The following is a 144179-nucleotide window of genomic DNA, read 5'->3' as shown; positions in this document are numbered from 1 at the left end:
CAGAAACCAAAACATTGCATAAAAACAAACGTTCAGTGCATAGTGCTGTGGAATGTGGAAAAACAGCAAATTGGCGCTCATAGGAAGAAGAACAACACCAAAAATGCAACAGGAGCGTAATATGTAAGAAACTCTCTACGCAACCTGTAAGTACAGTTCAAAACATTACTACTTAATAGGAAATACCAACCACCAGAACTGTTTATAACCTATAGGCACAGTGACAAAAATGTAAATAAAATAGCTAACATATGTACATATTCCAGGCCACTGATGATGCCTTGCAGAAAATAAAGGCGATACGCATATGGCACTAAAATTGTGTTTTATTCAGTTGCTGTCAGATGGTTCATAAGTGAAATTTATCAATATACCGTAGTATTACGTGCAACTGAGGAGGACAGGACCACAAAAGTTGAAGATGTCAATACAGCTATGTCAAGCATTCCCTGTCAACGTGTACAACCGGTTCAAGAAAATACATCTGAGACTTCATAAGACGATACAGCATATAAAATTCAACAGAACATGCAAAAAGAACGATTTAATTCCAAGTTACATTAATGTAAAGGTTAAAAACAGTTCTACAGTGGCACAAAAGTCGAAATCATTTGCAGAACGATATTGGTTACTACATGAAATTAAGATGCTCTATTCGAAAAAACAGCACCTAAACATGATGCTCTATGAGACTCATCTAGAATTGGCAAAAAACGTAGGAAACGCCGCAGTTTTCATGGCACTAGTAGAAAAAACTGAGCACAGCACATACATAGCAATGAAACATTTACAAAACAAACATAAACACAAGATAATGAAACTAACAGTAAAAAAGACGTAAAAATACATTTACATTTTAAATGTGAAACCACAGGAACACCAACACACATTCCATCCACGCTTAGTTAACCTAACAGAGACAGAACTACACGAAAACGAAAAAATGCTATTGGAAAAAGGTTTGAAACACTGCACCAATAGCAAAGTGAACAATCAATACATAGAAAATCTCATAGTAGAAACCGAACACATCCTTACACGTGAAGAACAACAAAATAATTGTGAAATAAACATAGGACTGACAAGAGAACTAGTAATAAAAGAAATAAAAGGCATAATAAAACAAACACAGCAGACACACAATAAGAACAACCAAACAGAAGCAGCTACTATGAAAAGGTTAAAACAAAAGTTAACAAACAACAACATATTAATAAAAAGGGCTGACAAGGGAAATGTAACAGTACTCATGGATAAAGAGCAATACATCACAAAAACCAAGGAATACATAAACACCAACGCAATACAAAAACTGAAGTCAGATCCAACTACACAATTCCAGGCAAATGTGAAACGAACACTGAAAAACATTGAACACACACTCACAGACAAACAGAAATACTACTTAACACAGAAAAACCCACAAGCACCAACACTCTGCAGTCAACCGAAAGTACATAAAGACGGAATGCCAATGAGACCTGTTATCAACTTCAAGAAAGCCCCAACATACCGCATAGCCAAACACCTCCAAAAGTTAGTTACAAAACACTATAAAGTAGAAAACAACAGAACAGTGATAAACACAGGAAACCTAATAGAAAACATACAGAACATACAGGTACCACACACAGCATCACTGATTTCATTCGATATAGAAAATATGTATACCTCCATCCCTATCACAGAAACAATAGAAATCATTGAACAAAATCTCTCATCCCACAGCAACCTCACCACAGACGCAATAAAAGAAATAACAGATACGCTCAGACTGACAACTGAACAAAACTACTTTCAGTTTGAGGAAGAATATTATCTACAAACTGATGGACTGCCCATGGGATCCCCAATATCAGGAACACTAGCAAACATTTTCATCAGTCACCTTGAAAATCAGATATTTGATAAGATAACCACAAATGAAAGTTTCAAAATCATATATTGGTACAGATGCGTGGATGACATTATTTGTCTGGTAGACGAACCAAGTGAAAAAATGGATGAACTCCATTCAGAATTAAACAAAGCTCATAAGAACATAAAATTCACACTTGAAAAAGAAAAAGAAAATCAAATAAATTTTCTTGACATTACATTTAAAAAAGAAAATGGAAAACATACATTTAACATCTTTAGAAAACCAACAGCCACGGACACAATAATACATTCCACATCCAACCACTCCCAAAGCCAGAAACTTCTAGCACTAAGACACATGTTACATAGATTAAACAGAATCCCACTCAGCAAGAGAAACTATGAACAAGAAATGAACACAATCATACAAATAGCTAGGAACAACGGGTATGACACATATGTGGTACACAGGCTCAATCAAAAATTAAAAACACAAATAAAAAAACAAACACAACATTTCCACAATACAAAAGAACTCACAAGCTGAAAACTTACAAACACACACAATGACAACATCACACAGAAAAGAACCAGATGGTACACCATGACCTACACACATAAACTAACACACAGAGTTGCAAACATCCTAAAGAGACAGGGCTTCAAAATAGCATATAAACCTGGGCAAACCCTTCAATCACACCTAAGCCAGCCAGCTACCAAGAGGGACAAATTCCAACAATCAGGAATATATAAACTTGAATGTCAAAGTTGTGATGCAGTATACATAGGCATGACATGCAGGAATTTTGAAACAAGGTACAAAGAACATATCAGATGTTGGAAGTATGAAACAAACCATTCCACATTTGCAGAGCGTTTAAAACACTACAACCATCATCCTACAAACATGGAACAAGAAATGAAAATAATGAGAATAAGCAACCATGACAAACATCTTATACAAATGCAAGAAAACTTCCACATCCAGAAAGCCATAGCAGAAAACAAACATGTGATAAATGAACAAACACACATCAGCACAGGCTCCCTACTACACTTAATAAAGGAAATGATAAGTTTAAATATATATATATATATATATGTATATATATAACACCAAAGTACAGACACACACACACACACACAGACCCCGCCCCCCCCAAAAAGAAAAACAAAAAAAAACAAAAAAAACGTAACACCAAAACACAGACAGACACACACACACAGCAAAAAAAAGTATATATCACACCAGAACACACACACACACACATACACAGCACAAAAACAGAAATAAATAAATAAATACAATAAAATAAAATTAAATTAAATTAATACCACACCAAAAAACACTCACACACACACAAACGCACACACAAATGCATACACGAACAGACCACAGATACTTCAATAGTTACACTCATAAGTTTGGCAGTAATATTCGATCTTTGGCAAAAACATTTGACAGTCGGCAACAGAAACCAAAACATTGCATAAAAACAAACGTTCCGTGCATAGTGCTGTGGAATGTGGAAAAACAGCAAATTGGCGCTCATAGGAAGGAGAACAACACCAAAAATGCAACCGGAGCGTAATATGTAAGAAACTCTCTACGCAACCTGTAAGTACAGTTCAAAACATTACTACTTAATAGGAAATACCAACCATCAGAACTGTTTATAACCTATAGGCACAGTGACAAAAATGTAAATAAAATAGCTAAAATATGTACATATTCCAGGCCACTGATGATGCCTTGCAGAAAATAAAGGCGAAACGCGTATGGCACTAAAATTGTGTTTTATTCAGTTGCTGTCAGACGGTTCATAAGTGAAATTTATCAATATACCGTAGTATTCACACTAGTTACTGACCACCGTCCATGTGGAGCACGTGTTGGCCTCACCGCGGACTTCTAGACTGTCTTGTGACAGCCAGAGCGAGAGCACCAGCAGCAGCGAGTACTGTTTGTATAAAGCGTTTATTTTGCATTTTGTTTACGACCTTCCACTAAGGAAGGGATTCTATTTGTGTTTATCTGCTCTGCATAGTAACTAACAGTTCTTGATAAAACTTTACGTAGTTTTCGTGTTAGATTTCTTAGTGTTTTCTTGATCGTTTAGAACAGAAAGCGCCCTAAAACCGTCTTTTGTTTGTTTCGCGGCCGTTAGCCACTAGTCACTTGAATCAGCAGTTGTCTTGTGACACCCAGAGCGAGAGCACCAGCAGCAGCGAGTACTGTTTGTATAAAGCGTTTATTTTGCATTTTGTTTACGACCTTCCACTAAGGAAGGGATTCTATTTGTGTTTATCTGCTCTGCATAGTAACTAACAGTTCTTGATAAAACTTTACGTAGTTTTCGTGTTAGATTTCTTAGTGTTTTCTTGATCGTTTAGAACAGAAAGCGCCCTAAAACCGTCTTTTGTTTGTTTCGCGGCCGTTAGCCACTAGTCACTTGAATCAGCAGTTGTCTTGTGACAGTCAGAGCGAGAGCACCAGCAGCAGCGAGTACTGTTTGTATAAAGCGTTTATTTTGCATTTTGTTTACGACCTTCCACTAAGGAAGGGATTCTATTTGTGTTTATCTGCTCTGCATAGTAACTAACAGTTCTTGATAAAACTTTACGTAGTTTTCGTGTTAGATTTCTTAGTGTTTTCTTGATCGTTTAGAACAGAAAGCGCCCTAAAACCGTCTTTTGTTTGTTTCGCGGCCGTTAGCCACTAGTCACTTGAATCAGCAGTTGTCTTGTGACACCCAGAGCGAGAGCACCAGCAGCAGCGAGTACTGTTTGTATAAAGCGTTTATTTTGCATTTTGTTTACGACCTTCCACTAAGGAAGGGATTCTATTTGTGTTTATCTGCTCTGCATAGTAACTAACAGTTCTTGATAAAACTTTACGTAGTTTTCGTGTTAGATTTCTTAGTGTTTTCTTGATCGTTTAGAACAGAAAGCGCCCTAAAACCGTCTTTTGTTTGTTTCGCGGCCGTTAGCCACTAGTCACTTGAATCAGCAGTTGTCTTGTGACACCCAGAGCGAGAGCACCAGCAGCAGCGAGTACTGTTTGTATAAAGCGTTTATTTTGCATTTTGTTTACGACCTTCCACTAAGGAAGGGATTCTATTTGTGTTTATCTGCTCTGCATAGTATCTAACAGTTCTTGATAAAACTTTACGTAGTTTTCGTGTTAGATTTCTTAGTGTTTTCTTGATCGTTTAGAACAGAAAGCGCCCTAAAACCGTCTTTTGTTTGTTTCGCGGCCGTTAGCCACTAGTCACTTGAATCAGCAGTTGTCTTGTGACAGCCAGAGCGAGAGCACCAGCAGCAGCGAGTACTGTTTGTATAAAGCGTTTTTGTACTTATTTGCTGCGCTTAGCTTTTAAATAGTTTTTCTGGGAAAACCTAGCGTAGTTTTCGCGTCTCGTATTTCAGTGAGTGTTTCTTGATTATCAGAGTAGCTCATCAGAAGATTATCTTGGGAATTTGTCACCGTATAGAGTAGGGTAAACATAGTCATGTGTAGGGACTGTGGTTGTTGTGAGCGGACGCAAGGAGAATTGGCCACTCTTCGGGGGCAGGTGGAGGCTTTGTCTGTTAGGCTCATCGAGCTCGAGGCGCAGGCGTCGGCTCGTAGTGGCGTTGGGGCAACTGTGGTGAGACCTATGCCTACTTCGGTGGCCTTGGAATCACATGGAACCCCTGATGTCGCTGCGTCTTCCGGCAGTGAGCATCTTACCGGTCAGCCATCACTCCAGGGTGAATGGCGGACAGTGGTGGGCTCGCGCGTGCCTGGCCGAAAGGCGAAGGTGGGATCTGGCCGCGTGGCAGCTGCCTTACCCCTTTCCAACAGGTACGGGGTGCTTCCTAGTGGTGATGACATCGTTTCCGAGCCACCACAGGATGCCTCGCCTGTTGGGCCAGTGGCCGACTCTCCGGCAAGGTCCCGACAGTCACAGAGGGCGGGCCTATTAGTTATAGGGAGCTCCAATGTTAGGCGGGTTATGGAGCCCCTCAGGAAAATAGCGGGTAGGTCGGGGAAGAATGCCAGTGTGCACTCGGTGTGCTTGCCGGGGGGTCTCGTCCGTAATGTGGAGGAGGCCCTTCCGGCAGCTATTGAACGCACTCGGTGTGACCGGCTGCAGATAGTAGCACATGTCGGAACGAATGACGCCTGCCGCTTGGGTTCTGAGGCCATCCTTGGTTCCTTCCGGCGGCTGGCTGATTTGGTGAAGACAACCAGCATCGCACGCGGAATGCAAGCTGAGCTTAATATCTGCAGCATAGTGCCCAGAGTCGATCGCGGTCCTCTGGTTTGGAGCCGTGTGGAGGGTCTAAACCAGAGGCTCAGACGACTCTGCGACAATAATGGTTGCAAATTCATCGACCTCCGTTATTGGGTGGAGAACTGTAGGGCCCCCCTAGACAGGTCAGGCGTGCACTACACACCGGAAGCAGCTACTAGGGTAGCAGAGTACGTGTGGCGTGCACACGGGGGTTTTTTAGGTTAGAGGGACCCCCCCTTGGGCGAAACGATAAAATACCTGACGGCTTACCAGAGAGGACATTATCATCGTTGATAAAGAACGTCCGTCCTCAGAGACCAAAAACAGGAAAAGTTAACGTAATATTGGTAAACTGCAGGAGTATCCAGGGCAAGGTTCCTGAATTAGTATCTCTTATTGAAGGAAATAGTGCGCATATAGTATTAGGAACGGAAAGTTGGTTAAAACCGGAAGTGAACAGTAACGAAATCCTAGACACAGAATGGAATATATACCGCAAGGATAGGATAAACGCCAATGGTGGAGGAGTATTTATAGCAGTAAAGAATTCAATAATATCCAGTGAAGTTATTAGCGAATGCGAATGTGAAATAATCTGGGTTAAGTTAAGTATCAAAGGTGGGTCAGATATGATAGTCGGATGCTTCTATAGACCACCTGCATCAGCAACCGTAGTAGTTGAGCGCCTCAGAGAGAACCTGCAGAACGTCGTGAAGAAGTTTCGTGATCATACTATTGTAATAGGGGGAGACTTCAATCTACCAGGTATAGAATGGGATAGTCACACAATCAGAACTGGAGCCAGGGACAGAGACTCTTGTGACATTATCCTGACTGCCTTGTCCGAGAATTACTTCGAGCAGATAGTTAGAGAACCAACTCGTGAAGCTAACGTTTTAGACCTCATAGCAACAAATAGACCGGAACTTTTCGACTCCGTGAATGTAGAAGAGGGTATCAGTGATCATAAGTCAGTGGTTGCATCAATGACTACAAGTGTAATAAGAAATGCGAAGAAAGGAAGGAAAATATATTTGCTTAACAAGAGTGATAGGGCACAAATCGCAGAATATCTGAGTGACCACCATCAAACGTTCATTTCTGAGGAAGAGGATGTGGAACAAAAATGGAAAAAATTCAGAAACATCGTCCAGTACGCCTTAGATAAGTTCGTACCCACTAAGGTCCAAAGCGAGGGGAAAGATCCACCGTGGTATAACAATCATGTACGAAAGGTACTACGGAAACAAAGAAAGCTTCATCATAGGTTTAAGAGTAGTCGAATCATAGCTGATAAGGAAAAGCTGAACGAAGCGAAAAAGAGCGTAAAGAGAGCAATGAGAGAAGCATTCAACGATTTCGAACATAAAACATTGGCAAACAATCTAAACAAGAACCCTAAAAAGTTTTGGTCATATGTAAAATCGGTAAGCGGATCTAAATCCCCTATTCAGTCACTCGTTGACCACGATGGCACCGAAACAGAGGACGACCGAAGAAAGGCAGAAATACTGAATTCAGTGTTCCGAAACTGTTTCACTGCGGAAAATCGTAACACGGTCCCTGACTTCAGCCGTCGCACGGACGCCAAAATGGAAAATATTGAAATAAACGATATCGGAATTGAAAAACAACTGCTATCGCTTAGTACCGGAAAAGCATTCGGACCAGACGAGATACCCTTAAGATTCTACAGTGATTATGCTAAAGAACTTGCCCCCTTTCTATCAGCAATTTATCGTAGATCGCTGGAAGAACGTAAAGTACCTAGCGACTGGAAGAAAGCGCAGGTCGTTCCCATTTTCAAGAAGGGTCATAAATCAGATGCGAATAATTATAGGCCTATTTCGCTTACGTCAATCTGTTGTAGAATAATGGAACATGTTTTGTGTTCTCGTATTATGACGTTCTTAGATAATACAAATCTCCTTCATCATAACCAACATGGATTCCGCAAACAGAGATCATGTGAAACTCAGCTCGCCCTATTTGCCCGAGAAATTCACAGTGCCGTAGACACTGGCGAGCAGATTGATGCCGTATTCCTGGACTTCAGGAAGGCATTTGATACGGTTCCGCACTTACGTTTAGTGAAAAAAATACGAGCTTACGGAATATCGGACCAGGTTTGTGATTGGATTCAGGATTTCCTAGAAGAAAGAACACAACATGTCATTCTTAACGGTTCAAAATCTGCAGATGTAGAGGTAATTTCGGGAGTACCGCAGGGAAGCGTGATAGGACCTTTATTGTTTACAATATACATAAATGACTTAGTTGACAACATCGGTAGCTCCGTGAGGCTATTTGCAGATGACACGGTTGTCTACAAGAAAGTAGCAACATCAGAAGACTCGTACGTACTCCAGGAGGACCTGCAGAGGATTAATGCATGGTGCGACAGCTGGCAGCTTTCCCTAAACGTAGATAAATGTAATATAATGCGCATACATAGGGGCAGAAATCCATTCCAGTACGATTATGCCATAGGTGGTAAATCATTGGAAGCGGTAACGACCGTAAAATACTTAGGAGTTACTATCCGGAGCGATCTGAAGTGGAATGATCACATAAAACAAATAGTGGGAAAAGCAGGCGCCAGGTTGAGATTCATAGGAAGAATTCTAAGAAAATGTGACTCATCGACGAAAGAAGTAGCTTACAAAACGCTTGTTCGTCCGATTCTTGAGTATTGCTCATCAGTATGGGACCCTTACCAGGTTGGATTAATAGAAGAGATAGACATGATCCAGCGAAAAGCAGCGCGATTCGTCATGGGGACATTTAGTCAGCGCGAGAGCGTTACGGAGATGCTGAACAAGCTCCAGTGGCGGACACTTCAAGAAAGGCGTTACGCAATACGGAGAGGTTTATTATCGAAATTACGAGAGAGCACATTCCGGGAAGAGATGGGCAACATATTACTACCGCCCACATATATCTCGCGTAATGATCACAACGAAAAGATCCGAGAAATTAGAGCAAATACGGAGACTTACAAGCAGTCGTTCTTCCCACGCACAATTCGTGAATGGAACAGGGAAGGGGGGATCAGATAGTGGTACAATAAGTACCCTCCGCCACACACCGTAAGGTGGCTCGCGGAGTATAGATGTAGATACAACTGATTTCATCAAAGTGTACGGGCCTGAAGGTGGCCTTGACGCAACTTCGAAACTGGTAGCGAAGCAAATATAAAATCTTAAGTACAGCTGGCGGATTCCATTTTTAATAAAAATTATACCAGCTGCGTCACACCTTCATCTAGTTTAACTATGGATGTACGAAGCCATACTTAACGATTTAAAGTGGAACTACAACACAAATTTATTCGTAGGCTGGTTGGATATCAGACAAGTTTAGTCCACTCTCGGAGGTAACTTACAAAACTGTTAGAGCATTACTTGAATACTAAACGTCAGTTTGTTATTGCCTACCGAGTAGGACATACAGGAATTAAAGAGCATCCAAACAAGAGCGGCTCATTCCATCAGAGGTTCGTTTAGAAAAGGTGAAAGCGGCGCTCAGTGGCTATTCCAACTCTAATGGCACACTTCCAGAGCCACCCCGAAGTGCAATGTGATATTTTGGTGGCATATGGCCTGTATGTGAGTGATGGTTGTCAATGCTATGTTCGCAATGGAGATGTAACGCCTAAAAGTCAGTTAAATTATCCCTGTCCTTAACAACCTGCAACTGGGGTCAATAAATTCCCCAAGTACGCTAACTTAATCAGCACTCGGTATTTGGAATCTAGTGGCATGACAAGTATAATAACTGGTTACAGATAATATATTAATTGTAAAGACAAAACTCAATGAAAATATCCAAATTAAACAAGTACTGACCTAGAATATTACATCCTATTCATTAGGCTAAATCTGAGATCTGCAAAACAACTGTGATTCGAATCGAAATCGAGCCCGACGTTTATTCGACAGGTAAGTGGACGACACGGATTAGAATCGAGGTTACGAAAGGATACACCATGCCTGGCACTGACGGCAAAATGTTCTGTGATCAATTCAGTGGAACTTAAGACATTTACTGTTAAAGATTCCCTGTCTGCAAACCCGTTGTCGATACATAGCCGAATTCAGTGCTGAGAAGGGCAGTTCTGCAGCACCTACCCGCACAGTGTTGCCGGCCAGTGTCAAGACAAGGCGCGTTCCGTAATTGTAAATTCTGATGTAAAATGACGTCCGCCAACAGCTGTGACTGACGCTACTGCAGTGCTATGCTGGACACGAATCAAGAGTTATACTCGCTCGGAAGGCAGGGGCAGAAACTTGACTGAAGTGTGTCGTCGTAAAGAACAAGTTCGTAATGACTTACGCTCCACAGAGAAACAAGGATTCGTTTCTCTGCTGGCAGAGAAACGAATGATATCGTTCCTAGCGGCGAAAGTAAGCGTCAAATGTAATAGTGAGACTGTTCACCGTGACCTTGCCAGGTACGTCACACAACGCTGTCCAGCTGTGAGTGTCCTCTCGAAACCTTCCAGAGAGAGTCCTTCGCCGCACGTCGCCCAGTTCTGAGCCAACCTCGCATCCTTTGCGTGCACTCTCTACGCTGCCAATCACCGCACCCTTTGCAAACGGAATACCTCCCACTACACGATTCAGGAAATAGCCAGCCAACCGCCTTCAGCTCGTATTCAGTTCAGCCGAAATATCTAGAGCAAATTGTAACTCCTCCTCCGACCACAAATTCAGCCAACCTCATTTGTTTGACAGCCTTACGACAGATTTCACCTTGGTGTCTGACGTGAGTCCTGTTGTGACTGTTAGCTCGTATCTGAGCAGGCGTTCCTCGCACATACCTCCATGCTAAACAGGCCGGTGGCGGCGCTTGTAAGCTGCTATCTCAACGATCTTAAGGTTTCAGTATCGCCTCGCACCCGACTCCGACACGGAAGATGAGACGAGCCTATTCCACAGAATTCTCGATGGAGCAAAAGTCCTACGCAGTGAATGCCCTCGGCGTCCCATTTTTGTCAGTGCCATAAAACTGCTCTCCCTCCAACCCCTGGGCCGTGTCGCTTTTGAAGACTGCCATCGTTCTCCCTGCTGTAAGAGTAAGAGAAACTGTCCTCAAAGCATCCAGTTCGATACAGATATTATTATGAGGTTTCCCACTATCAACCAATAAATGATTAATGATTCGATAACCGCACCTAAAAATGCTATCCCAGCCACATTAAACGTGAGATATGAAATGTCAAAATTATTCATATGTCATGGCAATATCTCGCCACCTTACAGACGCTCTGCCAATAGCAGAGTCGTCGTGCATCAGAGCATCAACTAACATTAAAATTCCGAGATCCTACGATCCTCGAAGAATCACTGAATGTACGGGGGCGTATTCGGAAATTAAGGTCCGATTAGCTGCGAAAGGGAAACCACTCTGAACATCTGGTGGAACTTTGCACAGAAACATTGGGGAGTGTCTTTAGTGTGTCCGTCGATCGCTTCACATCGCTCTTTTCTGTTCAGACCGCAAAGTAGTCACGTAGAAATGCTTAAAACAACAGCGTCTCCTGCCAAGTATATCGATCTAGTGAGAGATTTCATCTGGAGCTATGCACCTCACTTAACATGAACGTCGTGCGTTTCTTTCCTCAAGACAATTCTTAGCCGCATTCGGCAGGGGCAATGAAAACGCTCCTGCGGCGTTTCGATGGGAGTGTTTGATCACCCACAATACAGCCGTTGATTGGTTCAAAATGGGTCTGAGCACCATGTGACTTAACAAAAAATGGCTCTGAGCACTATGGGACTCAACTGCTGAGGTCATTAGTCCCCTAGAACTTAGAACTAGTTAAACCTAACTAACCTAAGGACATCACAAACATCCATTCCCGAGGCAGGATTCGAACCTGCGACCGTAGCGGTCTTGCGGTTCCAGACTGCAGCGCCTTTAACCGCACGGCCACTTCGGCCGGCGTGACTTAACATCTGAGGTCATCAGTCCCCTAGAACTTGGAACCACTTAAACCTAACTAACCTAAGGACATCACACACATCCATGCCTGAGGCAGGATTAGAACCTGCGACCGTAGCGGTCACGCGGTTCCAGACTGAAGCGCCTAGAACCGCTCGGCCACACCGGCCGGCCCGCCAATTGGTTCCCTCCGTTGCTCATCTCCGCTCACATGAACCGCTAGCTACAAAGACAACATTTTTGCACAAACAAGGAAAGGCAGACCAGCGTAGAAAATTGGTGGAAAGCGCAGGCGGCTGCTTCCTGTGATGAGGGTATTGGAAAGTTTGTACAGCGCCACGACAAATGTCTGAGTCATAACGGCGAGTATTTAGAGAGGTAGCAGGAAGGTGTGGCTAACTGTTGCGAATAACAAATTTCTGATTTTCACTGTGGGTTTATTTCGCTACCTATCGTACCTTACTTTCCGACCAGCCCTCGTATTGCTTCCTTCTGCGTAAGTCTCGCGAAAATTTTCTGGGGATATAATCTCACAGTAACACACAGTGGTAAGCAAAGCATCCTCCGGCGCACACCATGGTTTGGTTTTCGGAGTACAGTTGTAGGTGTAAAGTAGTTCGCACTTCATGCTATCTATATCTCGGTGGTCACATAATACTCATAGATCTCGCAACACTAATGCCGCTATAGTACGTTTGGTAACCACTAGGGTCCAGTTATTTCCAGGAATACGAACTTGCACTCTATCTCTGTTAACCTCGTCGTAGACAGGATGTTAAACAGTAATTTCCTTTCTTATTTATTCCAGTATTTCAGTCCAAGAAGTAAAATTTACGTCATTGAACTTTAGCACATTTACTTCAAGAGTTAATGTAGCCCACGAGCATCACGGGTGTTCGACCTCTAAACGGGCTTCACTGCTGTGTGTTTGCCTGAGCCAGAATACACTCCTGTCCTCTCGGGAGAAACGTTTAGGTCTACAAGGACGAAGAGAGGGCGTGGGCGCAGTGCGTTGTCCTTCCGGAGAGAGCCGCCCTTGTGTTCGCTTTCATGCGTGCCGGCCGAATTAGACACGCCACGGCGAAGTGGAAATTCCACGTCGAGCGTTACACGGGGACTGCATGAGGTGAGCACCAGCCATGAACAGGCGTAGTTTCTGCCCTTACACAGATAGAACGTATAATGTGAAATCGGTAGAGTCATTTTCATACACCCTATCTCTTCTTTTTCTCATGCAGCCATTTAGCCTGAGCTTCCCTGCGCATCCTGTTCACTTTATTTCTAAGTGACTTTTATTTCTGTATTCGTGAATTTCCTTGAACATTTTTGAATTTCCTTCTTTCATCGATCAAATGATGTATTTCCTCTGTTATCCATGGTGTCTACGCATTTACCTCGCTTGTACTGATGTCTTTCTTTCCAGCTTCTGTGATTCCCCTTTCTAGAAATGTCCATTCCTCTTCATCTGAGCTGCCTACTGCGCCTACAGAGCTCCTCCTTACTGCAGTATCTATAACCTTAGAGGACTTCAAGCGTATCTCTTTATTCCTCAGTAACTTCCGTATCCCACTTATTTGCGTATTGATTCTTCCTGACTAGCCGTAAACTTCAGCCTTCAGCCTGCTGTTCATCACTAAATTGCGATCACAGTCTATATCTGCCCATGGACATACCTTCAAATCAAGTATCTGATTTCAGTATCTCTGCCTGACCATGATGTAATCTAACTTAAATCTTCTCGTATCTGTTGGTCTATTTCAAGCATGCCTTCTCCTGTTGTGGTTTTTGTACGGTATTCGCTGTAACTGTGCAGTTATAAATCATCGACTGCAGACCGACCAGGGCAGCGCCTCATAACGGCAGCAAGAGGCCGCTGACATGTCCACCAATGGAAAGAGCGAGCAGCACCCCATCTCCAGGAAGACAGAGTTCAACGCTTCCCGTCTACGCTGGCTTAACGAGTCACCCATAGCTGGTCGGCGCCAGTTCTGCCATAGACTTCGAGAGCAACAGTACTAATTGGAAGATGATATTTAGCCTGCATTCTGGAGATGATAACTGATACGTCGTGTTATGGGAAAACTTAAGCAAAACGTAAAGTAAGCAGAGCTCAAAGGCTGCAGGGAGTGAAAGCGTAGACCCAAGTGAGGTTATAGTTTCAAACACAAATTAATTTTACTAAACATTAAAAAACACTTGTTCACTGGTACAAATAGATATATATATAATATTCAACGGATGGAGATAATCACGGTCTGAAGGACCCCACACTTTTGATTAATTATTGACCAATACAATAAGTTACTGAAAGGAATGAATTTAATCATTCGGCCAGAAGGGCCAATCAAATATAACCACAAATGCTTTTATGATAATGCTACAAGAATGCAAAACCAACAGTTAATTTACTTCGTCCAAAGGAACAGTAAAGACCAAAAGACAAATTCATATACCAAAGGTTTTTTTAATGAAACAAGCTAAAAAAAATAAAATTAATCACCAAAAAGTGGTAGTGACGTCGCCACTCGGCCTGAAGGGGCTGAATATATGGAGTAATAAGTATTTGAGAATGGTTGAAGTTAGTGAGTTAGCACTCACCACTAGGAAAAATTTACAATCAGCTGTGCAAGGACTACCTGCTTTAGCAATATGGCACAGACCAGCAGAACAACTAGAGACTTCACCAACGTGGCGAATCGTCCACATACGACATGGCAGTCACTCTATTGTTATTGTTGTTGTGGTCTTCAGTCCTGAGACTGGTTTGATGCAGCTCTCCATGCTACTCTATCCTGTGCAAGCTTCTTCATCTCCCAGTACCTACTGCAACCTACATCCTTCTGAATCTGTTTAGTGTATTCATCTCTCGGTCTCCCTCTACGATTTTTACCCTCCACGCTGCCCTCCAATACTAAATTGGTGATCCCTTGATGCCTCAGAACATGTCCTACCAACCGATCCCTTCTTCTAGTCAAGTTGTGCCACAAACTTCTCTTCTCCCCAATCCTATTCAATACCTCCTCATTAGTTACGTGATCTACCCACCTTATCTTCAGCATTCTTCTGTAGCACCACATTTCGAAAGCTTCTATTCTCTTCTTGTCCAAACTACTTATCGTCCATGTTTCACTTCCATACATGGCTACACTCCATACAAATACTTTCAGAAACGACTTCCAGACACTTAAATCTATACTCGATGTTAACAAATTTCTCTTCTTCAGAAACGATTTCCTTGCCATTGCCAGTCTACATTTTATATCCTCTCTACTTCGACCATCATCAGTTATTTTACTCCCTAAATAGCAAAACTCCTTTACTACTTTAAGTGTCTCATTTCCTAATCTAATTCCCTCAGCATCACCCGATTTAATCTGACTATATTCCATTATCCTCGTTTTGCTTTTGTTGATGTTCATCTTATATCCTCCTTTCAAGACACTGTCCATTCCGTTCAACTGCTCTTCCAAGTCCTTTGCTGTCTCTGACAGAATTACAATGTCATCGGCGAACCTCAAAGTTTTTACTTCTTCTCCATGAATTTTAATACCTACTCCGAATTTTTCTTTTGTTTCCTTTACTGCTTGCTCAATATACAGATTGAATAACATCGGGGAGAGGCTACAACCCTGTCTCACTCCTTTCCCAACCACTGCTTCCCTTTCATGCCCCTCGACTCTTATAACTGCCATCTGATTTCTGTTCAAATTGTAAATAGCCTTTCGCTCCCTGTATTTTATACCTGCCACCTTCAGAATTTGAAAGAGAGTATTGCAGTTAACATTATCAAAATCTTTCTCTAAGTCTACAAATGCTAGAAACGTAGGTTTGCCTTTCCTTAATCTTTCTTCTAAGATAAGTCGTAAGGTTAGTATTGTCTCACGTGTTCCAACATTTCTACGGAATCCAAACTGATCTTCCCCGAGGTCCGCTTTTACCAGTTTTTCCATTCGTCTGTAAAGAATTCGCGTTAGTATTTTGCAGCTTATTAAACTGATAGTTCGGTAATTTTCACATCTGTCAACACCTGCTTTCTTTGGGATTGGAATTATTATATTCTTCTTGAAGTCTGAGGGTATTTCGCCTGTCTCATACATCTTGCTCACCAGATGGTAGAGTTCTGTCATGACTGGCTATCCCAAGGCCGTCAGTAGTTCCAATGGAATGTTGTCTACTCCGGGGGCCTTGTTTCGACTCAGGTCTTTCAGTGCTCTGTCAAACTCTTCACGCAGTATATCTCCCATTTCGTCTTCATCTACATCCTCTTCCATTTCCATAATATTGTCCTCAAGCACATCGCCCTTGTATAAACCCTCTATATACTCCTTCTACCTTTCTGCCTTCCCTTCCTTGCTTAGAACTGGGTTGCCATCTGAGCTCTTGATATTCATACAAGTGGTTCTCTTCTCTCCAAAGGTCTCTTTAATTTTCCTGTAGGCAGTATCTATCTTACCCCTAGTGAGACAAGCCTCTACATCCTTACATTTGTCTTCTAGCCATCCCTGCTTAGCCATTTTGCACTTCCTGTCGATCTCATTTTTGAGACGTTTGTATTCCTTTTTGCCTGCTTCATTTACTGCATTTTTATATTTTCTCCTTTCATCAATTAAATTCAATATTTCTTCTGTTACCCAAGGATTTCTATTAGCCCTCGCCTTTTTGCCTACTTGATAGTCTGCTGCCTTCACTACTTCATCTCTCAGAGCTACCCATTCTTCTTCTATTGTATTTCTTTCCCCCATTCCTGTCAATTGTTCCCTTATGCTCTGCCTGAAACTCTGTACATCCTCTGGTTCTTTCAGTTTATCGAGGTCCCATCTCCTTAGATTCCCATCTTTTTGCAATTTCTTCAGTTTCAATCTGCAGTTCATAACCAATAGATTGTGGTAAGAATCCACATCTGCAGCCACTCTACATAACACATAAAATAAAAATTACTAAACATTGAAACACATGGTGCAGAATATAACGCCTGTCTAGGCAGGAACTGTTAATGACGGCCACTGGCCTTCATAAATCTTCGACTAAGTAATTGTGACGGCCAGTACTAAATAATAATACCACTCAACAAATTGTAAAATACAAGATCGTTATTGCACTTGGGTCAGAATAAAATTTCAGGTTCAGTTATTAAGGCACAGAGAGTTAACACTCTTTTCTTGTGATAGCTACACTTGACAATATAACAGCAGATCACTGAATCGGGATTTCGGGCACGCCTGAGCCTACTAAAATGGCACACGACCTTAGAGCAAAACACACCCGACGACACGAGCAGAAATTGAGTGAGATACATCAAGTCACGAAATTCCCACCGTTAGTCCAGAAGGCAGACAAGCATTCAGCGACAGGTTGCAGCCAGCACCAACTCGAGTTATGTAATCGCCCCAGTTCCGCCATAGCAGCGCGGACACCCCGCGTCGACAGTTGCCACGCCGAGCTTCCTTATCACACAGCCCGTCCAGAACGACTGCCGCAGTCCCGAGTACACACGCTCGTAGCAATCACGTGGGTTCAGAGGAAGTCATACCACCTTTCCCGCAACATTGTGCTGCCACACAACCGGAAACTAAACTCCCCGTCTCACTCCGGCAGCAGCACTCGATAGTCTCGTCGTCAGCAGGTCTCTCCCCAGAACGCAGTGCCACCCGAAATTTAAAAGCAAACGGACCCCGGAAGACGACACACCACACCTAGGCAAAGATGAAGATGATACAGTTCAGTAATAGAGAAATGTAATTGCATGTAGAACGCACGGAAAGGAACTTCATAACAAGAAGTTAAAGTATGTTCTTTTCCTATTTCGAAATTAAGTGTTCTATTGATTTGGATGTGTATGTACAGATCAATTCGGTTTCCTGCCACCGGCCATCGCAACTTCTCTCCATTCTTGTTTGTGTCGATGCTGATTCCGACACAACATCTGGCACCGTGGATTCCAGAACCAACGCTGCCTTCGCCCTGCGCCGCTCCATCGCAGCTCGTCGCTAATATTTCTCCGTTCTTTCAGAGGAGCAAAGCTAGTAATTGTCTTCTTTCTTGCAGACTGGCGCAACGCTTCCACTACTGTGTCTTTGCTAGCTTATAATTTGTTGCGGAGCTCCTCTCACTAAAAGGGCCTCTAACCCGCTTTCTACACCACCTGCACCTACGCCTCTGGCTGCTGCTGGCCTTGATGTAAAGCAGTCTATTCAGTTTCAGAACCACAGATAATGTCGCAGCTGATGATGTTGGTCCAGCAGCTCATTACGGTACAAGCCGTTGCTACATCATTTCCGCGACAATATCCAACCACATCCACGTCAGCGCCTTCGTCCATTCCACCGTTCCGGGCATTCAGTGGACAACAAGAGGAATGGAACGAGTACCACTCTCAGTTCGACGCTCATTGTGCTACACAGCAAGTGCATGGTACTGTGAAACTTTCATATTTCCGCTCAATGGCTGGCACAGGAGTTTACTGCCTCGCTCAGAAGTTATTCCCGACTGTTAGGCTTGAGTCGTTAGTTTTTGAAATGGAAATTTGGAAATTTATGGTAATTTCCTATGGGACCAAACTGCTGAGGTCATCGGTCCCTAGGGCTACACACTACTTAAACTAAATTAAGCTAAGGACAACACACACACCCATGTCCGAGGGAGGACTCGAACCTCCGACGGAGGGAGCCGCGCGGACCGTAGCATGTCGCCTCAGACCACACGGCTACCCTGCGTGCCGCTAGTTTTTGAACATAGAGTTTCTGCCCTCAGTAATACGAGGATCACGTACAGCTTGCCGCAGGTCGTTACAAGCTCTTTCGATTGTGGAAAAAAAAACCGAACAGTCATACCACCAGTGGGTCAATGGACTTCAGGGTAGGACACGACAGCGTTGTTTTCAATGTAACTGTGGAAAGCACCATAGTGACACAATGATTCGTGATACATTTAAGTACAGTGTGACGGACAGTACAATTTGTGGACTAATTCTCAAGCATTCTGACCCTCCTTTCAAACAAGTACTACAAATGACCACCGGGACTCACGTAATATTGCCGTGGAAAACTTGTGTCGGATCTGCAGTGTAATGCAAAGTGACAAACAGGTATGGCCTTACGACAGACCACTGTGTGCAAACAGGCCACCATGCAGGGGACAGAGCAAACAAGTGTCTGCTGTGAAATCATGTCCCCAATATTTTCCACAAATGAAGACAAACTACCCTTCGTGGAACACGACTTGCTGTGCTTGAGGAAAACCAAGTCACGTACATTTTGGGCTGCAACAGAAAAAACTCTGTTTACATTTGCTCTCGTCAGTGCGGATCACCTTCTGACTCAGTGAATGCAGTTTCTTTTCAACCGGCTACCGGCACTATTAGTGACCAGATTCAGGTTATACTTTCAACCTGCCCAAGTGCTATACAACGACAGTCAAACAAACCACGTGTAAACTCAATAATTGCTATATGCTGTGTGTGACTTCAATTACACGCTGGGGCTTCCGTTAGACTGCTTAATCGTCTCACTAATGAACAGTTAGACTCGACATAGGTGGCAAAATCTTTCTTGGTCAAGACATTTCAGTGCTTCGTACATGTAGTTTGCCTGTCACATTCCAGTCTCATACCAGAACAGAGACATTTACGATTTTGCGTTTGTGGGACTGCGAAAATATTCATTTGATTTGATTGGCCTTCGTATTCAGGACAATACCCTTTCCTGCTTTCAACCCTGAAGACAGTTCATTTGATGTAGAATTTCCTTGTTTATTTTCCGAAGGACTTGAAGGAGCAAATAATTTTGTAGCTCACGCTCAATAAAGGACAATGCGCAGCCTATGTTTTTTTCGGGCGCATTCCACCCCTAATGCACTTAGAGACAAAGTAGGTCTAATTTCGAACCTTATTTTATTTGGCAACCTGTTTCAGCCTTTGACTACTGTTAGATAAAAAGAATAAATGTTTACCTAAAAGCCAGCGGATGAAATTGAAGTGATCGCTATAGCAAAAATCTACTGATACATGTATTGCTGGCCTCTGTTTTGATCAGAGCCGAGGTAGAACCTCCGTACACGTCCGTCAGGGACCGGAAGATGGCGTAGTAAAACGTTGAAACTGGTTGTGAAATAAAATAAGATTGGAATGTGTTTAGTTTGACATCCTGTATCGAACAGCCGAGTCCCGCAACCATCTCTGAAAAGAAGGACACACAGAGAGACAAAGTTGCAAGTGACCTTGAAAAAGGCTCCTAACCAAACTAGTCAATGGGCTTCTCCTTTAAGTAATCTTATCAAAGTCTTCTGGAAGACTCGTCGTTGTGTTCACTTTAAATTCACGGAGAACCCTCAAACAATTACTGATTCTTATCCGTTGCCTCACTCTGAGGAATTGATGGACAAGCTTGATGCAGGCTGCCATTTTTCCAAAAATTGCCTTATGCGAGGCTTATTTGCAAATTCCTCGAGATGAGGAGTCTCAGAAAGTGTTTGTCGTTAACACACATTTAGTGTTGTTCTAATCTGTTCGCTTACCCGTTGGTAGCGACTCCGCGCCTGCTGTATTCCAACTATACATAGACTAGCTTATTGCAGAAGTTCCATTCTGTTCAAATTACTTGGACGATATAGTGATGTCAGGACGTACATATAAGGAACATATCAGCAACCTTCGCACGATTTTTAAGTACTTTCCACTGTAGATTTGATGTGTCTCCTGAACAAATATACCTTTTTTTAGACTGAAATTCAGTACTTAGGACATGATATAAATAACCAAACTATTCATCCCCTTTGCTGGACCTTCCTACCCCGCGGAACCTGAGGGAATCGCAGTCAGTTCTCGGGAACATGACATGAATCGGTCTATACCCATCGCAGCCCTGATCGCGGCTCCGTTGCATAGTTTACGCCGGAAGAATGTGCCTTTTGTTTGGACCGAAGAGTGTAAGTTTGCATTCCAGAAACATAAAAACGTCTTGTTGAGTGAAAGATACGTTGATCATTTCGATCCGCCTAAGCCTGTGGTTTTGGTAGTGATCGCTTCTTCGTACGGAATCGGAGACTTGATTCACAGGACTCTACGATTGTTTTCGCTTCCACGTTATGTGACCGTGATTCAATGTAAGTATTCACAAATCGAGAAAGAAGCGCTTGCTATTTTCATTGGCATGACGAAGTTTCACCATTGTTTGGTCGGAAGTTTTACCTAGTGGCGGGCCATAAGGCACTTCAGACTTTGTTTCATTCGTCCAAACCTGTTACTGTATCAGTACAAAACACTGTACTGCCCACGTCGAAGTGGGCAAGTGCTGACGTCCTTTCTCGCGTTGCTATTGGGCCTGTTGTTAGTGCTACTGTCACATCTTCTTGTCAGACCGCTGTGGAGGACACTAAACTTTCAGAGACTTTCCCTCTGCACTATAGGAAAATTGCTTAGGCTAAAGAAGCAGACGCTGACTTGAACCTATCGTTGCACTACATCCATATTGCTTGGCCTCCTTCAGTGAAAAACATTCAGAACTCTTTCGTGCGTCGATATTGTGCTCGTCGGCATAACCTCTCCATCCAGCACAGTATGACTATATTGAAAAATGACTCTGGACACTCGTTGAGCCAGATCGCTGGTCGATCATCAGCGATCGGCTTGTTATGTTTGGCGCGTCCCGGGGTATGAGGCTCTTTTCGGTTGGTGCGCGCGGGACAGCGAAAGGCAGTCGGTTTGAGGCGACCGGTGAGACTGGCAGAGTCGTGGCTCAGGCGTAAGCACATGTGTGGTGGCTGTTACGCTGGGGCTGTTTGCTAATCGTGAAACCCCTGCGGCGGTTACTGGTTGCCTGGAAGGCATTTCATATAAACTGTGCCGAGCCTCGCAGTAAGAGGGGAGTCCGGAGTTGGTGTTGGCCTAGATGTTTGTACAAATTGAGGTGCCTGTGTGAGAAGCACGGCGTGGGCCTGTTGGTCGCTTCGCCCTTCTGGCAGCCACCGCAAGCGGATGTTCGGCCGGAATGTCTACAGTTTGTGGTGAGCATAGTGTGAACAAGTTCTAGTAGGATGTGCTCCCAGCCTGACTCTTAGCCTGTGTTATTTGTGGACGCCGACCCTTTGTCTGTTACTGCTTCCAGGTGTCCTGTAAGATTTCACAGCAAAACTGTGTTTTTGAGGCATTCTGTGTTTCTGGCTCAGCCTCCGCCTAGAAAAGGGAAAGATTTGTGCCTCAACTGAAAGGGGAGTGGGGGTTCGATTGGACATCTTTTGGAATTCCTTAATGCTGTAGTTTAAACATATAAATAAAAAATTGTTCTTTCAGAATAAGCGCCTGTTTCTTTGCGGCACTGCAGTTCAAACAGGAGTGGCGTAATGTTAATGAGTATTTGTTATTCGTGAAATGAAGTGTATTTAATATCTTGCAGTTTTCTGGGGCACGCAGCTGTGTTACTGAACTCATTTTGAAGTGTTCTGTCTAGTGAATGACTGCTCCCCACTTCAGTGTATTCTTTTGAGCAGTATTGTCGGGTTTTTTGGATATTTGTCAGTGTGGTGTATTGATTCAATTTTGTTTTTCTCTTTCTTTTGAATTACGGAGAATTGTTTAGTTTATCTGGTTGTTGGCTTAACTCGCGCTTCACGCACTAAATCGTCTGACATTGAAATTGTTTTTTTTATTCCTGTTTAATGCCAGACAGATTCAAATATAACTTCATTTATGTTATTTGAAATAAATGTGTTGGATTGACCTTAATGAATTATGTGCAACCGAAGTAAGGGACCCAGTCCTTCATTACTGCTTAAAAGTGGCGTGTAGTTCGGGTTGTGAGTCCCGTGCTCGCTCCACTCGTGTGTGCTTATTCCTAAGGTGTTGAAAAAGATGTGTTGCGGCTGCTCCACCAAAGACACTGGAGAGCTGAACCCACGAAACAGCGCGTTAGCACTCTACTAGGCCAGTCATGGAAGCCCACTTTGAACAGATGACGCCACAGTATCGTGCCTTTGCTGAAAATCTATCGACCCTGCCGCAAAATGGGCACCGCCGTCGCAGCGAAATCATATTGATTTCTCTGGTCCCTTTTGGAACTTCCGTTGGCTTGTTGTTGTGGCCTGTTTTAGCAAATACCCGTTTTCAGTGCCCATGAACTCAGATACGTCGCGTAGTACTTTTCCGACTTGATCATCTGTTTTTGCTTCGAAGGTTTGCCTGAAGTGATCCTTACAGACACAGTTTACGGCTCAAGACTTTGAAAGTTTTGTAAAGCCAACTGTATAACTCACCTAGCCAGTGCGTCGCTACGTCCTCAGTCGAACGGAGAAGCTGAACGATTTGTGCGCACGTTCAAGCAACAGATGAACAAACGACGTGCCTCGCACACACAGGAGTCAGCGCTGCTGCCCTTCCTCGCGAGGTACCGCTCCCAGCACCGGGACGGTCCGTCGCCGGCTTAGCTTCTACATGACCGGCGCCACCGCACGCTGCTCCAGCTGATGCATCCACCGCAGCACAAGGTGCCTCCCACGCTCCGCAGGTATCGCTTTGCGCCTAATAATTCTATTCTTTTCAAAGTTTTTGGTCGCATTAGGCGCTGAGAGAGAGGAAAGATTCTTCGAACTTTTTGACGCTTGCATGTATTTAATTCAAGATCCTGTTTTATTGCTCCACCGCCTTCAGAATGAGATTTGTGCTAGTCGGTGCGTCGCAGCAGCTCAACTTCCCCCTGTGCTCGTCCCTGCGCCCGCCGTGAAACCGGCGCTATTGTCGTCGTCGTATTCGTCGTCGTCGTCGCCGTAGCACTCTCCGTTTTCGTCCGGACTTATCCGATCGACGTTAGCCTCGGACCGCAGGGCGCATATCGGCGAACGGATGGGGGCTCGTCGTCGGTCCCAGTTGCGGCTCCCGTCTCCTGAAGCCTCCCCCCCTTTCCTGCCTCAGCCCCCTCCCACCATCTTGTCGTAAGATGGCTCCCTACACGACAACGGTATTTAGGACAGGGGGGAGGGGGGGGGGAGAGTAGTGCATCGCTGGTCGATGTGCAGTCAATATTTTTCTGACTACACACCCGCCAGCGCTACGCCAGGAAAAGGTATCAAGTAGGCGCGCCCATGGAATGAGCGGGCAGCGCTACAACTCCAAGAACACAGAGTTCAGTGCCCGCTGCCAACAGCCCATTCCTGGTCGGCCCCAGTTCGGTCACAGTCTTCGAGAAAATCGGTACTGAGTAACTGGAAGACGATACTTAGCCTGCGATCTGCAAGTAGTAATTGCATGTAGGAAGCATAGCATGAAAATCAAGCCACCTGTTAACGAAAAGTTAACTTTTGTTTCTTCTCTTTTTAGAAACAAAGCGTTCTATTAATCTGGATGTGTATGTACTGATCAATTTGGATTCCTGCCACTGGCCATCGCAAGTTCCCTCCTTCCTCTTTGTGACGGTGCTGACTCACACAGTAGCCGAGGGTACACCTAATCCTTCCCCCATATCGGCATTCCAGTCCCCCATGACTGTTAAACTTTCATCTCACTTTACGTACTTAATAGCCCGTTCAGTATCGTCGGATCTCTTCATCTTCAACTTGCGACGTCGGCATGTTCATTTGCTATCGGTTCTGACGAGAACAACCCTTTCACTAAGCTGTTCACAGTAACACACTCTCTGTCCTACCTTCCTATTCATAACGAATCCTCGTCCCATTATATCAATTTCTGCTGCTGTTGATATTACCATGTACTCATCTGACCATAAATACTTGTCTTCGGTTTATTGCAGCTCAGTGATCCCCGGTATGTCTACAATGAGCCTTTATATTTTCCTTTTCAGATTTTGTAGTTTCGCTACCACGTTCAGACTACTGACATTCTGCGCCCCCCCCCCCCCCCCCCTCGTAGAACGTTATCCTTTCGTTGGCTATTCTATCTTTCTCTCACGGTCACCTCCCTCTTGGTGAATGCGGGGCTATTCCGGAATCTTCTGTAAGTGGTAATATCATCATGGCACTTTTTCAATTACAGGCCACATGCTATGTGACTATACGTTAGTATCTTTAATGCAGTGGTTTCCATTGCCTTCTACATCCTCAATCTGATCATTACTCGTTCTTCTGCAGTTTCCCACACCAGGGACAAGCGAGTGCCGTAAGCATCTGTCCGCTCTTCCGCCCTCTTTGTCAATGAAAGTGTCCAAAAAAAGGTGACTTGTTATGCCTCAGTCTTCTGCTGCCAAAGCTGTGATTTCTACTCAGAATTCAATGGTGGCGGGGCCCGAATCCGGGACCGAGGGCGCTTTGATTACTAGTCAAAGACGACAGCCCTAGACCACGGGTGTTGTGGTGCAGAATCTAGGTCATGGGTGCGACAAGAACAATTATATTGGTTGAACGCAGTTCTTAGACCGAATGCCGCTGGTTGTGTGGTACCATGGTGTCTTGCTCTTTGATGTTCGGTCAGAAAAGCAAACAGGTCATGCTCAATTATTCTCTGGAGACTCTAGACCCGCTGCTGAATTCACTGGCCAAAGGGGGCGCCCGTGCCAGTCTGCCTTTGAAAAGGTGTGCAGCGGGTCACTACACGACTTCCACGAAAACAGTCCGTACACACAAAGGAGGAGCTCTTCACCTAATTAGATTCACAGACTGCCTTATCCTGAGAAAAGGGGCCATGGAGTGCGGAAGGCGCACGTCTACATTTCCACGCTCACGACTATGGTACTCTCATTAAAGTAGTAGCAGAAAGTGAATGCATATCACGTAGCAATATGTGACAGTAACGTCTGAAACTGTACTGCGCCGGGAATAGTAATAATCTGGAGCACACAATAATACAGCAAATAAAGGTCTGAACTGACCAAGGATTTATCGAATTCGATTTTGATCAACGCGCTGGCTTCAGATCAGTTACTAAGAACTACAGATTGTATATTATTACGTGTAAATAGATTCGAAGTGGTACAACACAGTGTACGTTTTGCAATTTTATGACAACAAAGGCAATGTTTCAATTGCCGTAACAATAAGTCAGAATATTTTACAAACCAAAATATTTTTAATAGGTTTGTACGAACAAATTATCTCATTGGCTGCCTGCTGTCATCATCCTGACAACCACATCACATCATTCCTGAAATCTGGGTTCGCAGGACAGAGCGGACCAGGTTATAGTTGTGGAAAGGGGCCAAAATCAGTTGCTGTCAGTTGCACAAAACTTACAAACTTTATTTTCCTAAAACACTTAATCACAAATTCGCTTAAAAGCATTCAAATCAATACGGCTAAAGGCCTGAACACAAGTTATTAAAATTGCCTTAAGGAATACACACGGCTGAACGCCTTAGTTACAAAATTTTACATAAAATCTCGACTGAAGGCCAGACACTGGAGATAGAAGAACTGAGGGCTTAAAGCCTGAATAAGAAAGATCTGAAATAGAGAAAAATCTCCTTTCTTAACATAAGTTTTAAACAATTTAATCTTCAAACCTTAATGAAGCCGTCCGGAGTGGCCGAGCGGTTCTAGGCGCAACAGTCTGGAACCGCGCGACCGCTACGGTCGCAGGTTCGAATCTAGCCTCGGGCATGGATGTGTGTGATGTCCTTAGGTTAGTTAGGTTTAAGTAGTTCTACGTTCTAGGGGACTGATGACCTTAGAAGTTAAGTCCCATAGTGCTAAGAGCCATTTGAACCTTAATTGAAGTCGGCTGAAGGCCTTATTTTAAAATTAAAACAAACTAAATTAATAAACGGCTGAAGGCCTCGCACAGTACTTGAGACAAAAGAAAGTCACAAACTAAAAACAACAGAACAGTGGTGCTCAAAAGTGTTCCAAGGTTCGGCCTGAGGAAGTAACTCTAACATAGGTTTAGGTGAGACAGGCAACCAAAGTAAGATTAAATGATCGGACGGCAACCCGACCCAGGGACGGATGAAGGACCGACCAACAACCTGATCAGTTCCTTTCCGCACGCCCAACGACACGACAACGGAAAATGTCAGCGAGGCTAGCAGTACTACGCCTTGAAATTTAGCATCCAAAAACAGTCAAGGCACAACAGGCACTCAAAAATATGAACAACACCAAAGGCTGTCGAACTACAGGCCGTGCCGGACTCTGTCCCAACCTACCGACTCACAACTGCAGTGCGCAGACAGTATTAACGTAACCGTCCAGAAGAAATCACAAAAGCTAGACACAGTTCCACGAAAACACTTACACAAGAACTCGAGCAATCCTAAAAGCAATCACTGTGGAATAACAAGGACGAATCACAAGTTGACACACACAGAGAAGCCATAAACGGTCGGCGACCAAATACGCGTCGTCCGATGAGACGACCAGCCGAACGACGAACCACGGTCGTCTCCACTAAAGTCGTGTGTGTCGGCAACGGTCTGGAGAGTCTTAGCTGTACGGAGCTTACTGCAGCTCCATCGCGACTCCTTGATGTTCCTTTCGGAACTCGGAGACCGATGACCCGGGAAAATTGGCTCGGACCCAACCATGCGGAGGTAACACTAGCCCATTGACCACCTGACGTCTCAGCACAAGGAAGGAACCGACCCACGTCCGGCAAGATGACCAACTGACAAGCCCCAGAAACGGTCAAAAGACCAAATACACGTCGCCCGATGAGACGAGTGACCGAATGACCAACCAACGGTCGTTCGCGTTCCAGTCTCCTTCCGTCGGGCAGTGCATGTGTATCGCCAGTGGTCAGCGAGTACTGGCTGTGCGAAGCTCACTGGAGCTCTATCCCGACTGAACTCCCGACTCACGACGACCCGGGAATAATAGCGGTCGCTAGGAAGATAATATGACAGCGCTCTTATCGATAAGTGCTGCTGCTGCCGCCACTCTCGGGCAGGCAAGCCTGCAACTTAGAGACAACAGTAAATCGAATAGGAAAACAGGCGGCAGTACAGTAAAGACCAGATGAAAAGGAATAAACGGCACGAACACGAGCCACTTACGGCCCAATTCCCTTGCCAAGACCAAATATTTTGAATACTTTTGGTCATGTAAAATAAAGCAAAAACTTGTCTAGTCATTAAAAATTCGGGACCCACAATAGTGCGGTGCAACTTATCACAGTGGAAATAGACTATCAAACAGAAAAAGTGAAGCTACCAGAAGGGCAAGAGGAAACGAACATCATGGGTTGAAATTGTATGTGATGCTCCTGCAGTGATTACAAAATTAAGGCAAATTTACAAGGAACCTGCCATTACAGGTGCAGTTGATAATATGACGTTGCGCTTTTTCTGGCCTTCACGCAAGCACAGGTTCTGTTGGGGAAGGTTTGATAGAGCCGTTTCACACGTTACTGAGATAAGCTGACCCCACAGCTCTGGAGGAGGAGGAGGAGATTAGTGTTTAACGCCCCGTCGACAACGAGGTCATTAGAGACGGAGCTCGAGCTCGGGTGAGGGGAGGATGGGGAAGGAAATCGGCCGTGCCCTATCAAAGGAACCATCCCGGCATTTGCCTTAAGCGATTGAGGGATATCATGGAAAACCTAAATCAGGATGGCCGGCGATGGGATTGAACCGTCGTCCTCCCGAATGCGAGTGCAGTGTGCTAACCACTGCGCCACCTCGCTCGATCCACAGCTCTGGTAACAGGTCTTTGATAACCTGGATATTGACACTGGGACGGGGTTGACGTATGACCTGGTCAAACAGGTATGCTATCGGGGAAAGATATGAGGAATTCAGCATCACACAGTTCACAAACACATTTGTGATTTCCGGACGAGCATTGTTCTGCTGAAAAGTGGCACCACGTCACTGTCGTATGAGAGGTAACTAATGAGAATTCCCGATGCCTGTGAGAATACCCTCAATCAATACCTGATGTGATCTGAAGACATACTAAATGGCCACCCACACCATGCCTCCAGAAGTAACACCGCTGCGACTGTCTGAACAGTCTAAGAATGGTACCTCTCCTCATTTAGTCCGATATTCGCCGACGATGGTCACCTAGAGTCCTGTAGAAACCCAATTCGTCAACGAACACAATGTGTTGTCATTCGTCACGACTCCATACTTCCCAGTCATGGCAGTACTCCTTATGCAACTACACTACTGGCCACTAAAATTGCTGTACCAAGAAAAAATGCAGATGATAAACGGGTATTCATTGGGCAAATATATTATACTAGAACTGACATGTGATTACATTTTCACGCAATTTAGGTGCACAGATCGTGAAAAATCAATACCCAAAACAACTACCTCGGGCCGTAATAACGGCCTTGATACGCCTCGGCATTGAGTCAAACAGAGCTTGGATGGCGTGTACAGATACAGCTGCCCATGCAGCTTCAACACGATACCACAGTTCATCATGAGTAGTGACTGGCGTATTGTGACGAGCCAGTTACTTGGCCACCATTGACCAGACATTTGCAATTGGTGAGAGATCTGTAGAATGTGCTGCCCAGGGCAGCAGTCGAAAATTTTCTGTATCCAGAAAGGCCCGTACAGGACCTGCAACATTCGGTCGTGCATTATCCTTCTGAAATGTAGGGTTTCGCAGGGATCGAATGAAGCCACGGGTCGTAACACGTCTGAAATGTTACGTCCACTGTCCATAGTGCCGTCAATGCGAACAAGAGGTGACCGAGACGAGTAACCAATGACACCCCATAACATCACGCTGGGTGATACGCCAGTATGGCGATGACGAATACACGTTTCCAATGTGCGTTCACCGCGACATCGCCAAGCACGGATGCGACCTTCATTATGCTGTAAACAGAACCTGGATTCATCCGAATAAATGACGTTTTGCCTTTCGTGCACCCAGGTTCGTCGTTGAGTACACTATCGCAGGCGCTCCTGTCTGTGATCCAGCGTCAAGGGTAACCGCAGCCACGGTCTCCATGCTGCTGCAAATGTCGTCGAACTGTTCGTGCAGATGATTGTCGTCTTGCAAACGTCCCCATCTGTTGACCCAGGGAGCGAGACGTGGCTGCACGATCCGTTACAGCTATGCGGATAAGATGCCTGTCACCTCGACTGCTACTGATACGACGCCGTTGGCATCGAGCATGGCGTTCCATATTACCTTCCTGAACCCACCGATTCCTTATTCTGCTAACAGTCATTTGATCTCGGCCAACGCGAGCAGCAATGTCGCGGTACGATAAACCGCAATCGCGATAGGCTACAATCCGACCTTTATCAAAGTCGGAAACGTGATGGTACGCATTTCTCCTCCTTACAGGAGGCATCACAACAACGTTTCACCAGGCAACTCCGGTCAACTGCTGTTTGTGTATGAGAAATCGGTTGGAAACTTTCCTCATGTCAGCACGTTGTAGGTGTCGCCACCGGCGCCAACCTTGTGTGAATACTCTGAGAAGCTAATCATTTGAATATCACAGCATCTTCTTCCTGTCGGTTAAATTTCACGTTTGTAGCACGTCATCTTCGTGGTGTGGAAATTTTAATGGCCAGTAGTGTATATTTTACCAGCGGTAACAGTAGCTTACTCATGGCGCGGTAATTCCCTAGTCTGGCTGGTGCTAGTATATGAACCATGGTGCGGGATGACATAGATTGTTTTGAGGTGGTCCATTACTTCTTCTTGGATGATGTATGTTACGATGTGCTCAGTGCACAATATGTAGATGTTCCCTTGTAGACCGCGACCTTCGTAAGTATTATGTTCTCCTTCACTTCCCCATACAGTGTAACACTGTGTCATTGACACATCCACAAATCTGCATATTGCACGATTCAACCAGCCGACCAAGTGGAGCCCACAATGAGGTCATTATAAGGCTGTCTAACTCGAGTGAATATCATACCTGCGTCATTCACACTGATCACTCAAATTTATATCTGCATATATTTTATATCCTACCAGGCATAGTAACAACACTATCGTTGTGGGAAGAGGTAGAAGGTACAGTATTAAGACTCGTCCAAGATTTCCAAGTGATTTATTGTTTCCAAATATAGTGTGTGTTCCCTTTGGTGATACACTGGTTCCCACAATGCTGAGGACGCCACCTCAGCGCATGCAATATGGCAGCTAAATCTGTGGCCCTCACCCTGGATGTCTCTGTTGCATGTTGGGAGCCAAGATGCCTGCCCACGATAGAAAGCCATAGCATGGCCTGCTGCTGGATGGCTGTGGACCCCGTGTTGGCCTCAGAGGGTCGAACCAGCAACCCTCAATGGACTGGAACACTGGCACCCCATCTGCTGCTGTGTGTAGCCGGTGGTGTGGCATCTCCTGCCGTCTAGGAGAGTTGCCATACTTGAGTGCTTTGTTAGTAAACCGGCACCTATTTATATGCAGCTGTGCGCCTCTGTTTTGCTAAACGCGCCACTCCGCATCACGTACTCATAACAGTTAAGTTGGCTAGTGGGCCTCTTCTGCCTGTGACTTACACCATGCAATCACTGTGTGTACTTTTTCCAGCAGTTCTTTGCCCCTGTAGCCTCTATTTTACTTCGCCACTGCTGGTGAGCGTAACTCATTGTAAACATGCCCGCGCCTGGCTGTAACTTTCCACGCTCAGTAATATTGAACCAAAACTGACCTTTCCTATCCGAAACGGTAGCGCCACTGCATTATTCCCCCCTTCGGAAAGACCCAGACCCCGGGTCGACCTTTAACTAACTCTTAACTTGTTTGAGTCGGCATTTCCTTACATTTAGAAAACTTAAATGTGGTCTAGTGCCCCTTAAAATACATTTTATGAAACAAAACGTAAAAATTCCTTACTGGACGACGACTGCTCGATCAACCCCTTACCTACTCATCTCATACCCTCACTATCCAATCCTCTGAGACTTGAACTACCCTTGGTTCTCTCTTGAAATTGGCTGTCCACCTCATCAGAATGAAAACAACATGTAACAAAGTTAAGGCTGCGAGACACTTGGCACAGAGGTGCTCAAAATGATCGCTATTTGCCGTTGTCTTTCCCTATACTGAGCGACATGTTGAACAAGGTGTTTAGCTTATATGCGCCCCTCTTGCTCTAAAATGAACTGGGTTACAGACCTCAACAGACCTGGTTCCAGAGTTTGATTTACCAAGTTCAGATTCTACCTCGCCAAAAACTCTAAAGTAGCTTCTGGCCAGTACAGCTTTGGCTGCATAACATTAAATTACGTGACTTCTGAAACTGACACTGGAAGGTGGAAAGTTTTGTCCTATTATGTTACTCTTAAGTCCATTCATTAAAATACCGCTCCCCTCGAACTCTATACGTTTCGCTTCGGCAAATACTCCCTGCCTAAAACAACTGGCTTCTGCTATTAATTTTTCGTAGGTGAAGAAGATTCAGTGCATCCTGACCTGTTGCCAGCTCAGTTTTGGCTCCATGATGTCCATAGGACACTCTATTTCTTCCATCCTGGCTAAAAATGCATACACCATGCTTTTGTCTGGATTGGTGCTTATCTACGGCAGCTCTGTAATTCCTCCCTTGTCATTTCGGCGTACCGTCAGTTAACTGCCGAGATCAGCAATACCTCCTCAGTTTCAACACTACTGGCCATTAAAATTGCTACACCAAGAAGAAACGCAGATGATAAACGGGTATTCATTGGACAAATATATTATACTAGAACTGACATGTTATTACATTTTCATGCAATTTGGTTACATAGATCCTGAGGAATCTGTACCGAGAACAAACACATCTGGACGTAAAAACGGCCTTGATACGCTTGGGCATTGAGTCAAACAGAGTTTGGATGGCGTTTACAGGTACAGCTGAACATGCAGCTTCGACACGATACCACAGTTCATCAAGAGTAGTAACTGGCGTATTGTGACGAACCAGTCGCTCGGCCACCATTGACCAGACTTTTCAATTGGTGAGAGATCTGGAGAATGTGCTGGCCAGGGTATCAGTCGAACACTTACTGTATTCAGAAAGGCCCGTACAGGACCTGCAACATGCGATCGTTTATTATCCTGCTCAAATGTAGGGTTTCACAGGTCTCGAATGAAGGGTAGAAAAAAATGTACAAATGTGTGTGAAATCTTATTGGACTTAACTGCCAAGGTCATCAGTCCCTAAGCTTACACAAATTATCCTTAGGACAAGCACACACATCCATGCCCAAGGGAGGACTCGAACCTCCGCCGGGACCGCCCCACAGTCCATCAGTGCAGCGCCTTAGATCGCTCGGCTTGTCCCACGCGGCATGAAGGGTAGAGCCACCGGTCGTAACACAACTGAAACGTAACTTCCACTGTTCAAAGTGCCGTCAAAGCGAACAAGAGGTGATGACGAATACATGCTTCCAATGTGCGTTCACCGCGATGTCGCCAAACACAGATTCAACCATCACGATGCTGTAAACAGAACCGGGATTCATCCGAAAACATGACGTTTTCCCATTCGTGCACCCAGGTTCGTCGTTAAGTACACCATCGCAGGCGCTCCTGTTTGTGATTCAGCATCAAGGGTAACCGCAGCCGTGGTCTCCGGGCTGATAGCCCATGCAGCCGCAAACGTCGTCGAACTGTTTGTGCAGATGGTTGTTGTCTTGCAAACGTCCCCATCTGTTGACTCAGGGATCGAGAGGTGGCTGCACGATCCGTTACAGCCAAGGATGCCTGTCATCTCGACTGCTAGTGATACGAGGCCGTTGGGATCCAGCACGGCGTTCCGTATTACCGTCCTGAACCCACCGATTGCATATTCTGCTAACAGTCATTGGATCTCTACCAACGCGAGCAGCAATGTCGCGGTACGATAAAAAGCAGTCGCGATAGGCTACAATCCGACCTTTATCAAAGTCGGAAACGTGATGGTACGCATTTCTCCTCCTTACACGAAGCATCACAACAACGTTTCACCAGAATGAGATTTTCACTCTGCAGTGGAGTGTGCGCTGATATGAAACTTCCTGGAAGGGACCTTTGCCTTTCGCGAGCAAGCGCTCTACCAACTGAGCTACCCAAGCACGACTCACGCCCCGTGCTCACAGCTTTACTTCTGTCAGTACCTCGTCTCCTACCTTCCAAACTTTACAGAAGCTCTCCTGCGAACCTTGCAGAACGAGCACTCCTGAAAGAAAGGATATTGCGGAGACATGGCTTAGCCACAGCCTGGCGGATGTTTCCTGAATGATTTTCACTCTGCAGTGGAGTGTGCGCTGATATTAGCGCAAAGCGACTTCCCGGTGCCACTAGACAGACACTCATGAGAATTGAGCAATATTGCTAATGTACGCTGTTCAATCGCTTTGTTCATTAAGTTGAACGACCATCCCACAGTTCTGCATCGACAACAGTTTCCCCTAGCTAAAATATCATTCCACCAAGTTCTTTACAGTTCGTTGCCCAAAGTCAATTTTGGCATGATGTTGATGCAAGAAGTCCTAGGATCATGTTGTACCCCTCGCTTACCCATAGTACTACATCCATGCATGCATAAAATCGGACTTTCCCTATGCGAAAGTCAACTGTCACTGACCCCAAAGTGTGACCTCCTTATGCCCCAGTCCACGCAGCCTATAAAGTGGTGGGTCTAAGTTCCTTCATCCCATTAAACTCTTAGTAGCTACAGACACTAGCGCCCCTGTGTCCAACAAAATTTTAATCTTTATAGTTCCTATCGATCCTACCACTGAGCATTCCACCGCTGCAAACGTATTTGCAGAACTGAAATTAAAAGGGACCTCCTTTAGGTGGGTCTTGGGCCTCCTCTGCCGTATAACGCTTGTCCATCTCTACTAACTCCACTTCTCCATCCACCACGCTGCTGATTTCTACCCCTTCCTCCATTCCTCCATTCCTCTGGACAAGTCCCAGACGACCACACTTATAACATTTTATACTTGCTGTAAACACTGTGTGTCTATCATGTACCCCATGGCCACGTCTAGTTCCTCACATTGGATTGCCAGCTGAATGGCTCAATACAAATCTTTCGGAGTCCCTTCACGCGATATATGCGCCGGTAACACCCTCAAAAATACATCTGGTGCCATTTCCGTCCTCCTGCAACAGAACACCATTTACCTCATCGCTCTATCCAACTCGTAAGTATACTCGGTAATTTCTCTTATCCTGTCCGCAATTTCTCTACCATTCCCCCTGTCTCTCCGTCATTGTACTCAATCTCTCTGTAAAGTACCAAGTGCTATTCTATTTCTTGTACCTTTGTAAAATCCCCTCCTTCAACTGCTTGAACTGCCCTGCCTTCCTTAAGGCGTCAGAAAACCTTACATATGTCTTCGCCTCACCTGTTAATATAATCTTGGTTACATGTAACAACTGTTCATCCAACCAACCATTCATCGCAGCTGAGGTTTACAAGTCCTCCACAAACATACGTGCATCCTCAAATGCCTTTCCAGAAAACAGAATAATCGAACTCTTGGCAGCTGGATCAATCTCCTGCTGCGGCATCCTGGGGAACAACGACTGATCCCATGTGGTTTCCCTCTCACTTCTAGATGTTAATTCACTACTCAACTGTGTATTGTCTGCTGTCAACTGAACTACATTTTCCAACAAAATCCGTACCGCTTCTGGTTCCGACACACCTCGCGTTTCTGACTCGGCCATTCTGTTGCTTTCGTTCCCCGTTAATCTCGAAACAAGACAATTAAATAGAAAAATAGCCCATCCCTACACCTCAGTATCATCATACTCAGTAACATCATATTCAAACGAATACAAAAGTAATTAAATGCCGCCGGCCGGAGTGGCCAAGTGATCTAGGTGCTACAGTGTGGAACCGCGCGACCTCTACGGTCACAGGTTCGAATCCTGCATCGGGCATGGATGTGTGTGATGTCCTTAGGTTAGTTAGGTTTAAGTAGTTCTAAGTTCTAGGGGACTGATGACCCATAGTGCTCAGAGCCACTTAATTAAATGCCAGAAAAAAATCTTAGTGCCCCAAATACACTAACGCCTATTCTGACAACAAAAAGTACTATGCCCAAGCAAAACATTTACATTGTCCAGCCATGAGTCATACTCAAAAACCCAAAAAAGAAGGGAAATGAGCAACACTCAGAAGAAAGCTGGGCGAAATACACCACATCTTGTGACTGTAATGCAGGCAGTAGGCTCGAACGTCGTACGGTACAGATAGCTTCTGCTATTCTGACACCAAATGTAGTGTTAAGAGGTAGAGTGCACCATATTGAGACTCGTAAGAGCTTCCCAAGTGATTTACTGTTTCCAACTACAGTGCCGTGTTCCCCTCGGTCTGTGTCACCAGGTCCCACAATGCTGAGGACGCCACCTCACTGACACATCAAGTGCTCTGCTAATGTGACAGCCTTGTTCGGCCGCCGTGATATGACGGCGTCAGGGCTGTGCCAGGAGCTGACTAACCAGCCTTTGCCCTGCCCTGCCTCAGCGCCACCCGCTGACAACTGCAAGGTGGCCCGCATCATGCATCCCTGCCGGATGGCTTGGATTGCGGCGAAAACAAGCGCACATGATCCAGCAGCTGAATCTGCAGCCCTCGCCCTACCAGTGCGTGTTGGGAGGCAAGACACCTGCCCACAATAGCGAGCCATGGTGTGTCCCACTGCTCGCTGGGTGCGGACCCTGCATTGGCCTCAGAGGGTCGAACCAGCAACCCGCTGTGTACTGGAATGCCATCAACCCATCTGGTGCTGTGTGTTGCCGGCGGTGTGACATGCTCCACTGTCCCGGAGAGCTGCTACACTTAAATGCTTTTTTAGTGAATCAGCACTTTTTTCTATGCAGCTGTACACCTCTGGTTTGTTAAACGCGCCACTCTGAGTCACATAATTATAACAGTTAGGTTCGCCAGTGGGCCTCTTCTGCCTGTGACTTGCACCACGCAAACTGCTGTGTGTACTTTTCCCGGTGGTTCTTCACCTCTATGGCCTCCATCTTACTTCGCAACTGCTGGTGAGCATAACTCACTGTACACAGGCACGTACCTGGCTGTAACTTGCGCGCTCAGAAATATTGCACCAAAACTAACTTTTCCTACCCCAAATGATAGTGCCGCTACACCATACAGAAACTACACAAATACGCACTGTTGGACGTTCTACCTTATATGTAAAGTGTAGGTTAGCGACTGGTGGGAGGCGAAAGCAAACGAAAGGAACGGTATTACTGATTTGAGCTGCATCAGGGCATTACGCGGTATACCAGACTGGGATTCGAACCCAGGATCTCATATTTACTAGGCTGGTTCGTCAACCACTGAGCCATGTGGCACACAGTGTTATTGCAGCTGCGCGGAACATCCCCACACGCCTCATGGCCGACATATATTCCCACCGAGCGCCACCTACCCACAGTCCCTGTCCATCCGCTCCACGCTCGCTACTCTGAGATTTCCGCAGGAGGTCTCACGTACCTGTACATCCACGCTGAAGAAGGTGGATCCATTGCCCATTCAGGGGAATCAATTACATGAATGCATGGGGTCTGTTCACCACACATGCATATATAGACGTTTTACCAGTCACAGAGAATTATACCTCGAATCGTTTATGTGGCAATGGATAGTGTGTACATTTATGAAGAAACATAGACGTCGTACCCTGTCCTGTGTGTGCTTCACTCTTTTTGTAAAGCAGTGTAGATAAATCACCAGACAACTCGACTTAACTTTGTGCGCTTTCATAGGATGTCTTCATTGCATAAGATATGTTCTGGATTTTGCTGTCACAGCAGACCTTTCTACGTCCACTCATGTTGTGAGTCACCGGACAGGACACGTGGTCTTTGCACTTTCTTTTCTTCTCCATTTATTGGTCTCCAATGTCCTCACTCTGACTCCTCGGGTATTTGTGTCTGTCTGACTCCACAACTGTAACGCAATATCTGGTAAGACCAGCTTCTTAGCAGCAACAGTGCAGCTCCTGCATCTCTTTCTTCGTTTCACCCATATGACTGGAGTAGAATATCCAGTAATTTGTGAATGATTCGAATTCACCCTACATTCAAGAGGAGATCAAAAACATATTATTACTGACGGAACTCTCCAGTCGACACGTATCAGCGTCAAAACTATCCCAGCTCTCCTCATCCTTACACACATCAAACGGTTTTGCCTAAATATAAGACAGTTTTACATGTTTTTCGTCACTCTCCCAACGGTTTTTCAAATTCTATGTAGCTGGTTCCCACTATGGTTTTGTATCAAGCGAGGCAGAGCGGTAGTTCTCACACTGTACTCCCACACTGGTGGTCGACGCTTCATATCCCCTGCCAGCCAACTGCATCTAGGTTCGCCGTGTTATCTCTACGACGCTTAAGGGGAAATGCCGGGACAGTTCCTCTTAAAGCGTCGCGTCCACTTTCCTCCCGATCGTCAACTAATTCGAGCTTGTGTTCCAATAGTCTCGCTGTCAGTGGGACGATTAGTGATTTCTTCCGCTTTGAAGCATTTCTATTGGTATGTAATTACTCCAATTCGACTAGAACGCCACGTTCTGTGAAAATTAGTGGATCAGTGTTAATAAGCCCGCTGATAGTGTAATAGCTGTACTACTGTGCTATACTATAATAACTTCGATTATTAAGTCTAGCTCTTGCACTCTACACACTGTGACGCTACCTCTGTAAGGATGTCTAGTTAGGGTTATGGGTGGAGGTCAGACCATAACGTCTCCATGTGTAGTAGTTAAATAAATACATAAGAAATAGTTGAAACAACACGAATTTCCCGCTACACATTCTCTACGTGCAATGGCGTAGCGTACTGCGTAAGCGGAACCTTGTAAACAAAACTTTTTTATTCTATTTTTGAGCCCAGAGTGGGATCATTACCTGCTTCGACTTCTTAAAAAATGAACATCAATGAATGTCTTTAAAAGAGAGGAATAGTAGAATCATAAACCAATGAGTTAGGAACCAAACGAACCCCCCTATACACTTGCACGTACTGAATACGGTAAAGATACTGAAAAAAGGCCAAAAGAGGCGGCACAGTGCAAGTGTACGAGCTCTCCGACAGATGGAACTGAAGGTTACAGTTTCGTGCGTAATTGTTGCACCTTACAACTCTTACACCACGTAAGAAATATCATTCAAATGTAAGAATTAATGAAAATTACGTCACTTCGTGTACAGTAGCTTCCGTACACTAGTAGTTGCGAAACGTATCTTAGTTTAGCTGATTGTGCAATGTTATATGCGTTGGTGAAAGTACACACTATTAACAATTACAGAAGTGTCAGTTAGTAAAATGATCTATTCGTGTGTTCCAAGACACAAAAATGTAATTAAAAAAAATTTACTTATTCCTTACTTGACTAGAAAATGTTTGAGACTCTAACGCAGAAACACAACCGATAACACAGTAAGGGGTACGAGAACGGAATGAAGGAGCAAATAAATGACAATAATAATAAATATTTTAAAATATTTCATGTAGCTCAATGGCCTGGTGCCATTTCTCAACTGGACCTCACTTCGGCGGCTTGACTGTCCCTAATCAAACGCAGTTTTCCAACTAGGGGGAGGGAACCTATAGTTTAACGAGGAATACGAACCACGCGACGTTTCTGGCTCATCTCCAAGTCATTGAAAGGTGAATGCTTGGTTGAAGACAGAGTGAAAAATCCATAGTTGATACGACGAAAAGTTTCCAGGTACCCGCATTACCGCTAGACTACCAAGTTCGGCAGCGAATAAATGATCAATAGCGAAAACCAAGTATTAAATTCAATGTGTGGGAATATAGGGCCTTAACAGGAACTGTTATCAAGTGTTGCCTGCGACTGGATAGTATGTGTGTTAAGGCATCAGAGAATATTTCCGATAATTTCGCGGCCGGCCGGTGTGGCCGTGCAGTTCTAGGCGCTTCAGTTTGGAACCGCGTGAGCGCTACGGTCGCAGGTTCGAATCCTGCCTCGGGCATTGATGTGTGTGATGTCCTTAGGTTAGTTCGGTTTAAGTAGTTCTAAGTTCTAGGGGATTGATGACCTCAGATGTTGAGTCCCATAGTGCTCAGAGCCATTTTGATAATTTCGCGTTACTAAAAAATGCTGTAGTGGGCAAACTTGTAAGTCTGTGACTGGAATATATAGGGTAATTCAGCTACCCCTATCGATATCGTTTCATACCAACCGCAAGTTTATATGTGGTTCTCAAATACCACACACGATATTTTCGTAACCGCTCACTCGTTGTGTGGAAACCGTTAGGCCTACAGAAGAAATGAACAGGCCCCTTTTGTAAAAAATTTAATGTAATTAAATCCGTACTGTTTTAGATTTATTCGAGAAAAATGAATAAAAGTCACCTTCAATCGCACTTCAACCCCTACCCTCATCCCTCACCAGACAGGACTTCTAGTACATTGTTCGTGGCACTCCTTTCTACCACAGTACAAAAATTCCCGATCACACGATCTATTCCCGAGTTTTGGTCTCTATCACGCCACCAGCGTAGTCGGCTATTTCGCTAACATTATTAGTTTAAACGTGCCGCTGAGGGTAATTGTAGAAAAACGACTTTTTTAAACGTTATGCTAAAACTAATTACTTCGACAGTTTTATCCAATCATAACCCTTACCAGGACACTAAATTCGAAGGCAGAATGAAACGTAAGAACGTAATTGTTTAATATATGCTGTTAAAATTCACAAAATTGTTAAGCAAATTCTACACAAACGTCGATTCTGCAATTTGTATGTGCTCGATTAGGCCGGTGGCGTAATATCGGTAGTGAGTGAAGATAAAAAAAAGGTGAAATGTGGGAAATATTTGTAATTCGTGCTGTCACAAATTTACCTGAGCTGTGAGAACCGAATGTGGGAGTGATGGTCGGTTTGAAGGTCACATTTGTTCATTTTTCTCTTAACTCGAAGACTACGACCTCTAGCGAAAACGTGTCCAGTGCAAAATTTAGCTATATTAAATTAAGTACCCTACAAATGGGGTATTTTCATATTTCTGTCGGACTAATAGTTTCCACTTAGCAGCGAGCGAGAAAATATGAACATCTCGGGCGTGGTTTTCAAAGACGAGGAATTAACATTGTGGGTTGCATAAAACACTATCGGCAGGAGCAACTCAATCGACCTGTACACAGAAAATAATTGTCGATGTGATGACTACAGGAGAGGAAATAGCAATACGCTCTGTAACAGCAGTCACACGACTTACGCCAAAAGAATAAATAAATAAATAAAAATTATATGATCTCACGCATATGCTGCAGCAATAATGTGTGAGTTGCTCGCCTTCTGTAGTTGGGGACTTTAGGACAAAAACAGTACCCAGGGATATAAAGCTACTACACCGCTGGCAATTAAAGCTGCAGCATCATGACGGCGGCAAATTATCATGCAGATCACCACATGCTTAGATATTCGTATGATTGGATTCACATTTCAGTGTAATCATACTAAATAAGTGGGGGTAATGTTATACAAGGTGTTCAAAAAAAAGTGTCGAGTACTTTCAGAAACGGTAGAAGTCATCGAAACAAGGAAAATAAGTCCAATAAACATAGATCCGAGAATGCATTCCTTCTGAGAGAGTCAGGCAGCAGTAGCCGACCGCGACTGACGCAGCAAAAGATAAGCAATCGCATTCGTCATTTACGAGTTCGTAACCAGGAGCGAATTTTATTATATCGTCTGTGTGCCTTAATAGTTTAGTTTCTTGAGTTTCTGCGTGAACATTTAACATCTAAATAGGCAAAGTTCTCGCGTTTTGGTTTGCGTCAGAAAGTAAACCGATTTTGTGACATAATACAAGTTCCAAATTAAGGTCATATTATTTAGTTTCACATGAGTGCTTCGGTTCTTACGATTTTGAATATCTGCGTATTACTAGACACAGTTCGTGCGTTTTCGGCAGGTCCTACAGTAGAATTGCGCAGCACGTGCTGATAGTCCGTTTATCTGCATAGTTTAGTTTTCCACGGTCTTTAGTATGGACAGGGATTGCGATTGTTGTGTGCGGATGCGAGCCGAGTTGGTGACACTTCGCTCTAGGCTTCAGGCTGTGATGGTTTCGGTTACACAGCTTGAGGCTGCAGTGGATGGGCACCACTGTTGTGGACCGGCCGTGGGGATCCAACGGACGTCCAGCCCGTCAAAGTCCTCCGATCAGTCCTCACCAGTGGTCAACCCAGTTACTGCTCGCATTGAGGCTGACCCCCACCTGTGGTCGAGTGGGAGGTCGTCCCGGGGCGAAGCAGGTGGCGAAAGACTTCCCAGGTGGCCGCACATAAGGCCTCCCCGGTTTGTCTGACAAACAGGTTCCAGGTGCTGTCTGTGGCTGACACTGTCGCTGAGCCAGATGCTGTCGCCTGTCCTGTTTCAGAGGAAACCACTCAGCCTGCAAGATCCAGGCAATGGCAGAGGGTGGGATTATTGGTAGTTGGGAGCTCCAACGTTAGGGGCGTTATGGGGCCCCTTAGGGACTTGGCTGACAAGATGGGTAAGAAACCCAATGTGCACTCCGTGTGCATACCGGGTGGAGTCATTCCAGATGTGGAAAGGGTCCTCCCAGATGCCATGAAGAGCACAGGGTGCCGCCAACTGCAGGAGGTTGCTCACGTCGGTACCAATGATGTGTGTCACTTTGGATCAGAAGAGATTCTCTCTGTTTTCGAGCGGCTAACAAAAGTGGTAAAGGTTGCTAGTCTTGCATGCAAAATGAAAGCAGAGCTGATCATTTGCAGCATAGTCGGCAGGACCGATTGCGGACCTCTGGTACAGAGCCGAGTGGAAGGTCTGAATCAGAGGTTCATACGGTTCTGCGACGGTGTAGGCTGCAGATTCCTCGACTTGCGCCAAAGGGTGGTTGGGTTTCGAGTTCCACTGAATAGGTGAGGTATCCACTATACGCAGGAGGCGGCTACACGTGTAGCAGCGGCTGTGTGGCGTGGACTGGGCGGCTTTTTAGGTTAGAGGGTCTCGGGAAAACACAAGGACTTCACCATTAAATTTCGGGAATGCAGCCGCATAAATTCTGCTTCTTCTTCTAATATTTCGGCTGTATATCTTTCAGCCATCTTCAGAGAGAGCCGTACGACTGACGCTCCAGCGCTCGCGCAATCCTTTTAAACTCGCGGACCGTGCCACTGCGCATGCGGCCACAGATGAACAAGGCGCCAGTGATGTTAATCGGCCGCAAAGACGTTACATATGCATGAGTTACGTCTGTGGCTGCGCATTCGATCCATGCTGGGAGATCGATGTATTACTGGGAGCTGAACTGTAGCGACGTCTTTGTAAGTTCAATATTGAAAGTGCCGGATTCCATGATTTATCTAATGTGAAACCGCTGTCTCTATTAATTAAATTCTTCGCCAAGCGGATTTCAATGGCCTCTTTTACTACGGAGTCCCAGAAAGATGAAACAGAAGTCAGAATTTCGACATTTTCATATACCATAGAGTGACCAGAATCAATACAATGCTCTGCCACAGCCGATTTACTGGGTTGTAAGAGCCGAGTGTACCTGCGATGTTCCGTACACCTCTCTTGGACTGTACGATTCGTTTGTCCGATATATGAAAGGCCACATTCACATGGTATCTTGTAAACTCCAGGTTTGCGGAGTAGTAAGTCATCTCTAACGGAACCCAGGAGTGCAGCCGTCTTCGCCGGTGGACGAAAAATCACTTTTACTTTATGTTTAGTGAGGATCCGTCCTATTTTGGATGAAAGGCTTCCCATATACGGCAGGACAGCCATGGATTTAAATGTTTCCTCGTCATCTTCTGCATTCCTTACGGACACCTTAGGTTTTATTTGTAGTGCCTTACGTATCTGTTGTGGAGAATACCAGTTGTCCTCAAAAACTCTCTTCAAATGTAAAAGTTCGTCTTTTAAACTACTTTCATCAGATATGACGTGTGCTCGGTGTACCAAAGTTCTTAGAACACTACTCGTCTGCGAAGGATGGTGACAGCTATTTGCATGTAAATATAAGTCCGTATGGGTCGGTTTCCGATATACTGCATGACCCAGAGTGCTATCTTCTTTACGCCGAACCAAGACATCCAAAAATGGAAGACATCCCTCGTTTTCCACTTCCATTGTAAACTGAATTTGTCCATGGATGGAATTCAGATGTTTTAAGAAGTCCTGCAATTTGTCCTCGCCATTGGGCCACACTACAAAGGTGTCGTCAACGTACCTCCAAAAAACTGTAGGCTTCAAACTAGCAGACTCCAGGGCCTTCTCCTCGAAATCCTCCATAAATAAATTGGCCACCAAGGGTGACAAAGGACTACCCATGGCAACACCGTCAGTCTGTTCAAAAAAGTCATTATTAAATAAAAAGTATGTGGAGGTCATCACATGGTGAAACAAAGCTAAAATCTCCTTATCAAAACTTTTTCCAATGAGATCTAAAGATTCAGAGAGAGGTACCTTAGTAAATAGCGACACTACATCAAAGCTGACTAATAGATCAGAGGTGTTCAGTTTCAAAGATTTTAATTTGCCAATGAAATCTGCAGAGTTCCTTATATGATGATCACATTTTCCCACAAGCGGCCTCAATAGTGACGCCAGGTGCTTGGCACAGTCATAGTTGGGAGAACCAATATTGTTCACGATAGGACGTAGAGGAACGTCTTTCTTATGGATCTTTGGGAGTCCATAAAGCCTTGGAGGCACTGCACCACTTGGTTTCAGTCTTCGTATGACTTCCGGTGGAAATGGGGAGGCATTCAAAAGCGACGCCGTCTTCCTTACCACCTTGTTGGTGGGGTCCTTACTGATCTTCCGGTACATACTATCATTCAGTAAGCTGTATATCTCATCATGGTAGTCGTTACGTGACATTAAAACAGTGGCATTACCTTTATCAGCAGGGAGAACCACCGTTTCGGTATCTTGGCGGAGCATACGTAGTGCAGTCCTCTCTGCCACAGATATATTGCTTCTTTGTGGGCGAGCCTTCATAACAGCTCGACAAGTTTCACGTCTTATTTCATCTGCAGAATCCGTAGAGAGTGGTCGAACAGCTTCTTCAACGGCACTGATGAATGCAGGTATAGGCAAAACCTTTGGCGTGGGTGCAAAATTCAGTCCTTTGCTTAAGGCCATCATCGTAGCATCGTCCAAATCTCTATCCGTCATATTAATGACGGAGCGTCGAATGATACTTTCTTGCTGTGGAGATGGCTCAAGTTGGCTGAACTTTGCAGTCTGTCTTGATGTCGCTACCTCACGAATCCAGTCTGATTTGGCCCATGTTGTACCCTCTATCCAGTTCCAAGAGTTGCTGGGTAACTCCACAGACATCTTCAGGTGCAGACGATAAAGTTCTTGAGAAACAAGATCCAGCTTCCTTCGTGTAAATCGGATCCTCTCCTTAACGATAGCAGAACCAGCTTTAGATAAAATCTTATTCATGGAAGTCGATTTTATAAAATGTACTAACCTGGCAAACTTCGGAATTATGCCATGGTCACGGCACCTCAGTAAAAAACTTAAAGAGCTCAATAATCTCGCTCTCAAATGTCGTAGCTTGTCCAGTCGTCGAACACATAACAAACCTGAAGATTCACAACAAGGACTTCAGTCACAAAGGCTGCAGGCTGAACACAGGAAAAACGTAGATACATGAACCATTGGTATAACAGTTGTATATTGTCGTAGCTGTGTTGGGAAAGAACCAGAGCTCCAAGCGCTAATAGAAAGCACTGATGCTCAAATCGTTATAGGCACTGAAAGCAGGCTAAAGCCGGAAATAAGATGAGTCGAAATTTTTGCAAAGGTCATAACGGTGTTCATAAAGGATAGGATAACACAGTTGACAGGGGCGTGTTTGTTGCTGTCAGAAGTAGTTTAACTTCTCGCGAAATTGAAGTAGATACTTCCTGTGAGTTAGTATGGGCAGAGGTCGTTGTTGGCTACCGGAATAAAATAATAATTGAATCCTTTTACGAACCTCCCGATTCAGATAATACAGTTGCTGAAAGGTTCAAAGAAAACATGAGTTTGATTTCAAACACGTACCCGAATCATATGATAATATTTGGTGATGACTTTAATTTACAATCGATATGTTGGCGAAATTACATGTTTAATTCGGGAGATACGCATAAAATATCATCCGAAATTGTTCTAAACGCATTCTCTGAAAATTATTTCGAGCAGTTAGTTCATGAGCCCATGCGAATAGTAAACGGTTGTGAAAACACACTTGACCTCTTAGCAACAAATAATGCCGAGTCAATAACCAGCATCAAAACCGAGATAGGGATTAGTGAACACACGGCTGTCGTAGCAAGATTGAATATTGTAATCCCCAAATGCTCGAAAAATAAGCGGGAAATATACCTATTCAAAAAAGCAGATAAAAATTCGCTTGACGCCTTCCTAAGAGACAGTCTCCACTCATTCCAAATTAACAATATAAATGTAGACGAGATGTGGCTTAAATTCAAGGAAATAGTATCTGTAGCAGTTGAGAGATTTATACCAAATAAATTGAGAAACGACTGAGCTGATCCTCCTTGTTACACAAAACGGGTTAGAACACTGTTGCAGAAACAACGAAACAAACAAGCCAAATTTAAATAGACTCATAATCCCCAAGATTGGCGATCTTTTACAGAAGCTCGAAATTTAGCGCGGATTTCAATGCGAGATGCTTATAACAGATGCCACAACGAAACTCTGTCACAAAACCTGGCATAAAGTCCAAATAAATTATGGTCGTATGTGAAGTATGTTAGCGGCAAGAAACAATCAATGCCTTCTCTGCACGATAGCAATGGAGATACCATCGAAAACAGTGCTGCCAAAGCAGGGTTACTAAACACAGCCTTCCGAAGTGCCTTCACAAAAGAAGACGAAATAAATATTCCAGAACTCGAATCGAGAACAGTTGCCAACATGAGTAACGTAGAAGTAAATATCCTCGGAGTATTGAAGCCACTTAAATCAATTAAAAAAAGCAAGTCTTCATGTCCAGACTGCATACCAATTAGGTTCCTTTCGGAGTGTGCTGATGCATTAGCTCCATACTTAAAAATCATATACAACCGTTCGCTCGACGAACGATGAGTACCCAAAGATTGGAAAGTTGCACAGGTCACACCAATATTCAATAAAGGTAGTAGGAGTAATCCACTAAATTACAGGCCCATATCGTCAACGTCGATACGCAGCAGGATTTTAGAACATATATTGTGTTCGAACATAATGAATTAACTCGAAGAAAACGGTCTATTGACACACAGTCAACGTGGGTTAAAAAGCATCGTTCCTGTGAAACACAACTAGCTCTTTATTCACATGAAGTGCTGAGTGCTATTGGCAAGGAATTTCAAATCGATCCCGTATTTTTGGATTTCCAGTAGGCTTTTGACACTGTACCGCACAAGCAGCTCGTAGTGAAATTGCGTGCTTATGGAATATCGTCTCAGTTATGGGACTGGATTTGTGATTTCCTGTCAGAGAGGTCACAGTTCGTTGTAATTGACGGAAAGTCATCGAGTAAAATAGACGTAATTTTTGGCGTTGCCCAAGGTAGTGTTATAGGCCCTGTGCTGTTCCTTACTTATATAAACGATTTGGGAGTCAATCTGAGCAGCCGTGTTCGGTTGTTTGCAGATGACACTGTCGTTTATCGACTAATAAAGTCATCAGAAGATCAAAACAAACTGCAAAACGACTTAGAAGAAATATCGGAATGGAGCGAAAAGTGGCAGTTAACCTTATATAACGAAAAGTGTGAGGTCATCCACATGAGTGCTAAAAGGAACGCGTTAAACTTCGGTTACACGATAAATCAGTCTAATCTAAAACCCGTAAATTCAACTAAATGCCCAGGTATTACAATTACGAACAACTGAAATTGGAAGGAACACACAGAAATTGTTGCGGGGAAGGCTAACCAAAGACTGCGTTTTATTGGCAGGACACTTAGAAAATGTAACAGACCTACTAAAGAGACTGCCTAAACTACGCTTGTCCATCCAGTTTTAGAATACTGTTGCGCGGTGTGGGATTCTTACCAGATAGGAGTGACGGAGTACATCGAAAAAGTTCAAAGGAAGGCAGCACGTTTTGTATTATTGCGAAATATGGGAGAGAGTTACACAGAAATGAACAGGATTTGGGACGGACATCATTAAAAGAAAGGCGTTTTTCGTTGCGACGGAATCTTCTCACGAAATTCCAATCACCAACTTTCTCCCCCGAATGCGAAAATATTTTGTTGACACCGACTTACCTAGGGAGGAACGATCACCAAGATAAAATAAGGGAAATCCGAGCTCGTACGGAAAGATATAGGTGTTCATTCCTCCCGCGCGTTATACGAGATTGGAATAATAGAGTATTGTGAAGGTGGGTCGATGAACCGTATGACAGGCACTTAAATGTGATTTGCAGAGGATCCATATAGATGTAGATGTAGATAAACACGTCTTTATAGGAAGGGCTGCCCAACGCGTGGATGCGTATATTACCACAGTCCTTGCATGGGCGCTCCGTGAAATGTGGCGGCAGTGAATTATGATGTCTTACTCACAGTACTCTGCCTACCATTAGGTGGTCTGCATTCAGTTGTGTGGTTCGAGTCGTGTTGCAGCTATGTTAGTTTTCATCGCGTTGCGTGCCTTATTGTAGAGCACTGTCTACCCTGGTTAGGCTTTTTATCTTCTTCGAAACGCGGATTCACTTATGTGTTTATTGTTATTGGGCTTTTTGTACATACAAATAGTGTAGTACATTTACATTTTCTCTCTTCCTCCTCTTATTACTCGACAAGTGAAATGGCGGGTATGATATTCTGCAACTCTTTGGTAAATGGACTAGCCTGCGAACCAGTGCCATGCTGGAAAATATCCACAGCGCAGAGTGCCCTCTAATAAGCTGTTCGGCAGACTTTTCCGGTGTCTGAGGGACACAGGTACCCTCCCATCTCGGAACACTGACAATGGAAAGGCCCGCACAGTCCTCATGCCTGACGTGGAGGAGGCTGTGCTGCATTCTGTGGAAGAAACCCTGGGATCCGTGTGCGACGATTAGTGGCAGCAGAAGGTGTCTCTCACTCTCTTACCTGGGCGGAGATGTGGGTGTACTTCATGAACAGTTGCTATACCCATATCACCTACAGCGCGTTCTGTCCCTAAGGCCACAGGATCATCATGACAGACGGCGTTTCTGTCAGTAGTTTTGGCAGAGGTGTGCCGCAGTTCCACTGCTCACGCCCAAAAATCTTATTTACCCATGTGGCATGGTTCACAAGAGAAAGTGCTGTGAACTTCTGTAAGCAGTATATATGGTCAGCTGTAAATTCCCAAGCTATCCAGGAAAGAGGACACCAACATCGATTCTCAATCAACGTTTGGGCGGGCGTACTTGCGGCCACATATGAGGGTCTATACAAGGGCGATGCACTTGAGGACAATATTATGGAAATGGAAGAGGATGTAGATGAAGATGAAATGGGAGATACGATACTGCGTGAAGAGTTTGACAGAGCACTGAAGGACCTGCGTCGAAACAAAGCCCCCGGAGTAGACAACATTCCATTGGAACTACTGATGGCCTTGGGAGAGCCAGTCCTGACAAAACTCTACCATCTGGTGAGCAAGATGTATGAAACAGGCGAAATACCCTCAGACTTCAAGAAGAATATAATAATTCCAATCCCAAAGAAAGCAGGTGTTGACAGATGTGAAAATTACCGAACAATCAGTTTAATAAGCCACAGCTGCAAAGTACTAACACGAATTCTTTACAGACGAATGGAAAAACTAGTAGAAGCCGACCTCGGGGAAGATCAGTTTGGATTCCGTAGAAATACTGGAACACGTGAGGCAATACTGACCCTACGACTTGCCTTAGAAGAAAGATTAAGGAAAGGCAAACCTACGTTTCTAGCATTTGTAGACTTAGAGAAAGCTTTTGACAATGTGGACTGGAATGCTCTCTTTCAAATTCTTAAGGTGGCAGGGGTAAAATACAGGGAGCAAAAGGCTATTTACAACTTGTACAGAAACCAGATGGCGGTTATAAGAGTTGAGGGACATGAAAGGGAAGCAGTGGTTGGGAAGGGAGTAAGACAGGGTTGTAGCCTCTCCCCGATGTTATTCAATCTCTATATTGAGCAAGCAGTAAAGGAAACAAAAGAAAAATTTGGAGTAGGTATTAAAATCCATGGAGAAGAAATAAAAACTTTGAGGTTCGCCGATGACATTGTAATTCTGTCAGAGACAGCAAAGGACTTGGAAGAGCAGTTGAATGGAATGGATGGTGTCTTGAAGGGAGGATATAAGATGAACATCAACAAAAGCAAAACGAGGATAATGGAATGTAGTCGAGTTAAGTCGGGTGATGCTGAGGGTATTAGATTAGGAAATGAGACACTTAAAGTAGTAAAGGAGTTTTGCTATTTGGGGAGCAAAATAACTGATGATGGACGAAGTAGAGAGGATATAAAATGTAGACTGGCAATGGCAAGGAAAGCGTTTCTGAAGAAGAGAAATTTGTTAACATCGAGTATAGATTTAAGTGTTAGGAAGTTATTTCTGAAAGTATTTGTATGGAGTGTAGCCATGTATTGAAGTGAAACATGGACGGTAAATAGTTTGGACAAGAAGAGAATAGAAGCTTTTGTAATGTGGTGCTACAGAAGAATGTTGAAGATTAGATGGGTAGATCACATAACTAATGAGGAAGTATTAAATAGGATTGGGGAGAAGAGAAGTTTGTGGCACAACTTGACCAGAAGAAGGGATCGGTTGGTAGGACATGTTCTGAGGCATCAAGGGATCACCAATTTAGTATTGGAGGGCAGCGTGGAGGGTAAAAATCATAGGGGGAGACCAAGAGATGAATACACTAAGCAGATTCAGAAGGATGTAGGTTGCAGTAGGTACTGGGAGATGAAGAAGCTTGCACAGGATAGAGTAGCATGGAGAGCTGCATCAAACCAGTCTCAGGACTGAAGACCACAACAACAACAACAACATGTTACCACGAAGGTTAACTGTTGCACATTATCTGTACTTTATCACTGCCTGACTTGCTGGAGGCTGAACGGTTTCAGCAGCACTACTCGTTCCCCAAAACTCAATCCCCTAGGCTTTTGGTTATGGAGACACTTGAAGGTATTCGCCTACGCCACCACCATCAACGACGGGCGGACACCACACGGTCGCGTCTCCAGTGTGTGTGCACAACAGCAAACGGGTATACTTCATACGCAGCGTCATTCCTTACGCCGGAGAGCTGAGGGGTGCATTGTCATCAATGGACGACATGTTGAAAACCTCCCGTGAACATGTGCTTATCGCAGAAAGTATCCATTACTGGACGCATGTTTATTGGACTTATTTTCTTGTATCAGTGACTACCACCTCTCACTTTTCTTTGAACACCCTGTATACATTCTGCATCCATGGAAATAATACACAGAGGGCTTCTCATTCGAAAAACGATTTGATTATTGTTCGCTTATGAGAAGATTGTGTCATGCCTAGAGTAAGCATGAGAAATATGTGCCAACACGTGTGGAATTCAACGTCATCGTAATTTACGAGACCGCGTTTAATAGTGCCACAATAATGCTAAACGTGTTGATCGGGATGCTGCGACTGTCATGTGAATATAGAATACGCGGGTTCTGGAGGGCCGTGTTCAACGTCATGCAGGATCCCAACAGCCGAAACCTGCTAGCACTCGAGACGACATCCATGTCCCATTCGCCCGTGCAGGATCGAATACCCACGTGTCTTGAGTCATGTGATGAGTACGACTGCAGCAAACCTTATCCACGCCGACAGAGTGACTATATATCCAACTCCACGGACTATCAGCTCGACAACCATTGTTGCAAGTTACCTTAACGCGGCAGCATAATCGCTCACTACGATTTTTACCTCTGATTCTTCTCTATAGAATTAACTTGTATTCCATTAAAGTCTCAGGATGTGTCTTATCACCTGGTCCTTTCTTCTAGTCAGTTTGTGACACAGATTTCTACTTCTATTCACTACCCCCTACCATCTAGTCTTCAGCATTATTCTGTAGCACAATATTTCAATAGCTTCTATTCTCTTTCAGTATCAACTGTTTATTGCCCATGTTTTATATACATACACGGCCATATTTTCAGCAAAATCTTCCTGACACTTGAATCTATATTTCAAGTTAACAAATTTCCCTTCTTTAGAAACGCTTTTCTTGCCATTGCCAGTCAACATTTTTTATCCTCTCTACCTCGGCCATCATCATTTATTTCGCTACCCAAATAACATACTTCATCTGCTACTTTATGCATCTCCTCTTCTAACCCAATTCCCTCACCATCACCTGATAAAATTCGTTTACATTCCATTATCCTTGTTTTGATTTTGTTGTTTATCTTACATCCTCCTTCCAAGACACTGTTCACTCCATTGCAATTTTCTTCCAACTCCTTTGTTGGTTCTGACAGAATTGTAATGTCATCGGCAAACCTCAAAGTTTCTGTTTCATCTCCCAGGACTTAAATTCCTACTCACATTTATTGTTGGTTTCCTTTATTGTTTGCTCAGTGTACAGACTGAATAACAACGGGGATAGGCTACGACCCTGGCTCACTCCCTTCTCAACCATTGCTTCCCTTTCACGCCCCTCTACTCTTAGAACTGCGTCTGGTTTCTGTACAAGTTCTAAATAGCCTCTCACTGCATTTATGCCTCCTAATCTTCCAATCGTCTGTACTTTTTAGCCACAGAAAACTAAATTCCGTTATTTGCTGTATTTCATGGTGCTACAGTTTTCATGGCCATTAATGCGTAAAGTCTTCAGCACTACGTACAAGAACAGCAACAGAAGTAGTTTCAGCAAACAACAACAGTTCTGACGGACGTATGTGAAGCACCAGAAGCAATTGGGAATGCGGCACAAACAACCTTAAGTACAGATGCAGTCCCTGCACTCTCAAAATTCAGCAGCCTCTCGTCATTACGTCCCGACGGCTTTTACAGAGTGCTCAGAGGAATGGAAAGTCCGCCTGTGAAGACTTGAGGACCGGTCTGCGGCGTTCTTTCTGATCTTTCCTGTCCAGTAGCGGTAACTTCATTTCGAAGTCGTCTTCTGATATTCTTTGCTTACTACGCAGACCACAAACTTCGTTAGACAGTCTAAACTATCTCCTGATCTTAGTGCCTAGCAGAGGTAAGATAGTAATACTTAGCAAACCTCACTAAATCCAACAGTGTACTCCTAAGTGCCTTGAAAGTAAATACAGGAGACAACATAAGAATTGTTCATTAATATTTTTAAGGTAATGGTGAAAGAAATAATTTTGCTTTTACTTATTCTCTATTTTCTGTCGATTAATTATTCCATTTCGTTGATGTTGTTAGCACAGTACGTCTAGTGGAATAATCTTGATTGCTAAACAGATCACAGGTTTCCAGCTCGGTTTTATATGTACTGCAAACTGAATTGTAATAGCGGACTTATCATCTTTTCTCCATTTTGTATTGCGATATTCACCGACAATCACAACCATTAGCAAGCGACATATCATCATAGTCCACAAACAATAACTTCCTATCGTCCGATTGCAACTTTACTTCGTCTCTCCAATGGGATGCAAACGTTAAAACGTCCTAGGTATCGCTTGCACGCGAAACAAAATCACGTCATAAGTATTTAACATACAACTTATATTTATAGTCATTGTAACTTTTTCCCGTAGTTCCTTAGTTACATTAAAATTCATGGATGTATTTTCGATATTGCAGCTAAATTAAAGGCAGTTTGTTCTATGCTCACGCGTTTAACTTCTTTTATTTATAAAGCATCTTCAGTGGTGATTTGCAGTGTTGTTACTTCAGGCGTATCATCTAGGAAGTATATTTACTTGGTCTAAATACTCCAGATGACCGGTTTTCGACACTTTCTCGTCCATATTTATTACAACATTTCACTTGCATTTCTCACTGTGTGTTGAACGCGTGTGTGTTTACAGTTTGTAGCTACTACACACGCTTATGTAGTAACTACACATACTTGTGTATTGACTCCAATCTGTAAACACACACACGTTCAACACGCAATGAAATATGCAAGTGAAGTGTTGTAATAAATGTGATAGAGAAAATGTTGAAAACCGGTCATATGGAGTACTCAAACCAAGTAAATACATTTCCTGGATGACACGCATGAACTATCAACACTGGAAATCGCCACTGAAGATGGTTCGTAAATAAAAGAAGCGAAACGCGTATAGAACAAACTGCCATTTATTTAATTTCAAAGTCGGAATATACCTCCATGAACGCATTTTTAGTTTACTATTTCAATAGCCAGGATGGTGTCGTGGTAGCAAAGATGGACCTCGCCATGGACGTTGGAAGTGAAGTAGCGCATCATGCAGCCTATTGCGCACATTTTGAATCGTAACACAACGTCCTGGGGCATCAGGAGAAGCATTATTCAAGTGGTGGCGTTGCTATCAGGGTTCCTCCGTAGTAGCCCTTGGGCGACATGATCGAAGCATGTCATCGACAGTTCTGTATCGTCTCCAAGTGCGAACAACATCGAATTGGTTCACTCTAAGTCACCTAGTTCCTTCCCTTGTTGGGAGCCCCTCCTGGTACAAAGTAACAACGCGGACGCGATCGAACCGCGGTATTGACTGTCTAGGCTTGGTTGAACTACAGACAACACGAGCCGTGTACCTTCTTCCCGGTGGAATGACTGGAAGTGATCGGCTGTCGAACCCCCTCCTCCTGCTAGGCGCTGCTCATGCATGGTTGTTTACATCTTTGTGTGGGTTTCGTTCTAATAGCTGTGAGCACTATGGGAGTTAATATCTGAGGTCATCAGTCCCCTGGAACTACTTAAACCTAACTAACCTAAGGACATTACACGAATCCATGCCCGAGGTGGGATTCGAACCTGCGACCGTAGCGGTCGAGCGTTTCCAGACTGAAGCGCCTAGAACCATTCGACCACACCGGTCGGTTGTATCGGTTTAGTGACATCTCTGAACAGTCAAAAGGACCGTGTCCGTGATACAATATCCACAATCAACGTCTGTCTACAGGAGTTCTGGGAACCGGGGTGATGCAAAACTTTTGTCTGATGTGTGTATTTTGCAGGCCTGGAGATAACAAATATTTGATATGGGATCAAGGGGCTGGAACATCGCTGGATATAGTGCATTAATCTACAAGGAGACTACAATAAAAATATAAAAAATTCGGTGGTTATCCCGTTCCGAGGATATTTCAAACCCCCTCGAATATACATATATATGGGAGTACATAAAGTCTAGGAAAATTTTCAATTATTTATTGCACAAGAACTAAACATTGTAAGGATGTCATACATATTGATTTGTGAAGACATATGCTGAAAGTTTTTATTTTTTAACAAACATTCGATATGCGAACAATGACTGACCCGGCAGACGTCAACACGATAAAGACATCATCGACTGTGGCAGTCGCCTCCCCTTATTCTCACGATGAAACAGCTGTCCCCTTCCGTAGCACAGCACCTGAACTCGCCATGTTTGCGACTAGGGCTGACTATCGGCTAATTAACAAAGTACACTGTCGCAGTATACGTGAAACAAAAGAAAAAAAAACTTTCAGGATTTCTCTTCAAAGTGAGTATGTATAATATCTCTAAAATGTTAGTTTCTTGTGCAATAAATAATTGAAAGTGTTCCCGGACTTTATGTACACCCTGTATATACCAAACGGTGTTCCAGTAGGTGAATACACTTGAGTATCCGAATAAAATGTTGTGTCAAAATTTCAATGCAATCCCTGAAAAAGTTTCAGAATTAGGACATGAACATCGGTCTTTGTACTTTACACAAAAAAATTGAATGTAATGGTTGATAGGAGAAAATACAAAAATGCAGTAATTGAAGCAGGCAAAAAGGAATACAAACGTCTCAAAAATGAGATCGACAGGAAGTGCAAAATGGCTAAGCAGGGATAGCTAGAGGACAAATGTAAGGATGTACAGGCTTATCTCACAAGCGGTAAGATAGATACTGTGGTGTCACCGCCAGACACCACACTTGCTAGGTGGTAACCTTTAAATCGGCCGCGGTCCGCTAGTATACGTCGGACCCGCGTGTCGCCACTATCAGTGATTGCAGACCGAGGGCCGCCACACGGCAGGTCTAGAGAGACTTCCTAGCACTCGCCCCAGTTGTACAGCCGACTTTGCTAGAGATGGTTCACTGACAAATTACGCTCTCATTTGCCGAGACGATAGTTAGCATAGCCTTCAGCTACGTCGTTTGCTACGACCTAGCAAGGCGCCATTATCATTTGCTATTTATCTTGTGATGCATGTACCGTCAGACCGATGTTCACCAATTATGAATTAAAGTTAAGTATTCCATCAGCTACGTTCTTTGCTACTATAAATTCCCTTAACTGTTCCAGACCTCACTCCAGTCTACGTGAGCTTAAACGCGTGCCTTTCGGCTTCCTCGCATAGTGGCTTGGCTGTCTTGCCGAGTCACAACAGATACTGCCTACAGGAAAATTAAAGAGACCTTTGGAGAAAAGAGAACCACATGTATGAATATGAAGAGCTCAGATGGAAACCCAGATCTAAGCAAAGAAGGGAAAGCAGAAAGGTGGAAGGAGTATATAGAGGGTCTATACAAGGGCGATGTACTTGAGGACAATATTATGAAAATGGAAGAGGATGTAGATGAAGATGAAATTGGAGATATGATACTGCGTGAAGAGTTCGACATAGTACTAAAAGATCTGAGTCGAAACAAGGCTCCGGGAGTAGACAACATTCCATTAGAACTACTGACGGCCTTGGGAGAGCCAGTCCTGACAAAACTACCATCTGGTGAGCAAGATGTATGAGACAGGCGAAATACCTCAAGAATGTAATAATTCCAATCCCAAAGAAAGCAGGTGTTGACAGATGAGAAAATTACCGAACAATCAGTTTAATAAGCCACAGCTGCAAAATCCTAACGCGAATTCTTTACAGATGAATGGAAAAACTAGTAGAAGCGGACCTCGGGGAAGATCAGTTTGGATTCCGCAGAAATATTAGAACACGTGAGGCAATACTGACCCTACGACTTATCTTAGAAGCTAGATTAAGGAAAGGCAAACCTACGTTTCTAGCATTTGTAGACTTGGAGTAGGCGTTTGACAATGATGACTGGAATACTCTCTTTCAAATTCTGAAGGTGGCAGGGGTAAAATACAGGGAGCGATAGGCTATTTACAATTTGTACAGAAACCAGATGGCAGTTATAAGAGTCGTGGGACATGAAAGGGAAGCAGTGGTTGGGAAGGGAGTGAGACTGGGTTGTAGCCTATCCCCGATGTTATTCAATCTTTATATTGAGCAAGCAGTGGAGGAAACAAAAGAAAATTTCGGAGTAGGTATTAAAATCCAAGAAGAAGCAATAAAAACTTTGAGGTTTGCCGATTACATTGTAATTCTGTCAGAGATAGCAAAGGACTTGGAAGAGCAGTTGAACGGAATGGATAGTGTCGTGAAAGGAGGATATAAGATGAACATCAACAGAAGCAAAACGAGGATAATGGAATGTAGTCGAATTAAGTCGGGTGATGCTGAGGATATTAGATTAGGAAATGAGACATTTAAGTAGTAAAGGAGTTTTGCTACTTGGGGAGCAAAATAACTGATGATGCTCGAAGTAGAGAGGATATAAAATGTAGACTGGCAATGGCAAGGGAAGCGTTTCTGAAATAGAGAAATTTGTTAACATCGAATATAGAGTTAAGTGTCAGGAAGTCATTTCTGAAAGTATTTGTATGGAGTGTGGCCATGTATGGAAGTGAAACATGGACGATAAATAGTTTGCACAAGAAGAGAATAGAAGCTTTCGATATGTTGTGCTACAGAAGAATGCTGAAGATTAGATGGTAGATCACATAACTAATGAGGAATAGGATTGGGGAGACGAGAAGTTTGTGGCACAACTCGGCTGGAAGAAGGGATCGGTTGGTAGGACATGTTCTGAGGCATCAAGTGTTGTGTCTAGGCAAGACAGCCTAGACACAATGAGAGGAAGCCGAAAGGCACGCGCTTAAACTCACGCAGGCTGGTGTGAGGTCTGAAACAGTATACGTAATGAATGCTATAAAGAAAAGTACGTAGCTGCTGGAATACTTAACTTTAATCCACAACTGGTGAACATTGGTCTTGTTGATACAGTATTATCATCTCAATATAACTTGGTGATGGCGCCTTGCTAGGTCGTAGCAATTGACTTAGCTGAAGGCTATGCTAACTATCGTCTCGGCAAATGAGAGCGTATTTGTCAGTGTGGCGTCGCTAGCAAAGTCGGCTCTACAACTGGGGCGAGTGGTAGTACGTGTCTCTAGACCTGCTGTGTGGTGGCGCTCGGTCTGCGATCACTGACAGTGGCGACACGCGGGTCCGACTTATACTACCGGACCGCGGCCGATTTAAAAGCTACCACCTAGCAAGTGTGGTGTCTGGCGGTGACACCACACGAAGGGATCACCAATTTATTATTATAGGGCAGCGTGGAGGGTAAAAATCGTAGAGGAAGATCAAGAGATGAATACACTATGCAGGTTCAAAAGGATGTAGGTTGCAGTAGGTACTGGGAGATGAAAAAGCTTGCACAGGATAGAGTAGCATGGAGAGCTGCATCAAACCAGTCTCAGGACTGAAGCCCACAACAACAACATACCAGATGGTGTTCCATTAGGTACATAGAAACACGTGGTTATTGGAATGCAATGTTGTGTAAATTTTCAAAGCAGTCCTCGAAGAACTTTCAGAGATTTGACATTTTGAAGAAACGAATATCTACATTTCTAGTTATAAGAAACAATATATTTTCCTAATCGTCTTATCTCCGAAAGATTTTGACCGAATGCTTTGAAATTTTGACACTACGGTGCTTTCGAGCACAAGTATGTCTTTATTTATATACTTTTCTAATATAAGTAATAAATAATTTTTCATGAATTTGATAATAGGGAAACGTTGTTACAAAATGTCTCAAATAGTTTCATACATAACTTACAGAAATCGGTACCTAAAAACACGCCTGTGTTAGACTGAAACGTTGTGTCAACATTTCAATGCAGTCGGTCAATAACTTCCGGAAATCCACGATCTTCAACAAACGAACATTTACATTTGCGTTTATATAGATAGTACAATGGCTGTGTTGACAAATCACTTGAAACAATGTTTCTTCTGACATGTGTGCATGCATTACATGATAAATGTTAGATGATTTGACGATTTAAAATGAGGATCATATCGCATGTCCTCCTATGGCGGGAATCATATAGTGTGAATGCCTCTCACAGCCGTGTGCTCAGCCAGTGTTGATGAGCAGTGCGGCGCTCCGTGATGTAGCTCACAGGTTACGTAGCGACGAGTTACTGTACGTGTATACAGCGTTTGACTGCGCAGCCATTGGAATTGTGAATAACAATAGTTATTGTTCATCGTCCTTGGGAATTGTTCGTGGTCTTTCCGCTTCGTAGTTATGAATCATGAGTTCGATCGGGAAGAATCCTTTGGAAAGAATACAAAACTGCGGCTTCCGAAATTCATGACTGACTGCATGACAAGTTCGTAACTTCTGGTAACGAGACTGAGTTCATTCAAATGGATACTGAGAAATACTGCGTTTTTGCTACATTTCATCTGTTATGTTTGACAAATTATCACTGATACGCCAGAGCAAATTTGAATTCCGTCATCGGGATGACTCTGTCAGTACCACTGACATAAGTAACGCTTACAGTGAACTCAATACTGTCAGGACGCTAGTTCTTCCCCGAGAGCTAGACAACGCCTTGAGACAGGTACTTTCTAATTATGGACAGATCCAAAGAACACAATTCGAGAAGTGTTCTAATAGATACAAGAATCGGTACTACAACGAGATTACATCTGTCCGAATGTTTGTTACGTTCGACGTCCTGTTCCACTGTCGTGTAGGCGGTTGCAAGGCAAACGTAAAGTCTGCTGGGCAGTCTCCTACATGTCACCTATGCAGTGAACCGGGAAGTTGTCGGGAAAACTGTTCATCACGGGTGTTTGATCTATGAGATAACCTGCAACAACGGACAGGGTTTAAGGAACAGGAAACATCCATATAAGTTATTCAGGAGGCAGTATCAATATTCTTATTTAATCCACTGACGAACCCTTTATTTTAGCTGCAAGGGAATTCCTGCGCTTTAGTAAAGGACTAGCAAAACCTGATTTACAGGAGAAATCTGACTTCACTGTCGAAGATGAAACCGATGAAGACCGTTCTGAAACTACCTTCCAGGATACAGCTAAACATCCCACGAAATTTCAGTTCTCCGCCAAGATGACGACATAGATATGAGAGTTGTAAGCTCTTCTAGTTCTCGTCCGTATCAAAAAGATAAATAGTGATCACTGGGAAAGAGTATACGAGTTCCGAAGAGGACCCTGGGGAGAACTGACACTGATCTCTAGTATACACAAACCCAATATCGTTACAACGAAACATGGTGGATCCGACATGGAAGCGAAAAATCATGGAGAAACAGCTGTTCCAGAATCCAGACAATCAGACGTGGCGAACCCCATGAGTCGTTCCCAACATGACAGTAAATGTCAGACGATGCAGAAAGCAACATGGGAACATGGGAACATGGGAACCGTTGGGTGAGACCACAGCAGCTGTTATTGAAACATATGAAGAGGGAGGTAAAGTGATATATCGTGCTGAACCAAATTTTACAATCTTCACAAAATCAATGAAACACTCAGTAAGGTGAACAGAGAGGTATATTAGCAAGCACAATGCAACAATCCCCAACGTGTTGCGAAGGCACCAAACAATAAAGTCAAATTCAATCCAAATGTGCACGCAGAAAAAAATAAGAAAGCTGCGGAAGTAGAACACAAAGATGACTAGAAGGGAGGAAAAGGTAGTGAACCTTCTGGGAGTCGACTCTGCTCAAGAACATTAAATTAAGGCACTCAGAAAGAAAATCAAAACTGAAAAATATATATACAGTGGACAATACGATAGAGCTTAATCTCTTCAAGCTAGGATGTTACTATGGACGTAGATGAGCGACAGCAACAGCTTTAGGCAATGACACACCTATAGTACGTAGAAAATAACATCATGTGATTCAAAGGACGTTGAAATGTTGGACGTCAGCACGCAATGATGTAAAACAGTGACTGTCAACATCAACCGAATTCAGACAAAAAATTAAAATACTTAATCGATTATTTACATTCCGCAATGCAGACGTAGCTCTTCTCCTAGAAGAGATCACGTCATAGATTTCATATTTATTTGGATTTTATGAGAACTTTTTATAAAAAAAACTATGCTAAAATGATATACAATGTACGTTACAATCGTGCCTAGGATCAGGAAAAGAGACTGCTGCCGTGATAGAGAATGAGATCCTCCTCAACATACACGGATTCAGCCGTCCTTACCTGTGGGTTTTATACAACCAGCAACGTCTTCTAATACCACGTGCAAGATTTTCATATTCTCTCCTTCATTACGTGCAAACTGTTACTCCTGCAGAGAAAATGAACAGGACCTTTTTGAAGGAAATTGAAAGTAGTTAAATGTTGTACTGTTTTCGCTAGGGGCCGTAGTTTTCGAAATATTCAAGAAAAACGTACCAAAGTGAACTACGAAAGTGTTTTTCTTGAATAACTAAAACCGTCGACTCCACCGCAAGCTTTATGCTAGTGCTAAATTTTATTAGTAAATTTCCTACATAAAGGATTTGCTCATTTTCCTGTAGGACTGATAGTTGGCGTGTAGCGAGTGAAAGAGTACGAGAGTCACGCGTGTGGTTTTTGAAGGCATTGTGGGTTGCACAAAACCCACACGTAAGGGCAACTGATTCATAGCGTATACGCCCCAGCTGTTACAAACAGTAGTGGAGAGACAGGTGATTATTTCGAGACGGCCTCGCAGTCTTCTTACTATTGCACGTCGAAACACTGTATGAGGAGGAGACTTCAATTGCACGGTGAGGAAAGAATAGCAGAACCCGAACCTCAGTCCACAGTTAAAAACTTTAAAAGCTTGCTCTGACCTCTAATACAATTGCACCCATCCCCACCCTAGTGTTACACTCTACACATACGTCAATAGTCAATCACGGAGTAGGCCAGACTGAATTTAAATCTCGCACTACTTAGCAGCGTTACGAATGTATCTAACAGCAAATGGCAACGACAGATAAATGTATCAACTTTATAAAGTAGACATGATTCAAAGCCAAAACATTTGCACTTGAGAATGGCCTAAGGCCGAAATTGTAATAGTCGAAATAAAAAGTTTAACAGTCACTTGTGTAAACACGATGTCTTTCAAGAAATTTCACATGACTGTGAATGCCAGTCCCGGAAAGTTAATTGACATGTTACATATCTTATAAGAATTTGACATATGGCCGCTTAACATTAGCCACTATTGAGCTTTCCATATAACCATTACACACACCAGACAGAAAACTTCCCCAGGGCGTGGCCTGTGGCAACTGAATGTGTTACTGCTTGACGATAATACAGTAAGGTATGAGACGACATTTGGAAGATATATTTAGATATCGAGCAGTGGTGGTAGGACTGGACAAAGCTACAAATAAAAAAAAAAACGCGTCATCCATTTTGCACAGAATAAATCGTACTGGAGGCGAAATACTCATGACTACTACTTTAAAAATTTACGAGAAGTATACAACCAGCCTGGCGCTCCAACTGCCAACCTAATTTGAAATCATAAGAATTGAAGGACCAACAACAGCACGAGTTTGCGAAACTCTACCTGGTATTAAAGTACGGGCTCGAGATATCGATGACGTCAACCATGAAATTGCATCTGTCGTCATATAATAAGGGGAACAAAAAAACAGACAAAAAAAGATTGATTAATGAACTTGTACATGACGGTGGAAATGAATTTATTCAACAAACAGTGACCAAGGAATGTGTTCTGAAGTATAGTAAAGACGTCTACTCAGAAACGATTGTAGAAGAGACATCTTCAGATTACCTATTGAAGTGCATACTTGCTGAAGTAGATGGACTGCCCAATGAACTTTACGAACGACTTAGAGTATAATAGGAGAGGAACTCACCGACGACTTTATGAACAACAGAAGGAAACAAATACTCCGTAAAGTAAGTAGACCGTACAAAGCCAGTGCATGTACAGGGAGGTTATCGATAAAACGTTTATCCGAGTACAGAGAGAATGTATCTTAACATGGATATGCAAAACGAGACTATCAATAGCTTTTCTAGATTTTAATAAAGCCTTTGACAGGGTTAATCACAAGTTTTCATTTCAAACTATGGATAAAATGGGTTTTAGTGAGCCCATTATGAAGGTGATAAAAATGAATAGTTGATATAGGATCGAGGTTGAAGATTAATTAGCAATTGACAGCTCCGGTTCCGATTTAACGAGAAGTACGACAGAGGTGCTCCCTCCCCACGTCGCTGTTCGTCATAGCAATACGACCTTTATTGCGTAAATTCCGTAGTTCCCTACAAGACTTTCAGAAACTTAATACAAAAAGACGTCAGGCTTACGCATATGTCGTGAGTGTGATCACAGTTCCAAGGAGGAGTTCGACATAGTTGGACAAATAATAAAGAAGTATGAAGATGCAACCGAAACGAAACTTAGTTCGAACAAATAAACAGTAGTACTCCTAGGTTCACGAACGGAATACATAGACCAAACCTGGCTACAGCACACGAAAGTCATTAACCGTGTAGGGTTCACGATAACCCAGAGTCCGAGTGATACAGTCGGAACGAATTGGGAAATGAAATTTAGGACCGCATTACGGCACACGCTCAAAAAGCATACCACGTGAAACTGTCACCGAATCCAGAGTGTTACCTTTCTCCATTGTTTTGCAGAATATACGACGTGGATGCGATACTTACCATTACGACGACTGTAGCAAATAAAATATTAACCCTCACTTGTTGGCATATCTCGAGAGGGAAAATATTCGACGTCAGCTACAGGACTAGGAATCAAAGATACGCAGTCAAAGTGCACAGCAATCATCACAAGCCAAACTTTACGAAACAAGTATCTGATATCTTACATGCTAACGACAGGACTCTACCATAGAAGATCGGCCGCATCGAGACAACACTGGAATACATTCGTCGATATCTCGCGGAAATCAGTTACCTGCCAAAGCTTAATACCAGGCAGATTTACAACCTTATCATCACCTCACGGAGTGTCAAGCCACACTGAAGAAAAGTAGCCTCGCAGAAACTGGAAGTTCATATGGGGCAACATTGACTGTTCCGCGCTAAAATAGTAGGTACACTGTCGTACGAGGCGGTAACTAAGGTAGTTCCCCAACTGCGAAAATGTCACCTCGTCGCTACGTTAGCACACTCTTTCATATGCAGTGATCAGAACTGCATACTCAAGTGACCTAGGAAAAAATTGGCAGTTATTAATCGGACATCAGAGACATCGATAATGGTCGAAGATATTATAAAACCCTAACGGCGATTATTCCCTACTACAAAGAATAACACATTTGGCTCTTCGGTCACTATCTTTATTATGTGATGACAACAGCTTCTAATATCTTCAACAACAGCTGTGAATTTATTAAAAAATCCCTGAATATGTATCGTACATCTTGTATGGTCACCGTCGTATAGCCAAACATCCCAAGTATCAAGGATAGTTTCGGTGAGTTTCATTTGTTGCGTTATCACAAGAAGCAGAATACCAATTTTGTATTCTTTAGCTCTAGAAGAAAGGGTTCTTTCTCTTCCATAATAACTGAGTGAAGACCTGCACTTGACAATAGTGTCAACTAAAGTTTTATTTTATCCCCTTATTAAAACAGCAAGAAGTGTGATTTATATTATGCATGGTTACGTACATGCATCCATACGATCTCAAATAATGATTCTAAGGAATGGATGACAGAGGATTCCTCATTAATTCATTTATTATCCATTTAGTATAAAGGAGCTTTTAATTTACTAAAATACAATTACTTTATTTGATACGAGGAATGAAGACAACTTTTAAAGATATGGTTCTCGACAGTAAAAAAGTGTAAATAAAAGTACATTAAAAAGAGCATTATAAATAAAAGAACGACACCCTGTTAAGGGGCTCCGGAACGCCCTATACTTTCAATGTTAAAATAACGCTTATAAATTACATCTTTCCTCACAAAGTATTTGAGGTAGGAAGTTGAACTTTTTACAGATTATTTATTGGAATATGGGCTACAACTTAACACAGGGATTTTATAAAATTTTAGTTCAGTTATTAAAGATGATTTTTTTTCAATTGTAATGAAAATTCACAACATTTTTTTGCAATTTTTTATTTATATATTCAAAAATATACAGTTTTTTGGAAAAAGGCTGTGTTAAATTATGCAGAAGGTACTGTGTAACATTTACTGAAAGTTTGAAACAAATATGTTTGGAAGATCCTTAGAAAACATGTAATTAGTATGAGAAAATAAAAGTTTTGGGAATCGAGCGACAAAGATTGGATTAGCTTTTTAGTGCATTCCAGGTCCATAGGATGGATTATCTTCATTCTCTGCAAACTCCTCCTCCAGCTTCCTCTTGTTCCTCCTCCTGTTTACTCTTGCTTGTATTTCTAGACTCTTTACAGCGCTGTCTGCAGCCCGAAGGCGTTCCTTGTCTAAAGCAAGCATCGCTCGTTGTTGTGTTCGTAGATTTTGCTACCATTTTCTTCAGTTGCAGTTACTGCAACACTGTTCCAAAAGGTGGTCATGTATGAACACTTATCACATTTCAGTTGTATTTCACTAGCAAGTCCTACGTGCTTTATTATGGAGAATTCCAGACCAACTTCACTACAATGAATACATCTTATACAGCTTGAAAAAATTCCTTTGAGAACCGACATATCAAGTATTTCATTCACATCCGAATCGCCCATAAGACATTCATAGTTTTCAACTCATTGAACCAAGCTTCTTCTGTGAAGTATTTTCTTTCCCACTTTGACTGCTATGGGCAAGTGTACTTGAGAGGTTAGGTTCACTCACTTGGTTAACGTCTTTATTGTTTACAGTAATAACACAAACCTTTGGCTTTCCAACATTTCTCCTTTTCTTAAAAGCCGTCAGAGGATTTCTAATAACTTTACTTTTACTCATTATTATACTTCAACAAAACAGAGACTCAAGAAACAGAATTAATTACGAATATTTTCGAGATAACGACAGAGTAAATAAACATGAAACAATCGACAATCACACCAGCGATATATATTGAACCATCACAGGTTAGCCACAACACATACTTTATCTCACATCACTAAAATGTACCTGATGAACACGGACGTTAATAATAACACCATTTGACAGCAGTTTAACAGCGCCACAGTGAGTCACGCCCATGTAGAACACGTTTCAAAAAAAATTTAAAAATAGTTGTAGTCTTCGGAATTGAATAAATTATATATCTATTAAAAGGTAATAGTCTGCAGATTCAGAAAACGCAAAAAAAGTAAAAATAGAACTTTTCATGATTTTGAGCCTTTCCGGAGCCCCTTAAGACCATGTATTGATTTTAAGTAACAGAGGTATTTAGTTAATTTTGCGAAGAAGAATTTCGTTAATTAAGGAAAATACGAATACAGTTGAAGGAAGCTAACCGATGGAGGTAAAGCCTGGCGAGTTTCAGTTCGGGGTATAGGTATGGAAGAAGGTCAAAAAATAAAGTAAGAAATGAAAACTGTTACGGCGAGTTCTCACATAAGCAGGAATTCCGATTTCTAATTCTACTCCGGCACAAATTTTCATATTTCAGTGAAGAAGATTACAGCTGAAGTTAATTTAGATTCGCAATTCGCGAATTCAGTTTCATAATATTTAATTTTTATTTGTCCTGTGTGTCTATTTCGGCAACAGCCTTCGAAAAAAAAGCTAACTGCTTTTTCGCTGTTCTTCTCAAACAGGTGAAAACTACTCTCGAGATTGATGCAATCACCTGCATATTGAAATCTTACATGTGTGTGAATTGCTGATGAGGTCAGTTCTGGAATTTAATATGGACTCGCTTCTTCCGTAAGGTATGTATGCCGTATCTCAGTGACACAATTCATTAGGGAGGTGAAAAGTCGGAAAAGAATTGGAGCGGAATTAAATCCGCAGTGCCCCTGAATAGACACCCGCCGTGCTTCACTTCCTCCCCCAAGCGGCAATTCCATGATTCATGAATCCGGGAACAAAGGACATCGAATACGAAAAGGAAGAGAGCGATAGTCGCTGCCAATGGAATTACCGGCACGTTCTAAAAGATCAAGGTCTCTCACCTGAGACCTTAAAGCTTACCATCGTTTAAAGAGTGTACCATAAAAGAGATTAGTAAGGATTTCTGTTGTATAAATTATCGTCTTTATCGCTACTTTATTTTATAGATTGCACAACTTCTAATGTAAACGTAGGCTTACGCGGCCATTGTGACAGTCAATAAAATTCTTCTGGGTTTGAGGCCACATTGTCATCTGTAAAATTCCGACGTTTCGGCGACTGCTGCAAGGCGACTTCCTCAGGGTGTATTGCTAACAGTTAGCAATACACCCTGAGGAAGGCGCTTTGCAACAGTCGCTGAAACGTCGGAATTTTCTAGATGACAATGCGGCCTCAAATACAGAAGAATTTTATTGACTGCACAACCTCTACTTCTTCCAAAATCAGACCCACTTTAAGAGGGCACCAATTTTAATTATTTTCTTAGAATTCCAATGCACAAACGTACTAAGGTGTACCGTTTGAAAGGATATGTGAGACTCGCGCTGGTGTAACGCAAAAGGCCTGAAGTTGTGTAACATATGAAATAAAAAGTGAGCGAGCCAGTAAATTACATTAATCCAAAATCAATACAGTTACATAAGCAGTGATTTGTCTCTTTGTTGGCGAATTTCTGCACTCTTAGTACACAACGCTGTTTTCATGTGAATGTGCGGTAGAAGAAAAACAGGAAATGAAAAGACCTGCCACTCTGGCAGCAGAAGGGTCAGTTGTGTCCGACCGACCACCGTATCCTCCTCATCCGACGGCGTCGTAGAGATGTGTTACGGAGGGTCTTTGCTCACCACATCGCTCTCCTGACCATTGTCGGGTTAGCAGACCCAGTGCCACTGCTGCTCGGTCAGGCACCTCCTCAGTTGGTATCTGGTTGATGTCTTCCCACTCAGGAAAACTGCCTGAAGTACTGGGAATCGATCCGGGCCTCCCGCATGGCTGTCAGCTGCGCTGATCACTGAGCTACCAGGGTGAGCCCCTTACAGCGGAGCCGGCTGGGGTGGCCGAGCGGTTCTAGGCACTGCAGTTTGGAATCGCGCGACCGCTACGGTCGCAGGTTCGAATCCTGCCTCGGGCATGGATGTGTGTGATGTCCTTAGGTTAGTTAGGTTTAAGTAGTTCTATGTTCTAGGGGACTGATGACCTTAGAAGTTAAGTCCCATAGTGCTCAGAGCCAATTTGAACCTTACAGCGGATCGTTGATAAAGTGGCGTATATTGCGGTTATTCGTGTTGTTCATTGCGAATTCAACGACGTAGCAACAATTCTTGCTGAACTTTTGGAAGTGTAGCACATAAATGCACGACCACTTGACACTACCACTTCGAGTAGTCGTGTCAAATATAGCGTATGAATGGCAAGGAGACAAATGACTGACCAGTTCTCCGTGAACAACCAGGTTTCGCAAGAGAAGTGGACGCCCTCACTCTCGAAGACCATCAAATCACAATCGATGTGACGGTCGAGGCTCTACGAATCAAACACGAATCAGGTTTCGTCACCGTGCACGATGTTCTGAACATGACAAAGGTCTCTATCCAATAGACCATCGACTAATGTAGCGAAAATGTTGCAGCTGTATAATGCAAATCCAGATGATGTCTTGGCAACTTAAATACCGTGTACGAACACTTGTTATTTTACTATGATCCAGAAACAATGGAGGAAAGAATATGTGTACTAAACACCGCCTAAAACTTCGAACACTAATCACTACCGAAGTCTCTGAATGAGGCCACCGGAAAGTGAAAGGACGAAACTTCACGCGAAGTTATCCTATGGAGCGCTTTACCTGTACGGAACGCTCTAGATCCTCCAGAGTACACAGTCATTCATGCTGAAGTTTTCCGCTATCAAATTCTCCTCCGCCCAACCAGCCGCCACCATTCAGTCTCCTAACTTGGCATCCAGTGGGAGCTCCGGTGGTAGCCTGATGACGGAGGTCACCAGGGAAGTATCAGGCAGGGCGGGAAAGAATACCAGTGCGCACTCGGTACGTTTGCCGGGATAGGGGGAATCGTCCGTGAAGTGGAAGAGGCCCTGTCTGCGGCTATCAAGAGTTCTGGGTGCAACCAGAGGCATATAGTCGCTCATGTCGGCACGAATGTAGCCTGCCGCTTGGGTTACGACGGCATCCTCGGCTCCTTTCGGCGGATGGGTAATTTCCAAGAATGATTGCCCATCGAAGTCGCGGTGTCCAAACGACACACATCGAACGTGCATCTTAAATCAATCGTGCGATACTCGTGGCGGGCGTTATGGTGGAAAAATCTCATTCCATGCATATCCACCGTAGAAAATTGTTTGACTTTTTGCCGCAAATATGGAGTTCTATCGGACGACGAAAGGAGCGACTGTGTTGACTGTGGTGTTGCGAAGTGTGTAAAACTTCTTAAGCGGAGTTTCGATGCTGACATACCGTCTCAATTTCATTAAGGACAGTGCGGAAAACGAACGAGTATCAGGAAGAATACGTGGTTCAACTCTTCCAAGTTATCCATCCAGACTAGCGTAATTCTTCTATCGTGATGGACTGGAGACTACACGTTGCAAGCAATAGCATCAGAAATTGAGTTATCTGCAAATACCGCCTGTGACTATTTCGGGTTTTGCTGAGAAGTCTAGAAGTCTGTTATGTGGTAGTGACAGCCGGCCGGAGTGGCCGTGCGGTTCTAGGCGCTACAGTCTGGAGCCGAGCGACCGCTACGGTCGCAGGTTCGAATCCTGCCTCGGGCATGGATGTGTGTGATGTCCTTAGATTAGTTAGGTTTAATTAGTTCTAAGTTCTAGGCGACTGATGACCTTCGAAGTTAATTCGCATAGTGCTCCGAGCCATTTGAACCTTTTTTTTGTGGTAGTGACGAACGACAGTGTACCAATTGGTGGAGCAAGTAAAGTTGTGGAAGCTAGACGGTAGAAACAGTGAGGACGACCTCCTTAAAGTGAAATCGATTACATTTGGGTATTCGGTGGAATAGAAAGAGACTCGAGGAAGTGTTTCGTTGTCATTGACCAGAGACAAGGACACTTTAGTGGGTCAGGTAAAACACTTCATACTCCCTGGTATTAAAGTCATTGTAGACGGGTTTCAGTCGTACAAGACTGTTAAAGCTGAAGGATTCAACCACGAATTCGTGAACCGCTCTGTGGAGTTTGTGTCTTCAGATGACCCCAGTGTCCACACATAGAATATTGAGCAGCTATGGAAATCTGTGAAGTCTTCCATTAAAAGAGAAGGGCGTCCAGGACAAAGAGACCAACTGTACTTGTTTCAGTACCTCTAATCTCCCAACTTGCGTTTACAGGGAAAAGTTAACGCATGTGGCACTCTGCCGATATTCTTGCGTGATATTGGCAGAGTTTACCCAGGCTATGGGAGAAAGGGAATTGTCCCTGTAGCGTACACATAACATGGACTTTAACATGACGATAACAAAGACGACGAATAAGGTAAGTCGTGTCCTTTGTAATTGCACGTATTTTTATAACGCTCTTCTTTTGTCGTTGCTGCAGTGACCACCGTAAACATACTCATAACGCCCGCCACGAGACTCGAATGATCGATTTACAATCACACGTTCGATACGTGTCGTTTAGACCCTCAAATTCGGTAGGCAATCATTCTTGGTAATTACCGGCGGATAGCTAATTTGCTGAAGGCAACTAGCATCGCACACGGGATGCAGGCTGAGCTGTCTATTTGTAGCACCGTACCCAGGGCTGATCTGGTTTGGAGCAGAGTGGGAGGTCTAAACCAGCGGCATGGACCGTTGTGTGACGATATCGGATCCGAATTTCTTGACCTCTGCTATCACGTACAGAATTTTAGGGCTCCACTTAATAGGTCAGGTGTGCACTGCAGGCAGGAAGCCTCTACTAGGGTAGCGGAGTACTTGTGGCGTGTACATGGGGCCTTTTTAGAATAGAGAAATTCTCCATTGGGATCAAAAACGATTTGCCTATAAATTAGCTACAATGTCCTCATCGAATGGTCGTCACCATAGATCAGATATATAAAAGGCTTATATGATTTTAGTAAACTGTAGCAGCATCCAAGGAAAGGTCCCAGAATTAGTATCGCTTACTGAATGTTATAGTGAAGAGACAGTATTAGGAAGAGAAAGTTGGTGAAAATGAGCAGATAGTTTTAGGAACAGAAAGTTCAGCATTTTCATTAACCCTGCAGAGGGCGGCCGAGAACTGTCGTGTAGAACGAACCGCATGACGTTTATGTTATGTGGGTTGCATAGCTTCATGCGAAATCTTTCGTCAGGCCAACGGACTTGGCGGGAGACGCTAATTTCTCGCCATCTTTACGTTCTCACTGTGAGCTCAGAACTGAAAAGAGTGACATGATGCGATCGACGAGCGTACTAGACCCAGTGCCCAACACATCTGTGCAAAGTAGCATGAGATTTTCTCTGTATTTTCCATTTCGCGACCGATCGTTCCTCACTTTCCGAATAACCCTCGTATTACGAATGGAAACTCGACAGACGCTCTATGCACTGACTTCTGTACTTTTTGTATGTTGTGTACTTTTCGAAAAACTGTTTTGAAAAGCTTCGGTTTTACTTATGAATAACCTTGTATTTAGTACACCGTGAAACATGCTCTTTTCTGTAAATAAAAAGTTACCTACACGGTGGTTAAAATGTGTACGAACACGATAAAGCAGTACCTGTGCAATTAAAATGTAAAATGCATTGTTGCCTATGTTATTAAGTGGTAAATGCAATGTTGCTTCCATAACGAAAATATGTGCCGGACCGGGCTCGAACCCGGATTTCCCGCTTTACGAGAGCAGTTGCCTTAACTACTTTGGCTATCCGTGCACGAATCACGGCCAGATCCTGAATTCCATATGTCGTCGTGCATGTGTTACAACATGCACTCCTATATTGCGTATATTCTCGTACAGGAGTCTCGTATTTATTGAGAGAACTAACAGTGCCCATGTAATTAAGAAGTCGATGCAGTGTTCCTTTACACATACATACATTGCTGTTTCGTACTTGTTCGCCAATACCAAACCCTCGATTCTCAAGAAATATGTCCTCCATGAGCGGGAAGATAGTTAATGTACGAGTGCACCTTGTGACACACGGACGAGCACAAACGGAAGTGACTGTGATTCGTCCACCGGTAACCGGAGCGGTTAACGCGAACGCTCGCTTAAAGGGGGAAATTTAGGTTCGAGCACCAGTCTGGTATGGATTTTTGTTGCTGGCATTCCAATATACAGGCGATGGCGATTCATGTTAGCAATTGACAATCATCTTCTGTGTTACAATGTGAGTGTATTTGTCTTTTTAGCTTTCTAAAAGCACCATAACAAGTGCGGTACAATACTACTACACAGTAAACGTTTCAGGATTTCTAGGAATTGTCATAACTGGCTTTGTATATTCAACTTTGACCCATTTTTTGTACCATATAACGTGTTAATATCTTAAGCTACACACGGGAACTTGCAAATTACTAGTGGTCAGTTTCAGTATTTGCACATCATACGAAGGTAGTTTGAAAATTTTTCGGAATGGAGTTGAAAGAAACGATTTACCTCAGTGAAACTTCCTTATTTTTGAATATCGTCTTCCTGTACATTCGTGCACTTGGTTGAGCGATATTCCAATGCCTGGATTCCACCTTGAAAATTACGTTCTGTCAACTTTGGGTGTCACTTCTTCGTTTGAAAAGAATTTTCGTCCTGCGCGGAAAATTTTTAACTTGGGAAAGATGTCGAAGTGTGATGGATGCCAAATCAGGTGAATGTAGCGGGTGTGGCAGTAATACGTATCTTCGTTCACGTATTTTTGCCTTGACAACGATACTTGAGTGTGGATGGGCATTGCCTTCATGAAAGACAACTTCCTTCCATGCAAAATCAGGCCTCTTTTTTACAAATCTTATGTTGTAGTTAGTCTTGGAGGTTAGCCCAGTTTTTCCACGTAATTGTTTGACTAGTGGGCAAGTAATCTATCAGTTGAATCCGTAGCACATACCAGAAAAAAAGAAGCTGTGAGATTTCCGGCCAGCCGTGTTACATTTGTTTTCTTTGTTGTTGTTGTTGTTTGCGGTAGTGTTGGTAGTAGTGATGGAGGTGGTAGTGGTGGTGGTGGCGCCGAATCGACATCTTCCCACTACTATATTCTTTTGTGTCTTGGGCGTAGTAATAGCCTCAACTTAATTCTTTGCCGGCAAATGGGTGCAAAATATGTTGATATTTGCTCTGAAAACAACAACATACAGACGTCCGCACCACGGAGCAGCAGCCAGATAACTAAAATGACACATGTTTACTCGTAAAGGATGACCCATTACTAGAAGGCAAACTCGTTACACCAGCGCAAATATCTGTTGGTAATTCCGCAAATTTATCAAACTACCCTCATTTTACATAGCCATATCGGTCCTATAAGTAGGCCAGAAATTTGATTCTAGAACGCTTTAAATTATCTATAACCCACACAAACATATGCATATACACCCAGGAAAATATTACTCAGGCCAACGAAAAATTAATTTTGTGAAACTTTTTTTTTTTACTTTGATAGCTGATCTTTATAGATTTTCATGAGCTGACTATAAATCTAGCCTTCGTTCTTTTATATCACCCATAGTTTTTGAGCAATATGCTTTTTACTATATAGTATAAAAATCCTATGCTATACTGTAAATGGGGAAATTAATGAAACGCTTTGTTACTGTGGTGTCACCGTTAGACAACACACTTGCTAGGTGGTAGCCTTTAAATCGGCAGCGGTCCGTCAGTATACGTCTGACCCGCCTGTCGCCACTATCAGTGATTGCAGACTGAGCGCCGCCACACGGCAGGTCTAGTCTAGAGAGACTCCCTAGCACTCGCTCCAGTTGTACAGCCGACTTTGCTAGCGATGGTTCACTGTCTACATACGCTCTCATTTGCAGAGACGACAGTTTAGCATAGTCTTCAGCTACGTCATTTGCTACGACCTAGCAAGGCGCTATATTCAGTTACTAAAGTTCTATCTTCAAGAATGTATTCTGAACAGATAATATTGTGAATCATGTACCGTCAAGAGCCACGTTCATCATTAATGGATTAAAGTTAAGTATCAAACTAATTACGTCCGCTTTCTGAATTCTCGTTCCTTGTCATGTTCCAGACCTCACGTCAATATAGTTTTTCCCTCCTCACGCCAGCCTGCGTGAGCTAAAACGCGTGCATTTCGGCCTCCACTAGTAACACGGTGTTGGCTCTTCTGCCAACACAAAATTTACAACAAAAGCGTGCTTTGTATTTACAGTGAGCTACTTAAAACAATGATATGTGTTAATAGAGGTTTCAGTTGTCGGCTGGAAGTGATTTGTATTTTCTTTCTCTTTTTTCTTTGAAACTTCTTGTGGAGCTTTTTCTACGATGAGTCGCTTGCTGAACTTCTCAGAGAAGTGACCAACAGTAATCCTCCATCATGTTGGTGTTCCAGTGGTCGTGGTTGCGTTTTTCCATCACTTTTATCAGTGGTGAAAGCGCTCTCCTTGCTCCTCACTAACATCTCCCATGTTGTCCGGGAAGTGATCAAGGTGACTGTTCAAAAAGTGAATTTTCAGGCACATTAAACATCCTAACATTTTAAACTTCTGTAACATTATAACTAAAATAGAAACATATTCTGGGTCTTTTTGATGTCCTAAGAACTTTGTAACGACTGGCTTGAATGATACCCAAGCTTCTTTCTCATTTAAGGTCATCATGGATTCAAAGTTAACATCAAACTTCAATTTTCTAATGCCGGGTCCGACAAAGACTCCTTCATTTAGTTTAGCTTCTGAAACGTGTGGAAGCTTTTGGCAGAGTTACTTAAAACGTAGTCCATCATTAGGCAAAGCCTTTACAAACTGTTCCATTAGACCTAAGTTTATATGTAGAGGTGGTAGGAGTACGTTTTTTGGATCTACAAGGTTTTTGCGTAGAATGTTCTTCTCATCAGGTTTTAAAGACTCCCTCACAGGCCTGTTCTTTCTGCACCAGTGTTGATCCCTAGACCTACTGTCCCATTCACACAAGAAACATAGAAATTTGCTAAAGCCACCCTGTGACGAAGGGGCATGCATGTTACTTTTAGATCGCCACATATCAACCAACCATGAGCATAAGAGCCTATTTCATTTAGCACTATTTCTAAGTTTTCATAGCTTTCCTTCGTATGTACAAAATGTCCAACAGGTATAGAAGCAAACATGTTACCATTTTGTAATAAAACAGCCCTTAAACTAGTTTGGGATGAATCAATAAACAGATTCCAGCCTTCCTTTTTGTATTCAATACCAAACTCATTCCTCAGATCCTGAACGAGGAAATGAGCAGTACACTAAATACCTTGTTGTAGAAAAAACTTGGAAAATTGCTGCTCTTTCTTTCTATACATGTTCAGATGTCAATAAGTTGTTTTCTTTTCATCCAGAGCCAAGCAATTCAGCCTTTTCTTTCGATAAGCCAAGATCCCTAACCAAATCGTTAAGTTCGGTCTGAGCAAACAATTTGCGCTCTAGACTTTCTGTATTACAATGGAATTCATCGTCATCTGGTTCATCTAAATCACATTGAGCATCAGAAAATACTTCTGTTGGAATAGAATTTAAATCATCTGGTGGTTCAGAAACTGGCAGACCTACACCATGCCCTGCTGATCGGATGGCGGACGGAAGGTTAGGGTAGCTTATTACCTTCTTGTTTTTTTAATTAAGATCAGTAATATCAATACTGCAAAAGTAGCAATTATCGGAATGATTTCTTGGCTTCCTCCATATCATAGGAACAGCAAATCTGAAGGCTTTTTTCTCCTTTTTGGACCATTTTCTCAGTTATTCAACACAAACGTAACATACCTTATTCGGTGCCCACGATTAATCTTGATCACCAAGTTTAGATCCAAAGTATGACAGATAAATCTTTTTCACAAAGTCTGTAAAGTTTCTTTGTTGTTTTTTATCACAAATTCACCACAAATATAACAAAAACTGTCAGCAGAGTTTTTACAACCATGATTAGAAATTGTACTGAGGAGCACATGTACAGGAAACGGGAAAGTGATGTTAGGTTGACAGTAAACTAAACACCATCTGTTAACACAAAAATAGAATCGACCGTTTTCTGACAGCAAATGTTTTTCAGTAATGCTACCAATGTCATTTACATTCATTACAACAAAACACCATATGTTAACAGAAAAATAGAATCGACTGTTTTTTTCCAGGAAATGTTTTTCAGTAATGATACCAACGTCATTTACATTTATTACACCTCGTTTTTAAATTATTTTAATTATGTAAAAGCTGTTAATTTCATTAAGAAATAACTTCATTTAATACATTTAAATGTAAAATGTGAAGAAATAGTGGGTGACAGAGTTTATTAAGTATCATCATTGGATTTCCCACCGTAAAAAACGTAACAATACGGTATTTTCAGCAAAAAAAGACTTTCCATGGTTGGCCTGTGTTATCTAAGAGTTACTGCCGACAGAGTGCATTGCTTAGAGGGAGACACACAGTCAGAGACACACAGACACACACAGACAGAAACATGCACACTCATTCACACATGACGGCTGTGCGATATTCCTTTATGGCACGGTGACTATCGAACGGTACATTAACGTTTTGGAAGATGATTTCATATCCATTACCTAAAGTGGCCCTGACTCCGACAAGATGTTGTTCATACAAGACGAAGCTCGATTCCATCAAACCAGGAGAGTGTTTGACGCCCTGGAGGAGCACTTTGGAAAATGCATTCTGCCTATGGAGCACCCAGAGGCCACTGGCACGAGCCTCGATTAACCGCCATATTCTCCGTATCTGTACCCATGCGACTCCTTTTTGTGGAGTTATATTAAAGACAAGGTGTACAGCAATAACAAAAAAAAAAAACCGTTGCTGCTGTGAAAACACTCAGGAGGTCATCGACAGCATCTATGTTCCGACACTTCAGCGGGTTATGCAGAATATCGCTATTCGTCTGCGCGCATCACCGCCACTGATGGAAGGAATATCGAACATGTCGTAACCTAAATCCGAATATCTGTAGTGACGTTTACATGTTGAAAAAAGTGTGTGCACAACGTAGTTTGTAACTCATTTGCGTCTTTTCTCATATAGTTCAGTAATCGTCACCCTGTAGACTCTTATTCACTACTTTGGGACAGGAGATGAAGAAATTTGATAACTCCCTATTTCTGGCAGACACGTTCTTCTTTTAATCTTTATTAATTTTCTCTTCAGTTTTCATTATTTCGCCCCTCATCTACCTGAACTTCCCGTACCCTCTTTATTTGCAGTTCTTTATTTCCTCCATTCCCAATATCTCTCTTCCAGCCACATCCCCGCCTTACCCTCTTTTTTCCATGTCATTCATTCCTTTCGGTTCCAATATTTTCGCTCTGTTATTCATCGGTTTCCTTACGTTGTCGTTAACTCTAATCTCAGAACATCTTATTTTGCATACTTCTTGTTGTACCTGTTATACAGTCGGATATTCCTCTTTCTTTTTCAGTACCGTATAATTTTAGTTTCTCTTTTATCATTACGACTGGGTATGTACAAGAGGCGTTCAAAAAGAAACGAGTCGGAGGCATAATTACAGAAACCAGTACCTGTATGTTAGAAGCATTGACCCTGGCTGTTGAGACACTTGTCCCACTGTGACACAAGGCGGTGAATGGCTGTCTCATAAAATTGCCGGAGCTGCGATGTTAACCTGTTGCGCATGTACAGCTGGCCGTCGTCGTTCGAGGTGAATTGTTTGCCCCTCAAAGCCTTTTAAGAGGACCAAAAATGGCGTAATCACAGGGAGAGGGTTCTGGACTATATGGAAGTTGGCCGAGAAGCTCTCATTTTAATATCAGTGGGAGTGCCGCGACTTTATTGGTCGTACGAGGCTTTCCGTTGTCATGGAGCAGAGTGACCTCACGGGTGAGATGTCTCGGTCGTTCTGATTTGATCGCTTGGCGAAGAGTGGTCAATGTTTGCAAGTAGCGCTCGCCATTCACTGTTGTCCCGTGCTTTAGGAAGTGAATCAGAAGGGGGCCATCTTGGTCAAAGAAGAACGCTACCACAATATTTCCTGCACTGGTGTGGATGGCCTTGGCTTTTTTAGGTGGTGGTGACCCTGGATGCTTCCACTGGAGACTTTGTCGTTTTGATTCTACTTCGAAGTGATGACACCATCATAACTGATCTCCAGCATTCCCTTCCCGAGCATAGCGCTGCAGATGAGCAAGACAGTGGACCATTCGACGTGCTTCCTGGTGTGGTTGAAGACTGTGGGCACCCACTGGCCACTCACTTCGCCCATCTGCAGTCGTTCCTTCATGATGGTGTGAACACTTCCGACGCTCAATCCGACCACGGCGGTTATGGCTTTCGCTGTCACTCGGCGGTCCTGGGTAATGAGTGCATCCACCAGCTGGACGACGTCATCGGTAATGCACTGTGGCGCTCCAGACCGTGCATCATCGGCTAACGACGCCCGTCCTTCCCTGAAGCGCTTGTGCCACGCCTTGACAACTGCAAGGGTCATGCAGTGTTCGCCGTACACTTCTGACATTCGTCGATGAATGTCCGTTCCTCCTACTCCCTTGCTGTCAGAAAACGAACAACAACTCTTTGCTATTCGTTTGACGCCTCCATGTCACTGTTTGCAAAGCGACTGCCAGCGTTGGACGATTGGTGCATGCTGTTGCTAGCGCTGTATAGTCAAGTGACGTGCACGCGTGTCGCCTAGCGACGGGTTACGAACTTTCACGCCCTGGTCGGAACCACACCTCGTTACACACGACACGATATTACTCTCCTGCCACCCGTTTACGTATTCCTGACTCCGACCCGTTTCTTTTTGACGCCCCTTAAAAATTCAGAGTCTGTATTCTTTATGAATTTTTATTTGAGTTTATTATAACGGTTTCCCCTGGTGTTTTTTTATCTGTATGCACTTCTGCTCTGGTCTCAGCAGCGCCACTCCTCGCTTCCTTAGACCCTGCTAGTTGCTCTTAGCTTGTACATGACGATCCACTTATTCTGGTGTATACGTAGATTCGCTGCACTGCCTGTTCTGCACCGATTTCCACTTGAGCTAGGTGAACGTTTAATTTCGTTTTATTATTATACACTCCTGGAAATGGAAAAAAGAACACATTGACACCGGTGTGTCAGACCCACCATACTTGCTCCGGACACTGCGAGAGGGCTGTACAAGCAATGATCACACGCACGGCACAGCGGACACACCAGGAACCGCGGTGTTGGCCGTCGAATGGCGCTAGCTGCGCAGCATTTGTGCACCGCCGCCGACAGTGTCAGCCAGTTTGCCGTGGCATACGGAGCTCCATCGCAGTCTTTAACACTGGTAGCATGCCGCGACAGGGTGGACGTGAACCGTATGTGCAGTTGACGGACTTTGAGCGAGGGCGTATAGTGGGCATGCGGGAGGCCGGGTGGACGTACCGCCGAATTGCTCAACACGTGGGGCGTGAGGTCTCCACAGTACATCGATGTTGTCGCCAGTGGTCGGCGGAAGGTGCACGTGCCCGTCGACCTGGGACCGGACCGCAGCGACGCACGGATGCACGCCAAGACCGTAGGATCCTACGCAGTGCCGTAGGGGACCGCACCGCCACTTCCCAGCAAATTAGGGACAGTGTTGCTCCTGGGGTATCGGCGAGGACCATTCGCAACCGTCTCCATGAAGCTGGGCTACGGTCCCGCACACCGTTAGGCCGTCTTCCGCTCACGCCCCAACATCGTGCAGCCCGCCTCCAGTGGTGTCGCGACAGGCGTGAATGGAGGGACGAATGGAGACGTGTCGTCTTCAGCGATGAGAGTCGCTTCTGCCTTGGTGCCAATGATGGTCGTATGCGTGTTTGGCGCCGTGCAGGTGAGCGCCACAATCAGGACTGCATACGACCGAGGCACACAGGGCCAACACCCGGCATCATGGTGTGGGGAGCGATCTCCTACACTGGCCGTACACCACTGGTGATCGTCGAGGGGACACTGAATAGTGCACGGTACATCCAAACCGTCATCGAACCCATCGTTCTACCATTCCTAGACCGGCAAGGGAACTTGCTGTTCCAACAGGACAATGCACGTCCGCATGTATCCCGTGCCACCCAACGTGCTCTAGAAGGTGTAAGTCAACTACCCTGGGCAGCAAGATCTCCGGATCTGTCCCCCATTGAGCATGTTTGGGACTGGATGAAGCGTCGTCTCACGCGGTCTGCACGTCCAGCACGAACGCTGGTCCAACTGAGGCGCCAGGTGGAAATGGCATGGCAAGCCGTTCCACAGGACTACATCCAGCATCTCTACGATCGTCTCCATGGGAGAATAGCAGCCTGCATTGCTGCGAAAGGTGGATATACACTGTACTAGTGCCGACATTGTGCATGCTCTGTTGCCTGTGTTTATGTGCTTGTGGTTCTGTCAGTGTGATCATGTGATGTATCTGACCCCAGGAATGTGTCAATAAAGTTTCCCCTTCCTGGGACAATGAATTCGTGGTGTTCTTATTTCAATTTCCGGGAGTGTACCTTGCCTCACACGGACTTTATATTGATTTCGATCTCAGTAAAATTGTTAACAGTTTTAGTATAACGTTACTCATCTCGTCACCGTGCTCTGTCCTTCTTGGTTCAAACTTGATGACTGCGTAGTTCGCTTCAACCTCATGTCCTTGAGGCTTCCCCTTATGTGACTAATACGGCTTTCGCTGTTTTAAAGCAAGCACAATAATTGTTTGCGTCATCATTAGCTCGAATTCGGTGATTGTTGGAGCCAGATAGGTTAGCGTATTTTCATAGGACGAAAACATTTTTGTTCTAACTTGCAGAAAATCTGAAGGTGCGGCAACCGTATGGAACGCGTCACTATCAGTAATGGCTTTTGCAACAGAAACTTTCTTTTTTCAAAATAATTTGTTCCTTTTGGGGGGACTTTCACATGTACATACTTTTCTGAGAAAATATTTTTCAGGCTACTGTTAGAAAGCACTCTTACGATAGGAAATCTAGAGGTGAATGGTTCTTTACATTATTTGCGGAGTCAGTTTTTGTTTCCCACCACAGCGCTTCCTCAACCACCCTTCCCCAATTTTTGTTAGCCTGTAGATATTTGCGTACCGCAGCCGTATCATATATCGGTACTGCTACTGGAACAGCAGCGATGGGGCCGCAAGACCAGCCGCGGAACCACCGCTTCTAACACGGTTGCTAATTCAAGCCGGTTACGTGGGATATTGAAGGGAAATTCTCACCGGAAGGCATCGTGCTCCTCACAAACGGATAGCCCACCGCCAATCTGCTCTCGGAATTACCCTGCGGCGGGTTCCCGTAATTGAGGCTTTCACTAACATGCGCTCCGACTTCTCAAATATGCAGCCTCGGTTCGCCCCGCCGCTCGCATCTCACCGGCCCTCCTTATCAATACTTGATCACCACACCGCAGTACGGAGTAGCCTATTTCTGCGAGGCAGTACTTCGTAACAACCTATCTGTATTACTGCATTATACGCAAACGAATAAACGAGGCTCTCCCCGACGAAATCTCCTCCGGCCACAAACCGAGTCGTGGCGTTGTGTTGTCGCAACATTCCGACGACTTTTACACTAATCAGCCAAAACACTACGACCACTGCCAACCGCAACGTAGGATGTCGGCTGGTGACGTGGCGGGCACGTGGGGCGGCAACAAAAATACGTAATGGAACAGACACGGACAGGGGATCACCCTGGAGAAGATACGGGCTGCAGATGGCAAAATCCATTGAGATAAACGATTTTGTACGACGGGCGGATTATTACTAAGCAGAGTCTGTGAACGAGCATCTCGAAAAAGGCGAAACTGGTCGAATGTTGACGTACTAATGTCGTGAGCATCTACGGAAACAGTAGAAGGACAGTGAAATTACCACTAGAGGCTAAACGATTGGACGTCTGCAACACTTCACAAAACGTGGGGTTCCGAGGCTTGTCTACTCTGTAAAGTAGGGCAGATGGTGTTCTGTGGCATCTCTGCCGAAAGAACACAATGCAGGTGGATGGACGCACAAGTATTTTGGAGCACACCTTTCATCATATGAGGTGCATTGAAGCTCTAAGGCCTCCGATTTTTTTTCTCCGGACTGGAAAGAGAAACATACGCATTGTTTTAAAATGAGGCCGCGTTCATTCTCAATACATCCCAGAGATGGCAGCACTGTACGGCACATGGAATTTTACCGCCAGCGGCGAGAATGAGAACTGTTTTAAATACTTAAAATGGCGACGTTTTCCTTACTTGAACAGCGTGCAATCATTCGTTTTCTGAATTTGCGTGGTGTGAAACCAATTGATATTCATCGACAGTTGAAGGAGGCATGAGGTGATGGAGTTATGGATGTGTCGAAAGTGCGTTCGTGGGTGCGACAGTTTAATGAAGGCAGAACATCGTGTGACAACGAACCGAAAAAACCTCGGGCTCGCACAAGCCGGTCTGACGACATGATCGAGAAAGTGGAGAGAATTGTTTTTGGGGATCGCCGAATGACTACTGAACAGATCGCCTCCACAGTTGGCATTTCTGTGGGTTCTGTGCACACAATCCTGCATGACGACCTGAAAATGCGAAAAGTGTCATCCAGGTGGGTGCCACGAATGCTGACGGACGACCACACGGCTGCCCGTGTGGCATGTTGCCAAGCAATGTTGACGCGCAACGACAGCACGAATGGGACTTTCTTTTCGTCGGTTGTGACAATGGATGAGACGTAGATGCCATTTTTCAATCCAGAAACAAAGCACCAATCAGCTCAATGGAAGCACACAGATTCACCGCCACCAAAAAAATTTTGGGTAACCGCCAGTGCTGAAAAAATGATGGTGTCCATGTTCTGGGACAGCGAGGGCGTAATCGTTACCCATTGCGTTCCAAAGGGCACTACGGTAACAGGTGCATCCTACGAAAATGTTTTGAAGAACAAATTCCTTCCTGCACTGCAACAAAAACATCCGGGAAGGGCTGCGCGTGTGCTGTTTCACCAAGTCAACGCACCCGCACACCGAGCTAACGTTACGCAACAGTTTCTTCGTGATAACAACTTTGTAGTGATTCCTCATGCTCCCTACTCACCTGATCTGGCTACTAGTGACTTTTGGCTTTTTCCAACAGTGAAAGACACTCTCCGTGGCCGCACATTCACCAGCCGTGCTGCTATTGCCTCAGTCAAAACAGACTCTTAAATAAGCCTTCGCCGCTGCCATGGAATCATGGCGTCAACGTTGTGAAAAATGTGTACGTCTGCAGGGCGATTACGTTGAGAAGTAACGCCAGTTTCATCGATTTCGGGTGAGTAGTCGATTAGAAAAAAAATCGGAGGCCTTAGAACTTGAATACAGTTCGTAGTACAGTGTTGTACATGGAGTGTCACAGCAGACCACCCCTACGTGTTCACACGTTGATCCAGCGACATCGTTAGTTACGACTGCAGTGGGTACGGGGCCATCGAGCATCGATCGTCGATCAATCGAAACGTACGCCGCTTCGGGTGAACCACATTTTTGCTACAGTAGGTCTATGGTCGTCTCCACAAACGCCGTCATGGAGGTGAACGGCGGCTGGAAACGTGTAGGGCGCCAAGGACGCAGGCTGGTGGGAGACACTCTCCTGAGTTATGGTGGGACCTGTGGCAGTAATCGAAGACACGGTGACAGCCGCGAAGCAACTGCAACCCTTCATGCTTTATGTGGTCACCGACGGTGACGTCATCTTTCAGCAGTATAAGTGTCAACGCCTCGGATCCAGAACCGCGCTACAGAGGTTTCAGGCGCATTATAGTGAACTCACATTGATGTCTCGGCGACCAAATTCACCTGATGTAAGTCCTATGGAACCCATCTTTGTCGCTGAAGGGCACCATCACCGCTACGCAAATCAGAGTCCCGTTATTAACGCCAATTACATGACCTGTGCGTAGACATCTAATGCCAAATATTTCCACAAACCTAACAACAAACTTTCGGCTCCCTGATACACAGAATTAGTGACGCTTTTCGTTCCAAAGACGGACAAACAAGTTATTAAGCAGTTGATGATAATGTTTTGGCTCGTCATTGTATGTTAGTCACCTTGAAACATTTAATTTTCTATCAAGGAATAACATTGTAGAATAAACTGCCCGTGGAGATGAAAGAGATCACTAAAACACATCCGTTTAAAAACGCTGCCAAAACATTCTTCATAAGTAAAACACACTACAGGTTACATAGGGAACTCATCTCGAGTTAATAACGAGCATCTTGACGTATACGGGGGTTAGTGACCGCAAGTTCGTTGTAGCGAGACTGAATATCATAACATCCTAACCCAAGAAAAACTATTTAAAGAAGGAGATAAGAATTCTCTTGGCATCTTGCTTTCAGTGCGATTATGTAAGCGGAGACCAGACGAGGTATTTCATTCAAAGAAGCAGTATCGAAAGCAGTTGAGTCATGTATACCAAATACATTAATAAGAGATAGTACTGATCCCCCACGGTACACAAAACGGGTCAGAACACTGCTACAGAAGCAACGAAAAATGCGTGGCAGTATTAATAATGTTGTACAGACACTCGAAATACAGCACGAGTTTTAATGCGAGATGCTTTTAATACATCCCATAACGAAACCCTGTCTCGAAATCTGACAGAGAACCCAAAGAGATTCTTCTCGTTCGTGAAGTACACCAGTGGTAAGAGTCACTCAATACCTTCACTGCGCAATATCAATGGTGATCTTCCTGATCACAGTGCCACTGAAGCGGAATTATTAATCCTGGTTTTCTCGAAATTCATTCACTAAACAAGATGAAGTAAATGTTCCAGAGCTCGAATCAAGAATAACGGCGAACATGAGTAACTTAGAAGTATATATCTTCGATGTGGCAAAGAAGCTTAAATCACTTAATAAAGGCAAAGTCTTCGGTCCAGATCGTATACCAGACAGGTTCCTTTCAGAGTATGCTGATCAGTAGCTTTATACACAGCAATCATACAACGTCTACAACTGTTCGCTCGTCGAAAGGTGCACATCTACCATAAAGGATGTGAAGTCGCATAAATCGGAGCATTACCCAGAAAAGAAATAGCTATATTTGAAGTAATTACTGGCCCATTTCTCTAACGTTGGTTAGCAATAGTTTTCTGGAACATATTCTGTATTCGAACTTAACGAATTACGTCGAAGAAAATCATCTACTAACCAACAGTCGATTTGGAATCAGAAAATATCGTTCTTGTGAATCCAACTAGATCTTTATTCTCAGGAAGTAATACATGATATCGACTGGGAATGTCAAATTTATTCAATATTTTTAGGTTTCCAGAAGGCTTTTCATGAGCAGAAATGATTAGCGAACAAGTTATTACAGCAAACAGAAGATTTACTTATCTTCTGATTCTCCAAGCGTATGAAGACTCATGAGACATCTCTTGAAATGAGACAGTGTAGGTTTCAAAATCTTTTTTTATTTACAGGAAATGACACGTTTCACTCTTTTGGGGCATAATCAGATTGGCGTAAAAATTGGGTGTGGAAATCTAACATCCGCCCATTAATCTTTATGCCAATCTGGTGATATCTCAAAAGGGCGAAACGCGTCACTTCCTGTAGTTAAAAAAGATTTTCCAACCAAGACTGTCCTATTTCAAGAAATTCATAACCAGTTCCGTACCAGCCGCCGTGTATGAAGTGGAATCAATTTTACTCATTACACAAATCGCAGCAAGAGTCCAACTGTCATTATGTTATCAAGGAAGAGGCTCGCGGCACAAACTGAAGAGTCGCCAGCTGCAAGTGGGCGAGTTGCTGCTGCCGGATCTCGTACGTTGCGGCAGTAGAGGGGGGCGCTCGTAGTGCAGAGTAGCTGGGGGGCCCGCACACCACTGGGTCCCTCAAATCCGATGCTACCGCTGTCGGTGTCGGACGGAAATTTGCAATTCCGTTGCCGTTTTCACGATGCCTGCGGGGTAGTGGCGATATGTGATTCCACAATCTCAGCTGTGTGACTTAATCCATGATTTCCTGTTACAGAAGGACACCATAGCAATTGATGGAAAGTCATTGACTAAAAGAAAAAGGATATATGGCATTCCCAACGGAAGCGTTATAGGCCCTCTAGTACTGTTCCTGCTGCAGGTAAACTTTTCGGTGACAGTCTGAACAGCCCTCTTACAGTGTTCGCAGACGATCCTATCATTTACCCTATTGCAAGGTCATTTAGAAAAGATATTTATACCTTGCAGAAAATGGCAATTGACTCTAAATTATGAAAAGTGTGTAGCCATTCACATGATTAACAAGCGGAGTAACCAAAATTTCTGTTATACGATAAATCACACAAATTTAAAGGTGGCAAATTCAAAGAAATACTTAGAAATGACAGTTATGCGTTACTTGGAAGCATCACACGGACAATGTTGTGAGGAATGCAAACCTAAGACAGCGATTTTTTGGCAGAACACTTAAAAATATAACAGATTTACTAAAGTGACTGCTAAATTTCCTTTACTTCACATCTATGGTCACAAATTTTTTGTCATCAGACTATCGGTTCCGGTCTATGACGGGCATCTTCAGATCTGTTAAAAAAAAGAAAAGAAAAGAAGAACTTGTCATAATATACTGGAGCCGTAGAGGCATCGTCAAATTGTAAACACTATGGCTCCAGTATATTAGAACATGAAGCAGATCTGAAGATGGTCGTTGTTCCGGTGTAACGACAAGCACCGGCAGGAAGATGAAGAATGCTAGATCAGAGATGGCTGTGAGACGACGTCAGCCCATAGCCCGCTGATTAGGACCGCTCCACGCAGGAGCGGCCTCTACCCGAACATACGCGCCGCTCCTGCCAGCCTCGGCAGGGCAGTAGAAGACGCGCACTAGCAGAGCTGAGCTACTAGCAGACCTGGACTAGAAGAGAGGCACTAGAAGGGCTGTGATTAGTTACCCATATGAACTTGTGTGAATTACTTGTATGAACATTGTATATACCGAAGGAAAATGATTATTGGCATATCGCCATTTGCTTGCAATCCAAAGTTAACAATTGTCAATCTACTTTATTGTAATAAAAACTATTACTGTGATTTGCTTGAGTTGTTGTAGAGCAATCAGAGAAAGCAGCATTCCTTAGACACCCCGTAAGAGACGAGTGGGCAGAACACCACAGTCATTATACACTCAAATCGGTAGTCTGATGACTAAAAGTGTGTGACCATAGACGTGAAGTGAAGGAAATGTATTCTATACTCGGGTCACGGCTCAATTCGCGACCATGTCGCAGCTTGTGAAAAAAGACTTCTTACACCGCATTTGCCGTCAACCTTCTTCTGGAGTACAGCGTGGAATCCGCATCATATAGGATTGACAGAGAACACCGAAAAAGTTCAAAGAAAGGCATCTCGTTTTATACTATCGCGAAACGGGAGAGAGTGCCGCAGATATGGTACGCCAGTTGAGTTGGCCATCATTAAGACATAGATGTTTTCCGTCGTAGCAGAATCTTCTCATGAAATATCAGTCAACTAGTACCACGTTAGAGTGTGAAAATATTTTGTTGACACAGCCCTACGTAGGATGAAATGATCATATTAATAAAACAACAGAAATCAGAGCTGGCACGGATAGATTTAAGATTCAAATGGTTCAAGTGGCTCTGAGCACTATGGGACTTAACTTCTGAGGTCATCAGTCCCCTAGAACTTACAACTACTTAAACCTAACTAACCTAAAGACATCACACACATCCATACCCGACGCAGGATTAGAACCTGCGACCGTAGCGGTCGCGCGGTTCCAGACTGTAGCGGATAGATTTAAGGTTCCCGCGTGCTGTTAAAGAGTGGAACGGTAGAGAAATAGGTGGAATGTGGTTCGATGAAACTTCTGCCAGTCACTTAATTGTGAATTGCAGAGCAACAACGTATATGTAGATGTAAATCAGTTGTTAATGATCAAAGGGGAAAACTATAACAGGAACAAACTGGACTTAGTGCCAGGGACATAGCAGCATGTTTGTTGTCGAATAGTTACCCTTGGGTGTCCCCTACATGTGCTACATGTGCAAAACTATTTTATACAGTGAATCTTGTGCATTTGTTTATTATCCATTGAAGTGTCTACAACAGAGACCAACCAAACGAGGCACTGCAGTTCTCAATGCTCGAGTGACAGTTTCCCGAGGTTTGTTTCATTTATTTTAGGTAAATTCCGGTATTCTTCCCTCATCCTTCATGAAGCCTACGGATGACACCTGTCTTACCCTCATAATGGCATACTTACAGGGTGACAATAATTGAATAATTTCTTTTCTGTGTCATCAGTCTTTTGACAGGTTTGATGCGACCCGTCACTAAATCCTTCCCTGTGCCAGCTTCTTCATCTCAGAGTAGCCCTTGCAACCTACGTCCTCAAAGATCTGCTTGATGCATTCCTGTCTCTGTCTTCCTCTACAGCTCCATGGAACTCATTTCCCGATCTCTTAACAGGTGTCCTATCATCCTGTCCCCTGTTCTGGTCAGTGTTTCCCACTTATTCCTTTCCTCTGCGATTCTGCGCAGAATCTCCTCATTTCTTACCGAATCAGCCCCCATAATTTACAACATATCTCAAATGCTTCGGTTCTCTCCTGTTCCGCTTTTCCCACAGTCCATGTTTAAGTACCATACAATACTGTGCTCCGAACGTACATAAATTTCTTTCTCAAATTAAGGCCTGTGTTTGATACTATTGGACTTCTCTTGGCCAGGAATGCCCTTTTTGCCAGTGCTAGTCTGCTTTTGATGTCCTCCTTGTTCCGTCCATCATTGGTTACTTTGCTGTCTAGGCAGCAGAATTCCTTGACTTCATCAACTTCGTGGCCATCAATCCTGATCTTGCTGTTCTCATTTCTGCTACTTTTCGTTACTTTCGCCTTTCTTCGATTTAGTAGCAGTGCATATTCTGTACTCATTAGACTGTTCATTCCATTCAGCAGATCATGTAATTCTTCTTCACTTTCACTCAGGACAGCAAGGTCATCAGCGAATCGTATCATTGATATCCTTGTAATCCCACTCGTGAACCTTTCCTTTATTTCCATCGCTGCTTCTTCGATGTGCAGATTGAAAAGCGTGGGCAAAAGACATCATGCTGGCCTTACACCCTTTTTAATATGAACACTTCGTTCTTGGTTGACCACTCTTATTATTCCCTCTTGGCACTTGTATATATTGTATTTTACCCGTCTCTCCCTATAGCTTACCATTATTGTCCTCAGAACTTTATGAAATAAAATGGTCATTACCTCTGAACGGTTTGCGTTAGGACGTTGAAACTGCACGGTTGACCGCAGGGCATGATGAGAATTTTGATGTGAATTTGGTTTGGTTTAGCACCGAAGCCTAGTTTCATTTGGATGGATTCGTCAATAAGCAAAACTGGCGCATTTCGGGGACAGAGAATCCGCATTTCGCTATCGAGAAGTCTCTTCAGCTTCAATGGGTCTAAGCACGGTGTGCAATGTCCAGTCACGAAATAATCGGTTCTACATTCCTTGATGGCACGTTGACTACCGAACGGTACGTATCGGTTTTGGAAGCTGATTTCATCAACCCCGATTTTGACAAGATGTGGTTCCTGCAAGGCGGTGCTCGACCCCATCTAAGCAGGAGACTGATGTCAGTAGGAGCGTTTTTGGGACCACATTCAGGCTCTGGGGCACGCAAAGGCCACTGGCAAGGACCTCGATTGGCCACCATCTTCTCCCGATCTGAACACATGGGACTCTTGTTTGTGGGGCTATGTTAAGGATAAGGTCATTGACAGCATCGATGCTCCGACACTTCATAAGGTCATGCAGAACCTCGTTATTCGTCTGCGCCACATCATCCTCAATGATGGCAGGTGTATCGAACATGTCATTACCTAAATACGAATTACTCTAGTGACGTTTACGTGTTGAATAAAGTGTTTGCACGCCGTAGTTTGTAACTATTTTACGTTTATTTTCGTATAATTCTATTATTGTCCCCCCGTTAATATCTGTGTGTATGTATATTTGGAGTTATTCATTTTCTTTGAGTAATGATGGCAAATTATATATGATTGTGGAATGGTGAACGATAAAAACATCGGTCACAATAGGAATACCTACACGCAGGATGAAAAGATATTTCTGTAACCACCTAAATACATATAACAAGTAAAAATAAGACTAATGGTACTTATAAGTGCCCACAAAGTCTCGTTACCCCTACAATAAACAACATAAACTCCTAAACTTAGCCGGCCGCTGTGGCCGAGCGGTTCTAGGCGCCTCAGTCTGGAACCGCGAGACCGCTACGGTCACAGGTTCGAATCCTACCTTGGGTATGGATGTGCGCAATGTCCATAGGTTAGTTAGGTTTGAGTAGTTCTAAGTTCTAGGGGACTGATGACCTCAGATGTTAAGTCCCATAGTGCTCAGAGCCATTTGAACCTAAACTTAAACAAATAACTGAAAAACTAGTTCCTTAGAGGTGTTTTTCTTCAGATTTATTTTCAATTCGTCATTCTTCTGACTGGTCTGACGCGGCCTGACATGAATTACCCTCCTGTTCCAACATCTTTGTCGCAGAGTAGCACTTGGATGTATTCCAGTCTCTGTCTTCCTCCACTGTTTTTACTCTCTGCAACTCTCGTACCTTGAAAGCCATTCCGTGATGTCTTAACAGACGCCCTAACAGCCCACACCTTCTTGTTGTCAGTATTTTCCATATATTCCTTATCTCGCCGATTCTGTAGACAACCTCTACATTTCTTATCAGTCCTCGTAACTTTCAACATTCGTCTGCAGCACCGCATCTCAAATGTTTCGATTCTCTTCTGTTCAACTTTCGCCAGAGACCCTGTATCGCCAGTATACAATGCTGTGCTCCAACCGTACATTCTCAGAGATTTCGTTCTCAGATTAAGGCTTCTGTTTGATGCTAGTAGACTCCTCAAAGCCAGGAACATCATTTCTGCCAGTGCTAGTCTGCTTTTGATGTCCTCCCTCCTCCTTCCGTCAGAGGTTATTTTGCTGCATAGGTACCCAAATTCCATAACTTCATCTACGCTGGTGTCCAAAATTAAAGCAACAAAGCGCTGTTTCACCGTCCTGCGTCTAATTCTCAATACAGTCGTACTAAATGTCAACCATTTGTCAGTACCGTCGTGTTCTGCACGGAAGATGACATTCCGGGCAACGGATAACAATGCCCACGATAGCGTCAGGGCACCTGTGAAGCGAGGTAGTGTTTGCCGCGTAGCCCCACATCCATAATCACTACGTACACAATCGCAGACGGTGCAGTATGGCACAGAGGAGATCCAGACTCTCTGCGGCAGAGAGCCATAGAAAGAAAGGAAACAGGACAGTCGCAAACTGATTCAGCCCGAAGGCTTAATGTGAATCGTTCAGTTATTTCCCGGATGTGGCGACAGTTTTTAGAGACCGAAACTGTATTCCGAAGACCATGTCATGGTCTACCACGTGGCGCTTCAGAAGAGAGGACCGTTGTTTGGCTGTAAGGACACCACATTACCGCCTTAGTACTGCATGGCAGCTAGCATGCACTGGACGTGTTGTATCGAGGCAAACGGTGTGCAAAAGGCTTCGGCAGAGTGGTCTCATTGTCGGAGGCATGTTGGATGTCTTCCTTCAGATATGTGTGAATTCCTAAGAGACCAAACTACTGAGGTCATCGGTCCCTAGACTTACAGACTACTAAACTAACATAAGGTAAGTACAACACTCACACCCATGCCTGTGGGAGAACTCGAACCTCCCCCGGGAGGGGCAGCGCAGTCCGTGACATGGCCTCTCAAACCGCTCGACCCCTCCGCGCCGTATGTCTGAATCTCACGCATCTTTACAGAAGGGAGCGCTTAGGGTGGAATCATCAACATGTCACCTTGCAGGTCGAACAGTGGACCGATAATCTTTTTACAGATGATTCCCGATTTAGTCTCAGAGTAATTCTAATTGGATTTGCATCTCGAGGTAACGTAGAACACGTTTTCGGGACTCAAACATCGTGAAAAGAGACCGAGAAAGAGCAGGATCCCTAATGGTGTAGGCAGGGATTACGTTGAACACACAACCCGTCTTCACGAAACTGCCCGGGTGAATCGGCGAGGTTTAACTGCTGTCAGGTATTGTGGTGACATCCTGGGACCCCATCTGAAGTTGTTTCCAGGTGCTGAGGGCCCAGCCGTCATACTGATGGACGACAATGCTCGACCTCGTAGAGCACGTATGGCTAATGTGTTCTTGGAGACGGAAGATATTCACACATGGGGTGGCCTGCTCTCCTGATTTCAGTCCCCTAGAGCATGTCTGGGATGCACTAGGGAGACGGCTTGCATCACGTAACCATCCACCAACCACTCTCCAAGACCTCGAGCACCTCTGCAGGAAGAATGGACGTTACTGCCTCAGTGTGAGATTGATGACGTCATTCATAGCGTGCCCGGTCGTTGTCGGGCCTGTATTGCTGCCAGAGGAGGTCAAACCCCATAATGAGCACATTAACCAGTTGTTGGAATGCGTGGGCAAATCCTTAAACTTGGAAAAAAACGAAGAACGTTTTTGTCTACCGTTATCCATGCTGCGTTGTTTACGTTTATGGCAAAATAAAAGCAACTTTCCTAAATTTCCGTTTGTTGCTTTAATTCTGGACACCAGAGTACTCTGTGACCATCAATCCTGATGTTATTTTTCTCGCTGTTCTCATTTCTGCTATTTCTCATTGCTTTAGTGTTTCTTCGATTTACTCTCAATCCATATTCTGTACTCAAAATACTGTTCTTTCTATTCAGCAGATCCTGTACCTCCTCTTCACTTACATTGAGGATAGCAGTGTCATCAGCAAATCTTATCATTAATATCATTCCACGTTGACTTTTAATTTCACTCTTCTCTTGAACCTTATTTTTTTTTTGTTTCCATTGTTTCTTCTTTGATGTACTCTTTGAACAGTAGGGGCGAAAGATTTCATCCTTGTCTTACCCCCATTTTAATCCCAGCAATCGTTCTTGGTCTTCCACTCCTATTATTCTGTATTGGCTCTTGTACACTGTGGTGTCACCACCAGACACCACACTTGCTAGGTGGTAGCCTTTAAATCAGCCGCGATCCATTAGTATACGTCGGACCTGCGTGTCGCCACTGTCAGTGATTGCAGACCGAGCGCCGCCACACGGCAGGTCTAGAGAGACGTACTAGCACTCGCCCCAGTTGTACAGCCGACTTTGCTAGGAAAGGTTCACTGACAAATACGCTCTCATTTGCCGAGACGATAGTTAGCATAGCCTTCAGCTACGTCATTTGCTACGACCTGTCAAGGCGCCATTACCAGTTTATATTGAGATTGTAATTATGTATCATCAAGAGCGATGTTCTCCAATTGTGGATTAAAGTTAAGTATTCCAAGAACTACGTTCTTTTCTTATTAGACTCAACTCCTTTAATTGTTCCAGACCTCATGCCAGTCTGCGTGAGCTTAAACGCGTGCATTTCGGCCTCCTCTAGCAACACGGTGTTGGCTCGTCTGCCAACACCTCATACACATTGTATATTGCCCGTCTCTCCCTCTAGCTTATGCCCATTTTCCTCAGAATTCCAAATATCTTACACCGTTAGACATTGTCTAACGCTGCTTTCGAGTGGACAAATCCTTTCAACGTGTCTTCTTTCCTTTAGTCTTTCTTCCATTATAAACGGCAACGTCAGAACTGCCCCTCTGGTGCTTTTACTTTCCTAAAGCAAAACTGATCGTCATCTAACAAATTGTCGATCCTCTTTTTCATTCTCTGTATTATACTTGTCAGCAACTGCATGCATAAGCTGCTACGCTGAATGTGAACTCGTCAGCTCTTGCAGTCCTCGGAATGGTCTGGATAATATTTTTCCTAAAGTCAGATGGATATCGTCAGTCTCATATTCTACACACCAAAGTGAATAGTCGTGATGTCATCTGTCCGACCATTTTTGAAATTCTGAGGGATTGTTTTCTATTAATTCTGCTTTATTTCGTTTTAAGTTTTCCATGCCTCTTTTAAATTCTGATCCTAATACTGATCCCATATTTATTCTATATCGATTTCCGCTTCTCCTTCTATCACATCAGACAAAGCTTCTCCCTCATAGAGCCTTTCTATGTACTCTTTCCACCCACCCGCTCTCTTCTCTGCATTTAATAGTGGAATTCATTGCATTCTTAATGTTACCGCCCTTGCTTTTAATTTCAACGAAGGTTGTTTTGACTTTTGTGTATGCTCAGTCAGTCCTTCCGACAATAATTGTTTTTCCTATTTCTTCACATTTTTCATGCAGTCATTTCGCCTTAGTTTCCCTGCACTTTCTATTTGCTTCCTCAGCAACTTGTATCTCTGTAATTCTGAATTTCCGTGAACTTTTTGTGTTTCCTTCTTTCATATACCAACTAAAGTATTAGTTATGTTACCCATGGTTCCTTCGCAGTTACCTTCTTTGTATCTGTGTTTTTCTTTCCAAATTCTGTAACTAACTTTTTCAGACATACCCATTCAACTGAACTGGCTACCGAGCTATTCCTTACAGTGTCTAACTTCAACCGTATCTCTTCGTTCCTTATTACTTCCATATCCGAATTCTTTCCGTATTGACTCTTCCTGACTAATCTTTTAATCTTCAACCTACTGTTCACCACTGCAAAATTTTTATCTGAGTTATATCTGCTCCTGGGTACGCCTTACAATCCAGTATCTTATTTCGGCATCTCTGCCTGACCATGACGTAATCTAACTGAAATCTTCCCGTTTATAGTGGTCTTTCCCAAGTATATCTCCTCCTCTTGTGATTCTTGAACAAAGTGTTCGCTATTACCAGCTGAAATTTATTGCAGAACCCAATTAGTCCATCTCCTCTCTCATGCATAATACCAATCCCTTATTCCTACGTAACTGTTTCTTCTGCTTCTTGCCCTACGACCGCATTCCAAACGCCCTTGGCTATTAGAATTTCATCTCCCTTTACGTACTGGATAATCAGTTCATTATACTCATATAGTTCATCTTTTCATATTCGGCTTGCTACGTCGACCCATCGTTGGCCTACTATCGATTCTGATGAGAAGAGTCCTGTCACTGAATTGTTCATGATAACACACTCTCTGCCCTATCTTCCTATTCAGAACTTATCCTACTCCGATTGTACCATTTTGTACTACTGTTGACTTTGCCCTATACTCATCTGATCACAAATCCTTGCCTTCTTTCTATTTCACTTCACTGACGCCCACTATACCTAAACTGAGCCTTTGAATTTCCCTTTTCAAATTTTCTAGCTTCCTTACTGCACCTTGGCTCATAGAACCCTATCCTTTTGTTGGTCATCAATCTTTTTCTCGTGGTCATCTCCCACTTGGCAGTGTTTCAGTGTTTCAGATGTGAACTCCTAATTCTCCAAAGGATATGTCTGCTCACCATCACTCTTATGGCAAAGTATAGCATGCCACCAGGTTTCGTGCGACGTTTTTTTTCTTTTTGAGAGTTCTGGAGTATATTGAGTGAATGTTTGTCTCTCACCATCTTTCAGGCCGTCATTGGTATCCTGACCATTGTGAAACAATATACTTTATGAACTCCCACAGTGAGTATCACATGTGAGATTCTTGGTGGCCAAGCACCCGGCTGCGTAGTACCTTTTACCGTAAGAATGATGGTGCACAGACAGATCTTCTATGTAGGTAGCGGATCATGTCTCAAGAAAACTCTAAAAAACTGTTGTTCATGTTATTTATTGAAGTTTGGTCGCTTATGTTGGTTGTTATAGGTGACAACGTGGCTTTGAGGCTGCCCTACAGAATGTTATATTTGAATCAGTCTACACTACTACCTAGCATTTTAAATTTCCTGTTGTCCATGGATCACCCTGCTTATTTCATCAAGATGCAGCCTTGTGTTCAGTTTTACTGGTTCTTTTTCTTTAACAAGCATTCACTGCATTCTATATACGCCTTTCACTGTGTTCTTGAGATAAGTTTCAAGGGACCAGCTTCTGTTACTCCTGTCCTTTCCGTACTTGTGACAGTAGGCCTGTTGGCAGCTTTATCGGCTACCTGTTACCAGTGTTTTACGTCGTAAATTTCTCAGAGAAACTTTTCTTACCGAACCCAAAATCCTCATCACATTTTTTAGTGTAATGTCCAATCATAAAATTGTCATGGTTGACTGTTTCAGTCCCAGCAGATCTTTACAAGGTGGTTCTGATTTGTTTGTCTCAACTAACAGTAACTGTTACAATGCAGTCGTATCTCTTTCCTGGAGCTTCTTTAGACGTTAAAAGAATTAATTCTAAGTACCCCAGTAAAGATAACTCACGATTTTTATCCACGTTACCTGATACAGTACTTAATTTTCTGCGGTATTTTACCTGTATCCTTAATATAACTGCCGAACCACAGCGCACTGTCGCAGAGTGACAAAAACTGGAGATGAAGTGGGCTATGCAGTCGTCTCTCTTGATGATCAATCAGGTCGAACTCAGCAACTGCTGGAGTCGCATCCTACCTTTCTCTTTCTCTCAACAGAGGACCCTTACATCAGTGCAGTGCTGCACTCGGCTGCACATACCTGGAAACGTCAGTAACCTCCACTGGCTCTTCGATACCTCAGCAGGTTTTTTCTTAAATGTAGATAAAAGTTACACATTTAGTTTTGTATCAGGAAATTCCCAATTCTTTAAAGAATCGAACTATCGTGTGTAAACAAGCTTCAGTCATCTGATTACTTAATGTGTTAAATATTTGACGTCAAGCATGCAAGCGAGAATAAGTTTACAATTAGTTTGAAACAATGCTTAACGTTTGTTGGGAGCCACTAAGTACCCTCATTAACAAACACTCGATAAAAATAATCTGCATAATCTGCATGTCGTTTTAAGCAAACGTAAGTTTTTGAGGCTTTTCAATGTATATGACGTCATATATTTCGAACTATGTATCGAACAATGATATAATTTTGGAACTACATTGAGTTATATATTTAGGCAATGTCTGCTTAATGTGTCGCGAATAGTAGGAAGCCAAAAAGTAATAAATTAATAGAAACTCGTGCACGATGTTAACTGCTCACCATTTTAAGCAGAACCTACTTATCCACGCAACTGTATACCTGCCTGTGAATCCATATCCTCTGTCTGCAGACTAAGCTACGAATAGGTTCGGTAGTAAGGAAGTAATAAATGAAAACGTAACACCTGATTTTGGAATTTTACAAAATGAACAGCGAAAATGTACAAAGCAATAGCGAGAAAAAGTTTCGTAAAGGTTTTAAATTATATGGGAAGTTCCCTGCAAGTCGTCAAGTGCCCTCATTGTCAAATACTGCATGAATAAAATTGAGTATTTGGATGTCGTCAGTTATACTGTCTCAAGACCAAACCATGGTTTCTAACTGTAGCACACGTCCCGCTGTATTAAACATTTAACAGGATATTATTCCTCTAAATGAATTGATAATGACAGAATTTTAAATGTTATTTTATACATGTTGAATCTTGTGAAATCCGCAGCCGCTAATGATGGTTGTTGAATGAAGAAACCAGCCACAACATTGTCTAAATAATTTACTTGGGCTGTATACATAAATCAAACAAAGATTACACCCCTAACAGTTACACCACTGCAGTTTGATATACCAGTAAGTAATGGTATAAATATACACTACCACGATGAACAAATATGTTGCTCTTATCCCACCTTCCAACTTCTGAATTTTGAATTTCCTGCAGTAAACTTACCAAATGTAATGGTAATCTGCAATCGGTTAGCTTTGAAGTAATCTGAATCCTACCAAAAAAAAGTTATCCTACGGTCTTTTAATTATAAGCTTACTCTTGGAGCGCAAACATTTTACCGTTATTAACATGTTACATTTTGCACATCCCACATATCATCATTGTTCTCTTTACATCCTTGGATAATACTTAGTGAATAAACAAAAACATCAAGTTTGTACTACATGTGTGATGCTGAAAACTCATTTTATGAATATTGCGAAGTGTGCCATGGATATTTTCTTTTTTAACAATATGTGACTGGTGCGGAATTCAAGACCATACACATCCAGCTAGAAAACTGCATGGACCACAACCAAGCAAATGGGCATCTACTGGAACGTATGTAAGTGAAAACAACTATTCGGCATCATATAAATATAAAATGCAAACACTTTAGTGAATTTTTATTAATTCAACAGCTTACAAAGTGGCAATAAATGCTGAAATATTCTTCTGCATTGTGAATCAGACGAGATGCTGTTGATCAAAACGTCTGTGTAACGAAAAACATTAACCATTTGAAGATCAGCATTATAGCCCAAAACCGGTTTCTTGTTGTTGTGGTCTTCAGTCCAGAAACTGGTTTGATGCAGCTCTCCCTGCTACTCTATCCTGTGCAAGCTTCTTCATCTCCCAGTACCTACTGCAGTCTACATCCTTCTGAATCTGCTTAGTGTATTCATCTCTTGATCTCCCTCTACGATTTTTACCCTCCACGCTGCCCTCCAATACCAAATTGGTTATACCTTGATGCCTCAGAATATGCCCTACCAACCGATCCCTTCTTCTAGTCAAGTTGTGCCATAAATTTCTCATCTCTCCAATTCTACTCAGTACCTCCTCATCAGTCATGTGATATAATCTTCAGCATTCTTCTGTAGCACCACATTTCGAAAGCTTCTATTCTCTTCTTATCTTAACTATTTATCGTCCACGTTCCACTTCCATACATGGCTAAACTCCATACAAATACTTTCAGAAGCGACTTTTTGACACTTAAATCTATACTCGATGTTAACAAATTTCTCTTCTTCAGAAACGCTTTCCTTGCCATTGCCAGTGCATATTTTATATCCTCTCTACTTCGACCATCATCAGTTATTTTGCTCCCCAAATTGCAAAACTCATTTACTACTTTAAGCGTCTCAGTTCCTAATCTAATTCCCGCAGCATCAGCCGATTCAGTTCTACTGCATTCCGTTATCGAAACCGGTTATGACACTATAATAAAACATTTAACAAGTATTTGTGGCTGGTTGCGTCATCGACCAACTAACATTTTAACTATTTAATTTAGGTCAATAATCAGGCGATATATTAAATATGAAATGTTTGTGCCCCTGTAAGCCGTTAGATAGTCAACCTGCAACTAGTCCGGGTTCCTGGCTTCGGGACAGTAGATTTCTCATATATATCACAGTATTTTCAGTGACTAATACGTTTCTGCTACAAGTTTTACGTCGTCCGAACATTTTAAATATTTAGTTCGCGAGCAGCCTATTCCTGTTAACAGCTTTCACTTTCTTGTGGCTGCAGTTTCCTTTATCTAATATGCATAAAATATCAGAAATAAATTTAGGTGATTCATTGTTTGGCAGGTTTCTTTACCCATTTCCTTTTTAACTTTTTTTTCTTGATTTGTATTCGAACATTAGCCATCTGAATGCAGCTTCGTGGAAAACGGACCGTTAACTAGAACACATTAGTCTGTGTTGTGACAGATGACATTTATTAGCGAAGTGGAACCCACGTTCAGTGCGAAACACAAGTTGGTACTACATGTCTTTCAGGAGCGCAGATCTTCATCACTTCTCTTACCCGCAGATGGCGTAATTCGTTAACTTAACATCCAAATAAACACTCGTGGGCCGCATTTAGAGATAGAGCTCGTCGATCGCAGGGCTGGGTTGTCAGCAAGACCTTCCCATCGCCCTGCTAACGTCCGTGGGGTCTCTTTCAATCGCTCACCAGCTGCGTCCTCTGAATAGCCGGAGGGGTTAATCCCAGAGGCTCGTCCGGAAGCGCGAGTTTCGAAGTTTGGCCAGCACTCAAGTGAAACGTCCCGCAGAGTGACCGAGAAGAGAGGCCTCAGACTGCGACGAGTAAACGTCAATACATTTTGGTGGTCAGTGTCCATTCCACGCCAGTGAATCTTGCTCAAAAAGTTTAGTTTTCACTTGAGCTGTCTCCAGTGCAGCAAGTTCTGATCCAGATCAGCTACATAACGCCTTGAGTTCGAGTTGGTTCTGTGCAATCTGCAGGAGAGAAAGGGAAAGTAAAACCATTGTTCTAGTCGTTTGAAAAGATTTTTTCCAGTATGAAACCCGATACAGTGAATATTTTACGAGAAAAGTCAAATAACGAAAGGAAATAAAAGTTGCCATTCGCTCTTCTATAGACAGCCCTTACAGAGACGGGTGACGACCACCGCTAGAGACCAGCAGTGTGCTGAGGCTTTTTTCTCATTGCTGGGTCATCGCAGGACACAGCCGTTACAACGATGAGGTACAGTGTACAAAGTGATACCCCTAATTTCGGACGATAGCCCCGTAAAATCTGGAAACTTGCCATACGTCTTAAATTCCCTCGTCACCTTGTGTGCAACGCTTGCTGCGATATTCCCCATTTTCATGGCGTTTCGGGATTGCAGCTGGATGACGCCGGCGTCTTGCCACGATATATCGGCTGACAACCTTTCAGCCATCCTCAGATGTTTGAAACTAACGTTTGCTGATGCACTTCACTAATATTATACAAAAAATTGGTGGGGAGGCTCATATGAATGCGTTCCGATGCATGAGCGCCCTGTGCGAGTTCAACACCGAATATCGCTCTATCACAAGCTCAAGAGGAGAAGGAGTTGTTGAAATCCATAGCATTTTTCCCATATGCCGACAAAAGTTCGTAGAAATTAGTAGAATACTAAATAAATATAATGTTAAACTAATCTTACGGCCACCAACAAGGACCTGCACTCTTCTCACGTCGGTAAAGGATGATCTGTGTTTGTGGATCGCTGGCGTCTACAGAATAACATGCTAATGCCTCAAAGCCTACGTCGATCACACTTACGGGACATGAAAGACCTGATGAATATGAACGTAACCAGTCAGCCATATTCTATGGACTATTCTGCAGCGGATATCTTGGCCTCGATGAGTTCCTTACGGGACAGTTATATACAGAAACTTTGGAAACCTTTTTGGCGGAGGATCTGATGAACCGCGATGGTGGCTTTCAGTTGGATAGGTTCTAGGACATAATGACACGACTAGTGATATTTATCTTGTTGACACCTGAATTTTAAGCCTACGGGCACGAAGTACGTTAAAGGGCATATACGCAGTATCACCGTCGTGCATGTACCAGCGTTAAACAGGTCAAACAATACTGGAGAATAGTTAGTTAGTTACTTAGTTACGTGCTCCGTAAACGATTTCATAGATTCAGTTGTCGAGTGATGTGGAACAAATCACTTTACAGGATATGTTTAGCACATTAGTGTTAACATTAATGAACACATTACTTCGTAATGTTACTCATGCAATCATTCTTAACAACAAGTTTTGTTCTGATATTTTGTTCCGGCGTAACGATTAGCGCCGGCACGATGAACGAGAATGGAAGAGCAGAGAGGACTGCGAGACGACGTCAGCCAATAACGCGCTGACGAACCCGACACCACAGCAGGAGCTGCATCTACACGGAGAGAATATATAAACGCCGCGCCGCGCCGCGCCGCATAGCCGCGGTCCCACTAGAGGAAGAGTCGTCATACAAACGCCCCACCAGTGGCTTTCGAGCTGAGTTATTTTGCTTGCACTGGAAATGTACTTACCGAACGACAATGATTGTTTGCATCTCGTCATTTGCGTGCGACACACCTTTGTGAATAGATAAGTATTGTTAATTTATGTTGTTTTGTCAAAAATTGATATTTTGAGCCAGTGGCTGTGTACAAAATAAATATTACAACTATGGAAATATCGTGACACACATTGAAATATTTGTTTATGTTAGCGTAAATAGTAAGTACCGTAACATTAGCAATTTGTAAATGTCTACTGTCACATACAAGCACACAATCAAATATTTCTGAGAGTGGAAGTCTTTGGCAATGTTATGGTTGTAATATCGCCATTTTTGTATTCGTACCTCCATGTGATGAAATGTCTTAGTGTGTGAGTGGTACTTTACAAAAAAGTGCATCATAGTTTTCACTGCTGCAAAATTATGAGCAACCTGCACTGGGACATAATGGCGCGGATTCTTCATCGTAAGTAACCGAAACATCTTCCCTTTAACAATAATAATTTGTGTACGTCTCTTAAAATCGTTGTGTGGCATAATCCCAGTTAAAAAGACGATATCTCACATTTTGTTTTGGTTGTAGGGCACCACCACAGCAAGGAAATTTCATCAGGTTGGAAAACAAAGGCCGAAATCTAATGTAAAACGTGAACTAGCCATGTGAAGGTGAACCTGTCGATTTGAAACCGGTAATGGTGCTGTTTAAATAAATAAATTAACATGGCTGGTTGCTGTAATCTTCTGTGTAAGAGTCAACCTATAGAATGTTAATTTAACTTACTGCAATAAACTGTATTAATACGATTTGCTCGAATTGTTGTCTAGCGAGCCGAGAAAACCGCTTTGTAGGCAGCCTATATTAGATGAGTGGTCAGAATACAACTTTTTTTCCACGTCACCTTTTCAAGCATGGTACGAGTTGTTCAGGAGATATGATTTTAAGAGTTTTAAAACTCTTTAAAATCTCAGAAGTTATATGTTATCGGGAAAAGATCAAAAATTTTTGTTACTGCGTACTGAACTCTTTTCTGAGCCACTGGCTGTTTTAATAATTGGTAACGGTCGATCTTTTTAAATATGGGTATTTCTGTTCTTCTCTGACTGTCATGGATTATTTATGGCGAATTTAATTAGGGAATACATGCACTGTGACGGTGGAGTTTAAATGCCTTATTCCTTCATGAGGTATCAGCATGACCACCACAGGTGAACATCACGTACTACTCTTACCGCTCGCGTTGCAGCAGCAGGAGTAGAAGCAGCTACAGCGATACGACAATAGTTACCGTCTCCGCTCCTCAGGGATCGTGGAGTGGCCCCACCCCTCCTTTGTCACTGCTGCTCCCTGTCTCTCTCGATGGATCTCCGCAGACCCCACCACACCTAACGGACCTCAGCGTTCACCTTGACTGATACAGGGTGGTCACAGTGACGTACCCAGATGTCTTCTCCACATTACCACTGTGGTAAGTTCTATGCTGAGGTCATGGACCCTAGGTTTACACACTACTTAATGTAACTTTAACTAACGCTAAGGACAACACACACACACATGCCCGAGGGAGGACTGGAACCTAAGACAAGGGGAGGCACGTGAACCGTGGCGAGGCTCCTTAGACCGCACGTCTACCCCGCGCGGATCTTCTCCTCACCCCGCCGACCGTCGACGACATCGAAATGGTCACCCTGAAACTTGCACGAAGTGGGTCATTTTCAGTCCGAAGTGCTATCTCACGTGAGAAAGGGATGCTGTAGCTAGTAAGTCAGCAAGTAAGTCAGCAAGTAATTCTTTTCAGCTGATTTTTCGATAAACTTGTGTAATTGATGTTCTGATTTCATTTCTTCTTGTTTCATGTCATTATGTTAAGAAAACTGTAAATAAGTTTCAATGTGAATATTAATGTTTATATCAAATGTCAAGTAATATTGTAATAGAATTGAAATGTAACAAATGTTGAAACTGTTGTAAGATGTTGTAACTGTGCGTCTGGTCTACACGTAGGCAATGTTTTAGGATATGTAGAATGCAAAACCTCGGGTGAATACCCGGTCTGTCAGGGAGCGGTAAAAGGTGGATTGCAGGTGAGCGCGGGAAAATGCAGGCGGGCACTGCACGGCACAACGGGCACAGTAGTAGTTGGAGTTTGGCACTGGTTTGAGCAACACCTTCTGGAGCGAGGAGGCTCTCCTGGAAGACATAGCTTCACTGAGCCCCGAGTATGTCGTTCCAACGCCCACACAGCATGGCAAAATTCCAAAGGCACTACATGGAAAAGTATTGCGACGCTGAGAAGAATTAAAGTGCCGATACGTCAAGAGCCATAGCTGTGGTTGTATGTGTGCGTTGTGCCTCGCCATCTTGCACCCGCCAACCGCCGCATCGATACTAGAAGGTTGAAACTTTTGGTACTGTATTCGTATGGATAAGAGAGAGAACTGTGTTTGTTTGGTGCAATAATAACCTAAATTTTACCAGAACTTATCCATCATTTAATTATTCTCACAACTAACCTAAACAGGGTCCTTTCCAAACGTTGTGCAATCCGAGTGTACCGAAATGAAAATTAAAAATTGTGTTAATAATAATTATTTCCAGAACTAGCTATATTAGAATGGTGTTTAAAGTAATGTTTTGTTAATGAACCAGTAAATGAATAGCGAAGGTCTAACGAAGTCGAAAGATAACTTTAGTATTTCTATAGTAATGAAGTTTATTATTTCGAGACAGATTTAAAGGCATTTGAATGAGCACTAAATAAGATGAAAAGAGTAGTAACTCAAATACTGGAAATCTTGAACGAGTAGTAAATCAGTAATTTTTTTTTTTTTTTTTTTTTTTTTTTAATACAGCGATCATAACACTTTCAGACTCCCGCCTCCTAATTCACTTGAATTCTGAAGTGTTCTAAATTGGTTTGACCAGCAAAAGTGAAAGTCAATATAGAAGTCAAAATTTATCCGTGTTTTATCTTTAACAAAATTGACACTTTGTGTGTGGCTTCAAAGTACAATTTCTATGGTAACCTATGCCCGACTTTAATCAGATTAATAGACAGTATAAAGTATTGTAGTAAACATTATAGTGTAGTGTTTTGTATTCATCGTTGTCCATATCAGTACAGAACGTGAAACTATCAGTTCAATAGATTTTCTGGTTCTAAAATTCTACTATATTATGCAGTGTTACAACTTGCTGTTTTGCATGAATATACACCAACTTGTACAGGGAAGAAACTCAGTTAATGCCTAATTAGACTGGCGACAGTATTATTATCAGATTGGTAGCATCTTCTGGGTTGCTTTTGATCCATCCTTACGTGTAATTGCATTTCGAACTTACTTGACGTATCGTTGTTATTACAGAGTGGTTGCAAGTCTGATTTGCCACCATTCAGGCACACGCGGTCGATATCTATGCGAAAATCCTTTCTCATAAAGTGAATCCCGCTCACTTACAATAGCACAGGCTTTAACGAGTTCTGTGTTCATGCACTACATCCTCTCCAACCAGTACCAAGACAGCACAGGCTACCCAACATCCAAGTCGCAAGCAGAAATCGAACATTGCGGAAAGTAGATAAAACCCGGCAGACACTCCATCCTCTCGTGCGAGGATGTCGCTACAATCGTAAACTCAGTAACATGATCCAAGTGAGGAGAATACATCACATCATTCTAACAGCAGAGGTTGATTTAGTAAGAAGAGTAAAAGTTCCACAACAATAACTATCAGCTCACTGATACGATGGAATGGCAACAAGTAGAAGTGCTGAAAGCCAGTAACGTGAAATAGAGGGCTGTTGAAGACAATTGACGAGCCCAGAAAGGTAGACCACGTTCGGTCATCGCAGCGAGACATAACTTCATTGTGTCAGAGAAGAAGTAATAAATACTCAGGCGCTTCAGTCTGGAACCGCGCGACCGCTACGGTCACAGGTTCGAATCCTGCCTCGGGCATGGGTGTGTGTGATGTCCTCAGGTCAGTTAGGTTTAAGTAGTTCTAAGTTCTAGGGGACTGATGACCTCAGATGTTGAGTCCCATAGTGCTCAGATTCATTTGAACCAAATACTCAGGCTTCAAAGCCCTGACATCTTTACGTTGCCTTATACCAGCTACGATGCCGATCCTGTGATACGCTGCTATCGTTCGCCAATACGACATTCACCTTCAAGACCTCCACGGTACCTATGCTCAGTGGCAGAGCTATGATGTACATCTCCACACCGTGAAGAACTGGTGAGGGAGGAGAACAGTTCAGGTCAATGGGAACGATGGAGTCCATGTCCATGGCATTCCGTTCCACGACCACGTTGCTTTAGCAAACAATGTCTCAGATTAACCAACGCAGTACCAGCCAGCCGTGGAGTGCTGCAGGGCTGAACAGCACTGACGAACGTCATGCCGCGTCACACCTACCACTACTGATGGGAGAGCTGATAAACTACCAGCAGCACGTGCAATACCAGACGCTGTACTCTCTGAGTGTGGGACAGAAGATGACTACCAGGGTTTATGGTGGACCACCGTCTGGTACAATTGACCACATCCGGGAGCGGGGCCTACCAGCATGGCAGTGCTGGGCTCAATGTCTGCCGCCTACACCACACTGCGGATGGGGTGATCCACGTAAGAAAAGGAACTAAGTGGGATCGACTACACTCCCTCAACCATACCAGCCATCCATGCTGTACCAGGCTGGGATAAGCATCCGTATTGGTGCTAGAGGGACGACGTCTTGCAAGGATGTTGGCGCAAGGACTGGCGCAGCGTCCGACACCGAGAGCCTGTCCGTGACCAGGCCAGGAGCCAACTACGGCCAATAGTGCACCATCGTTTGTAAGATTTGTCAAAATAAATGAGTCACTGAGACACGAGTCACGTATTCTTAGCGCCACGAGCTCTTCGAGGAGATTCCTGACAACATGCGCAGTCGTCATCCACTCCGTCCCTCGTGTCTAAGTGCTATGGTAACTCATACAGCCTCCATTATGGGCAGCAGCGCTTGATCTTCGGGCCATACCGGCCGCCAGGGAAGCCTGCCACCCAGCCGACACAGTGATTACGCAAGTCGAACGCCGCGGGGCAACGTCCTCCGCACCGGAAGAGCGTCAGAGCCCTCAGAAGCCGTGCGCTGCTCTGGCGCTGGCTGGAGCGCCTCCACGCAGAAATACAGATGACCGTTTTCAATGGAATAAAGTATTATTCGGCTAATGTATCATTGGCGCCTAGAGCGCCAGCCGGCCTGTTCCACTGTACTGCACGCTCCATTGTCAACACGGCAGTAGGGACGCCAATCGAGGCCCAACAAAACTGGCGTTGCTGACGTTTTGGGTGCCACAGACACGACGTAGCACCAATATCGTAGTCACCCGAGGAACCGGTTATTCCCTGTTATGGTATGAAGTCACGTCGGATTGAAGGTACATTAATTCTACTGCCAGAGCGGCGTTTGTGAAACTGCAAGAACCGCAGACTTATCATTGTATAGAGGAAATGCCAGGGAAATGTATTCAACGCCACAGTGGTGCAAATTTTCTATTTTATCATGCCATGAACTGCCCTCCGCTAAGTCAGTGCCAGTTATATTTTACATCTGTAGAAATTTTGGGCACTTGATGCAGTAGTGTTCAAAGTCACTTTGGGCGATGATCCGGCGTAGGAAGTAATTTGTTGGGTTTTTGCATGTGTCAGTTTTTAGTAATGTCAACAGGTGCTATATTTTGTTGTATATAGGGCTAGCACAAATTTTATTTAATATGAAGTGACGACATACGTTAGTAGACACGCTGGCGAAATATTAACTTGTAATAGATACATGATATGTGTGTGTAAATCGTTGTTTTGGGTTGTTCTCTTTTTTTGAGCTTAGTAAACTTTTTAACAGGTCAGTCATTTCCGTTGACGATTAACCAGAGGGCTACCCTAGAAGGCTGCACAGCAGAGCCGCGCACTCGCGAGCTCTGGTAATTATTTAAAGCAGTGAATAAGTATGACACAAATTTAGAGGAGAAAAGAAGGATAGAGGTAAGGAAATCAGAGAAGGAAGAGAAAAAAATTGGATCCTTGGTGGGAGGACAACGTTGATGGTGTTAGTCCAACAGTAAAGCAATCTGTCGTTAGTAAGTGGCGTAAATTGCAGCTGTTCTCGTCTGAGGAGTGAGTGGTCCAATTTGACATGTCGAAACCCACCCTTAAACTTTCATTCACGGATAATACAAGAGAATACAACGAAAGAAACGTTCACCAAAATTTTGGCGACTAATACGTACTGCAAGTAATTGTTTTTTATTATTGTTGTTATTAAAGACACTCGTTTCCGACGCACGAAGAATAGTTTACGACAGCGGTTTGAGCAGTCGCTTCTGCCTAGCGCAGGATCAGCCGTGACAAGGCAGCATAGCGCTGCGTATTGCTGAAATCTCTTAAGTCATACAAAAATAGTCACATATCATTAATATTTCGGATAAGAGGTAGTCGCATCGATAGCTAAATTGTTGCATACGCAATTCTTACAAAGCGGACTGGCAGAGGAAAATAAACTGAGCCGCTGTTTGATGCTACATTACGGACGACTTCCTTTAAGGTGACTTCAATTTGTTGAAATAAAATATTTCTTACATATACGTCTCTGATGAAAATTTCTATAGCACCGTGCTGATGATATCCGCAGCTCGTGGTCTCGCGGTAGCGTTCTCGCTTCCCGAGCACGGGGTCCCGGGTTCGATTCCCGGCGGGGTCAGGGATTTTTCCAACCTCGAGACGACTGGGTGTTGTTGTGTCGTCTTCATCATCATCATTCACCCCCATTAGGGTCGGAGGAAGGCAATGGCAAACCACCTCCGCTAGGACCTTGCCTAGTAAGGCGGCGCGGGTCTCCCGCATCGTTCCGCTACGCTCTGTAAATAAGTATGGGACTCATATATATACATGTGTGTGTGTGTAACAAAGAGATCGTTTTTTATCACACCACAATCGTCACAGTAAAGCGAAGTGTCATTTGAATGACGAAAGCAAATGTTTTCCTTACACCACGCACGAAAGAAAAATTAATGCTTTCAGGCACGTCACACAAATTACTAGTTTTGTTTAGACAGAATTACGGTGGAGTAAGAAAGAATCGTGGCCGTTGCTCTCCTTGTTGTGCTTCATACTGAGCATACTGAAAGTAATTCATGAAATGTGCCGAAGTAAACTGATAATGAAACATGACTGAAATTTAGCAACACTAACTCGGAGATACATGAAATTACGTTGTCGAACAATTTTCTTTAAAACGCTATCCACAGTCGAAAAGAATCTTTACTGACAATCACATTGGTTGTTCCGGATGGAATCTGAATTACATCAACTATATATTTCGTCGCCCTCCTTAAAGCAGATGTATCGTCATATATTGGCCAAGAGTCCAACTACTATAAAAAGACAAGTTGCAGCTTAACCTTGTTACCACAAATCTCGGAAAGTTCTTTATCGATTTACTTCAAACTTTTACGCGATACTCATAAACGTTCATAGAGAGGTGGAAACATTGCCTACATATTTTTAATATATATCTGGAAACCAAAGCGTGACTCACATCTGAAGGGCTACTTCTTCTAGTCACTCATAGATTGATATCGAAGTCGCTGAATCTGCTACACGCTGAGGTGTTTGTGCACTGGAAAGATAAGCACTGCTTGACACCTGAAATACAAGCGACCAATTCTAGGCACTAACGACGCCACGGTAAAGCTCTCCAAACCACAAAACGGGAAACTGTATGTTTCAGATCTATGTTTTCCACGTTAAAAAGGACATAGACGCCGCGCTCGGTAGGGACAGAGGACAAATTGGGGTTAAGGGAAGGATGGGGAGGTAGTCTGATAGCGTGCTTTCAAAAGGAACTTTCATGTTATTTGCCTTCAGAAAACCTAAATTTCGATTCCTGAGTGGGAATCAGGAACACAGTTGACCCCTGTGAGAGTCCAGTGTAAAATGTTTGTGGTGCTACGTAAAGAATAGCAGGAGGCAAACTTTGCGTAATACAAATATGTTTACGTCGGTTTAATTCACTCATTCTCAATAGGCTGCGGAGTAAACATTGGCCTTCGTTACAATACGTCGTCATAGATTCTTCTAGTAGACTGCTGCTTCAGTCTGGAACCTCGCGACTGCTACGGTCGCAGGTTCGAATCCTGCCTCGGACATGGATGTGTGTGATGTCCTTAGGTTAGTTAGGGTTAAGTAGTTCTAAGTTCTAGGGGACTAATGACCTCAAATGTTAAGTCCGATAGTGCTCAGAGCCATTTGAACCAGTTTTTTTACTGTAGCTTAGAGCTTTCCATGTATGAAACTCGCCACGTTATGACAAAGTCTAATGGTAAACTACATTCCACGTGTCACTATGATTATTTAGTCGACTCCAACTAAAGCTATATTACAGTCCAAACACTAACTAACTTTACCGTAAGTCCTGCAGCTGATGAAAGTTCTGTAAACATACAACATTCAAGATTCATTGGCTGTCGTTGCTGTGTTCTGGCCAGATTTTGGGATTGCTGTGGGGTAGCTACTATACAGTGAGCTAATACTAATACGATGTTTGTCTTACATGAGTCGCATATGCCACTGTACAAAACGTCTATTTGTTCTTATTATACCGTGAACGTGACTGATCATATTGTAGTTTTGCCTTGTAAGTGTGGTGTACATTGTACGTCACACTGAGCGAGAAACGGAAGTGATTAATTGGCATAGATAGCGCTGTAGATGGTTGTTGGTAGGTTTGCTGTGCTAATGTAAGTAACCTTAATGAAGTGGGAGAGTAGCCTTCTAGTTTGTTGTGTCGTGGTCGACTGTAGAAGCTAATTTTTAATGTCTTGTTTTCTACCTGTGTCTAGGGACCAGATATTATGAACTATTATTATAAATTAGTCACCCAATTTTATCTGCTGGAGCGAAGTCGATTTTTCTCTTCGTATTGTTAAAGATATAAATTTATGTTGTTATTTTCTTCTTAAGACCTGCCCCTTATAACTGTATTTTCTCTCTGCTGCCAAGGAGAGTATTTTATGTTTAACAACGTCTGTATATAACTGATCTGCACAACCCCAGCCCAAACCGTACTCCTCCCAAATCTCCACAACGACTGGTAACTGAGACATCGTCCACGGATATCTGGGTTTTTGACCCGGCACTTTTCACAACCAAATACTGTCCGCCCCCGGTAGCTGAGTGGTCAGCGCGACAGAATGTCATTCTTAAGGGTCCGGGTTCGATTCCCGGCTGGGTCGGAGATTTTCTCCGCTCAGGGACTGGGCATTGTGTTGTTCTAATCATTACCATTTCATCCCCATCGACGCGCAAGTTGCCGAAGTGGCGTCAAATCGAAAGACGTGCACCAGGCGAACGGTCTACCCGATGGGAGGCCCTAGTCACACGACATTTATTTATTTACAATCAAATACTTGAGATAAGTGACAAAACTTAACATCGAATTTGGAGACAAGACAGGACAAGGAATGAACGAATTCCAGAACCTCATATGTAGAATAATATATGTCATACGAAGAAAGGAAACAAGACCATTCCTCGCAAAAATCTGTTTTATTGATTGGCGACTGCATGGCGTGTTGTGTGCACCACGAGCAAATAATGGATAGAATTTGAAGTAAAATCAGCATTGGCCCTAATTTGTTGTTTTATTGTCAGCAAAATCGATTTTCGGTTACTTAGTGACCATCCTTAGTGCTATAATATACAATTAAATTGGTAGGCACTGGTATCAAGCTATAACGACAAGCTTATGTGATCGCTCTAAGATTGTGGTTATAGCTTGATACCAGTGCCTACCAATTTTAATTGTATATTACAGCACTGAGGATGGTCACTAAGTGACCGAAAATCGATTTTGCTGGCAATAAAACAACAAATTACGGCCAATGCTGATTTTCCTTCCAAAAATCGGTTTATTGGCCGTAATGATAGAAATTTCTAAGAATATATATGTATGGTGTCTGAAATGTGGTGCTACAAAAAGTTCCTGAATAATAATAAATGAGCTAACTGTTCGCTGAATCAACGACGGAAAGAATAGGTTGAGCATCATAAGCTGAAATAGGATGATAAGACGTATGTTTACACAATAGTGAATACACAAATCGAAAAAAGTTTTGCATCACCCCAGTAGCCAGGACTCCTGAAGAGAGACGTTGACTGTGGATATTATATCATAGACACAGTCCTTTAGACTGTTCAGAGATGCTACTAAAGCCACCCAAAGTTATAAACAACCATGTATGAGCAGCATCTATTAGACGGAGGTTGTCCGACCGCCGATCAGTTCCAGTCATTCCACCAGGAAGGAGATAACTGCTCGTGTTGTCTGTAGTTCAACCATGCCTAGACGCTCAATAACGCGGTTCGATCGCGTCCGCATTGTTACTTTGTCCCAGGAAGGGCTCTCACCAGGGAAGTGTCCAGGTGCCTCGGAGTGAACCAAAGCGATGTTGTTCGGACATGGAGGGGATACGGAGAGACAGGAACTGTCAACGACATGTCTCACTGAGGCCGCCCAAGGGCTACTACTTCAGAGAATGATCGCTGCCTACGGATTATTGCTCGGAGGAACTCTGACAGCAACGTCACCTTGTTGAATAGTGCTTTTCGTGCAGCCACAGGACGTCATGTTACGACTCAAACTGTGCGTAATAGCCTGCATGTTGGGAAACTTCACTCCCGACGTTCATGGCTAGGTCCATCTTTGCAACCACGACACCATGCAGCGTGGTACAGATGGGCCCAACAACATGCCGAATGGACCGCTCAGGACTGGTATCACGTTCTCTTCACCGATGAGTGTCGCATATTCCTTCAATCAGACGATCGTCGGAGATGTGTTTGGTGGCAACCCGGTCAGGCTGAACGCCTTAGACACACTGTCCAGCGAGTGCAGCAAGGAGGAGGTACCCTGTTGTTTTGTGGTGGCATTATGTGGGGCTGGTGGTCATGAAAGGCGCCGTAAAGGCTGTAGGATACGTGAATGCCATCCTACGACCGATAGTGCAGCCATATCGGCAGCATGCTGGCGAGGCATTCGTATCGATGGATGACAATTCTCGCCCCCATAGCGCACATCTTGTGAATGACTTCCTTCAGGATAACGACAACGCTCGTCTAGAGTGGCCAGCATGTTCTCCAGATAGATTGAAGAGGGCTGTACATGGACGATGTGATCTACCAACCACTCTGAGGGATCTACCCCGAATCGCCGTTGAGGAGTGGGACAATCTAGGTCAACAATGCCTTGATGAACTTGTGGATAGTACGTCATGACGAATACAGGTATGCATCAGTGCAAAAGGACATGCTATTGAGTATTAGTGGTACCGGGGTGTAGAGCAATCAGGAGCACCACCTCTGAAGGTCTCCATGTATGGTGGTACAATATGCAATGTGTGGTTTCCATGAGCAATAAAAAAGGCGGAAATGATGTTTATGTTGATCTCTATTTCAATTTTCCGTACATGTTCCTAAACTCTCGGAACCGAGTGATGCAAAACTTTTTTTTTTATGTGTGTAAATTTCGTGCTACTACAGGGAGCCGTAGGGGATAAGTAATTCAATATCTTGTAACTGCTCTGTGTTGAAGAGAAGGATAAAAGAGTTGAAATTTTGGTGGGCTACACAACACCAGCGAGAAGGCTAATGACTCAAGACAGATGAATTTTTTTTCTGTAACTAGCACATTTTGTGAGGTACATTGGTTTAGATTTTATTTTTCCCTTGTTATTAATGTTTAGATTGGTAGTAAACTAAAATGAACCAGAGGAATGCGAAGAGTCAAACAGGGCAGTCGCGGCCAAAGGACGTCCATTAGTATCAAGCTACGGCCTCAATTTGAAGAAGAAATTTTTAAGAAACTATGTTGGCAGCACAACATAGCACGTCAGGGAATCACGGACGGAGAGAAAACCGGTAAAGAGCAGAATGAGGTGGAGCGATAAGAAATGTTCTTCATAGAACCGGCAAGGTGAGCAACATGTTGTAAACCATTGACAAGAGGTAGCGATAGGAAGACAGAACATGTCTCAAGGCATGAAAAAATAAGTTTCATGACCCGTGAGAAATCTGTACAGAGTGTAATCTCCAAGGGACGATATAACTAGGAATATAAACAACAAATAACTGTGGGCATAGGATGGAAGATGGACAGGACTTCATGTCAAGCAGCATCTAACCAGTCAGAAGACAGGTTAAAATGGTTGGGAGTCTTAGTACCGATAAGTTCTTTTTTTATGATTTATGATGAGGAACTTTGAAGTAATTACACTGACGTTTTAAACTGTTGTTATATTATAGGCTTTGTCGCCTCGTCTAGGCAATAGAATTTGGGTCGTGGATGGTAATAACCACGTGCAGCGTTCTCCCGCAGAAGGCATACACTTGATCGTTACAAGATGCCCTCGCATGTCAGTACAAACTACGATACGGCTATCCACAATGTGAGCACTGGCATCAGACATGGACTGCGTATATTGTACGATGGTGGCCACAAGAATACTGGGAATTACCACATTTATGGCTCACAAAATACAGAAATTCGGCACTGGGTTTCAGTATCTGAAGGTTACATGTATCCCAGGAATTATTTGATCGTAACAACAGTGAGTGACTGTGCAGTTTGGAATAGTCTTGTAAATGACGCCTATCTCTACCAATGAACCCCATCCCCCTCCACATACTTGTATTTAAAAAATATATGTATATGATTTACCCGATGAGCCAGTATAACACTTCCTCAGAAGAAGAAATGTGTTGATGGACTGCTATAATCAATCTACTACACAAGGATATGGTGGAGTTTCTAGCCAGACTGACACATCCTTATAATGGAAAGAAGAATGTGGAGTTCCTAAATGAAAAGTTTTCATACTTTCCTTGATTTCCAGCAACCCTTACTCCCAGTCAAATCCGACGGTGTAGTGTGTATGGAGACGGCACACAGAGCAATTATATTTTTAGTACCTGTCTCGAAGGTTGTCACATCTACAAAGTTTTTCCCCTGCCTCCCCACATGATCTGCTACCCACCAAAGTAAGACCTCCTTTCTCAGTCCCTATAGGCCGATAAGTATCTCATAGATATGGTGGAATTATTAACCTGTTTATTACACGCGTGTTGTAACTTGAAGGCGCTCTAGCAGTAGGAGCAGTTTGCTCCTGTACTCTATTAGTATCTTGTTACTCTGCTTCAGACACGGCAAATTCGTTATGTAAATAGTTGGTGAGAACACACTTAGGTAAGTAACAACTTCAATTTTAACCATTTGCTAATATTACCATGTACTTAGGTTCCCTACTTGCTAGTTAACGCCGGCCGGGGTGGCCGAGCGGTTCTAGGCGCTACAGTCTGGAGCCGCGCGACCGCTACGGTCGCAGGTTCGAATCGTGCCTTGGGCATGGATGTGTGTGATGTCCTTAGGTTAGTTAGGTTTAAGTTGTTCTAAGTTACAGGGGACAGATGATCACAGCAGCTAAGTCCCATAGTGCTCAGAGCCATTTGAACCATTTTTGCTAGTTAACAAAACATGAATACCTGTGTCTATTTCTGTAACGAGCGCGATAATCTGCTCCATCCTGGCTTAGAATTGGCATTTTTCACATACCAAATCCTGTCAGCTCATGCTTGCCGAGAACACAAATCGATACAGAAGCTGCAGGAGACCTGCAATCTGGTAAAATTAAGGTAATAAACAGAAAGATTTTCATTCTAAGCTATCCAAGCACAAAATTTTCGCAATATTAGTTCAAATATTCGCTTCTATAATGTGGGAAAGTATTTCATAGTTTCAAAACTCGTATCCGACTCATTGACCTTATTCTTAGTCGCTGACCATAAACTCTAGCTCAGAGTGACACCAGTTTCTGTTCATTTCAAAGGAGAACAATTGATTTTCTAAAACATTGTCAGTCATACACAACTTGAAACAGGTCATGTCGATCACATCGTATGGAAGAACTGACAGCGACGTATATCGGAAGGCAGTAAGATCTCTTTGGCAGTACTCGACAGCCATTTCTAGGCGCAAGTAAATGAAGAAAGGCAGCGCGTTTTTGTTATCAAGTAACTTCTTCATCAATTACTTTAGTTTTAATGTAATCTACTAATAATTGCTGATGTTTGATTTTAACATGAAAAGGATACCGTAGACAGGGAAAGAACCTGTTCTTGGGAAAGTACTTCTATATTGACCAAAAGGCATTAAATGATCTTCAAGCACGTGTGTTCCAGCAGCGGTATGAATAAAATGATAGTAATAGTGACGGTAATAAACGAATTATCCTGTAACTTCACACTTCACAGTGGATTTTCTCGAACTAAGAAATTTGCTCAATTTGTGAAAATTCAAAATGGCTTTACTTCGAGCCTATGGTGCCTAGAGGAGTCTATACATCCTACTGAAATGAAACTAGCATAATCTCCGCGTCAGAAGCTTACTTCCACTTAACCATTTAATAGACTCGCATTTTTTCCACCGTGACTAATTATGTTTCAGCACACTCTTGAGGCTGGGAAATGTGGCCACAATGGTCTGGTGGAACGAATTATCACAGGTGCACTGCGTGGGTTCAGGAATTTACTTTTAAGAGACAGAAAAAGATTTATTTTACCTCTGATAACCTCAAGAGAAAGACGTTACAATCCATGATTCACATTAAACATCACGTTCCTTCATTAACAACTGGGCAGAGCCGGTTTACGTTGGGAAATGACATAGCGGAAATCATAGCAAACAGAAATACAGTCGCCAGTAAACTCACTTACATTAGAAAATTTTATTTTATTTGATGAACCGATAGCCATTTAAAGGAACAGGTCTCTTATTTTACATGTACTTGATTGAACTAGAGGCGTTGAAAAATTTGGTACTGGTCTGTGATAGTCTCACTGACTTTAACGTTTTTACCCCTTCTGTGAAAGAGCTACAAGCAGTCAGATCAAACATCAATAAGAAAATAGCAAGAAAATACTTTCGACTCATAGTGCAATAGTGAAAAACTTACAATTCTGCACAACAGATAACGCCTCTTTCCGCTGCTGACAAGCAAATTTTGGATTTCTAGAAATACACAACTATATTTATGAAATGCCACATTTGCATACCTCTTGAGTATGATGCAGCATACCAATTAAACACAGACCCAATCAAACTCTAAGTGAGTAGTATTTTACTAATTCTTGTCGATAGAGGCATGCTTGTGTACAGATACTCTGTTTTATTAAATCAGACTTTCGTCGTAAGGTTATCGTGGGTAGTTTTATTTAATTTCTTATAATACAGTGCACAGTTTCCGTAAGGTTTCCTTTACTGTTGTTGAAACAATAGTAAACATGAGAGCGAAATTAATCATCAACGATATATGTGGATTCTCTGATGTTATCTATAACAGTCTGACGCTGCACATGCAGTTTATTGATTACATGCATGTAGAAAACGTATTCTGAGTTAAAAATGTCAAACAATGTTTGAAGAAGAATAAAATGCCATGTAGAAAAAACTTTTCTGACGTATTTGGGCACGATGCGCTCTCCCCATACATAATACAAAAGCTTCGAGATGCATCTGTTGCCTGGCTGTCTATTAAACCTGAAAAGAACAAAATGTCACAGAAGTTAGCCCTTTTTCCACATGCGACTATTTTGGGTTCAGAAGTGAAGGTAATTATGTTCAAGGTTCCATTACATTGCTAACTTCATCAGACAGCAGAATTGTGTTTTAAAAAAATTTACTATTAAATGTATTCGAACTCGCGACATCTTATCTACGGTGCACGACACTTACCAGTACGCTACCAGCTTACACATAGCTCCACCAGCTCCAGATCTGAACAACAATTCCTCCAGAACTTCTGCATACCACAGGGCTGCGAGATAATGCAAATGGCTGGGTCTAGAATTCTGACAGTGAGAGAAACAGTTACAGCTTTTCTTTTGCGCTGCACGACGTTTTTTACTAACAGATAACGCAATAGAATAGCTCAAGTGGAAAGGAACACTTCCTATTTAAATTTCTGTATCCTACATTGTTGGCAGTTCTGTGTAGGTGGCAGTTATATGATTTTTTTTTCGGTGATTACAAAATAGAGTCGAATGTATGCACTGGGTAGCCGAGGCAGCTAGTTCATGATGATTCGGTCAACCAAGTAAATGAATTTACTGAGCATGCTGCAATTTACTACAAGGTGCCTGTGTGTCACAATTCTCATCCAGTGTGGCGCAACGGCGTTACAATAGAAAAATGAGTAACAGAAAAGAGGGTTTGGTGGTCTGTTGGACTGATGGTAGGTTCTTATATCTATGGTCTAGGTTCGATTCCCACTTCTGTCAATGATTTTAGAAAGGGAGAGAAAGATTCCATTCTCTTCTGACTACACCAAGTGAAGAGGATATAATGGCAGTGTGTTCTGAAATTCACATCAAAGATGATATTCCTTCTCTGCCAAATAGACGTTAGGTTGAACCACAATAAAGTCTGGAGTGGCGACATGTAGAAACTCTATCACCAGTAACCTTTCTCATACTAGTTATTTATTTCCAGTGACGAAACAAACGCTATGTAGAGTCACTGGACACTTATTCCATCTTTTATCTGAGCTTCTGTATGTCGATAAAATTGGTTCAGAACTGAGAATGCAACTCAGACCGCCCTTAACGCGGAATTTGATCCCTTCGTGGCATTACAGCTCGGCTACAATTTGTTGTTTGTTCAAAACTGCAAATTCCAAAACATCTCCACATATTACGTGTGAATGGGTTCGAATCCTGGCCCGGCACTAAAGATTTCGTTATATATTATAAAGCTCTACCATGAGAACACCTATCTCCTGGTGGATAATAAATTTGATTTTTAATGTTTTTTCATTCGTTGTCAGCACTACCGACATCTGACGTTTTTGACTCTGAGTGGGACACAGAACTATTTGCGAGATCACTGTAAGTTCAAGATGTTATTCCGAGCTGCTAGTGGAGAAAAATTCGGTAGCTGACGTCTCTTTGTGTGTAGTCAGCAACGATGTGTGTGGGGTTCTATTCCCAGTGAGCACTGAACTCTTCGTCATATTATTTCTAGTTCAAACATGCTCACATGTCGTTGCTGGTGCAACAAACCCGTATTTAACGTTCGTTTTCTCTAGAATGTAACAGCGATAGGTCCCGGGTTGGAGTCCTGGAAAGGAAAAAATTAATGTTTCGTCTCGTCATTTCAGTTAAAACATCTAGCTACTGGCAAGGAAATCCGATATGTCACAGTTGGTTGTGTTTCGATATCAATCCGATTAGGTTCTGCGCTAGAATCCCTGTCCAACACAAAGCTTTACCTCACGGCATTACAAGTAAGTTGCTTGTGAAGAAGCAATATTTACCATATCTCGTAGTTCGTTAACAGGGACAAGAGATGCTGTGGAGGAATTCGCGTCCGTTAAAAATGTTTGTGTAATGTAATTTAAAGTTGATATTTGCTAACTGATACTGTCTAAAATCGAGGTATATCACTCTCTGTATGCCTAATGAGGAATGACTGCGTCAGTCACGAAATCTTTGTTTAGTTTACATGACCTAGGTTTGAATCCATATGCAGATCGAGACGGTTCGTCGTGTCATTTGAAGTTCATACATATTCTCAACTAGCAGCTTGTGAATAGCTTAAATTTTTCATGTCATTTTGTGTAAATAATATGTACGGTATGTTACTTTGCAGAGGACATCATGAATACGACTAACTTATCAGGTACATTACCTATCTGACGTAATAATGAGAGTGGTAACATTTCAGGCATGTCATTTATTATGATAAATGTGAGCTTACAAGCCTTAAGGACAGTCTTATTGTGATGAGGTGTTCCCTGCTATTTGTAGCATCGTGGTATTACTTTACATCATGAGTTACTGCTATACAGAGCAGTGTTTTCTAGTGGTGACTTGCTGGAACCATTTTCAATAGTCAAATGACTGTACCAAGAAGCGATTAGAGGACCTGCTAGACAGCTGCGTTATGCCGGTTGCATGCGAATCAGGCGAAATGCAATTCAGGTCGTTCGGATACTTTTGAGTATGACTGTACATCACAGTGTGCCAGAGAAATGGCGCGACAAGTCTGAAACACGCCTGACAGTACTGATCTCGTGGACAAAACCTCTGAATTGCACACAGGTACACCACAAAATTCTGGCGACATGTGGACCAAACTCAGTGTCTCGTCTAGCCGTAGTGGAATGGCGCCAAGAGTTTGACCACGGCCGCACAGGCGTGGATCGCGCTCATCGGGAAGTCAGGACCTTGCACCACACGATTTCCATCTTTCCTGCAAGATGAGGATTTCTATTTTCGAGAAACTCAAGCATTGGCAGGCTGCTCTGGTCACTGTTTACAGAGACTTGGTGACTATGGTGAAAAACAGTGTCCTGTAGCTGTGCCACATTGAAGTGCGGTATAGTGCAGTGCAGCATTCAATAAAAGTTACGTGGCCTGCCATACTCATATGTCACTTACCTTTTGCAGCCCCTCGTATAATGACTGATGCATAACAAATGCGGCGCCTCTTTCACTTAGAATCTTATGTGGGCTTTGAAGTGCTGAAGTTTTCGTATGACTGCTTCATCCACAGGGACAACGCCATAAATTATTACACATATCTGTGTTATAAGCTCACTGGTTGTTGTCCATTCGCTATTTTGTGTCCTACAAGCTGTCGAGGTTCAAATAACAAACGGTTGTATTAGGAAACTACCGAAGCGATACACAAAACCGGATTCCGAGTTATCACTTTATAATTTTCAACTGAGAATGGACGACCTCTCTGCCTTTTCTTTCATCTCTGATCATAGAACCGTATTATCAACGAAGTTGGTCCTTATTCTAATATCTCTCATAGCACCGGGCAGTTTCGTTGTTCTGACGGAAACCGGTGTATCCATTACGGTAAGGCCATGGCCCACAAAGGCATGCTGTTGTTGTTGTTGTGGTCTTCAGTCCTGAGATTGGTTTGATGTAACTCTCCGTGCTACTCTATCCTGTGCAAGCTTCTTCATTTCCCAGTACCCACTGCAGCCTACATTCTTCTGAATCTGCTTAGTGTATTCATCTCTTGGTCTCCCTCTACGATTTTTACACTGCACGCTGACCTCCAATATTAATTGGTGATCCCTTAATGCCTCAGAATATGGCCTACCAACCGATCCCTTCTTCTAGTCAAGTTGTGCCACAAACCCTTCTGCTCCCCAACAACCGATCCCTTCTTCTAGTCAAGTTGTGCCACAAACCCTTCTGCTCCCCAATTCTATTCAATACGTCCTCATTAGTTATGTGATCCACCCATCTAATCTTCAGCATTCTTCTGTAGCACCACATTTCAAAAGCTTCTATTCTCTTCTTGTCTGAACTATTTATCGTCCATGTTTCACTTCCATACATGGCCACACTCCATACAAATACTTTCAGAAACGACTTCCTGACACTTAAATCAATACTCGATGTGACGAACGCATAACGTAAATAAATTTTTAAAAAACCCAAAGAATAAAAAAGGTAACTTCTAAAATCTTAACGTTCCCTACTGAAGGCCGCCGGTGTCCAAACTTGTGGCTATATAATAATCAATTAGGGACCAGTACAGATAAACATAATTTAAAAAATAACAAAACATTACCAAAAAAGACCCTTGGTATCCAAAGACTGCTTGGTAACATACAGGCACAAAATTTTCATTCATAAAAGTTTGATCGTTTACAACTCACACACGAGATACAAGAAACAAAATCCTGAATGACAGGAAAGGACCATTAACCAATCGGAGCCTTAATGAATCTGATGGGGCACTAATAACAGAGTGCCACTCGACTTAAAAGATCGAACTCATACTTCAAGCGTAAAGTACATTCGCCAGACCGGCGGAGAAACGTGGCACCAAGCTCAATGGCCTGGCGGAGCCAGAGACCAAGAGCGAGGCAATGCTCAACTTGAAGACGTGACCGAGGAAGAGGATATCCGCATGGAGCCGGTCAAACGAATCACATTTCTGCTGGCAACGGCCACGTCGTCGAGTCCCGATGCCAAGCTCTACGGTACCCCGGACGAAATGCACTGCGCTCCACGTAACGGAAACATAAATCCACTACAACAGCACACGTGCACTTACACATTCATACTGCACAGGACATAAAAACATAACACTTAAAAGAGGGAAGCACGCCCAAGAAAAGATTTTTAAATGAGCAATTTGAGGATTTGTTTAAACACCATAACACCACGCGATAGCAACAGCTGAGTTTAAGGACAAGGCTGAGCAAAACTCGGCACATGATGTGATTCTACTACAGCATCGTCTCTCTTTACTCGTCAGTAATGCGGAGATATCTGTTTTTAAAAAGCACGGTTAGCACCACCATAAACAAACACTCACTAAATAATGCACAGCTCACCAGTCTTGCTTACATATATCTGTTGATCCTTTACCAAGTAGTAAGAATCCAAGGTGGAATGCCTAAGGCCCTGTATCATGGCAAGTGTGACTTAACTTGCTATCGCACACTCAGAACCAAACTCACACTGCAGACAACAATGATTAACCATTAATAGATACAACTAAGCACACAGTTGCACCTGCATTAATCGGACGCACACCATAGGAGCAGGCGGACGGGTAATCCAGGCGACGCTCCGGCAAGCTTTTTTCGCGAAGTTCACTGCATGGTGAGCACAAGACCAACCACGACGAGTCGTCTCCGGTCGTAGCAGACCACTCGTAACGCGCGCAATGGGCAAGCGCAGCAAGTATGGGCCAACCTCCCAGTCCCGTAGTACCTCGCGACTGCCAGACCACAAAGTCCCCGCTGCTTCGATGCAACAGACTTAAATTGCCGGATCCGCAATGAATAACTTATTCGCGACCGGCCAAAGGAAAATCGAAAGCAAAGATGACACTACCGGGACAGAAGTACTGGCGCGAGCCGCGCGATGTATCAGTTACTATGACGATGACGTTGGATGAGAATAGTAACTATACTGTACGAGTTTGTGCAACTCTAGTGCATGTTTTAGACAAAGTTTTGGCATTTTCAGTTGGCAGAAGCAAGCCATTTTAAATTTAGTCCAAACCTCAACGCAAAATTCAAGAAATAGTTCTCTTCTTACTTCCATAGCGATCCAAGAGATAATTTCTTTCATGCAGAGAATCAAAAAAAGGTTATTCTCTTTCCCATTGATTTCACAAATTCAATGTTTTTAAATAGTTGAAGCCGACTTCCAAGCAAGAAGCCTTCATCCTCACGCACGCAGTATGGTAAGCAAAGTATTACTCACTAGCCAACTGGTATGGCTGCACAGCAGTTCCGTGCTGCCATAGAGCGTAACGAATAAACGTTACTCTGAAGTATTTTCATAGTCGAATTAAGAATCCATACACTTACTGCAGTTGCAACCACAGTTCAAAGCTGCCGTATTTTACGGAAAATAAGATGCACTTTTTTCTTCGAAAATTGTCACCAAAATTCAGGTGCGTCTTTACTCGAAATTAAAAATGTCCAGTATTTCATTTAAAATTCTCGCCAGTTTTAAAAATTGTCATATGTTGGATGCCACGGGAAATCTATCACTATCTGGCAACCAAGGATTCACCTCGCGGCAGCAGTGCACCGATACGACGAACGTGAGCTGCGGGGATTCACAAACTTGCTAACAATGCCTCCGTCCAGCCCCACTGTCACAAACCCAGAACACTGTCTGGCCTATGATTCGTCATTGCAGTGTACAGTGCAAGTGAACTTGAACTGAAAGTGATTTGTGTTATCGGCAACAGAACATTGTTCTTGCTAGTATCTAGTTTTGTAATGGAAGAAAATAAAAGGTATTCGTATAACGCGGGCTATAAATTGAAACTAATAGCATACGCAGAAGAACATAGAAACAGAGCAGCTGAGCGGAATTTCGGCCCACCACCAACAGAAAAAATCTATTCGCGATTGGCGGGCTAGTAAAGGAGAACTGAAAAATATGGGGAAGACAAAATGTGCAAATATAGGACTGAAGACAAAATTGAGGAAACTAGAAGAAAACATATTGAAATGGATTCAAGGACACCGTCAAAATGGCATTGCAATTAATACAAACATGATTCAAATACGCCCGCGTAAGCTAGCGCTACAGTGGAACTTTAAGGCTGGAGGTGGCTGTTGCCATAGGTTTATGAATCATCATGTGACCAAAAACCAAAACATCTCAGAAAATGACACAGGAGTGTGAATCGAAAATATTACTATCCATCGATTTAACGTCGAAAGAAAATTAGTGTGGAACTAAGACAAATGGCTACTAAGAACGAAACTCCTCTGTCATTTAATGAGCTGAGTAGCAGAACTGTTCCCTTGAAAGGTGCTAAAACTGTAACTATAAAAGCAAGAGGACATGAAAAAATGTACTACAGTGCTGTTCTTTCATCTTCGTGCTGACGGTACTAACCTTAATCCAATCATCACATTCAAGCGCGAAACAATTCCAGAAGTGCTAAAAGGAATCCGCTGCACTTCAGTTGCACAATAAATCAGTCAAATATAAAGGCCGTAAATTCAACTTAATACCTAGGAATTACACTTACGAAGAACTTAAATTGGAAGGAACACACAGTAAATGTTGTGGGGAACGCTAACCAAAGACTGCGTTTTATTAGAAGGACGCTTAGAAAATGTGACACATCTAATAACGACATTGCCTTCATTACACTTGTCCGCCCTCTTTTAGAATACTGCTACGCGGTTGGGATCCTTACCAGTTAGGACTGAGGGAATACATCGAAAACGTTCATAGTAGGGCAGCACGTCTTTTATTATCGGGAAATATGGGAGAGAGTGTCACTGAAATGATATAGGATTTGCGCTGGACATCATTACAAGAAAGGTGCTTTTCTTTGCGACGAAATCTTCTCATGAAATTCCAATCACCAACTTTCTCCTCCGAATGTGAAAATATTTTGATGACACCGACCTACATAGTGAGAAACGATCACCACGATAAAATAAGGGATATCACAGCTCGTATGGAAAGATAAGTGGCCGGCCGAGGTGGCCGAGCGGTTCTGGACGCTACAGTCTGGAACCGCGCGACCGCTACGGTCGCAGGTTCGAATCCTGCCTCGGTCATGGATGTGTGTGATGTCCTTAGGTTAGTTAGGTTTAATTAGTTGTAAGTTCTAGTGGACTGATGACCTCAGAAGTTAAGTCCCATAGTGCTCAGAGCAATTTGAACCATTTTTGAGAGATAAGTGTTGGTTCTTTGTCGCGCTATACCAGATTGGAAAAATTTGGAATTCTGAAGGTGGTTCGATGAACCCACTGCCAGGCACTTAAATGTGATTTGCAGTAGATGTAGATGAGACCTTCTGAAGAACGGCCAAGTGTTGTTGTTCATGTGCACGACAAGGGTTGGATGGTCGAGACAGGTACGAAATTATGAATTAACAGAGTGTGGGAGAGAAGGAAGGTGCTTTACTGAAGATGAGTGTGATAGATCAGTTTAGTAGTCACCTGAAAAATTTTGTGAAAGAGAAATTGAGAAACGTAAATATAGGCCTTGCAGTGATTCCAGGAAGGCTTACTTCACGATTGCAACCCCTGATGTGTAGATATACAGGGTGGATCGATGATAGTGACCGGGCCAAATATCTCACGAAATAAGCATCAAGCGAAAAAACCACAAAGAACGACACTCGTCTAGCTTGAAGGGGGAAACCAGATGGCGCTATGGTTGGCCCGCTAGATGGCGCTGCCATAGGTCAAACGGATACCAACTGCGTTTTTTTAAATATGAACCCCCATTTTAATTACATATTCGTGTAGTACGTAAAGAAATATGAATGTTTTAGTTGGAACACCTTTTTCGATTTGTGATAGATGGTATCACGTAACAGTCCGCCAGTGCGGACGGTATTTGCTTCGTAATACATTACCCGTGTTAAAATGGACGGCGTACCATTTGCGGGAAAGGTCGATGTCATGTCGATGTAGGGCTATTGTGATCAAAATGGCCAACGGGTGTGTGCTATGTATGCTGCTCGATATCCTGGACGACATCATCCAAGTGTCCGGACCGCTCGCCAGGTAGTTACGTTATTTAAGGAAACAGGAAGTGTTCAGCCACATGTGAAACGTCAACCACAACCTACAACAAATGATGATGCCCAAGTAGGTGTTTTAGCTGCTGTCGCGGCTAATCCGCACATCAGTAGCAGACAAATTGGGTGAGAATCTGCAATCTCAAAAACGTCGGTGTTCAGAATGCTACATCAACATCGTTTGCACAAGTACCATATTTCTATGCACCAGAAATTGCATGGTTGACGACTTCGAACGTCGTGTACAGTTCTACCATTGGGCACAGGAGAAATTACGGGACGATGACAGATTTTTTGCACACGTTCTATTTAGCGACGAAGCGTCATGGACCAACAGCGGTAACGTAAACCGGCACAAACAGCGGTAACGTAAACCGGCATAATATGCCCTATTGGGCAACGGAAAATCCACTATGGCTGGGACAAGTGAACATCAGCGACCTTAGCGTGTTAATATGTGGTGCGGCATTATGGGAGGAAGGACAATTGGCCCCCATTTTATCGATAGCAATCTAAATGGTGCAATGTATGCTGATTTCCTACGTTATGTTCTACTGATGATTCTACAACATGTTTTACTGCATGACAGAATGGCGATGTACTTCCAACATGATGGATGTCCGGCACATAGCTCGCTTGCGGTTGAAGCGGTACAGAATAGCATATTTCATGACAGGGGGATTGGTCGTCGAAGCACCATACCAAGGCCCGCACGTACACCGGATCTGATGTACCCGGATTTCTTTCTGTGGGGAATGTTGAAGGATATTTGCCATCGTGATCCACCGACAACGGCTGACAACATGCGTCAGCGCATTATCAATGCATATGCGAACATTGCGGAAGGCGAACTAGTAGCTGTTGAGAGGAATGACGTTACAGTGTGTAAACTTTTAGATGGCAGACCTCTCCCTAGTCCTGAATCGGTAGAAGTCGGTAAACGTCGGGAGGCTTCGGTAGGCACGCAGTTTCGACTGCTGCCAACATTACGTAGCTGACTGTGTTGTACAAGGTAGTCATTGGTCGTCTGCTTCGCTATTGTTTTGCGCTGTACTGTTCTGCGTGTTTTTATTGTGCAGTTGTGCTAAACATTATCAAAATAAGTGAAGAGACAGTTGCTGACCCATCTCGGGAGTCGCCAACAACTCCTACCGGTAGGCCTACGGTTAGAAGGAAACCAGTATTACGTAGCGATGCTCGCAAAATTATATTGCGTGTGATTGAATGCTGCGAAAGTAGAGGGAGCAGAAGAAATTGCTTCACTCCATTTACAAATCTTCAGTGAGAGCTGCTACATACACAGGACAAAGCATGCGTAGCATTGGAAGATTACGCCTGTGGTTTTATATATTTTTCTTAACTCGTTTGCGGAACGTGTTGCGAATAGTGTTAGTAGTGAAGAAATAATAGAACAAAACGTCATGCCTGACGCGGCACTTTTTCACGCATCTCGATGTTTACCACGTCATATCTCCTGAATTATATGTCGTAAAGAGACATAAATTGGCCGCCGCATTTACTGATATATGTGGATACTGTATGCGAAATATATTGCGATTGGAGTTAATAGAAACGAAATAATACATTAAAACGTCATGCCTTCTGCGGCAGATTTACGGTATGTACTGAGAAAATGTAGTAAGCGACAATCTTTTTTTCCTTTCATTATTTTGTGGTGCGTGTCAGCGAGGAAAATTTTCGTAAAATTTTGAAATTGTATGTAACGTTTGTTGCTGGTCACTAAGTGCTCTCATTCCCAATTAGTGGATGCATAAATCTGGGTATTTTCCCGCGGTGGCATCTCATTGTTTATGACGTCATATCTCCTCAAGAATGTGTCTTTTTTTTTTTTTTTTTTTTTTCTTCTATGAACCTTCGTGGCCGTACGGAGAACAAATCACCAAAATTTCATCCCAATCGGATGAATGGTTTGGGATCGCACAGAGGGCAGACATACATACATTCATTTATACACTCCTGGAAATGCAAAAAAGAACACATTGACACCGGTGTGTCAGACCCTCCATACTTGCTCCGGACACTGCGAGAGGGCTGTACAAGCAATGATCACACGCACGGCACAGCGGACACACCAGGAACCACGGTGTTGGCCGTCGAATGGCGCTAGCTGCGCAGCATTTGTGCACCGCCGCCGTCAGTGTCAGCCAGTTTGCCGTGGCATACGGAGCTCCATCGCAGTCTTTAACACTGGTAGCATGCCGCGACAGCGTGGACGTGAACCGTATGTGCAGTTGACGGACTTTGAGCGAGGGCGTATAGTGGGCATGCGGGAGGCCGGGTGGACGTACCGCCGAATTGCTCAACACGTGGTGCGTGAGGTCTCCACAGTACATCGATGTTGTCGCCAGTGGTCGGCGGAAGGTGCACGTGCCCGTCGACCTGGGACCGGACCGCAGCGACGCACGGATGCACGCCAAGACCGTAGGATCCTACGCAGTGCCGTAGGGGACCGCACCGCCACTTCCCAGCAAATTAGGGACACTGTTGCTCCTGGGGTATCGGCGAGGACCATTCGCAACCGTCTCCATGAAGCTGGGCTACGGTCCCGCACACCGTTAGGCCGTCTTCCGCTCACGCCCCAACATCGTGCAGCCCGCCTCCAGTGGTGTCGTGACAGGCGTGAATGGAGGGACGAATGGAGACGTGTCGTCTTCAGCGATGAGAGTCGCTTCTGCCTTGGTGCCAATGATGGTCGTATGCGTGTTTGGCGCCGTGCAGGTGAGCGCCACAATCAGGACTGCATACGACCGAGGCACACAGGGCCAACACCCGGCATCATGGTGTGGGGAGCGATCTCCTACACTGGTCGTACACCACTGGTGATCGTCGAGGGGACACTGAATAGTGCACGGTACATCCAAACCGTCATCGAACCCATGGTTCTACCATTCCTAGACCTGCAAGGGAACTTGCTGTTCCAACAGGACAATGCACGTCCGCATGTATCCCGTGCCACCAACGTGCTCTAGAAGGTGTAAGTCAACTACCCTGGCCAGCAAGATCTCCGGATCTGTCCCCCATTGAGCATGTTTGGGACTGGATGAAGCGTCGTCTCACGCGGTCTGCACGTCCAGCACGAACGCTGGTCCAACTGAGGCGCCAGGTGGAAATGGCATGGCAAGCCGTTCCACAGGACTACATCCAGCATCTCTACGATCGTCTCCATGGGAGAATAGCAGCCTGCATTGCTGCGAAAGGTGGATATACACTGTACTAGTGCCGACATTGTGCATGCTCTGTTGCCTGTGTCTATGTGCCTGTGGTTCTGTCAGTGTGATCATGTGATGTATCTGACCCCAGGAGTGTGTCAATAAAGTTTCCCCTTCCTGGGACAATGAATTCACGGTGTTCTTATTTCAATTTCCAGGAGTGTATATATATATATATATATAGATTTTAATGTACATGATGATTTCAGTTTCGTTTACGAACAACATTTAAAGCAAGTTTTACTTCCAAGCCTTTCGTCTGCTTACGTGTAAGCATGACGCGCAATTTGTAGTGCCAGCACTGCAACTGGTAGGCCTGCCTTGTCCCCTCCTCAACGGCTCATCTCCCCTCACCAGCCAATGCTTGCTTCCTCCTCTCCCCGCACTCCCCTCACAACTCAGCCGTCGTACAGTTAACACACCGTACACGTATTGCCAAATGCATTGAGGTCGACGGACATCATTTTGAGCATTTATTGCATTAATGTGGTATTTACAGGTAATCACGCTGTAACAGCTTGCGTACTCAGAAATGATAAGTTCACAGAGGTACATGTATCACCTTGGAACAACCGAAATAAAATGTTCAAACGTACCTACGTTCTGTATTTTAATTTAAAAATCCTACCTTTACCAACTGTTCGTCTAAAATTGTGAGCCATATGTTTGTGACTATTAGAGGGCCTTCTATCACAAATCGAAAAAAGTGGTCCAACTAAAACATTCATATTTCTTTACGTACTACACGAATATGTAATAAAAAATGGGGGTTCCTATTTTTTTCAAAAACGCAGTTGATATCCATTTGACCTATGGCTGCGCCATCCAGCGGGCAAACCATAGCGCCATCTGATTTCCCCCCTTAACCTAGACAAGTTTCGTTCTTTGTAGTTCTTTCGTTTGACGCTTATTTCGTGAGATATTTGGCCCGGTCACGATCAATGGATCACCCTGTATAAACCATTTAATGTGTACGTGCGAGGAACGGAGCAAATGGATGATGGATCAAACTCAACATGAATTCAAGCCGAAGGCAGCTTTGAAACGACCTACAATCAAATAAGTGTGTTAGTGGATAAATGAGTCGTAGTTTAGACAGGGGAAAAGATGTTATTGTTATTGTTAAGTGGGGCATAGCAACGCTCTTGATAGCAGTGAAGACCATCTCATATGTGAATAGGAAAACGATGACAACGAAGAGGAAGGAGAAGAAGAATAAGAAGGAAATTAGGATGACGATTTTAAGGAATTGTAAATGTCAATTCGGTTTTACAAACTAAGAATTTACTATTTTATTGGGCTTTGTTATCTTATAATAAAAATAAAAATTGCGGTAAGATAGATACTGCCTACGGGAAAATTAAAGAGACCATTGCAGAAAAGAGAACGTATGAATATCAAGAGGTCAGATAGAAAACCAATTCTAAGCAAAGAAGGGAAAGCAGAAAGGTGGAAGGAGTAAATAGAGGATCTATACAAGGGCGATGTACTTGAGAGCAGTATAATGGAAATGGAAGAGGACGTAGGTGAAGATGAAATGGGAGAGACGATACTGCGTGAAGAATTCGACAGAGCACTGAAAGACATGTCGAAACACGGCCCCGCGAGTGGACAACATTCCATTAGAACTACTGATAGCCTCGCGAGAGCCAGCCCCTGGCAAAACTCTACCATCTGGTGAGCAAGATGTATCAACCATGAGAAATACCCTCAGACTTCAAGAAGAATATAGTAATTCCAATCCGAAAGAAAGCAGGTGTAGACAGGTGTGAAAACTACCGAACTATCACGGCTGTAAAATACTAACACGAATTCTTACAGACGTATGGAAAAACTGGTAGAAGCCGAACTTGGGGAATGTTTAGTTCGGATTCCGTGGAAATCTTGGAGCACGTGAGGCAGTACTGACCCTACGACTTATCTTAGATTAAGGAAAGGCAAACCTACGTTTGTAGCATTTGTAGACTTAGAGAAAGCTTTTGACAATGTTGATTGGAATACTCTCTTTCACATTCTCAAGGTGAGAGGGGTCAAATACAGAGAGCAGCAGGCTATTTGCAATTTGTTCAGAAATCAGATGGCAGATGGCAGTTGAGGGGCACGGAAGGGAAGCAGTAGTTGGGAAGAGAGTGAGACAGGGTTGTAGCCTATCCCCGATGTTATTCAATCTGAATATTGATCAAGCAGTAAAGGAAACAAAAGAAAAATTCGGAGTAGGCATTAAAATCCACGGAGAATAAACAAAAACTTTGCCTTTTGCGGATGACATTGTTATTCTGTCAGAGACAGCAAAGGACTTGGAAGAGCAGTTGAACGGAATGGACAGTGTCTTGAAAGGAGGATATAAGATGAACATCAACGAAAGCAAAACGAGTATAATAGAATGTATTCTAATTAAATCAGGCGATGGTGAAGGACGTAGATTAGGAAATGAGACACTTAAAGTAGTAGATGAGTTTTTCTATTTGGGGAGCAAAGTAAATGATGATGGTCAAAGTGTAGAAGATATAAAACGTAGATTGTCAATGGCAAGAAATGCGTTTCAGAAGAAGAGAAATTAGTTAAATCGAGTATAGATTTAAGTGCCAGGAAGTCTTATCGAAAAGTATTTGTATGGAGTGTAGCCATGTATGGATGTGAAACATGGGCGATAAATAGTTTACACAAGAAGAGACTAGAAGCTTTAGAAATATGGTGCTACAGACGAATGCTGAGGATTGGGTGGGTAGATCACGTAACCAATGAGGAGGTTTTGAATGGAATTTGGGAGAAGAGGAATTTGTGGCACAACTTGACCAGAAGAAGGGATCGGTTTGGTAGGACATGTTCTGAGGCATCAACCGATCACCAATTTAGTATAGTAGGGCATCGTGGAGAGATGAATGCACTAAGCAGATACAGAAGTATGTAGGGTGCAATAGTTACTCGTAGATGAAGAAGCTTGCACAGGATAGAGTAGCAAGGTGAGCTGCATCAAACCAGTCTCTGGACTGAAGACCACAATAACAATAAAAATGGTAAAAATAATAGTTTTTTTTAAAAAAGATGCCTAAACATTTAGGTTTGTCTTATAGTGAGTAGCGTCTTCCAGTCCGCAGAATACGGTATTAAAAAAAAAAAAAAAAACATATCCGTTCTTCGTTATAGCTACCTGTGGAGATAATTATTTACCTGTTGATCCTTGAAAATTCCTGTGATTACTCCGTTTTCATATACGTAAATGGTACATGCTCTTGCACAACAAATGAACTATACGCTTTACATGAACCACTACTGATTATGGCGATACTCCACAACGTAACTTCGTAGAGTAGATCGAGCTGCCACATTTTTGCGACCATCTTCGTAGCGGCTAAATACGGGGAGACAAAACACGGAGAGATGGAAATGCTTGCGCCCGCTGTCTTGCCAACGTACTTTGCCACTCTCCTCTATTCACAAGACTGCAAGCGCCTGTTATTTCCACTGCAGGGAATCCCAATGAGTCTCCGTGCCAGACTCCCGAAAGTTGCGGGCTACATATAACGTCGCGAACGACACAACAAACCCCTAACGCGGAGCTCATTAAAAGAACTCATTAAAACTAGACCTTGAAGTCTCGCGTAACTGTTCTTCCGTAATACCATAAACAAGTAAGCAAGGTTTTTTTCCATAGCGGGACCTTAGTTGATCTCCTCTTATAGGTTTTCGTGATGTATAATTTTCACTATTACTCTTGATTTTATGATCGCACTGGACAGAAGATGTGAATCCAGTACGAACGGGATTACTAATAAGGCTAGAGAGTGTGAAATGAGAAATTACCAAAAAAAATGTTTCGATCTCTACATGATATGATATTCATATTAGATGAGCGAATCAAAATTGTAACTCCGAATCCAACGATCTCAGAAACCACAAGAAAAGAACTACTTTGGACAGCTCTGTAAAATGTGGTAGGTGTAATGAAATATCTGCTACAGCTGTTTCCTGATTGTTAGAAAACCAATCGTAGCTTTCTGACTTAGGATACAGGTGGACCTCCTGCAATAGCAAAAATCATCTCGTAACGTTCTTAACGAAAAAACGGACTCAACACAGAAATTTTTCTTTGAAGACATCTTGACACCAAAACACCCTCAAGTAAGTCAATAATGTGATATATTCATTCTACAGCATAAATTATTCTTCACACTCTGTCGGTAATTCAACGCATGCAGCCATCTACAGCTTGCGACGCTCATTTGTGGCTGTCATGTGTGCATGTGACTTATTTATGTAACGTCTATTACAAACAATTAATTTACATTTCACCCAATTAAGTTACCTGTAAATGTTTTATTCCTTATCATTTTATATTGTCACAAACAGAAGCTCAGTTCATGATCACACCAAAACTTTTCATGGTCATCTGTGCCGGCGATGTACGCTAGTCACTCAATAACTATATCATTTGGCCGTGCGGTTCTAGGCGCTACAGTCTGGAACCGCGCGACCGCTACGGTCGCAGGCTCCAATCCTGCCTCCGGCATGGATGTGTGTGATGTCCTTAGGTTAGTTAGGTTTAAGTAGTTCTAAGTTCTAGGAGACTGATGACCTCAGATGTTAAGTCCCATAGTGCTCAGAGCCATTTGAACTATATCATTACAGTATTAAATATTTCACTTTAGTCAACTGTAAGTCTTTTACCCATTGATTGCCACCTCATGAACACATTTACAGATTCCAATGTCTACTGTCGAAGGTTGTAAATACTTTATTCTGTATTGGAATGCATATCTGAGATTTCCATGGTCAATTGTGTGCCGCGTATATTTGTTTGAGTTTCACTCTTTGATTCAAGCAATAACTATGGCATTCTGTTAGTTTACCTGTAATTGTTGTTTGCTTTTATTTTCTATTGACATGTTTTCACAAATAAAAGTTCAATCCATGTACACACTTACACCTTTCCACGATCGTCTGTGTCTGCCACATACGCTGGTAACTGATTCACTCTTCGGTTGAATAGCAGATATTTCGCTGTATTTATTTATCTTCTACCTTTCTTTGATCCACATCACATTCATACTGCCAACGCGTGGCCGCATTTGCAGCTTGTAGTGTTCACTTGCACTCATTATCTATGCTTGTAAGCATTTTACCTTAAAATTTAATGCATTTCACGGCAAAGATTACGATGAGGCAAAATGTAAAATCTAGTATCCTCATACTTCTTGTGTAACAAGATTTTGGGCGAGCTGCCGGATTTCAGTAACTTTCTACGACTATATTCCGCTGTAGTTTGGTGCATAATGGTGATAGTACGCTGAGCGCCCCTAATGGAGACCCCGCCGGCGCATGCATGATGTAAACTTTCGTGATTGCACATGGTTTACTTGAGTGCACATGCTCAAGTCTACACCCTGCTTTGAGCGCGTGCTGTGAGGTCCGGTTCTGTGACAGGTAAACATAGGACAATGCGTCAGTTCGGGTGCTATGATATCGTTGTAACGTAACTAGTAGGACAGCACTGCAAGTACGAACCAAGGTAACGATGTTATCTCAGGAGGTATCATGTAAGACAACTGGTGTCAGGTTACACAACTGGGTGATGTGCAATCATGGTAAACTCTGACCCCTTCCCCCAGGAATCAGTGTGAATTGATCAATGTCATCGAGGGAATCTCCACACACCTTAGGTAGTTCTGCGAGTTATATTCAAGGCCGTGACTTCATTCCACTCACATCGATCTATCCACACACCTTACGAAATTGAACTATTTATATTCAAGTTCATGACGTAAATTGATAGTGGCCAAGTGACACAAAATTGGTAGCAATCCCTTGGACCAATGGGAGCACATTGAAATGGTGGTAAACCCCTGGACAAACAAGACTTGAGCTCTCTCTTCTACCCATCACTGAGTTCTTTCTACTCTCTCCCTCCCTCCCCCGCTCTACTCTCTCCCACCCCCGCCCCTCTCACTCTCTCTCTCTCTCTATGTGTGTGTGTGTGTGTGTGTGTGAGTGTGTTTCTTTACAATAGCATAACGTCAACACTCAACCTCTACAGCAAATCCCTGCATGTGTTTTAGAACTGGCTATGGCACTTAGTTTAATGTGTGTTGACATTCGGAAGATGTAGAGTTTGTGGATACCAGGGCTGTTTTGGAAATCTCTGTCATAGTTGGATGGTAGTGTAAGGAATGAAAACATATCTACACTTGTATATTTAATATAGAAATTGGAAAAATATGGAAAAATCGGCGCATATGGAAAAATATTGTCAAAGGGTACAATATTTCCAAAAATATGGTAAAATGTAAATACGACATGGTCATACAACATATATGGGTTAATACGTAGGAGTAGCCGAAATTTTTAGTGGCATAAGCACTAGATCAAAGTCCCTGGAGGTATCCTGGATACTCTCAAAGAGAGCTACAAGTTCATTATGAGGAAAAGAGGATTATTGGAATCACAGCACTGTCTGCACACTAGTGTAGTATCATCACACTTTGAGAGTATGATCGAAAGAGAAGTCATCTATTGAGTTACTCATAGGTTATGGATGACCGACTAAACTATGTTTGACCTGCGACGGTCTAAGACAAAATATTATCGATATGTGTATGATTTTAATTATTTAACGTGGAAGCCGATTATGCAAATCCTCACAAAGTGCTGTTGCTTAAACAATCAGGGTTTTATCATATTTTTTAAAACATACCTCAGTTTTCATCATAGTAGATAGGCTCTCGAACAGCCACATGTCTCCAAGGCTAGATAGGCTACATAACACGCACAGGTTCACAGGCGGGTTTCGTGCAATAGCAGCTGTCTGATGTCTCTGGGACTGTGCAGGGAGCTTGTGTTCATCTGCTAGAGGAGTGAAAACAATATACTCCCTACCTTTCGTTACTGCTACTACTACTACTACTACTACTACTATTATTACAGAAGCTGTGTTAAGCCGACTATGAGCGATGCCTGATGGTTTCACCGATGGGTCCTGTGCTAGCGAATGCCTGCAAAAGGCGTGTTAAATACACTCCTGGAAACGGAAAAAAGAACACATTGACACCGATGTGTCAGACCCACCATACTTGCTCCGGACACTGCGAGAGGGCTGTACAAGCAATGATCACACGCACGGCACAGCGGACACACCAGGAACCACGGTGTTGGCCGTCGAATGGCGCTAGCTGCGCAGCATTTGTGCACCGCCGCCGTCAGTGTCAGCCAGTTTGCCGTGGCATACGGAGCTCCATCGCAGTCTTTAACACTGGTAGCATGCCGCGACAGCGTGGACGTGAACCGTATGTGCAGTTGACGGACTTTGAGCGAGGGCGTATAGTGGGCATGCGGGAGGCCGGGTGGACGTACCGCCGAATTGCTCAACACGTGGTGCGTGAGGTCTCCACAGTACATCGATGTTGTCGCCAGTGGTCGGCGGAAGGTGCACGTGCCCGTCGACCTGGGACCGGACCGCAGCGACGCACGGATGCACGCCAAGACCGTAGGATCCTACGCAGTGCCGTAGGGGACCGCACCGACACTTCCCAGCAAATTAGGGACACTGTTGCTCCTGGGTTATCGGCGAGGACCATTCGCAACCGTCTCCATGAAGCTGGGCTACGGTCCCGCACACCGTTAGGCCGTCTTCCGCTCACGCCCCAATATCGTGCAGCCCGCCTCCAGTGGTGTCGCGACAGGCGTGAATGGAGGGACGAATGGAGACGTGTCGTCTTCAGCGATGAGAGTCGCTTCTGCCTTGGTGCCAATGATGGTCGTATGCGTGTTTGGCGCCGTGCAGGTGAGCGCCACAATCAGGACTGCATACGACCGAGGCACACAGGGCCAACACCCGGTATCATGGTGTGTGGAGCGATCTCCTACACTGGCCGTACACCACTGGTGCTCGTCGAGGGGACACTGAACAGTGCACGGTACATCCAAACTGTGGTGTCACCGCCAGACACCACACTTGCTAGGTGGTAGCTTAAATCGGCCGCGGTCCATTTAGTACATGTCGGACCCGCGTGTCGCCACTGTGTGATCGCAGACCTAGCGCCACCACAAGGCAGGTCTCGAGAGACGATATAGCACTCGCCCCAGTTGTACGAGGAGATTGCTAGCGACCATACGGACGAAGCCTTCCTCTCATTTGCCGAGAGCCAGTTAGAATAGCCTTCTGCTAAGTCCATGGCTACGACCTAGCAAGGCGCCATTAGCCTTACCTACTTTGAGAGTTATAGTATAAATGTCTCAAGAAGAATGCTGTAGTCATCAAATAATAAAGTTAAGTATAAAGCAGCTACGTACTTTTCTTGCTACCATTCAATAGTTATCCTGTTCCAGAATTGACGCCCGTCGGCGTGAGTGTGTACGCGTGCCTTTCTATCGGCTACCCGTCACTGTGGACTGGCTGCCTTGTCAGTCCACTTCACAAACCGTCATCGAACCCATCGTTCTACAATTCCTAGACCGGCAAGGGAACTTGCTGTTCCAACAGGACAATGCACGTCCGCATGTATCCCGTGCCACCCAACGTGCTCTACAAGGTGTAAGTCAACTACCCTGGCCAGCAAGATCTCCGGATCTGTCCCCCATTGAGCATGTTTGGGACTGGATGAAGCGTCGTCTCACGCGGTCTGCACGTCCAGCACGAACGCTTTTCCAACTGAGGCGCCAGGTGGAAATGGCATGGCAAGCCGTTCCACAGGACTACATCCAGCATCTCTACGATCGTCTCCATGGGAGAATAGCAGCCTGCATTGCTGCGAAAGGTGGATATACACTGTACTAGTGCCGACATTGTGCATGCTCTGTTGCCTGTGTCTATGTGCCTGTGGTTCTGTCAGTGTGATCATGTGATGTATCTGACCCCAGGAATGTGTCAATAAAGTTTCCCCTTCCTGGGACAATGAATTCACGGTGTTCTTATTTCAATTTCCAGTAGTGTATATGTGTGGTACTCTTTGACAGTGGCGCCTAATGAGTGGGTTGCAGATACCACTCGCTTCATACTCCAGGTCTCAAAAAAATGAGTAAATTCTTCTTCTCCCTCTGAACTGCGGGAGCGGCCTTTACGTTACGGACCAGCATAACACCGGCAGTGAAATATAATCCATTATATAAGAATACCGGTTGCGGTGTGGGATAGAGGCAGCTACACAGAGCCGCAAGTAGACACCTTCCGGCTGAAAAACCATGAGACTAGAGATCACAATACACATTTTCTGTTGAATGAAATAAATAAATAACGGAATGTGGGTTTCAGCTGCAAATACGAGTCGTGTCGGTGGAAGAAGTCATTACAGCTTGAGAGTGCAGCCACGTCAACAGCACGAACAGAATCAACAGACATGAAACACCATAACGGAAATGGTTCATGAGGAACTGAGAAGCAATCTCAATTTGACTCCATTGATCCATGTGATTCCGTGATTGTATGTGCTCGTTATAGTTGCATTCTGATGATTAATTTCTCCTTCTACTTCTTCTTCTATTGCAGATATGATGCATGTGAGCAGACTCGGAGATGCACCTGTAACAGCTACTCTGCCTAATTCACTCGTCGCTCAAGCTTATTTCATCAACAGCATATTCACTGCACTCATAAACACAATTTCCGTCGGAATAACTACTCAAAACGCGATTAGTCCACAAATAAGAATTTTACAGGAGAAGCAAGTAATTAATATTAGGCGAAGTTGTGGAGTAAATTGTGTATGAGAATTTATTAAGCTTCAAGAAGTTAGAAGAATAGAATGAGTGAGACAAATCTCATTATTTATTTAAATGCAGTATTGCCAACAGAATTTTTGAAAACTCTGGACTTTTATCATTTTGCATCAGCTGAATGGACATAATGTGTTTTGAAACAAATTACACAATAAAAAATAAGAAATCAGTTTTTGTCTTTCTTTTACCCCAGTAAGCCACGACACAAACGAAAATGGAAGAACTGTCCAGTTGTTGTCAAAGAAAACAAACAAAATTAGTCACCTGATTGAATAGTTGCTTACTATAACTGTTTACATATTGTCCTTTTTAACCAATTTACAAATACCATATTCTTTAATCACTCACTCAAAATCAAAGTTAGGCACACAATTTTCAAACATTGTTAAAGAGTGCAGCTGTAATTTTTAGCGAACTTGCAAATCGTACTAAACACTGTTTTCCCGAAAATTATCTAAAACTTTTGTTAGCAGTTGAATTGAAATTATTAGTAATTATTTTCACACCTTAGTTAATTCATTGTTTTAAAATAATTGTAAAATTCATTTTTATGAGATATTGGAAAGAAAATCATATTTTGGACATCGCTATCAAAAACGTCATTTCGTTTTTCCATGTTTTAATTAAAAAATAGTTTTCAAAATTTACTGGGTATTATTCTTTCAGACTTTCTTCAAAGCATTTGATATACATGTTCCACGTCCAAGCAATCATACTTTACATCTTCAGCTTCGTTTTCTTAATTGGCTACCACACAATCTCTCTGAAGTATGTCAACATAAAGTTTTAAAGAATAATCTTCATTCTAGCAATTACCAAATACTTGTTTCAGGAGTTAGGATAAATCCTTCTTCTTTCTGATCTTATTGGATGTTTCAGCCTGACAACATGTAGGTCATATAACTTTTCGACGGACATCCAAACTATAATACAAACAACACGGATTCTTTTCCCTTTCAGTTTCTTTTTGAGTACAACCCGTTTCAAGTGTGTAATCCCCACTGGCTTTCTCGAATTTTGGCAGAGGTCCTTGAAGTTCAAAACATCCCAGTCTATTCCTAGTCTTCGAACATTCCGAATTTTCTGATAAATTCTGTGATATTGTTCAGGAGTTAGTATTTCAGATTACTTCCGAAGGCATTTTTCCACACCATCAAAACGTTTATGAGCAGGAGTGACCACGCACTGGAAATGTAATGCGTATCTCCTTTACTGACTCGGGAGATTTTTTAACAGCCACCAGTTGAGAGAATGAACCACACTGGCGTTCCTGTTTTGTCCTGCGCAGTCATCGTAAAATAATCTTATTGTTGAATTGTTTTCTTCGTATCTATGCTTACTCAGAGCGTGTATTAAGGCTGAAGCTACTTCGTTTGACCAGCCTGGTCTTCAGGCCAGCAGTAAAAGTTTGAAGACTTATTGTCAGTATCCGTAATACAGAGAGCATGATATGATAGTTGTCGTGTGTAATAAGCCCCACCAGTGGTGACTTTTTGCGGGGGTTGGACTTGTTGGACTTGCTGTAGATCAAAGCAAGAAGAAAACTACTGGCAGTTTCTCTTTCACAATTTTGTAAAACTGTTTAGCTCTTATTTTATGAGCAGGACGCTCTGGTAGCACCCTTTATCTTTTGACGAACTCTTTAGTTAGTTTTATTTCCTGTTTAATTCTACAGCAGTAACTACAAACATCTACTGCGGGATCACCAAACCCCAAATAAATTTTTTTTGTTGGGAATATGTTGCTGAAGAACCACTTTTTTACTTTTAATGAATCAGGGACCCTTTCAATACACATTTTAAAAACCTTTCCGATAGTAAAGCCTAAAGATTTATACAGCGTTTTACTTTTTTCTCTGCTTTAGTTACTTTCTCTAACTTTCAAATTTGCGGTTAATTGTATTACACTACTTTCTTTGCAAAGTTTTGTTTTGTTCTGCAATCCCCTTCTCTATTTTCACAAACGACATCACTAGCAACTACGGAGGAAGCAATGCTATTAAGTCGGGTTGTTCCTATACCGAACACAGCTCCAGAAAGCTTGGAACACGCAGGAACTAGCATGGTGTCTACTCTCTCCTGAAACATTGTAGTTTGAGTCATCAGTTTTCCATCCCCTTTCCGAGGACTTTGTCGTGTCGGACTGGAGACAACCATCAATGAAGACAGAATCCTGTCCTGCTGTACTTTGTTTAAGTGTTGTAGACTCTCATCCTATTTCTCATTAGGTGATATACAGGGAAGGTAGAGCATTTGAATCTTCCCTCTTTATGTCCACAAGAGGCTCAAACTCCTGCATTTCAGGGACCATATCACGGTACCGAACTATCAGCTTAATAAGTCACAGCTGCAAAATACTAACACGAATTCTTTACAGACGAATGGAAAAACTAGTAGAAGCCAACCTCGGGGAAGATCAGTTTGGATTCCGTAGAAACACTGGAACACGTGAGGCAATACTGACCTTACGGCTTATCTTAGAAGAAAGATTAAGGAAAGGCAAACCTACGTTTCTAGCATTTGTAGATTTAGAGAAAGCTTTTGACAATGTTGACTGGAATACTCTCTTTCAAATTCTAAAGGTGGCAGGGGTAAAATACAGGGAGCGAAAGGCTATTTACAATTTGTACAGAAACCAGATGGCAGTTATAAGAGTCGAGGGACATGAAAGGGAAGCAGTGGTTGGGAAGGGAGTAAGACAGGGTTGTAGCCTCTCCCCGATGTTGTTCAATCTGTATATTGAGCAAGCAGTAAAGGAAACAAAAGAAAAATTAGGAGTAGGTATTAAAATTCATGGAGAAGAAATAAAAACTTTGAGGTTCGCCGATGACATTGTAATTCTGTCAGAGACAGCAAAGGACTTGGAAGAGCAGTTGAATGGAATGGACAGTGTCTTGAAAGGAGGATATAAGATGAACATCAACAAAAGCAAAACAAGGATAATGGAATGTAGTCTAATTAAGTCGGGTGATGCTGAGGGAATTAGATTAGGAAATGAGACACTTAAAGTAGTAAAGGAGTTTTGCTATTTGGGAAGCAAAATAACTGATGATGGTCGAAGTAGAGAGGATATAAAATGTAGGCTGGCAATGGCAAGGAAAGCGTTTCTGAAGAAGAGAAATTTGTTAACATCTAGTATTGATTTAAGTGTCAGGAAGTCATTTCTGAAAGTATTCGTATGGAGTGTAGCCATGTATGGAAGTGAAACATGGACGATAAATAGTTTGGACAAGAAGAGAATAGAAGCTTTCGAAATGTGGTGCTATAGAAGAATGCTGAAGATTAGATGGGTAGATCACATAACTAATGAGGAAGTATTGAATAGGATTGGGGAGAAGAGAAGTTTGTGGCACAACTTGACCAGAAGAAGGGATCGGTTGGTAGGACATGTTCTGAGGCATCAAGGGATCACCAATTTAGTATTGGAGGGCAGCGTGGAGGGTAAAAATCGTAGAGGGAGACCAAGAGATCAATACACTAAGCAGATTCAGAAGGATGTAGGTTGCAGTAGGTACTGGGAGATGAAAAAGCTTGCACAGGATAGAGTAGCATGGAGAGCTGCATCAAACCAGTCTCAGGACTGAAGACCACAACAACAACATCACGGTACCTGCAAGAGATAAACAGTACACATTTAAGTGGATTCATATCCAGAAATTAAAGCGAAACAGTTAGTATGTGTAGTAAAGTCGATTTAGTGGACAGTCTCGCAAGAAACAGACTTTTAAAACATCTTACTTCTCCACGTGCTCAATCTTTCCTATCACGGCGCCATTCTGTCGCTTCCTAGATCCACAGGAGTGGTCCCCTACACGTACAACTCCCACGTCAGTCATGTTGTTTCACGTACAGCAAGCTCCCACCTGAACAAGATACTGGCCAACCAATCTGTTTCATGGTACAATGCGCTGGCTTCAACAATAAGTGGTACGGGTCTACAATAGAAACATTGCAGTGAAGTATTGACACGCATTCTGTCTCGGCGCCACAGCTTTTATTTCTCTTACTGAAAAACTTTCGTACTTAACTTTACTGTGAACCGAAAGTCAAATTTGGTACCTGATTTAACCAATTACAAATATCGTTTCTAACTAAAGTAACAGCATGACTCGATGTAGCACACGTAGAAATTCGCTTCAAACTAATTTTTGACTGCGAGTGGACTTACCACGTATTGAAACGTCACTCCTCATTTTCACTGCACTCACAAATACCACTGTCGTCGTATCTTTCAGCACCTTCAAAGAGGTACGGGCTGATGACACCAGCACGGTTGCCATCGTAGCTGCGCATTGGACCATCATCGGACATTGCTTTAACATCACTCTGGGCCTAACAGCAGTAGCACCCAAGCGTGCTCTGTTATGTCTTAGCAAGTACGTTGTATAACCGCACTGGACTACTCTATCGTTGCTAACTGATTTTGGAACAGGACCTATCCAGCATGGATTGATAAATGGAATGTGACCTACTGAGGTCATGCAATTTTTCTCAGTGTCTGTGAAGATGTTCCAGAAAGTATTCTCCCCGAAATGGTGAGCATTATGTACTCATGCACCTTCAGAAGAGAGCAGTGATGCTGGCGCGGAGAAGAGCATCGTAAATAATTGGGGTCCAGGCGGAGAGGGGGGCGGTCTGTCAATCGCAGAGAGGATCAGAACTTTTGTGAAGATTGTCACATTTTCCAAAGTGCAGGAAAGAGGGTCAGGCGAGGCACTGAGCTGTGATCTCCACCTCAGGGTGCGCTCACATGTCTACGCCACTTACTGGGAGGGAGGGGGGGGGAGGGAGCGGGTGTCGAGTTTCATCAATAGATATTGTTGCTAAAAGTCATGCATTAATGTCCTGAACCTACATGTGAAGCATGTATATAGCTTTGCATGGTCTATCCTGGCTAGTGATAGAAATTGTTGTGATCATCCTGAGCTTCTGATATCGTGGACATTATAATATCAAAGGCACCACTTCAGAACTTAGTAAAACTCAAAAGATAGAACAGTGATTATTCATTTTACACATACATCCTGACTGTTGATAAGCCAGAAGATGAAGACCATGAACACAGTGAAGAACAAAGATGTCAAGTATAAAGTGTTGGATCGAACTACTTTTCC

This window comes from Schistocerca serialis, chromosome 2 (assembly GCF_023864345.2).
Source record: "Schistocerca serialis cubense isolate TAMUIC-IGC-003099 chromosome 2, iqSchSeri2.2, whole genome shotgun sequence".
In the NCBI taxonomy this organism is placed as follows: domain Eukaryota; kingdom Metazoa; phylum Arthropoda; class Insecta; order Orthoptera; family Acrididae; genus Schistocerca; species Schistocerca serialis.
Note: the sequence above shows the minus strand (reverse complement) of the source record.